The sequence below is a fragment of the Camelus dromedarius genome, chromosome Y, assembly GCF_036321535.1.
Source record: "Camelus dromedarius isolate mCamDro1 chromosome Y, mCamDro1.pat, whole genome shotgun sequence".
NCBI classification, from domain to species: Eukaryota; Metazoa; Chordata; class Mammalia; order Artiodactyla; family Camelidae; genus Camelus; species Camelus dromedarius.
Genome location: NC_087473.1, coordinates 19,068,099 through 19,187,521, shown reverse-complemented (window position 1 = coordinate 19,187,521; position 119,423 = coordinate 19,068,099). Strand labels below are relative to the sequence as shown.

The 119,423-nt window shown below is 46.1% G+C and overlaps 4 protein-coding genes across 11 annotated transcripts; 2 read left to right on the top strand and 2 right to left on the bottom strand.

Moving 5' to 3' along the window:
• The first annotated feature begins 7,704 nt into the window (after window positions 1–7,704).
• Window positions 7,705–55,573, top strand: GYG2 (glycogenin 2). 7 transcript variants are annotated; one of them, XR_010379576.1, is made up of 12 exons: window positions 7,705–7,778; window positions 8,538–8,671; window positions 13,268–13,409; window positions 18,255–18,429; window positions 19,440–19,602; window positions 21,003–21,129; window positions 22,451–22,673; window positions 24,464–24,670; window positions 30,966–31,070; window positions 31,852–31,959; window positions 34,558–47,329; window positions 49,339–51,572. XR_010379576.1 is itself a non-coding variant. In XM_064483530.1 (12 exons), exons 1-11 carry the CDS (start codon window positions 8,328–8,330, stop codon window positions 34,717–34,719), a joined length of 1,596 nt encoding a protein of 531 aa, XP_064339600.1. In that variant the 5' UTR covers window positions 8,311–8,327; the 3' UTR covers window positions 34,720–34,723; window positions 54,977–55,573. The 7 variants fall into 7 exon arrangements, 3 of the variants coding, with proteins under 3 accessions (XP_064339601.1, XP_064339600.1, XP_064339599.1); XR_010379577.1 differs by lacking the exon at window positions 7,705–7,778 and adding an exon at window positions 7,962–8,006; XM_064483530.1 differs by lacking the exons at window positions 7,705–7,778; window positions 49,339–51,572 and adding exons at window positions 8,311–8,377; window positions 54,977–55,573 and having other exon boundaries at window positions 34,558–34,723.
• LOC135320414 (arylsulfatase D-like) lies at window positions 43,034–62,307 on the bottom strand. 2 transcript variants are annotated; one of them, XM_064483528.1, is made up of 10 exons: window positions 62,000–62,307; window positions 60,450–60,599; window positions 57,394–57,515; window positions 55,046–55,168; window positions 52,856–53,279; window positions 52,480–52,616; window positions 51,374–51,508; window positions 49,419–49,581; window positions 47,908–48,029; window positions 43,034–43,717 (listed from the first exon to the last, which is right to left on the bottom strand). In XM_064483528.1, the coding sequence occupies exons 1-10, from the start codon at window positions 62,041–62,043 to the stop codon at window positions 43,689–43,691; spliced, it is 1,449 nt and encodes a 482-aa protein (XP_064339598.1). In that variant the 5' UTR covers window positions 62,044–62,307; the 3' UTR covers window positions 43,034–43,688. The 2 variants fall into 2 exon arrangements, with proteins under 2 accessions (XP_064339598.1, XP_064339597.1); XM_064483527.1 differs by lacking the exon at window positions 43,034–43,717 and adding an exon at window positions 45,835–46,374 and having other exon boundaries at window positions 62,000–62,298.
• Window positions 62,308–64,097: 1,790 nt separating this feature from the next.
• Window positions 64,098–85,873, bottom strand: LOC135320413 (arylsulfatase L-like). Its single transcript, XM_064483526.1, has 13 exons — window positions 85,646–85,873; window positions 81,805–81,891; window positions 81,584–81,709; window positions 80,978–81,020; window positions 80,265–80,414; window positions 79,546–79,667; window positions 77,550–77,672; window positions 75,254–75,686; window positions 73,691–73,827; window positions 70,743–70,877; window positions 69,053–69,215; window positions 66,824–66,945; window positions 64,098–64,529 (listed from the first exon to the last, which is right to left on the bottom strand). The coding sequence occupies exons 4-13, from the start codon at window positions 80,998–81,000 to the stop codon at window positions 64,171–64,173; spliced, it is 1,767 nt and encodes a 588-aa protein (XP_064339596.1). The 5' UTR covers window positions 81,001–81,020; window positions 81,584–81,709; window positions 81,805–81,891; window positions 85,646–85,873; the 3' UTR covers window positions 64,098–64,170.
• A 7,180-nt stretch (window positions 85,874–93,053) lies between these two features.
• LOC135320422 (arylsulfatase F-like) lies at window positions 93,054–111,299 on the top strand. The gene is made up of 10 exons (XM_064483542.1): window positions 93,054–93,067; window positions 94,979–95,128; window positions 96,773–96,894; window positions 97,175–97,297; window positions 100,314–100,737; window positions 104,266–104,402; window positions 106,676–106,810; window positions 107,865–108,027; window positions 109,968–110,089; window positions 110,508–111,299. The coding sequence occupies exons 1-10, from the start codon at window positions 93,054–93,056 to the stop codon at window positions 110,858–110,860; spliced, it is 1,743 nt and encodes a 580-aa protein (XP_064339612.1). The 3' UTR covers window positions 110,861–111,299.
• The last annotated feature ends 8,124 nt before the right edge of the window (window positions 111,300–119,423 follow it).

Sequence of the window (119,423 nt, the reverse complement as noted above, 5' to 3'; positions counted from 1 at the left end):
TATTATATGGTATTTTTCTTTCTCTTTCTGGCTTTCTTCACTTAGGATAATGATCTCCAGGTCCATCCATGTTGCTGCAAATGGCATTGTTTTATTATTAATATTTTTTTTTTATGAGAACCCCTTTCTATAGTAAACGATGTATTTCTTGAATCTCCATGTTTTGGAAACACAGCCCTGATGGCAATCACGCCTCCAACCCTGGCAGCGTGCACCTCGCCCCAAACGCACGTGGTGCTTTGAAAATTTCGTGAATCTCGTCAAATGGCTTTTTTAAAAAAATATTTATCGATTCGTCTATTTTTTTAACGGAGATGCTGGGGATGGAGCCCAGGACCTCGTGCATGCTAAACGCAGGCTCTGCCGCGGAGCTGTACCCGCCCTCCTCTTCGAATGGCTCTCTGAGCACTTTGCAGGTTTTATTCCCAGCTGGTGGCATTTGCGGCTACTTTGGGTCCTCCAGACACCTGTGGTGAGGAATTCTGTGCAGGGACGGTCCTGAGTCCCGGTCTCGCTGTTCCCTGGGCACGGCCATGAAAGATCCATGTCCTCGGTGTCTTGTGTCTCAGCCCGCGACACGCCGATGACACATCTGCTCCGAGAGCTCGCGGCCTCGTTGGTTCCAAACACGGCGTGGACAGTGACCCTGCAGATGATACAGGGAGAGACTCTGCAGCTCTGGGAGGATTGGGGTCAAGGCGGTACTTGCTTTTGGTGTCCATCAAATGCTGTCGTCTTGGCTCAACTAAGAGCGTTGTGTTTGACGTTTTGCCCTCCCGAAAGCCTTCAGATCTTTGTTCTGTGCAGAAGGGATGTCGTGTGGTGCATGGATTTGTGTCTCATGCAATAACTTTTTAGTGCAAAGAAGACCTTGGGAGCATGGAGGAAAACATTACTGGATACAGAATTCCATGTGTTGTGTTTCTAACGACTTTTGTGAACATGGGAAAAAACATATGTATCTAGATTCTAAATTCTTTTTCTATTTTTTTTCCTTTTTTTTTTCCGGGGGAGGTAACTAATTAGGCTTACTTATTAATTTTTCTAATGGAGGTACTGGGAAATGAGGACCTCATGCATGCTAAGCACGCGCTCTGCCACTGACCTATCCGCTCCCCCAGACTCTGTAGAAACAGAAATGTCTTTTCCTTAAGGGGAGTTAAGCTTCAGAACTTTCATTTTTTGGGGGTACATTATTCTTAGGTCTGTAGCCTTAGAAATCGTTCAAAACAAACTGCACAACAATTTCACTACTTCAGTGAACAATAGAGGGCATGTTGGAAATTAGTTTTCTCCAAGTTGACACGGAAGTTCTGAAAATTGTGCAAAGCCGACACAGAGCTCCGATTCACGCGTTCCCCCAGGATCTTTTGGAATTAGATTTTCTGACACCACCTAGGCCCGTAATCACATTGTATTAATTAAGTTAGTTAAATCACGTTCCATTTCATTTTTAGAAATAAACACTTTCAGCTTGACACACGGAGAATGACTGATTACATCATCGGCCATTGATAACTCCATCAAGGAGCCGTGATGTCGAAAGTTCACAAAATAAATGATGTTCTGATTAGAAACACCGAGTGTGCGTGGGAGCAACAGTAATGACAGACACAGAAGTACACATACACATTCTATTTTGATAGGAAGACATGGAAAAAAATCTTAAAAAATTTATTTTTATTTATTTATTTTGGAGGGGGAGGTAATTAGGTTTATTTATTTATTTTCATGGAGGGACTGGGGATGGAACCCGGGACCTCATGCGTGCTAAGCACACGCTCTACCCCTGAGCTCTAGCCTCCTCCAAGTCAAACTTTAAAGATAAATTCAATATTGTACACATGTACTCACACAAATGGGTGTCCCTGATAAGAAATTGTTGGTAAAGGTAGAACTTAGGTCCAAGGATGACTTGAAAAGTGTAATGTACTGTAGCTCCTGGGAACTCTCCAAAGTCAAAACAATAACTACAAAATCCAGGAGATTTACAAAAGGAATGTCCCTCACAACAGTAACTACAGAATTCACTAGATTTACAAAAGAAATCTCCCTCAGAGTGTGCAATTATTTTTTGAGCTGTTGCCAATTTGTGAAATGGCTTTAAAATTAGCTTTGTATTTTTTTTTTAATCATAGCAAAAAATCTGTAACCATCAGCATCTTGCAAATTGCTACAGCCCCGTGCACATCCCGTTCCGATGGGATTATGCGTCCAGAAAAGGTCACCATCTTTTAAGTGGTTTGTCACATAAAGGTTAGTCTTGGTGGGGTTATCCGTGCCTTTTCTGCTTTTTTTTTTTTTTTTTAGCAACAGAGGGTCCTCTGACACAACTTCTGTCTGAGCCACGGAGGAGCCCAGGTTTGTTGGCGAAAGGCCGACGAGATTTCCTGGGAAACACAGAGAAGATGCTGGGAGGGGAAAAGTGAGGAAGAGGATCAAGGCACCCAGGGTCCAGTCCCGTCTGGCCAACACCTACTTGCAGGTCAGACTCCTAAGGAATGGAATCGGCCTGTCTGATTTCACCCCTAGCACGGTTCTAGCTCGTGCTGTTGAAGCCCTTGGGTGATGTGGGTTGGCCCCCGCCCCGACTCCCATCTTCCTAACCGAGGCACGTGCCCTGAGGTTCCAAATATAAATGCAACGCACTCCCCGGGAGGCAGCCAGCTCCCATCACATCTGTGCTTCGCAGCTGTCTCCCTCTGCATCCGGGCCCCCCCACGCCTTCTCAGACACGTGCGTGCCCCAAACAGCTGCTCGTCTATGAATAGCTGGGGATCTGGTGTACCATCCGGGGAAGGACAGGCCGTGTCCCACGTGCCCCTCAACTGAAAATAAAACCAGCCCTTGGACCTGACAAACATGGGACATTTTGCCCCTGGGGTTGGGGGCCCAGCTAAACCGGGGCTGGCGGAAGGAGGGCTGGGAGTAAAACCCAACACTGTCACCTTTGGCTGTAGACCGAAGAGGAGCTGGGGAAGTGGGACCAGTCCAGTCCTAGCCCCGTCTCCCACCGCGGGCACTCCCTCCTTCGCCCACCTCCTCTGCTGCGTGGCTGTGTCCGGAGCTCCTGGAACAGTGGCCAGCATGCAGCAGTTGCTTAATAACTGTGTGTGCCATCAACACGTGCAGGACTGAAAAAGTGACTCCCTGTGAGGCAGCTCAAGCTGCCATCCTGGAACACCGCCAACTAGGGGAGAATGTAGCAACAGAAACAGTCGTTTCTCACGGTGCTGGAGGCTGGGAGTCCGAGAACCCGGCGTGGGCAGGTTAGTTCCCGGTGGGGCTCCCTTCCTGGTTTGTAGGCAGCTGCATATTCGCTGTGTCCTCACCTGGTGCAGAGAGAGAGAGTCAGCTCTGGTGTCTCCTCCTCTTCTTCTAAGGGCACTAATGCCACCCCGGGGGGGCCCCCCCTCCTGACCTCATCTCACCCGGAGCACCTCCCAAAGCTTCCACTGGGGCGGAAGTAATACTGCTTTTCTCCTCTCTCCAAATTTTTGTTTGGGAAAATATACATGTTTTTCTGTAAAAATATGTCATGTACATCAAATGGAATGGGTTTATATGATTACCGTTATTTTAAAACTTTTTAAATGAATAAATATAGCTGAAATTTACAGTGTTGATTTCTAGCATAGAAAATACGGATATTTATAAGTAAATATCTAAAGTTTTCAGTTTTAGTTGCTAACAGAGAACGTATGGATTATTTATAAACAAATACCTAAAACTTTCAGTTTTAACTGCTGATACAGAAAATATGGGTATTTATAACCTACATAAACCAAAGCTCATTCTTCATTAATTTTTCTGAGTGCCAAGGATTCTTAGGACCAAACTGAGAATTTCTGATGGACAAGATAAATTTGGATGCTTTTATGCTGACGTAACAAAGCCCACATGAACATGGCTAAAACTATAAAGATAGTGTCTCATAAGAGGACTTACTGAGGCTGGCGGCATCTGGATTGGGGGTCATTTGAGGGTTTAATGGTGTTATCTCGTGGCCAGTTTCCCTGTGTCTTGTGACCCTGCCCTTGACAGGACATTAATCAATGTCACTCGTGGCAGAAGATGGCTGCTGTAGCTCCAGCCATTGCAGCCTCACCTTCTAATATCTGGAGGCCCAATTAAGACCAATTCCTCCCTGCTTTCCTCTTTTAAGACTGAATACCTCCTTCCAGAAGCCACCAGCTGACCCCTCATTCCTCACTTACACTCAACCCCTCACTAAAATTGGGATGCATAAATCCTGGAGGAATAGCTCAGCTCTGTTAACAATAAGTGAGAGAAAAACAGTGGTTGAGTGATAACCAGTCATATGGGCTGTCAATGCTTTGCTTATTTCTGCATCCAGTTGTTTGCACTTGTAGTTCTTTATATCTTACTAGGTTAAATCTGTAAATATAAAATATGGATAGATAATTGCAATTGTGATGAACACATATATGTATGTATGTATTTATACTGCCGATGTTTTTTTTTCCTATTCTTTTATTTATCTTTCCAGGTAATTCATAGGGCCTTTGTCACAAAAACTTGTCAAGCAACTCCAACTGGTTGGCATCTTTTTTGTAGCTTCTGGGCTTGAGATATTTCCCCCTAAGGGTTTCTGTACGTTTCCAGCAGTATCTTGTCTGGTGTATAAATGAAAGACTGCTTTTCTCCGAGTGGCTCCCTGGGAGAATGCAGGCTCACTTTTGCAATTGGCAAAAAACGCCTTTTCTCAGGCCCCAGGAGGAGAGCTGGCCTTCTGCGGGATGCCCCCACGGGCTTCCTGGAGACTGACACACACAGGAACCCAGCAATGCCCATGGCAGGATGCCGGCTCTGGGTTTCAAGACGGACCTACGCTTTGCCCAGGGATCGGGGAGGATTGCCTGGGACTTAACTGCCTTGTGACCTGCTTTCCGAGCTCAAATGCAGAGCAGGAAGGGGTGGGCGGGAGGGGCAGGGGATGGGGTAGCACCTACGGAAGTTGGTGCCCGGAGACAGAGGCGCCCTGCCTGGGCGTCCTCAACCTCCTCTTTCAACATCTCTGCAGTTTCCCCCAGCTCCTCTCTCTGGCTGCCACCTGCTCCCCGCCCTCTGTAGCCTGAGTCCAGCTGGCACTTCCCGTCCACGCCCAAATGTCAGCAATCAGAGGCATGCCTGTGAAGCTTGAGGGTGTATCGTGGGGGTTGGTGGGGAGCTGGGGTATGGCCCCCAGATTCGGTTTTCTGATTCCGGGGGTCTAAAGAGACCTGAGGATGTGCATTTCTCAGAACTTCCCAGGAGATGCTGATGCCACGGGTCCAGAGCTGACCCAGGGCTCGCTAGGGAAGCAAAATGCGGGGAGTGGGGTGGTGATGGGGGCTCGGAGCCTAACACAGCTCAGGGGGATGGGCTTGGGTTGGTGGGAGGGAGGAGATACGTGCTTCTTCCAACCCTATCAAACACCTGGTCTTATTTACCAGTCTCCTGAGAGAAGATTGAAGGAATCTGCCTTCTCAATTTCTGGGTTTCAACGTGATGTCAAAGGTGCTCATTTTCTGCCCAATCCAGCAAGGATGTTCCGTTAACACCAAACCCCCAACCAAACCTGGAACGGAGCTGCTGAACGGTCCCATCCCCTCGGGGCCGAAGAAAGCCCCTCCATCCTCAGCTGGTGTCTTAAATGGCTCTGGGCCCGTCTGTGTCAGGACGCTAAAAAGGTCTCTGGTATCTGTTCCCTGCTGAGGCTGATGGCTTCGGACAAGGCTATCTCTTTGTTTTGTTTTATTTAAAAAAATTTTTTAAACTGAAATATAGTCAGTTTATAATGTATCAGTTTCTGGTGTGTATCATAACATTTCAGTCATACATGTACATACGTATATTCCTTTTCGTATTTGTTCTCATTAAAGGTTATCACAAGGTATTGAATATACTTTCCTGTGCTCTACAGTAGGACCTTATTATTTATCTGTTTAGTATATAGTCGTGCGTATCTGTTCATCCCCAACTCCCCATTTATCCTTTCCCCTACCCATTACTTTCCCCTTTGGTAACCACAAGTTTGTTTTCTATGTGTGTGAATCTCTGTTTTGTAAATAAGTTCATTTGTCTTTTTTTTTTTTTCAGATTCCACATATAAGTGATATCTCATGGTATTTTTCTTTCTCTTTCTGGCTTACTTCACTTAAAATGACAGTCTCCAGGTCCATCCATGTTGCTACAAATGGCATTATTTCACCCTTTTTATGGCTGAGTAGTATTCCATTGTATATATATACACCACATTTTCATCCAGTCATCTGTCAATGGACACTTAGGGTGCTAATGGGGTTTAGTGTTGGCGATGTCCTCTTAGCCATTTAAAAATTTCTTCTGTCACTTCTCAAGCCTGAATCGGGTCAGTTCTCAAAGGGTGAGATGTGGAATCCTGGGCAGGGGTTCCCCAAGATCGAGAGGTCTGAGTGGGGCCAAAATGGTTTTCATAATGATGTGAAGAACTCGTTGGTGTTTTTTTTAAACTGTGTTGAGGTTGGCACAGGTGCACACCTGAGCTCTCTGGGACTCCTCCCCGCCGACTCCCCAGGTAGCATTTCCAGAGCAGGAAGCCCAGTTCCTGCAGAAGAGCAATGTCCTCACCTCCTGTCAGTCTATGTCCCCCAGACCCTTGATCACCCAGGAGAAGGTCCACCAGATGGGAGAGTCCCTGGTATAACTGCCTCTTTTCCCCGCCCTCTTATTCTTACATTTCCCTTTGGTCCCAGCCAGTGGTTGCCTCCTCCCTGAGGACTTCATCTGGCCGACTTCTCTCTCCCTCTACAACTCTCCATGGCTCACGTGGCTTCCACGGCAACTCGCCTACTCATGCATACATGCATCCGCACGGTCATCAATTGAATGAACCAGTCATGCAGGCGTGCGCACCTGAGCTCACTCATGCAGGCATGCCTTCTCTTGCTCAGGTATTCATTCATGCATCTCACTCGTTCCCATTCATTGCTTCCTAGGTTCCCTTCTCCCCTCCCTCAAGCCCGTATTCGCATAGTCATCTCCCTGGTCACTCGTCCATCCGTGCATTTATGCCTCATTCACTCACTCACGCATGCCTTCATTCATTCATTCGCGCGGTCACGCATGCACGCGTCAATTCGCAGGCACCCATGCGCGTTTCATGCCCTCCTCCTTGCACGCGCGGACCCCTCCCTTGGCTCTTCTGTGGACCCGCTCACCCAGGCACCCACACACTCACGCGCGCACCCCTCCGCGCGCTCCCTTGTTGGCTGGCGCCTCTCGTCACAGCCGAGGGGCCGCACCCGAGGTTTAGCTCCAGTTCCCCCCTCCGGCCCCCGCGCCGGCCTCGCCCCCGCCTCGGCTCGCCTGCCTCCGGGGAGACCACGCTCGGCGCCGTCCCGCCCCGGCGTCTCCAGCGCGGCCTCTGTCCGGGCGGCGCGCTGCCCCGGGGCCCGGCCCGAGAGGCCGCCGCAAACATTCACTCTGGGGCCGGCGGTTAAAGGTGAACTGGCCACGCGGAGAGGCTCGGACGCCTGGATGCGGCGGGGCGGGGGCCGCGGCGCCCGGGGCGTTGCGGGGGGGTGGGGGTGGCGGTCAGGCGGCCGCGGGGACCCGCGCCCGGGGAGGCGGGGCGGCGGGGCGGGGGCGGGGCCGGGCTTCTGGACGGCGGCCAATCGCGCGCCGCGGGCCGCCGGCCTCCCGGCGCAGGCCCGGGCCAGAGGCTGCCGGCGCGCGGAGGTGCGGGGGCCGCGGAGGGGGCGCCGGCTTCCGCCGGAGGTGCCGGGGGCGCCGAGGTGCGGGGGGCCGCGGAGGGGGCACTTTCCACCGGGCCCCGGAGAGGGGGTCGGGAAGGGGCCGCGGCTGCCGAAGCGCGGGAGCTGCGGGGGCGCAGGGCGCGGGGGGCGTGGGGGAGGCCCAGGCGGGGCCGGAGGCCGGGGGCCTGGCCGCCCGAGCCCAGACGGAGGGCGGGGCGCGGGGGTGCGGAAGGCGGGGGGCCGGGAAGCTGCCGGGGCGCAGAGAAGGTGCGGGGGGCGCAGGGCTGCGGGGGGGCGTGGAGGCCGCTTGGGGAGAGTCTGGAGCCCGGCGGCGGGCGCCAGGCGCACAGGCTGCTGGAGCGCGGAAGAAGGGCGACATGCGGGGCGCAGTGGTGGCCAAGGCGTGAAAGGAGTCACCGGGGGTGGGGGGGCCCCTGGGCCAGAGGGGGCGGAGGCTGCCCAGGGCGCAGAGGAGGGGCCGGACGCAGCGAGGCCACAAAAGACTCCGGAGCGAGTCGGGAGTTGGGGCGGGGGGCGCTGCGGCCTCGGGGGACACTCGGGCGGCCAGGGCTGCCCCGGGGCGCGGGAATGTGTGGTGAGGGGCAACTGGGGCGCAGCGGGGTCTCAGGTGATTCCAGGTAGGGGAGCAGGTCGCGCGGGGAGCCGGGTCGGAGGACAGAGGCTGCCCGCGCGCGGGGGGAAGGAGGAGGGCCGGGGTTGAGCACGGTGGGGGTGTAGGGCGGTGCGGGGCGCGGGCTGCAGCCGCGGGGCTCTGGAATGCCGCGCTGTCTCCCGCAGGCCTGGAACTACGCGGGTCCCCCGGACACAGCGCCTCTGCTGGGCCTGGCTCCAGGCCGGAGAGTCCTCCCGCCGCGCCCCGGCGCGCTCGGCCCCTCGGTGCCTACTGAGCCTTGGGCCTCAGACCATGCCGGGTGAGTCCGTGAATACTCCTGTGTTCTGCCTCCCTGTTCCTGCTGGCACCAGGGAGGCTGGTGTGCGCTGGCGGAACCCTTGTCCGCACAAGATGGCCCCAGACCCTTCCTCTCCCAGTGTGTGTCTCCCCAGTATCCCCGCCTGGGGCAGCAGAGGCTGGTGTCCACACGTGTGGTTGGAAATGTGGGAAATGTGGACAGCTGGGGAGGGAGCGGTATTTAGTGAGGCCAAGGGCGCTGAGGTTTGGTGATTTTCCTTCTGTGAAAAGTAGCCCTTGGCAGTCGTTGAGCTGTGTGCGTCTCACTGACACAGGGACCCACAGGAAGTTCCTGCCCCTAAAACTCTGGGAAGTCAGATCCTTTCGTCCTCCAGAGGTCAGACCCCAGGTGTAATTTGTTATTCCAGTGAAGCCCCAGGGTTAATCCCCCAGCAGGGCAGTTGGCCAGGTGGCTGGGACTTCCGCAAGTCCTTGGCCCCCAAGGGCTGAAATTCAGTCCTGTCTCCCTTGCCCTTGGGTTTTGAGGATGTCAGATTTGGACAGTTGACTTCTGAGGCTAAGGGATGTGATGGTGAAATGGAGCCACCACCCATGGGAAAGGTGCTGGTCCTGTTTTTACCATTAAAAGAAAAAAGGGTTACTTTTTATTAAGAGGAACCATTGGTACATCACCGAGCAGCTTCCATGCTGTTTTTCCCTGCTCTCTGCCATAGAGAGGAACATTGTTGGGCAGAGGGGGTCGATTACCTGTCGTATGCTTAAGATTCTGTTCCGAGGGGGAGCTGAAAGGTCCCTCTGTCCCAGGGAGGGGTTCGGAGCTCTCCAGAGTGGAAAACCACGTTCCCCGCAAACCCACCAGGGCTGGTATAACGGTGGCATTCAGCGAGGGACATCAGGACATGTTGCCATCAGCCCTGTGGTGCACTGGAACAGCCCATCTGGGCTTTCAACACTCTGCAGGAAACAAACAGCACCTTTGAGTAAAAGAGGAGGGGGAGCGGAGGAAGCCACCAATGTTATTTCATTTTCTTTTATTTATTTTTGGGGTGTGGAGGTTGGAAGACGGGTGGCACAGAGAGGACAGGAGAGGAACAGAAAGGAACATTTCTTCCAGATCCGTCATAAAAATGTCTGCCACCTCAGACTTCAGGATGAACTTGGTTTTGCGAAAAAAAAAATTTTTTTTCAACTGGGGGTTGGAGTTTCGCCGCTCCACACCAGTGCCAAATGTCCCCTCCCCGGCGCCGGTGTTGAGTGCAAACTCAGCTTTTAAAGGTGGGAGACTTGGATCATGGTGGCTGTTCTTTGATGCCAACTGGATTGTTGAGTGTTTCTCAGCGGTAAGGTTATGTGGGATTTGAAGACCTATCCGTGAAGTTTTGGCATTAAAAATCCACTGGCCGGTCTTTGCACTGGCGAGGGAGAGGTTATGCATTGTGATGTTGCAACGTCCCGCATGGGCCCCTGGGGACCAGCCTTCGGCGGCATGAGGTTGAGTCTTGGGGTTACTGGAGACGGAGGAGACCTTGTGAGGTTAATATGACTTGTAATCCATCTGAAGCAAAAGGGAAGTCCAGTGGTTGCACAAAACCCACTGCGTAGACTCAGCCCAGTCTCTCCTCCGCAGCAATCAGAAGCTCTGGACAATTGCCTGTCCCATTGTGGTCCACCCTCCCTCCCTCCCTCCCCACGCCTCAGCCATCGGAGTCCCCAAGGACCTCCCGGAGGCTGGGCCTCAGTCCACAGGCCGTGGTGCTTCCCTCTGCCCGCCCTCAGGACCTCTGCGCTTCCCTCTGCCTTAGACGTTGCCGTTTCTCGTGCCGAAACAGCCGATGTGGCCACGGGAAATGGGCCAGAAGCACGAGATGGTTGGACATGTCATTGTTCTGGTGTCTGGTTGTGTAACTCCCCAGTGAGTGAACTCTTCCCCTAGCTCTGTTGGGAGTTCTCTTCGAGGAGATCCAGTCCAAGTGGCTTCGGTTTGACCTGTATAGACAGTTCAGTGGTGTGACTGCCAGGCATGGGGAAAGGTGGTTTCTCGGCGTGACCAGGGCTGCTCCACACGGAGCCAAGCCTCCAGGGATCTCTGGGTGATCGCCACGCCTCCTTGCCCTGAGTGAGCACGGCGGGACTGCTTCTGTCTCCGGCGTCTGCGCTCCCAGTCACTGCGTTAGCTACCAGGCTGCCCGGACAAACCTCGCAGCTGGGCGGCTTGCGCAGCACACATTCATGTCTCCGGTCCTGGAGGCTGGGATCTGAGGTCAGGGTGTGAGCAGGGCGGGGGTCTCCTGCGCCCTCTCCCCTTGGTGTGTGGACGGCCGTCTCCTCCCTGGGTCCTCCCGTGGGCGTCCCTCTGCGTGTGTCTGGGTCCTGATCCTCTCCTGTAAGGACACGCATCCTGTTCAGTTAGGGTCTACCTAGTGACCTCATTTTAACTTACCTCTTTAAAGACCCCATCTCCAGACGCAGTCACATTGAGGTCCTGGGGGTTAGGCTTCAACAGATGCATTTTGGCATCTGATTAGAGCAGTTACGTTTATTTCCTTATGGAGAGCTACAAAGCCAGTGTATGCAGTTACTGGGTTTTGATGACTTTACCATTTCGACTAGATAGTACCCCGTCCCTTGCTTCGGGCCGACTCAGTGCACCCTCCTCTTCTCGGGATGGCGAGCGGTCAGTGGGTAGTCCGTCTTGGTCCCGGGTGTCTCTTGTCACTGGGAGCTCTCCAGAGGACCCCGGTCTTAGCTCCCATCCAGACCTCTTTCTTGGATATCTCCACCTGGATGTCCCCCCGCACCTCAAACTCCTTGTGACAGAACTAATTAAGTCCTTGCATTTTCTGTCAGATTATTGTGTTCTCCCAATTTGCAGCAATAATTTCCATGTCCCTGGAGACTGAACATTATGTCATTATAAGCCTGTTATTTAAAAAACATAAAAACTGGGTAGATGAGAGATGATAGTTGATTGATAGAGAGATAGGCAGATGATAGGTGGGTAAGTAGATAGATTGATAGATAGATTGATTAGATGGATGGATGGATGGATAGATTAGATGGATGGATGGATAGATAGATTAGATGGGTAGATAAATTGATAGATTGATAGACTGGTTAGATGGATGGATGAATAGATAAATGGGATAGATTAGATGGATGGATAGATAGATAAGATGGATGAATAGATAGATAAACAGATGGATAGATAGATGCATAGATAGGTAGGTATATAGACAGACAGATAGGCATCTTTTGGGCTGCAGACTTGAGTTCTGAAGGTGGCTTTGTAATACTGAACTCAAGGTTGAAATGCCAACAACTCTTCGTCCCTTCTTCACCCGAGAAGAAACCCAGCAACGTGTGGACAGGAGCCCGTTGTGGCAGGCGCACTCGGCAGCTCAGCCCAGTGGGCTGTGAAGGGTAAGACGTCAGCGCCAGGAAAGCAGGTCCCGGGAAGCTTCTGCTCCTCCTGTTCCGTTTGGCGACCGTGTCTCTTGGCCTCAGTCTGAGCACGTCTCCCGGGCAGGGCACAGTGGCCCAGAGGGGAGGACACTCTGGCCTTTGAGAACTGAGGTCTGTGTGTCCTGGCCCTGGGTGACACCCTGCGAATTTTAATTTCTTGAGACAGCACGGGAGCCAGGACCAGGCGGGATTTCTTGATCGTGTTGACTTTTACCGTGGCGACCAGCTCTTGGAGGCGCCAGAATCAAACTGTTTAAAAGTCCCTGTGAAAGTCAGTGGATGCTGGGAATTGTCACTCAACTATACTTCAAATAAAATAAAAAAAATAAATAAAGAGCATCCACTCACCACGGATAACATAGAAGCAGTTAGGTTACAAGACAAACTGTCATGACAGATAAATCCGGTGTGATCGTTTAAAAAAAATCAAAGTAGTAAAGAAAAAACTCCCGCTCTTTGGAACCAGACGTTTCTGTACACTACAGACATCTTAAAGAATGAAAAGATTGGACACATTTCAAGGCTTTCCCCCCCCCTCTTTTTATTTATTTATGTTTTATCATCCCATTTATTTTTATTTCTTCGAGGGAGTTAATTATGTTTATTTGTTTGTTGTTAATGGCGGTGCCGGGGATGGAACCCAGGACCTCATGCATGCTAAGCAGGAATTTTTTTTTTTTTAATTGACGTTGAGTTGATTTACAGTGTCGTGTTAGTTTCAGGTGTACAGCGAAGTGGTTCCGTTACACATACACATGTCTGTATCTATATTTTTAAAATTCTTTTCTGTTATGCGTTATTCCGAGATACTGAACGTAGCTCCCGGCGTTTATCTGTTTTATACGTGGTACTGCGCACCTGCTAATCCGCACCGGGAAATTTTAACGTGCTCTGCTTTTCTTGGCTCCGGTTTCCTCTCACTTGCCCTGTGTGTGGTGTGGCTTCCTGTTTTGTTTTGAAATGAAAGGGTGTCCATGATGCATGTCTGTAGAACACCGGACAGGTCCTCGGTGTGAGTTACGCAGCTTGACAGAGGAGATGGTCTGCCCCGCCATCCCAGAAGCCCCATCGGGAACATAGCGCCATATTCATTTATTTGTTTGTTTGTTTTTGTGTGTTTAATCCACGCCCGCAGTGTCTGACCAAGCGTTTGTCACGCTGGCCACCAATGACATGTACTGCCAGGGGGCCCTGGTGCTGGGGCAGTCCCTGCGGAACCACAGGACGACCCGGAAGCTGGTGGTGCTGATCACGCCTCAGGTATCCAGGCTGCTCAGGTGAGACGCGGGCACGGCCCCCTGATCCTTCTCCTGGAGAAGCAGGTCCCTTGCACTGCAGGAGCTTCCAGGAATTGTCCTTGGGGTGGACCCCGGGCCGGCCAGCATGCAAAGTACCCCCTGATCATTGTGCTTACAGGAGCGGGGTGGGTCTGCCACGGTGCGTGGTCGACTTCCAGAATCCTTGCAGACAGTCAGTACGGGATGTGGTGACTGTTCCTTCCCTCAGCTACGAAAATTCAAACGTCAGTTGTTTTTTGGGGGGTGGGGAACTTTGAGAAGCAGCTGTCCTGGAAGTGAAAGATGGAAGCCTGCAGGTCATAGAACTTCACATGGGTCTCTGTGACCTCTTCCCATGGGTAGACTGGGTTTCTGTTTCCTCTGCAGTGTGTGTCGTCTGTCCCATGTGTTCCCATAAAGGTGTGAGGAGGTTATTGTGGGCGGCGGTGCATGGCTGTCCTGCTGCTCTGTGGAATGCACATCTGGGTGCACACAGACGGCTTTGTTTCTCTTGATGGCATAAAAAACAAAGGCTGGGAGGGGAGGGTATAGCTCAGTGGTAGAGAGCGTGCTTAGCATGCATGAGGTCCTGGGTTCAATCCCCAGTCCCTCCATTAAAAACAACAAAAACAAAAAATAAGAATAATTAATAAATAAACCTCATTACCCCTCCCTCCCAAAAAAGATAGGCTGGATGTAGGGAATCAGCCAGGGAGAGGAGTTCCATCACCCAGGTGAGACGAGGGGCTGACCAGGTGACAGGAGACAGATGAGCATCAAGAACAGAGGTGTCCTTGTTGGTGGGACTGTAGTATGGTGCAGCCACTATAGAGGACAGTATGGAGATTTCTTAAAAAACTAAAAAGAGACTTACTGTATGATCCAGCAATCCCTCTCCTGGGTGTATACCTGGAGGAAACTAATTTGAAAAGACATGTGCACCCCAGTGTTCATAGCAGCACTACACACAATAGCCAAGACAGGGAAGCACCCTAAGTGTCCATCAGCAGATGACTGGATAAAGAAGATGTGGTGTATTTATACAATGGAATACTACTCAGGCATGAAAAAGAATAAAATAATGCCATTTGCAGCAACATAGGTGGACCTGGAGATGATCATTCTAAGTGAAGTAAGCCAGGAAGAGAAAGACAAATATACGATGTCACTTATATGTGGAATCTAAGAAAACTAATACAAATGAATTTACTTACAAAAGAGAGACAGACTCATTGACATAGAAAAGAATCTTACCATGACCAAAGGGGAAAGTGGAGGAGAGGGGTAAATTAGGAGTTTGGGATTGGCAGATACAAACTACTGTATATAAGATAGATACACAACAAGGTCCTACTGTCGAGCACAGGGAGCCAGTCAATATCTTGTAATAACCTATAATGGAAAATTATATATATAAACTCTATATATATAAACTCTCAGTTTATCCCTCCCCCCCCTTTCCCTTTTGGTCACCATAAGTTTGTTTTCTTTGTCTCTTGAGTCTGTCTCTGTAACAGTCTATAATGAAAAAGAATGCATATTTATGTGTATGGCGGAATCACTGTGCTCTACACCAGAAATGAACACAACATTGTAAATCAAATCTACTTCAATTAAAACAAAAAAGAACAGAGGTATCCTGCTGACCACATTGTCTGGGTCCTGAGACCTCAGTCTCTGGGACAGGCTGATGGCAGGTACTGTGGTGGGACCCTGAGCTTCTCACACATACTCAGTGAAAGCTTGCGACCCCTCATGGATTGGGGGGGTCCTGCTGACTCCTTCCTCCCTTTCCCGAGATCCCTGGGGCAGGAGTGGCCTGGCCAGGACCCCGGCTTGCTAGAGTCCCTGTCCCTCAGCATTGCACCTACTACCCGTGGTGAGAGACTGTGAGTCCTCCTTAGGTCCGTGGGTGTGAGGGTCTGAGGAGCGAGAGGGGAGACCCTGGCGTGGAGGGACTGAAGCGCAGGCTGAGTGGGACACCCCACTGGCACTGGGTCGCTCCACACTGCAGCAAGCAAAAGCCTCATATTAGTGGCAAATAATGGTTGCAAATGTGTCTATGAAACTATGCACATTTAAAAGAATCTGTATTACCCAGTAGTATTTATTTCATAAAGGATGGACAGCGAGGTATTGGGTAACTCCCAAAGGAAAGCAAAAAGCAGAGGCCGTGTTTTCCGAGTATCAGAATTCAGGCAAAGGGTGCTAGGTCACTGTATAGTTCACATTTCGGATATACTGGTCATGACTGTGGACCAAATGATCATTAGATAAAGCATATAAACTAGACCTGTTGGATACACCTGAAGATGGAAAGAATGCTGTTGGGAAATTCTTTTTATACAGTCCTCCTACTCTGTAATTCACAGATAAAGCAAATATGCAAGTGAATTCATCTGATGAATAATGCATAAAGTAACTCTTAAATGCTACGCATTACGCAAACAATATGCTTTTCTCTCATCCACCACAGACCGCTTAAAAAATTGATTTTGCATTAATGGTACAAGGAGGGTTTTAATATGTTACCTCGAGCAAGTATTGAGTGTTAAATTCTTTGAATGTAGTATAAGTAAACCTAGATGTTAATAGTGAAATTTAACCAAAAAAAAACAAAAAAGAAAGAGTGTTCCATGGGACACTTTAAACCAGAAATTCTCTCCTAAATAACTTGATAAGTGAGCCAGTGAAAGCTGGAATTATATGCTATTTTAAAAACAATTTTGCTGTGAATACTACCTGTACAAACCAAAGGGGACAGCTGGAGTGATCCGAGAGAGAATAATGAAAATCAGTGAAGAAATTATCCAGTTCAAACATTTAGAACAAAAAACAGTATATGCAAGACAAGCAGGAGGAAGAAATTCATAAAGGAAAAAACAAAAAATAATAATTAGGAACAAGAAAAAAATCCAGTTGTTGGATTACTTAAAAATAAACCTTCAATCAGAGAGAACACAAATATACAAAATTAAACTTAAAAAGTACTCATTTGGATGCAACTTAAATTTTTTAAAATATATTTTTATTGATTTATTTTTTAATTGAAGTAGAGTTGATTTACAATATTGTGTTGGTTTCAGGTGTACAGCAAATGATTTGGTTATATATAGTTTTTTTTTAAGATTCTTTTGCATTATAGGAAAAGGTTATTTCCATTAGGTTATGACAGAATTTTGAATAGAGTTCCCTGTGCTGTACTGTAGGTCCTTGTTGTTTATCTGTTTTATGTACAGTAGTGTGTATCTGCAAATCCTAAACTCCTAATTTATCCCTCCCCCTTTTCCCCTCTGGTAACCATAAATATGTTTTCTGTGTCTGAGTCTGTTTGTGTTTTGTAAATAAGTTCATTTGTGTTACTTTTTACATTCCACATTTAGGTGATATCATGTGATATTTGTCTTTCTCTGTCTGACTTACTTCACTTGGTATGATCATCTCTAGGTCCAACCATGCTGCAAATGGCATTATTTCATTCTTTTTTCATGGCTGAGTAGTATTCCATTGTATATATACACCACATCTTCTTTCTCCAGTCATTTGTTGATGAATATTTAGGTTGTTTCCATGTCTTGGCTATTCTAAATAATGCTGGTATGAACAGTGGGGTGCATGTATCTTTTCAAATTAGAGTTTTCTCCAGATATAATCCCAGGAGTGGGATTGCTGGGTCATACTCTAAGTCTCCTTTTAGTTCTTTTTTAATGGCTGAGTAATATGACTTTGACATTTCTGAAGAGTAGTTGTCAACGGTTTCATAGAGTGCCTTTTGGCTTGCGTTTTTCCAGTGTTTTCTCATGGTCAGATTAAGGTTATACATTTTTGGCTAAAAAAAAAAAAATCCTCAGAAGTAAAGTACTTTTTTCAGTGCATCATATTTCAGAGTGTGTGATGTCGCTGTGTCTAGCTATTGGTCATAAAACCTTAGTCGTATCTCCCCTGTAAAATTGTTATTTTTCTCTTTGTGATTGATAAGTATCTTGGGGGAGGTACTTTTAGACCATGAAAACATGGTCTTTCTCCTCAAAACCTTTACCCATTGATTTTAGGGCCCATTAGCGAGTCTAGTGATGTTTGTCTAATGGTGATTTTTCTGTTTTGCGCATTCCTTCTATATTTATCACTTGGAATTGTTCTGTGAGGAAGAGCTGCCCCTTTCCCCCATTTACTGATTTACTCAATTGTGATATCAGTATGGATTCACAAATATTCATTTTATACTTTGAGTTTCTTATTTGTTTTCTTGCCCAAAGTGCTTCAGTGTTGGCTGCTGGGAGCTCCTCCTGATTGGCTTCCTGTATCTTTTTGACATGGCCCTATCCTTTTTTCTAGCACTTTCTTAATTTTCTATCATCACAAGATATTCCAGGCTATAATGAAGTACAATTTGAGCAAAAAAAAAAATTAAGTGGAACAGAGGCAAAGTTCATTTTGATGAAAGGTACGGTGTCTGAAAATTTGAGTCTCAAACTCATATGCAACGAACAATGTAGGTTTTGAATCTGTAAAGCAAAAATCAATGGAGATTGTAGTGGACGTCTGTTGGTTTCTGCCTGCTCAGCATTCACTCCTCCCTGCCCATGCAGTTTGGAAAGAGGAAGTACTTTCCTAGGAGATGACCCGAATCAGTCTATCTCAGGACTGTTTCATATGTCTTGTTTTCACGTTTGCCTAAGTTTTAAGCACGATTGGAATGTGGGCACAGCTCTGAGACACCCATGGGGAAAAACCCCTGAATATGAGTGGTTTGGAACCACGTTTCATGCGAGTGCCCAGCACAGGACAGCGTGTCTTGTGTTCAGTGGTCTCCTGTTCTCCTAGGATTTGGCGTCTCTTTTCCAGGGTCATCCTCTCCAGGCTGTTTGATGAGGTCATTGAGGTGGACCTCACAGACAGTGCAGACTACATCCACCTGGCCTTCCTGAAGAGACCTGAGCTCGGAGTCACCCTCACCAAGCTTCACTGCTGGACGCTCACCCATTACAGCAAGTGTGTCTTCCTGGACGCAGACACCCTGGTGAGTCTAGGGGAGGGTAAGGACCCTCTCCGTCCTTAAGTGGGCTGCTGGTGGAGCCCATAAGGTCACGTCCCTCCCTCGCACCAACATCCATGTTCAGTCCGTCAACACCAGGTAGAACCCACCTCCTTAGCCCTGCACTCGACCCTGCCGAGGACATTTGAGACACTTGAAGGTACGTTCCTTCCCTACGATGGGTTTTATAACTACATCATTTCATCCTCACAAAATCAAATAACTGGGAAAATAATATTCTGCCTTGATTGTGAATTCTATACTCCTGATGGGGCTGGTGCACCTGGCTTCTTAAGCTCTTGTCATTTGGGGTAGCGGTGCCTACTGGTGTGCGAGCCCAGGATGGATACTTCCAGAAACAGCTGTTGGAAAGTTGAAAAGTGCAGTGAGGTTGGAGTGTGGGTTGTCTTGGTTGCACAGAAGCAGCTCTGTAAGAAATAAGAATGAGAGAACCATCAGAGTCAGTTTTTTTTTCCCCCAGACAGAGCACAATTTAGCAAGCCAATAGGTGTTGCAGGCAGGCTCTGCAAGGCAATTGATTACATTATATTTCCTTGCAAACCTCCACATTGGTGGCTTTCCCAAGCCTTGTGGGTCACGTGTGCTAGACGAAAGAGAATATATGATTAAGAGAGGTCCACGGAGGGTCTTAAGAACCTTGAGATATGAAAAAGACTATGAAAACGAATGTAAGTATATATATGCAGGGCTGGGACATTGTGCCAAGCACCGGGAGCTGACACATTCTAACTGATGGCACTTCAGTTAACAAACAGACGGTGTTCCTTCTGTCCCTTGAAATCAGCCAGAGAGCGTTCTTACATGGCAAGCTCTTCTCTTTTGGGCATAACCCTAAAAATAAGAGAGCCACTTAAAAAAAAAAAAGGCGCAAGTTTCCCATCACTGAACACGCCGTCCCGGCCTGAAGTCGCTGTCGCATTTCTCACCCGTGTCCCGGCGGCTAAGGGAAGGGCCCCCACGCCCCGCTTCCCCAGGTGCTGTCCAACGTGGACGAGCTGTTCGCCAGGACGGAGCTCTCTGCGGCCCCCGACCCCGGCTGGCCGGACTGCTTCAACAGCGGGGTGTTTGTCTTCCGACCTTCTCTGGAGACGCACGGCCTGTTGCTGCAGCACGCCGCCGACCACGGCAGCTTCGACGGTAGGTGAGGGCGGAGGGGGATGGGGCCCGTCCCCCTGCCCCGCCGACACTCGGCGCCACCACCCCATTATCGGCGAATGGCAGCTGGGAGTCAGTGGAAGATGAGGATCAAAGAGTAAGTTCGGGCAGGGAGATAGGAAGAAACAAAGAAGTTAGTGAGTACAAGGTAGGGACGCCGCAGGCCGGGTCACATGGAATGGGGTAGACAGCCTTTCTCGAAAGAGCCAGAGACTTAATGTTTTCAGCATCGTGGGCCATACGATCTCGGTGGCCATCGTTCATCCCTGTGTTTGTAGAGGAGAGTCAGGATGGGACTTGACAGGACTTCAGTGAATGTGGCGGTGTTTGCATAAAACTTTATGTACAAAAAATGGTGCAAGCCAGCGTTGGCCAACCCGATATAGAGTGAAGGGGAGAATTAACTGGGAGCCAGTGGGAAACCAGATAGTTGCTTTACTGGGCGTTAGTAGATGGGAAACACGTTAGCATTTTTGTAATGTGGAAGGAGATGCTAGACTGTCGAAAAAGTGGAATGTAAATTGGTGCAGCCACCGTGGAAAACAGTATGGAGGTTTCTCCAAAAACTAAAAATGGGACTACCGTGTGACCCAGCAGTCCCACTCCTGGGGATAGCTCTGAAAAAACCCAAACCATTAATTCATAAAGATACATGCACCGCAGTGTTCATAGCAGCAGTATTTACAATAGCCAAGACATGGAGGCGACCTAAGTGTCTATCGAGAGATGACTGGATGGAGAAGATGTGGTGTATGTACACAATGGAATATTACTCAGCCATAGAAAAGAATGAAATTTTCCCATTGGTAACAACAGGGATGCACCCGGAGGGCAGTAAGCTAAGTGACGTAAGTCAGAGAAAGACAAATACTATACGATGTCACTTATATGTGAAACCTAAAAAAATACAACAAACGAGTGAATATAACAAAGCAGAAGCAGACTCACAGACACAGAGAACAAACTAGTGGTGACCAGGGGGGAGAAAGAAGGGGGAGAGGCAGGATGGGGGAGGGGAGTCAGAGGCACAGACTTTTAGGTATAAAGTAAGCTGCAAGGATACATTGTACAACGTGGGGAATATAACCAACGTTTTATAATAACTATAAATGGAGTGTAACCTTGACAGACTCTGAATCACTATGTGATCCACCTGTGACTTATGAAATATTGTACAGCAACTAGACTTCAATTAAACAATAAAAATAATCAATTGATAGGAAAAAAAGAAAAATGGCTTTTAGGTAAGGATGGGGAGGTAACAAAGTTGGCAAAAATGGTGGGAAAAGCTGGGATACCAGTGTGTCCGTTACACCCTTGTGTTCTCTTGGTGCTCTGCACCATTCTTTATTAACTTCTTTGGCTGTGTGTTAATTCTTTAGGGGCAGACCAAGGCTTGTTGAACAGCTTCTTCAGTAGCTGGTCCACGGCTGATATCCACAAGCACCTGCCGTTCATCTATAACTTGAGTAGCAACACGGCGTACACCTACAGCCCTGCGTTCAAACAGTAAGTTTTATGCCTTCTACGCCTGCCTCCTCCGGACAGCAGTTCTCTTTCAGAATCTGTATCACCTTTTGGCTTTTTGAAGGAAAAAAATAATCAGGTCATCTCTCTGCTTGCTTTTTTTTTTTTTTTAAATCATTTTACATGATAGGTAGTCAAGGCAGCTGGGCTTAAGGAGAGTGGTTCCCAAAGTGTTGCCCAGGGAACACCTTTGGGGGGTTCCTTGCCACCCTTTCAAGTCTGTGGAGTCAAAATGACTTAAAAAAATTAATTCTAAGACATTTTCCTTATTTCACTCTTGTTGTCTCATAAGTGGACAGTGGGACTTTATAGAAACACCGTTAAGTGTGGAGCATGCATTTTTTTTTTTTTTTTTTTACTTTTTTTATTGAACTGCAATCATTTTCAATGTGTCCATCTCTGGTGCACAGCACCATGTCTCAGTCATGCATAAGCATACATATATTCGTTTTCATATTCTTTTTTAATTAAAGATTATTGCAAGATACCGAATATAGTTCCCTGTGCCATATGGAAGAAATTTGGGGTTTTTTTAAATCTATTTTTATATAAAGTGGTTAACCTTTGCAAATCTCAAACTCCCAAATTGATCCCTTCCCACCCCGTTTCCCCTGGTAACCATGAGATTGTTTACTGCATCTGGCAGTCTGTTTCTGCTTTTAACAGGGGCCATATTGCCCTCCCCCAAGGAGACAAGAGGCTGGTTCTTGGGGACTGAAAATCCTTTTTAATATTAAAAAGCACAGGTTTACATATAAAATGTAGACAGACAGTGAGAAAGTGCTGTTAAAGTTGCACAAGAAAGCAATTAAGGCGGTTAAGGGGAAAAAATGCTTGGAACGTTTCAAGGTTGGTAGGAGTGGTGATAATGAACAAAAAAAAAGGTTGAGAGGGGATAATTTACAGTCCTTTGCAAGAAACCTATTTTCTGGTTTGCAGCTTGCATTGTCCACAATAAAAAAAAATTTTTTTTTTTTTTTTGGTTCCTGTCATTTTCAGGATGTGACAATTTGGGCTGTGGTTCTCCCCGTCTTCATAAGACTCCCGATTTATTCTGCCTGTTTCGGGGAACCGCCCCATGGGTTTCTATTACGTTTCTTGGTGTAGAGAAAATAAAACACCACAAACATGGATTGAATGATGGATTAGTTCTACGGCAAGTCGAAGTGACAAGATTGTCCATCAACCATCGAGATGAACCTTTCCGTCCCGCTGTCTGTGCTGAGGCCGATGGTTGTCCAAGGATTTCTGGGTGAGGTCGCTTCCGAGAGAAAAAGCAGAATGTTCTATGTTTCCTTCTCAGGTTTGGCTCTAGCGCGAAGGTGGTCCACTTCTTGGGGTCCGCGAAGCCTTGGAACTACAAGTACAACCCGCAGACCGGCTCGGTTCTAGACCAGGGCTCCGGGTCGGTCAGCCAGCACCAGACATCCTTCCTGAACCTCTGGTGGAGGGTCTACCACCGCAGCATCCTGCCGCTTTACGAGAGAATCGGGCACGAGGAAGTCCACGCGTCTCCGGGACACACAGTAAGGAGACTGTTCCCTTGAAACCCCAAGAACTGAGATGAGGGGAAACTCTCCAGGCTCCACAATTGTGTATTTCCCTCGACTCCGCCCCTTCTGATATATATTCTGTGTCTCACCTAGAAGGATGCTCAAAGAGGCAGGTCACAGTTTTTGTGTGTGTCTGTGTGCGACAAAATCGTGAATGTGTCGTGAGCAGAACGGCTGCTTCGATTTACAGGACTGATGTGTAAATAATTACTTAAATTCGCCGACTTCCTCAGGGCAAGAGGCACTCACAGCTTAAGTGGCTGAAGCTGACTGATTACAAATTGTCTTTCAAGGGGTCGTTTCCCACGTTGAGTCCCCGAGTGAAGTAGCAATTGGAGGCAGTTTCTGAAAAGGGTCTTTAAACTTTGATTGAAAGACAAAAAATTATTGATTGGCACCCATTGGATTTTTCTGTTTTTTTTATTTTTTAATTTTTTAAATTTTTAATTTTTTTTCCCATCGGATATTTTTAAACTATAACCCTAAATGCTCTTCGTGGTGGAGTTTCTCGAGTTGATTTAATAAGGATGAAACAGCCTGGCAAATGACCTTTTATTATTTTTTTTTAATGGAAGGGTAGTTGATTTACAGTGTTGTGTTAGTTTCTGGTGTACAGCATAGTGATTCAGTTATAAATAAATAAATATACTTTCTTTTTCAGATTCTTTCCTATTATGTTATTACAATGTGTTCAATATAGTTCCCTGTGCAGTACAGTAGGATCTTGTGTATCTATTCTGTATACAAATCCCAAACTCCTAATTTATCCCTCCCCTTCTTTCCCCTTTGGTAACCATAAGTTATTTTCTGTGTCTGTGAGTCTGTTTCTGTTTTGTAAATAAGTTCATTTGTCTCATTTTTTTTAAGACTCCACATATAAGTGATATTTCTCTTTCTCTGTCTGACTAACCTCACTTAGTATGACTATCTCCAGGTCCATCCCTTTTGTTGCAAATGTCATTATTTCATTCTTTTTCATGGCTGAGTAGTATTCCTTTGTATAAATACACCACATCTTCTTTATCTAGTCATGTGTCGATGGATATTTAGTTTGCTTCCACAGCAAAGGACCTTCTAAAATTAGATACCAGGAAACTATTTCATGGTCGGTTTTTTTCTAGGTATAATTTATTGCTACAGTGGAGTCCAGTGTCAGCAAATGCATGCCTTGGGCCCTTGAAAAGAATTCCTATTTGAGTGTTGGCTATGGGTTTTCTTTGGTGGAGCTGGGTGCTACTTTTCAATGAGCAGGACTAAAACTTTTTCTGATCGTTGCCCACGAGTGAACAGGAGTTTATAAGGATTCATGTCGTGGATGTCAAGTTGCCCCTCTCTTCTGCCAAGCCGCTTGCTAGGTATTGGTTGTAGAGGAAGGAAGTAAGGCTTTGAGTCAGATGGTTCCGAGAAACCGGACTTCGAGAGCAGTCTGGAGGGCCTGCGCCGTGTGGTCCTTCTCGCCAGGAGCAGCACCACCTTTATCCACTTGTGTTTTATCAAAGCTATCTTTGTCTCATCGCCAGGAGTCCCAGGGCCCCTGGGGCTCTCTCTGTCGGCCCCCAGGTGTGGGATCCCTTGTCTCTGGCCCTGAATATTTATAGATTATGTAGCATCCATTAGTTAAGCTTCTGTGTAATGCATGTGGATGTCGGGGCTGAAGACCACCGGCCCCGCAGAGGGTGGGGTGGGTCCTGCGGCCCCGAGAGTGGCCGGAGTCTTGAAGAGATGCAAGGAGGACTTGCTAAGTTCATCTCCCTTTTGTGCAGACTTGCCTCACGGGCGGTGGGGTCCCGTGTGCAAATTCGGCACCCACTGCTGACGGGATGTGTGCAGATTCCACTCCTGGCGCCCGGGAGCCATGTGCAAATTCGCCGGAGGGGTCCAGGCAGCCTTGGCCTGCTGAAGACCCTTTGGAGAGGACCATGGTGGTGGAGGAGAGCTGTGCTTCACCTGGAGCACGCCATTCAGAAGATGTAAGTACCTGCACTTTGAGACGCAGAGTCAGACACTGGTTGCTTAGTGAGATGGAGCAGAGAGGATGCTCCCTGGGCCTCTGGGGAGGAGGATGGAGGGGCGGTACCTGTCCTCAGTTCGCTGTGGCATTAGGACCTCCTGCCTTTATTTAGAGAATTGCTAAGTTAGCAGGGAGGATGTAGCTCAAATGGTAGAGCACGTGCTCAGCATGCACATGGTCCTGGGTTCAGTCCCCAGGACCTCCTCCAAAAATAAATAATAAACCCTAATTACCTACCCCCCTGCCAAAAAGAAAGACAATAATAGAGAATTGGTACATTACACATCACAGCAAACCCAATAAAAGATGTACCATGTTACCTAAAGTTTATTGCCTTAAAACTTTGTTTTGGTTAGTAGAATTACTGGTGTATTTATGTTTAAATCTTATCATCTGTTTTAAGAATCTTTTTCGAGGTGGGGTTGGGGACAGCTCAGTGGTAGAGTGCATGCCTTGCTTGCGTGCACAAGGTCCTGGGCTCAATCCCCAGTCCCTCCATTAAAAAATAAACAAGCAAACCTAATAACTTTCCCCTCAAAAAAGAAATTAAAAAATTTAAAAACCTTAAAAAAAAAGCATCATTTTCTCTCTCCTTTTTTGTCTTCCGTTGGATTAACTTTTAGTTACTCTCTGTCTTACACATCCATTTTGCATTGCTTGGATTATTTTTTCAATGGTTACCTGGAGATTCCAGTTTTCACTCCTCACTTGTTATAATGTGATAAATGGAGGATTTTTTGATACTTTCTGGCAACAGAAGAACCCCAGAGAACTTTCCCTCCCTTCATCTCCTTCCCATGTTTTGTGTTGTTACCATGCATTTTAATACTGTAGCCATTCTTCCCAGGCAGAGGTATCATTTCATCTTATGTTCACCCCTTGTTTCATTTTTCTATCAGTAATAATTTTTTTCTTCTCATAGAACTCTCTTTATTATATATTTCAGTTCAGGGTTATTAAATTCCCTCAGTGCAGGTATCTGAAAATGCCTTCATTTTGCCTTCATTTTGGACCATATTTCACTGGGTATGGAATCCTGTTTTTTATTGAAGTGTAGTTGATTTACAATACTGTGTTACTTTTGGGTGTATGACACAATGATGAAGAGATAGATACATATATATATATTATATATATATGTATATATTCATTTTCAGATTCTTATCCATTATAGGTTATTACAGGATATTGAATATAGTTCCCTGTGCTGCACAGTAGGACCTTGTTGGTTATCTATTTTATATATAGTTCTGCATACATGTTAATGCCAAACTCCCAATTTATCCCTCCCCCACTTTCCCCCTTGGTAACCACAAGTTTGTTTTCTATGTCTGTGAGTCTATTTCTGTTTTATAAATAAGCTCATTTGTATCATTTTCTTTTAGATTCCACATATAAATGATGTCATATGACATTTGTCTTTCTCTGTCTGGCATACTTTACTTAGAATGACGATCTCCAGGTACATCCATGTTGTTGCAGATGGCATTATTTCATTCTTTTTTATGGCTGAGTACTATTCCATTGTGTATATATACCACATTTTCCTAAACCAGTCATCTACTGATGGGCACTTGGGTTGCTTCCATGTCTTGGCTATTGTAAATAGTGCTGCTATGAACATTGGGGTGCATGTATCTTTCAAACTAGAGTTTTAGGCAGATACATACCCACGAGTGGGATCATTTAATCATATAGTAACTCAATTTTTACTTTTTTAAGGAGCCTCCATATTATTTTCCATAGTGGCTGCACCAATTTACATTCCCACCAAGGGTATAGAATGCTCACTAGGCAATTATCTTACAATGATAAGCAGGAAGATATTTCAAAATCTTCTGACTTCCTTTATTTCTCCAGGAATTCATCTTCCAGCCTCACGTGTATACGTCAGAAAGTAATGTGTCTTCTGGTCTGGCTGCTTTTAAGATTTTTTTTTCTCTTGGGCTATGGTTTTTATCGGTTTTCTCATAATGACTCTGGGTTTTTATTGTTTGTATGTAACCTACTTGGGGTTTGTAGCTCTTCTTGAAATTGTCCCTTCTGCCCTTTCTCTGTCTCCCCCCTCCTCCTCCTCCCCTAAACGTTTGTGATTCCAGTTACATCAACAGTAGGAATTTCATCTTGTGCCTTTATCTGGGACATACTTCTCCCATCTGTCTTCCCGTGCTTCAGTCTACGGGCCTGTTTTCCACTTAACCAATCTTCTCTTCGGCTGCGTCTAATCAGTTGTTAGATTAGACCTACATCCTGCCTGCTTTATTTCAGTTACTGTATTTTTAGTTCAAATAAACATCAAATGTTTAAGAGGGGGTTTTCAGTACTCCCTTGAATATGTTCAACTTGTCCCTTTATTTAAAGTATTTCTCATATTCAGCTGTAGTCTACAGAAATCATACGTCTGCATTTCACGTGGATCTGTTTTTGTGCTTTGACTTTGTTTCCTCTTGGTTTTCAGTCATATGGTCTTGTCTTGCCACATGCTGGTTAATTTTTGATGGACTGCAAGACATTGTATATGGAAGCACTGTGGGGATAATTTGAGGCTCTGAATCCTATTATCATATCCAGAGAGCATTTCTTGTGGGGTTTTTTTTGGGGGGGGGGCAGGTGGCTTGCCCACACCCTATTAGAGGTCAATTTGGAGTGAAATTGAGCTTCAGTATTCGTGAGAGCTGGTCTTTTTCTGATTCTCATTTCAGTAGAATCCCCGGTGAAAGGAGTCTCTTGCGGTGTTTAGCGGGTCCCTCCTGGATACCTCATCAATTACGGACTCCTCAGCCTCATAGGACTGCCAAAACGTCTGCTCTCCCCTCAGCTATAACCTCTTAGTTGCCTGGAGGTGAAATACGATGCTAGATGTATGCATTATACACATATTATACATATATGCATTTTGGGGGCGTCCAGTCTTTTGAGTTCTTTTCGGCATGAAATTTACTGGCAAGTAAGTAGTTTTACCCATTGCTGAAAGTGGAAAAAATCCCTCTTTGGTTCTCGAGCAGATTTCTGTATTTATGTTTTTAGCTTTCAACACCTCCAGGAGCAGTTAACTTTCACGAGGTTGTAGCGCATGATGCTAAGGAGTGCGTCTTCTTTTTGTTCTAACTGTCTCTGCTCAGGTTGTGTCTGTGAGCATCCTGTATCTGTCTGGGGGGTACCCATTCCCTGCGTCATCTGCCTTTACGATGTCCTCTGTTTTCATCAGTCTAGACTGAAAGTACTTTGATTCCTAAGCTACTCTGCACCCTTCAGCGCCCCCCCCCCCGTCCTTTGAGCCAAGAACCCTATGAATTGTTTCCAGTCCCAGAGTCTCTCTCTTCAAGGTGACCCAAGCTTCCGGCAGCTCGTTAAGGGTATGAATCGGTGAAACACTGATCATCTAAGGACAAAAATAAATGCTGTTTGTGAAAGTCGCGTTGTACACAGGTGTGTTTGCAAGCCTGCCAACAACTTTCTGAAAGGCTGGCTTTGCACCGTGGTATTATTAAATCCTTGTCTCAGAATTCCCTCCTGGCTTTCTGCACACGTAAAGAAGGAAGTCCCTATTTGTTGCTACGAAGAGTATGGGGAATATTTATTATATCCTTTTCAGTTTGTATTTCAGTCATTTATGGTCATTATTTTTAAATAAACCTGTGGTCTTGTTCAGATAGATTAGCATGAGTCGACGTAACTTCTTTTCCTGCTTAAGTTAAATTTGTAAGTGTCTAACTTATCTGCATAAGACCAACGGAAACGTCGTCTTATTTTATCATTTCTTATCAAATCGATAACCCGGAGTTAAATCACTTCCAGGGAAGGATAACATGTCACGACAGCCCACACAGAATTTATTTATCTGTTCTTTGCGGAGAGAAATTAAGGTGACAGAATTGGTGTGTTCCCTAATCCGATTTGAAACGAATCTTTCCGAGATGACTCAAACCTTCTGGCACTGTCTGTTCGCCAGGCTAATCGCTCCACTTGTCAATTACAGCAGATGGCTATGCTATGTATTATTAAAGAGTTTAGGGCTCCGAGACAGTGAGTAATGTATCCAGCGCTTTCAAAAAAAAAAAAAAAAAGGCTGTCAGGTTTCAAATCTAGAACACTGATTGCCACTCTCCAACACTGACTTAATAAGGAAATTATTTGTATGGTATTTGTATTTGTATAATAGTGCAATTATCTCATCCATCATTTCCCCCCTAAAGGAACATCATTCCTTTAGGAACATTTCCCTAAAGGGGGAAATGATATGTTCTGTGGACCATAGTGTAGGATGTAGTAATGACGTGGGCTGTATCAGGCTTGGAGCTGGCTTGGTGGTCCGATAGGTGTGTGTTCAAACCCCTGTCTCTCTTACTCACTGCCTCTGGTGTGTTTAATGAGTATCTCTGTCTGCAAATTAAACTTTTCACCAGTAAGAGAAGGACTCAAACCATTCGCCTCATAGGGCTGTTGTGAAAATTAAAAGGAATAAATACCTAAGAAGCTAATGAGTACAATTTAAGAATCAGTCTTGAACACCTCGTGAAAAAGGCTTGCTATTATCCTGGTCTTTAATGTCGTGGATAACGTTACCCTTTTGCTTCCAAGAGTAATTGTTAGCACTTAACTTTAATATTTGGATTTGACATACCATCACGATTGAGAATAAAGAGCCCATATTTTAATTTCCACTTTCAAGTTTAAGAGATAGAAAAATCAGAATTAACAGAAAGCAACTTCATGAATACAGGGTTATCTTCTACATTAAATTTTTTTTTTTTTTTTTTTTTTTTTTTACTGAATTTCACCAAAAATGACTTTTGGGGAGAGGTTACTTTTGTCCAGTTTTTACAGCAAACTTATTTCACTTTCTTACCTCTCCTTTACCTCTGCCTCAGGACATTAGCACATGCTGTTCTGTTTTTCTCAGCATGTTCTCTTTCTCAGCCCGTCTCCTGCTCGGCTCTAAGACTTCGTTTGAGATGTTACTCCTTCAGGAGTCCTTTCCCTTCCAACAAGGTCAGTGTGACCTTGATAAACCTGCTTTTGATTCTCTGTCATTTTCCTTTACAGGATTTCTTGCAGATTGTCATTTTAGTTGTTATTTGCAGAAAGTCCATCTCTGTCCTCTGACAGTAAGCTGCACACGGCAGGGCTCATGCTGGCAGCCCACTCTTCTTCTTCGTACCCAGCTCTCTGTGAATATCCTTTGAACGCGTAAATAGGTGCCTCCATTAACACAGGGATGACCTGGACTTCCTGCAGAATGGGAAAGCTGGGATCAGAGACTCGGGAGCTGGGTCTGTGCTTTGCCAGCCTCCATCTCAGGTCAGCTCGCTCAAAACCTCTGGGACTGTGGTTGGAGAATCTACATTCCCAGGGTGGAGACTCACTTAGGATGCTGGTCAGGCAGAGAAGCCCACATTAGGGGTCACCCCAGCCCACCACGCAATTTCTGCTGTGTGTTTGCAGCGAGGACACACAAGTGTGTCCACATTCTCTATTCTCTGTGGCTGACACTTGTACGTTATGTTGCTGGAACCTTTAGGTTTTACTGGACTCCAGGCTGGGGGCACAGGCTTGGCCCCTGACCCTGAATTCATCAGAGTGGGCCAGCTGCTGTAACAAATAGCCCCTAAATATGCAAGAGTCTGTATCTTGTTTGTGTCCCGCTCAGCCAAGGTGGCAAAGGTGTGCTCTGCTCCACACGGTCATCCCGGGATCCAGGAGCCTTCCATCGCTCTGCTCCGTCAGCTCCTAGGGAAGTCCTTGTCCTGGGTGGCTCCTTGAGAGAGAGTTAGGCTCCCAAGGAAGCCCTGAGATGGTCTGAGCTACGTACCGTCCTTGGGAGAGCCAAGAAGACAGTCGCTCAGATAGTTTTCTGCGGCGTTTCATCGTCTTGTGGAATTCCCGCTGAAACTGGAAGAGGTTGTGGGCAAGAGCTTGCTCTCTACCTGACCTGTGGGGACAGAGGGTAGGAAGAGGGTGCATCACCTCACCACCCAGTCGGAGGGTGACTCTCGTCACATGTCCTCAGCATCCGGGGTGAGAATTCATCCCGTGGTCCCGCTTAGATACAAGGAGCCTGGACACGAGTTGAATGTGAGCCCACGTCTGGGAAGTGGAAACTAGTGACAGTGGGCACAGTGCCGGGCCACTAGTCCTCGGCAAGCCGTATTTGCATCATGGAGGCAAAACACCACAAAACAACCCAGATAGGTTGTTTTCAGTTATTTGCTTGTCCTAACTGGCTTTCGCTTTTTTTTTTTTCTTTATAACAGATGATAGGTTGGCCTGAAACTGAGACTTCCGCTGGAGTGATGTGTGACCCCTTGTCACCAGCCTCCCCTCAGTTCGCAGACCTCACAGAGACCCAGACCAGCTCGGTACACCCCGTCCTGTTTCTAAAGCATGCCCCTCTCTCTCCGTGTTGCGGGTTTCTCCGCGTGTCTGTGTCCACTCTCGCGACCGAAGGAGATGGCCCCTGCGTTCCTTCTCCATCCCATTGCTTCCCTGAATGCTTTTTCCAGTTGGGTTGTGATGAGTCAGTTATTAGAGAAGAGACCTGGTTGTCACTTCAGATTCCTTCCCTCCTCCGTCACTGGAGTCTTGTGTTGGTCACTGGGTCATTCTCTTATATCTTGCTTTAGGAAGAATCAGAAAAGAAAAAAATGAAGCATCATCTAGTATGTATCTGTCCCTTGACTTTCTTTTAATTCATGGCACAACTTTGGACCCATGTTTCCAATCAGTATTCAAGGATTATGATTTTCCCTTTTTTTCCTCTAAATTGACCCTCATGAATCCAGGCTTTTGTTAACATATGTCCACAAAAGAGTGAACCCAGGTGGACTCTTTAACTCAATGAGAGACCGTCTGAGTTCAATGCTTCCGTAGACATCGGGGATAAACTAATCGAACCCCTCTCTGACAAGGTGACTTTGGTACCTTGCATAAGAACTGTTGGCCTCTCATCTCAGGCAGGAAAGGCTGGGCGGCCGGGGAGAAGGGAGGAGTGCTGGAACATACTCAGTGGGCTGCTGAGTTAGCACCAGCCATTCCTTCCACCTTGTTTTCTGCAGGGAAAAGAGTTCTCTGTCATTTTGGGTAAGACTGCCGTTCTCTGAAGCCCACTGCAGACTAACGATGGAATGGTTATCTTTCTAGCCGCCCGCGGATAAAGCAGAAGGTGGCCCACGTGAGGAACCCTTGGAAGCAAGCCCAGAACGCCCTGTGGATGCCACCAGGGACCCCAGTCCTCCGGACGCTTTGGAGGTGGTGTCCGAACCGTTTGCCTCATCCAGCTCTCTTGCATGCTCTCTGATATCCCTGGGGCTGGCTGTACCGCGCACCGGCCGTTACCTCCAATTGCAGCCTCACTTGATGAGACGAGAGGCCGTCTGCCTCTCCTGCTGCCTTAGATCCACCCGTCTTCTCTCTGCTGTTTGCCTTGGGTGGTTGGTCCACTTTTTTCCCCTGCTGTCCTCAGCTCTGATAATCATGGCCCCTTCTCTCTTGCAAAGCTGATCTGCAAACAGTAATTGAAGCTGAGAGGCTGTGCGATGTTTTCTCGCAGTGTGAGCTTGGACGCTAGTGCACGGCGGGTCTAAAAAGAAGGCCCTAATAGCTGGGAAATTTGGTGGGCCGGGGAACGCTTTGATCCAAATCGAGCATGCAGTGATTTCTTCTTGAAGGAAAGGAGAGATGCATTCTTCTGACACTTCCTCGTAACAGATACTCTGCTCTTAAACTTTAGACTCTCCGATGATGCAGTTAATGAAGGCGATGGCTAATGTTTTTTCTCTCACAATGATCTAATGACACCTTTTGATCTTTCCTAGCAAAAATACCTCTAGAGCTGAGTGTGGGGCTTATGATGAAAATTACTGTTGATTTTTTGTATTGTGTCTGTTTTTAAGTCTAATTTTTTTTTTCATTGACGTGTTGTCAGTTTACAATGTTAGTTTCTGGTGTACAGCAGAGAGATTCAGTTATCTATATCCAGACAGACATAGATATTTTTTCGATTTCTTTCCCATTACGGCTCATGACAAGAAATTGAATGCTGACTTGTGTCTTAGTCAGCGTGGGTTGCTGTAACAAAAATACCATAGTCTGGATGAACAGGAGACACGTTACTTCTCATAGTTCTGGAGACTGGATGTCCGAGATCCCTTTCTCACCCATCCAGCATCTGGGTGGCACCTGTTTCAGCTTCAGTGCCCTCCTCTGTCTCTCTCTCTATATATATAATTATAAATATAATATATTACTAATTATAATTGATTGATAATAATACATATATTATAAATTATAACTATATTATATATTAATTCTAAATATATATTATAAATTATAACTATTATATATTATTATAAATATATATTATAAATTATAATTATATTATATATTACATTATAAATATATATATTATAAATAACACATATTAATTATAAATAATATATTGTATTAGTTATAAATGTATTATGTATTGATAATTATAACTACTATATAGTGTATATTATTATAAATATAATATATACTATTATAAATAATACATCTTATATTATAAATAATATATATTACTAATTACAAATATACTATATATTATGTTAATTACAAATATATATTATTAATTATAAATATATATAATTATTATCACCACGTGCATATTTTTTAAAGTCTTTTTCTAATTTTTGTTAAAGAATGTTTAAAGCAAATGTCTCTCTTATTTTTGTTGATCTGTTTCAGTGCCAACCAAAAGTCAGGGGGGTGTGTGTGTGTGTTTACACGTTTCTATATTTATATATTCTCTTACACGTATTCCCTAAGAGGATGGAAATCCTGCCATGGCAAGGGGAAAAAAAATATATTGAAATTGTGATTTCAAGTGGTCTTGGCAGGCAGTCCAAAACATCCTAGGCTTTATTTATGTGAGGAGAACGTTTCCTTTGTTCCACATGGTTGGCTCACCTACGGCGAGACAGCTTTTCTGGGGGGGTGGGACTGTTAAGTCAATCGTGTAAGTATGTGTGTGACGTTAAAAAAGTATGTGGCCAGACGTTAAAACACATCTCAGGGACTAGTGGCCACAGATACAACTATAATTTATAAAATTTCAAAAATCTCAGGCCAGAGAAGCATCTTCTCGTCGGAAGGTTCTACTCGATTCAGCATGTGTTTGGTTCAAAAGCAAAGTTCTAACAGTTGGCATTGTCCCCCTGAGCAGTGAGGTTCATCTGTAGAACAGATTGCTGAGCCGGGTGGGTGCCCGGGCTGGCTTTCAACCTTTGATGATAATGTCTTCTTCTTCTTTTTTTTTTTTTTTAATTGAGGTAGAGTCAGTTTACAGTGTAATGTCAATTTCCGGTGCACAGCATCATGTTCCAGTCACACACATACATACATAAATTCCTTTTCATATTCTTTTTCATTGTAAGTTCCTACAAGATATTGATTATAGTTCCCTGTACTATACAGAAGGACCTTGTTGTTTATCTATTTTATATATGGTAGTTAGTATCTGCAAATCTTGAATTCCCAATTTATCCCTTCCCACCTCTTTTCCCCTCTAGTAACCATAAGTCTGTATTCGGTGTCTGTGAGTCTGTTTCTGTTTTGTAAATACATTCATTTGTGTTTTTTTTAAGATTCCACATAAGAGAAATTATATGATATTTGTCTTTCTCTGTTATGATTTACTTCACTTAGTATGATAACCTCCAGGTCTGTCCATGTTGCTGCAGTTGGCAATAGTCCATTCTTTTTTATGACTGAGTAGTATTCCATTGTATAAATATACCACAACTTCTTTATCCAGTCCTCTGTGACGACAGTTTCTAAAACCATCTCCTGTGGACTTGTCTCCCCTAGGTGGACCTGGCCATCTCTGTGTCTGAGATTTCCATCGAAGAAAAAGTCAAGGTGCTTAGTCCCGAGGAGCAGCGGAGGAAGTGGGAGGAGGGACGCATCGATTACATGGGGAAGGACGCCTTTGCCCGCATTCAGGAGAAGCTGGATCGCTTTTTGCAGTGAGGTGGTATGTGGTCACACCATGTTCTGTTGTGTGGTCCTGTTCCATAAACACCTCGAGCCCTTCCAAAGGGAAAGGCTCTCCAACAGTGTGCCTCTATTGACGATTGACCAAGTTGAGTGCCTCACCTATATAACATGGTCCATCAGAAACCCAGCTTGAAGTCCCATGGGATCCCAGCCACCTGTGTCTCCTGGCTTCCCTGGGAAGTCTCTTCTCTTTACATCTTGTCCGCAGAAGGGAGCAGAAATAAACTTCTGGTCGACTCCAGGTAAGAGTCTCTGGTCTTGCTCGAAGGAGCTCAGGGATGCTTCCTGCGACAGAGTCTACAATATGTATCCTATGGAGGGTTAGATGTCTCTGCAGAACGTATGTCCCAAAGCTCATAACACTCGTCTGTGCATTTAGCCCCCTGGGAACCGTCCAGAATGAAATGTTCTTTCCTTTAAGACTAAGTAGATGTTCAGACATCTTGAGCGTGACTCTGGTTTAGACTTTGCAACTCATGGCGGAGAAACACCACGGCTGTGGTTTCTCTTCCACATAACCCAGCAGTGATGGACTCCCCCTTTTGGACCTGCCAGAGGTGTTTGGAAGGAAGATTCTAACTGACCTGGGAGAGGTAACCTCTTCAGAACTGGTTTACCTACTGGTTTAGAAGAACCAAGGGTTGACAGTGAGTGATGTCTGGTGACCACGTGCTTGCGGTCACAGGATCTGGAGAGGCTCCTTGTCTAGAGGCAGCTGCATTCGAGGTCCAGGACTCGGGACTGCCCTTTACTGGGTCTCGCTACCTCACTTCAAGATAACAGATGGAGTGACTGCGTTCCCCCAAGCCATTTCAACTCAGTTATTTTGGGACAGTTCTCAATTTGTGACTCTGGATGCTTTATTCCAGGAGAAAGCGTCAGCTTCAGACGTATCCCAGGTCTGTGAGTTAACGCGGTATGGTGGAACCTCTCACGGGGTCTCCCCGTGCATGGCCGCCACAAGGATGATTAAAGCCAGATGTCCGTTGCTGTACTGAAGACAAGAAATGCGGCTTGGAAACGTTTGGACGGTTTATTGATCGTACATGTCCTGTTGAAACTCATGAGTGGACACAGGTTTGGAAGAAGGGGAGAGGGCTGTGTTTAAGCTTCATTCGACGTGTCTGCTCCCACTGTTCACCCCCGAGCGGTTTAGCCCTCTGGGTCAGGGGATCTGGGTGAGCTTACGACGTCACTTGTGGCCTTAGCTTGTGCGAAGTGTGAGCGACCGGGGAGGCTTTGTCTCTGGGTGTGTGGGTGGTTAACGATCTACAGTCATGCTTGGTTTCGCACACAGGATGCTTCAGGGTCTAACTGGAAATAGCCATAGGGACATAGCCATTGGCAGGTTGCTGAGATGGTCACCAGCCATCAGGGTAATCCCGTACACTTGTTCTGGGGAAACAACATTGGTGCTGTGTGCCGTGGGGTTGACTGTGAGCAACAAGCTGAGACTGACATCCACAACTGCTGGTGAGCAGCTGAGCCTGCTCCGGCTCCTCTGGAGAAGAGGGTTCATACGCATGGGTGGTGGCTCATTGGCCGAAGGTGTACACTCAACACGGACTTCTGTCTTGCATCTACGGTTCATCCCCAGATTGGGACGAGGGCTCGCACGTTGCAAGTAAATTTTAGAACAGCAGTGGGGTCTCCTTCTGGTGTGTGTTTGCGTGTGGTGTTCTGAGCCATCAGAATAATATTTATGTAAATGTGGCTGCCTTTGTCCTGCAGTATATTTAAATGGCCCACTGGGTTTTTCAGAATTGATAGTAGCAGTAAAGTGAGGAGAACTATTTACTTCTTACCCTTGGAAATCTCATAAGGACTTTCTAGGGAAGCTGCCCATTTTCCTAGCATTGGCTTCTCAGCCCCCATCCATCCATCCATTCACCCACCCATCCATCCACTCATCCGTCCATCCATCCATCCATCCACCTATTCATCCACCCATCCATCCACTCATTCATCCACCCATCCATCTGTCCACCCATCCACCCACCCACCTATCCACCCACTCATCCATCATCCCTCCATCCATTCACCCATCCATCCATTCACCCGTCCATCCACTCATCCATCCATCCAACCATTCATCCGTCCATCCATCCACCTATTCATCCACCCATCCATCCACTCACCCATCCACTCATTCATCCACCCATCCATCTGTCCACCCATCCACCCACCCACCTATCCACCCACTCATCCATCATCCCTCCATCCATTCACCCATCCATCCACTCATCCATCCATCCAACCATCCATTCACCCATCCATCCACTCATCCATCCATCCATCCATCCATTCACCCATCCATCCACTCATCCATCCATCCAACCATCCATTCACCCATCCATCCACTCATCCATCCATCCAACCATCCATTCACCCATCCATCCACTCATCCATCCATCCAACCATTCATCCGTCCATCCATCCATCCATCCACCTATTCATCCACCCATACTTCCATCCATCCATCTATCCATCCACCCATCCATCCACTCACCCATCCACTCATTCATCCACCCATCCATCTGTCCACCCCTCCACCCACCCACCTATCCACCCACTCATCCATCATCCCTCCATCCATTCACCCATCCATCCATTCACCCGTCCATCCACCCATCCACCCATCCTTCCATCCATCTCCCCATCCACATGGTTGTTGAGTTCTCTCTAAATGGCAGTCAGTGTGACATGTCCTCAGTCAATACATGGAAACATAGGAGAACCTTCAAGAACATTTTAAGGACTTCTAAATAGCACCCCTCAAAAAGGTACAATCCTGTGTTAGTTCCTGCAGAATCCCAGTCCCAGAGCCCATGCTGTGTAATGAGTACAGAATTATCTAAGTCGAATCCCTGAGAGAGATGATTCGACCTATACTATCACTAATGTTTTGGTACACAGAAAGCATTTTTTTTAATTTAATTGTTCTAGAAATAGTACCAGTTATTCTTGGCCAGGATGAGATGGCATGGGGAGAAAACACGTTTCCGTATGTGCTGACGCGGTCAGGTGGATTAAGATGTGTAGATTTAGATGAGCGCAATACGACATTTTTGTTCCTCCAAGTGGCTTGGTCTGAACCCGCTGACACCGCCGCCGTCTGGGGCTGGAACGCGCATGGGTTGTCCCAGTGCTAACGAGTTTTGGTTTGGAATTGCCAACTCGTTGGAGGAAAATGGAGTTTCCTGTAGCTATGACACCTGACTTGGGAAAGGTAGATGAGTTCTCCTTTCTGAGTTCCTAGCTCTCTACTCTCTAGCACACAGTGCAATTTGTTCTTAGTGCCTTATGCTTGGAAACTGGATGTTTCATACACCAAGTCTTCCCATCATTCTGAGAAACAAAACTGGAATATTTTCTTGGCACAGACCACATCTGTTGAAAGACTTTGCTGCAGCGCCAAATTAGACCTAGGACGTGAAATATATTTTGCAGATAAAACACATCCTCTTTTTCTTTCTTTAAATTGAAGTACAGTCAGTTACAGTGTGTCAATTTTTGGTGCACAGTGTCCCAGTCATGCATATACATACATATATTTGTTTTCATCTTCTTTTTCATTAAAAGTTATTATAACATACTGAATATAGTTCCCTGTGCTGTGCAGAAGAACTTTGTTTTTAATCTATTTTTATATAGAGTGGCTAACATTTGCAAATCTCTACTCCCAAATTTATCCCTTCCCACCCCTTTCCACCAGTAAACATGGTTGTTCACTACGTCTGCGCGTCTGTTTCTGTTTTGTAGATGAGTTTATAATGCCCCATTTTTTAAGATTCCACATATAAGTGATATTATGTGATATTTGTCTTTCTGTGTCTGACTGACTTCACTTAGTATGACGATCTCTGGGTCCATCCATGTTGCTGCCAGTGGCATAATTTCACTCTTTTTTACGGCTGAGTAGTATTCCATTGTATAAATATAACAGAATGTCTTTATCCAGTCATCTGTGGATGGACATTTAGGTTGTTTCACCGTCTTGGCTATTGTAAATAGTGCTGCTGTGAATATTGGGGTGTTTGTAGCAGAAACACATCTTCTTTTAAGTTCAGGAGCCAAAAAATATACCAGTGGTATCTTGAAGACAGCACGGATTGTTAACCAAGATGATGAACAGAAAGAATCAGTATGTTTAATATAATCAGATCATCTGGGAATACACTATAGACCCCTCTGAAATATTTGAGGCTCCCCTGGCATTTCTGGGTTACACAAAATTTACTTCCCCACAGAAGTTCAGTACCATCTCATCAGCAAGAGACTCTTTGCCCGGCGGGATGTACACCATCATCTCTTTCTTGGATTCCTCTCTTCCTTACTGGCTCCTGGCCTGACGCAGCCCTCATGACTGGGTTTCCCTGGCCTCCATCCAAGGAGAACACAGACGTTGAATTTGTTTTTGCATTCGAGTGGGTTTCTTCTGCGGTTGCGGTTGGAGTGAAGGAACAAAGGCTTCCCAGAATTTAGAGCAGAGAGTCTGCAGAGCGTCTGGAAAGAGCCAGGCTTGTTTGTGGGTGTTCTTTTCGCGTGGGGGGCAGGGAGCTGGTTATGGGTGGCTGGTAAAGAAGCCCGCTGGGGCATCGCGTCCTTGACTAGACCTCACAGGGTATCACAGACACCAGGTCTCCTGCTTAGGGAGTCTCTGGTGGCTTTGTGAGTCTGGCAGGGGGGCGGTCCTGCAAGCGGTCTCGGAGGGCTGGCTGCTACCTGTGGTCCCCTGTCAGCACCGCAACTGCGTCTCCATCCTTGCTTTCCTTTCCCGTGGCTGACACCTTCACCCCCAAGCTGACGTCTGCTTGGTGTCTCTCCTTGGCCCCCTACAGGGAGGCGGCCCCTGCTTCCCTACCTAGCATCTGACCGTTTATGTCAGGCAGGCTGACCTCTGACACGGGCTGATTGGAACACTGGATATTCTCAGTGCGGTGAGGAAGCGTTTGGGGTTTCCTTGCCGATGGCACGGGGTCCTGTCTCCCAGTCGGGCGTCTGTGTTCCGGCCACCAGAACTCGCCCAGATGGCGTCAGCAGGATGAAGAATGTGTGGTGAGCCCACGTCGGCGGCCATCCAGAGATAAAGGGGCAGCTGAGGAGCTGATGTGGGGAAGAGGCAAGACCTGGAGCCGCGTGTGGGAGCCACAGGGTGGTTTTCTCTGCCCCACCCAATCTGGACCAGGTCCCCTTTGGTGCCCTTCGGCTCCAGAAGGCAGAATATCTTTTTTTTTCTCTATTAAAGTATAGTCAGTTACAGTGTGTCAATTTCTGGTGCACAACATCATATCCCAGTCATGCATATACATGCATATATTCCTTTTCGTATTCTTTTTCATTGTAGGTTACTGCAAGATACTGAATAGAGTTGCCAGTGCTGCACAGTATGAATTTTTTCTTTATCTGTTTTCCACGTCGTAGTTAGTGGCTGCAAATCTCGAACTCCCAATTTATCCCTTCCCACCCCGTTTCACCCTGGTTACCATAAATTTGTTTTCTGTCTGTGAGTCTGTTTCTGTTTTGTAAATAAGTTCATCTGAGTATTTTTTTTAATAATTAGTTTAATTTTTTATTGAAGTACAGTCAGTTTACAGCGTTGTATCCATTTCTGGTGCACAGCATCATGGTTCAGTCATACATGTACATGTGTATATTTGTTTTCCTATTCTTTTTCATTACAGGTTATTACAAGGTATTGAATATAGTTCCCTGTGCTCTACAGTAGGACCTTGTTGTTTATTTTTTTATATACAAACTTCTCTTTTTAATCACCCTCAGAACAAAAAAAAAGGACGAGTGTTCTGATTTCTCCACATTCTCACCAGCACTTGTCCTAGTGTATTTTGATTTTTGTTCTCGCCATCGGGTGGGTGTGCAGCAACCTCCCACTGTGGTTTCCGGTTGCATTTCTCTGATCGCTAGTGATGCTGAGCATCTTTGCATGTACGGAATACCCATTCCTGTCACCTTTAGTAAAGTGGCCATTTACCTCTTCAGCCCATTTATTAGATCATTTGCCTTATTACGGAGTTGCATGCATTTGCAAATATTCTCTCCCAGTCGGCAACTGCTCTTTTCATTTTCTTAACGGTCTCTTTGAAATGTGATAAATGCTCATGTATCTTTTTTTTTTTTTTTTTAAATAGGCATTCCGTGTCTTATCTAGAAAATCTCTTCCTAGCTCCAGAGGGCAAAGATTTTCTCCTAAGTTTCCTTCAGAAAGTTTTGTGCAGGTCTCTGGTGGATTTTGAGTTCATTTTCGTGTTGTGGTGTGAGCTGAGGGTCTAAATTTGTCTTTTTGCACGTGGCTATCCAATCGTGTCAGCACCGTCTACTGAGCCCTCCACTGGATTTTTTTAACAGCATGATAAATTTTATTTTATTTTATTTTATTTTATTTTATTTTATTTTATTTTATTTTATTTTATTTTATTTTAATGGAAGTAGAGTTGATTTACAGTGTTGTGTTACTTTCTGGGGTAACAGCATAGTGACTCAGGTATACATATAAAAATACTCTTTTTCAGATTCTTTCCCATGATAGGTTAGTACAGGATGTTGAATAGAGTTCCCTCTGCTGCACAGTAGGACCTTGTTATTTATCTATTTTATACATAGGAGTGTGTATCTGCAAATCTCAAACTCGGAATTTGTCCCTCCCCCACCCTTTCTACTTTGGTAACCATCAGTTTGTTTTGTGTGTCTTTGAGTCTGTTTCTGTTTTGTAAATAAGTTCATTGCATCATTTTTTTTTTTAGATTCCACATGTGAGATTATATGATATTTGGTCCTTCTCTGTCTGACTTACTTCACTTAGAATAACGATCTCTAGGTCCATCTGTGTTGCTGCAAATGGCATGATTTTATTGTTTTTCATGGCTGAGTAGTATTCCACTGTATAAATATACCACAGATTCTTCATCCAGTCATCAGTCGATGGACATTTAGGTTGTTTCCATGTCTTGGCTGTTGTAAATAGTGCTGCTATGAACATGGGATGCATGTGTCTTTTTGAGTTAAGTTTCCCTCCAGATACATGCCCAGGAGTGGGATTGCTGGATCATAGGATAAGTCTATTTTCAGTCTTTTGAGGAACCTCCATACTGTTTTCCACAGTGGCCACACCAAACTGCATTCCCACCAGCAGTGTAGGAGGGCTCCCTTTTCTCCACAGCCTCTGCAGCATTTGTCATTTGAGGACTTTTCAATGATGGCCATTCTGACTGCTGTGAGGTGATACGCCATGGCAGCTTTGATTTGCTTTTCTCTGATATTTAGCAATGTTGAGCATCTTTCCATGTGCCTGTTGTCCACCTGTTTGCCTCCTTTGCAAAAAATGTCTGGTTCGGTCTTCTGCCCATTGGGTTTGTTTCCTTTCTTGTTATTGCGTGGGACGGGCTGTTTGTATGTTGTGGAAGTTAAGCCCTGCCCTTGGATGTTTAATAGGCTGGTATGTGGGGCCAGGCCAAGAGGACTGTGTTTTCCTCTCTGCGAAGTTTGCCTTGTTCGGGTAGCTGAGTGGATTCCCTGGACCCACAGAGCATACTTACCCTTTCACAGAGCTTTTATTCAGAGGCAGAGGAGCCGAGGCAGGAAGACAAAGGAGCAGGCAGGCCAGCACCGTGGGGGAGGCGGACAGAAACAGCCCAAGCAAAGTCCTCCACTGCTCCACTGCTCTGTCCCCGGGGCTGTCGGGGAGGGGAACTGGGTTTCCAGGTGACTCAGGCATACATGAGAGGGCAGGGGTCAGTCATGCCTCTGTGGCCACCTAGTTAGGGCAGCGGGCCTAACTGGTTAGGCCAGTCGTAAACAGGCAAATTCTAAGAAACAGAGCCTGCGGTAGAGAGGGAGACTCGTGAACCTTCACCAGAACATCGTAAACCTCCCTGCGCTTATCTTGGCCAAGAGTCCAAGACCAGACTTGCAGGCTTCCCGGAGACACAGAGTTTGCTTCCAACAAGGCGTACAGCAACTCTGTCCCCCGACTCCTGGGGGCCCCCAGCTGACCGGCTGGCCACAGTCCTGGCTCTCTGGCAGTCTGCAGGGAGCACCCTGTCTCCTGGGTTTTTAATTTTTTTTTTCCCTACTTCCCCTCCAACTCAGCCACCTGCTGAGAAAAATGCCTATTTTCCTCAGATTCAGTTTTGCAACATGTTACCAGGGAACTGCCCCCAAATAAAAGCCGTATGATTTGAACACTGAGCCCGTTCCGTGAGAAGAAAGAGGTTTGACTTATGATGAGCAGAACTCACAAGGGGGCATCTAGGAGCTTTGTAAAGGATGCAAAAAAAAAAAGTGCCCAAGATTTCCTGCAGAGATTTAAAAAGATCAGGGGAGCCAGCTCGAACTCTAAATTGGAAGCAAAGCTGTTTGCATTGTTGGTTTTTTATAGGTGGGACGAAACTTGGGGTTTTTAAACAAGAAAACAGAAGAAGGGTGTTCAAGTCTGTTTATTTATACTATAGGGTTTTTTTTTTTTTTCTTTTGTGCATGTTCTCTGGGTGGGGAATGTGCGGATCTCTGAAAACAGAGAGAAACATATTTCATTCTTGTCTGCGGTGGCCCCTGGTTCCCGGGGACGTATGATAGATTTAAAAGGCTAGCAAACACGGGACTGTCCCCTAATAGACGTGTGGGGTGCTGCGGGGTGTCAGGTCAGGGCTGAGGGACTCCGGCTGGGGACGGACCTTAACGTGAAGCCTGTCACGTGTCACCCTCCCTACTGTCACCTTCTCTGATGGGCTTCTGTCCGTCCCAAGACGTGTAAACCATCCACGCAGGGAGGGTGCGTTCCTCAGGGACCGGGCTTTCCCATACTCACGGCTGCAGAGCAGAGCGTCAAAGCAAGCGGAGAATCTTCACCCCAAGAGCAGGTACGGAGTCAGTCTCCCAGCCTCGCTGTCCCCACAGCGCGAACCGGGGACCCAGGGCAGATGCCTTCAGGATGTGTGTAAGGAGGGTCCTCCTACTGACGTAACAAATCCCCATGACTTAGTGGCCCCCGAACAGCACAGGATTATTATCTCAACGGTTCTAGATGTCAGACGTCTGACTTGGGTCTCACTGGGCTAAAATCAAGGTGTCACCACGCCTCCTTCATTGCCTGTGTCAGATGGACAAGCCACAGGGGTGGGGCTGTGCACGACACGGGCTGGAACTGATTTACAGAAGGTGCTGGTCAGGTTGCAGGTATTCAGAGAATGTAAGCTGCCAGCCCTCTAAGTGCTGGAAGGCTGCTACACCTGGCCCTGCGCCCGCGGTTAAAATGTTCCCTCCAGACACTGCCTGCTCATTGGACCATCGTTTGCTAAGTAAGTCTTTTACTTGAGCCATAAAAGGCGGCATCAGAAAGCTTGCTCAGGTCCATAAAGGTTCTCTCACCTTTGTGTTGAAGGGCCTAAGCCTGGTTTTGTTCAGGGCAGCCCACCTGAAAGGGTGCCTTTCTCGATTTCCAGTTGTTTCTATGGATGACTCTTGAGGGTAGGAGTTGTGGCTTCAGGCATCTGGATCATCCCCTTCAGAGGCTGACTCAACTGAGAGCAATGCCCTTTCTGCTCCCATTCCTTCCTCCTCTCTGCTGCCTGGATTGCCTGTGTGTTGCCTGGTGCAGCGGCAACCATGTTGCGACCACGAGGCAAAGGACGGTAGCCTTCCAGGGAGTTGGAAAGGGGCTGCCAGCCCTGGATTGATTCCCTCAGATTAGCTGGGAGATAACACACCCCTCTCTGGTTGACACCATTTTTATTCCTGGTGTCTGTTACTAGCGGCTCAAAGAAGTGAAGCCACTACGGGCAGTGGTCCTAATGTGTGGGGTTGAGACCACCGTTTGAGATCAGACGTACAGGAGCAGACACAGAACTCTTTTATCTTTTCTCTGTTACCTTCAAAGAGTAGGTGTAAATACTTCTATGTGCCATTTTGTAGGGCTGTTCACGGAGGCACTGAAATTCCAAGCAGGCTTTAAGATTGATGGGTAGAGAAATTGGACACTGGCACTAGGGTACCCCCTGAGCTTCGGAGGAGGACTAGAAACAGCATTGTTTGGGTGTCCACTGTGATCCTTTTGTTCCATAGATGAGAAATCTTAACAGCCGCTCCCTGGCCACATCATGCCTCTCAAGAAAGGGCAACTTAAGCGAGGACCAAGGTTGTAGACTTTTTTTTTTCAGTCCAGTTACTGTCTCCGGGGTCCTCTCACAATCCTGGCTGTCACGGGAGCTGTCCCTGTCTTTTTTAAACATTGATTTCCCAGATTTGTTGAGGTAGACTTGATACATAAAATTGTATATATTTAAGGTACAAGGTGATGGTTTGATACATGTATACGCTGTGAAATGATCACATCAAGTTCACGCACACAGCCATCACGTCATACAGTTGCCGTTTTTGTGTGTCTGGTGAGAATGCTTCAGATCTCCTGTCTGAGCAAATTTCAACTACATAATACGTTTTTATTAACTGTGGTCACTGTGCTGTATCTTCAATGCCAAGAATGTGTTCATCTTATGGCTGGAAGTGTGTCCACTTGGACGGTGTCCCCAGCTCCCTCACCTCCCCATCTGTGGCAACCACCAATCAACACTCTGCATCTATGACTTCGTTTTTTGTTTTTGTTTTTTAAGATTCCACATATAAGTGAGATCATACAATATTTGTCTTTCTCTGGCTGACTTATTTCACTTAGCATAACACCCTCAAGGTCCACCTATGCTGTTACAAATGGTAAGACTTCCTTTTCATGGCTGAATAATATTCCATGGTGTGTATATACATCTACCTACCTATCTATCCATCTACCCATCCATCATATCATTTCTATTTATCCATCTATCCATCCATCCATCTAATCAATCTATATTCATCCATCTATCCATTGTATCATATCTATCTACCCATTTGTCTGTCTGTCTGTCTGTCTATCTATACATATTTATCAATTTTCTTTATCCGTTTATCCACTGATATGACTCTTAGGTTGTTTCCATGTCTTGGCTATTGTAAATAACGCTACAACAAACACAGGGGTGCAGATAAGTCTTCAATATCCTGTTTTCATCTCCTTCAGATAAATACCCAGATGTGGAATCGCTGGACCACACGAGAGTTCCATTTTTATTTTTGACCCCCTCCCCATGGTTTCCCACAGTGGCTGCACCAGTCTACATTCCCAACAAGAGTGCTCAAGTTCCATCTTCTCCACGTCCCGCTCCACGGCTCTCATCTCCTGTCCTTTTGCTGAGAGCCCTGCGGACGGGGCAGATCACATCGCCCTGGGGTCTCACTCCTGGCTGCAGGAGCACAAGGGGAAGGTTCCACAGCATGGCTGCAGCCATGGCTTCCACACGATGTTCCCCAGAGAGAACTGAGGGGGCACGGGGCTCAGGGTCTCCCTGTGCGCCTCCACCGCCTGGCCCACCCTGGCCACCACCGCATGGTACAGGGGCTCAGAGCCGGGGGACAGGGGCCGTGCCTCCGAGGGGTCTCTGGAGAGGTCGAAGAGCAGAGGGGGGTCATGGTGGGTCACCCCCTCCCCAGAGCAGGGGCACACACTTCGCCCGTAGCAGGCCCCCGCTCCCTGGGGGTGGAACCGTGGCGTGACGTAATGGACTTTCCAGAGTCTTCCACCTGAATGCAGACACGGGGTCGGTCAGGGCAGGAGAAACCTGCTAACTGAACACCCAACCAGGTGCCTGCACTGGGGAGTCCAACGTCCCATGTCCAGCAAAAAGAGGACAGAGAGGAGGACACGGCAGATTGTGTAAGTCTGACCTCACTGCTGTCAAATCAGTGTGTATGTATGTGTGTGTGTCTATGTGTGTCTGCGCATGTGTGTGTGTGTGTGTGTGTGTGTGTGTATGCTGTTCTCCAGGGACGGACAAGCAAAGGGACTCATTCCAAGGTGCTCAGGGGGCTCTGTGTGGGGGTTAGACCTACAGATGCCCTTAGAACGTCCTTACCCTGCCTCCCTATTTTTAAGTGCTTGGTGCCCCCGTATTACTTTTATAAACAGAAGCAGGAAGGCCATCTCAGCAGTCTGCCTGGCAAGGTCTTGCTGTGTGCTGAAGGGGCTCATGGGGATTCATGTCAGATAATAAACCCAGTGAGAGGGCGCCACAGACTGGAGCCCACAAGTCCCTTCCTTCACGATGGGGTCAGCACCAGCCAGCATCCTTCTTGACATACCAAGCAACTCTTTTCGTCTTGTAAGAAAGGGATTGGCTCTGTGAGGACGAATGTCACGTGTCAACAGGGCCAGTGTCAGGTGGCCAGATACATGGTCAGATACTAGTCTACATAGCACCTCGAAGGTGTTTTTTAAGATGAGAGTAACATGGAAATCTGTAGATGGGGAGTTAAGCAGATTGCCCACCAAGGTGGGGGTGGGCCTCAGCCAATCAGTTGAAGGACTTAAAAAAAAAATACAGAGGTTTCCCAAGGAAGAAGGAATTCTGCCTCCAGACTCCAGCACAGAAATTCTGCCTGAGTCTCCAGGCTTTGGAGTCAAAAAGCCAACATCAACTCCTGCCAGGCTGCCATGAAGATTACAGACTTGCCACACACACCCCCCCAGCCCAGCCATGTAAGTCAATATCTTAAAATCTACCTATCTGTCATCTATCTATCTATCACTTTTCTATCTAAACTATTATCTATTCATCTATTATCTATCTTCATCTGTATCTATTCACCTATCATGTCATCTTTTTCATCCGTCCATCCATCCATTCATCCATCCACCTACGAGTCCATCCATTCATCCATCCATCTATTCATCCATCCACCTACCAATCCATCCATCTACCCATCCATCCATCCATCCATCCATCATCTGTCCATCATCCATCCATCTATCCATATAACAATCTATCCATCCATCCATCCACCATCCACCCATCCATCTCTCCACCCATCTATCCATCCACCCATTTATCCATCCATCCAACCATCCATCCATCCATCCACCCATCTATCCATCCACCCATCTATCCATCCATCCATCCATCCATCCATCCATCATCCATTCAACCATCTATCCATCCATCCGTCATTCATCCATCATCCATCCACCCACCCATCCTCTCAGTTCCATTTCTCTGGAGAACCCTGACTAATACAAACCTCCCCCCTCCCCCAATCATAGGTTAGGTATCTACTCACTCTCCTTCTCATGCCAGCGTGCAGCGTGGAGATATTTCCCGCAGTAATGAAACAGGAACTCGTGTGCCGAGTGCTCAACGTCTCCTTGTAGCAAGGGCATCAGGCTGTGGCCATCCATCACCCTGATTCAGTGAAGAGACCACAGGAGGGAATCAGGCTGAGCCCACTCAGGCTGCATTTTCAGCCTGGGACCTTTAGAAGGCTAAGGCTGCCAGGACTCCAGATGACATTGAGTAGAGGCTTGCTGGCAGCCCTGGGCAGAACACACAGGCGCGCACGCCCAAACACACACAGACACACCGACACACAACATTCTGATCTCAGATACTAGCATAGAATCTTCTTAAATTCCAGCTGGACTGCCCATGCCCTTAGACTGAACTCTAGGGCTGCAGAAATCTTTTTAAAACATTACAGGTGCCAAGATACGTGGTCACCTGTGTGAAGTGTCTGGACAGGGGACCCAGTGATGCCCCCATGACCTGATGGTCCTTCCTCACAACTCATCCTTTTTCAAAGTCCATAATCTGGATTTAATGTAGAAATGTGGTAGCTTTCCCTGCAACCGAAACCCACTTTTCACCTTCTGCTTTATTTTAAACTGTACCTAAATGGGATGGTTTGACTTGAAGTCTGAGTGTCGCTGTGAAGGTGTTTTGTAGGTCTAGTTAACATTTACAATCAGTTGACTCTGAGTACGGCCGATCACCCAGGATAACAAGGGTGAGCCTCAACCGATCAGTTGAAGGCTGTCAAGAGCCCAGACCGAGGCTTCCGGGAGAAGACAGAATTCTGCCTCCAGACCGTAACATAAAAATCTTGCCTGAGTTTGCAGCCCATTGGCCTCCTAACATCGGGATTTCCCTTTGCCAGCCCCTACCACTGCATGAACCAATTCCTTAAACTAAATGTCTTATTTCACACAGATGCGCACACACACACACACACACAATCGGTCCTTTCTCTGGAGAACCCTGATGATACACTACTAAACTAATAAATAAATGAGATGCTTCTTTTGACCATAAAAAATGAGGATAGGATACATCATAATTATGCTTCACACAGGAATATTTACTGGTTATCTTAAAGTAAAATCAAATCTTTATAAAAATATTTACTTCTGTTTTTTCCTCTTGTATTAGAGGGACTTTGGGGCCCTGGTAAATCATTTTAAAATCATTGTGTCATAGCTTCATCAACAGGTAGCCGAGACTGTATTTCAGGAGATTATCGGAAGATGTGGCAGCGAGATGCCTGAATCTCCCCACTGTGACGCCGACATGGCATAACCTCGGCAACACTGCAAATCGTGTAGCTTGTCCCAGCTGTTCACTTAATCTTACATTTTTACCGAGTATGGTTATTTTATGTTACGCCGTCCCCTATATTTCAGGACATGAGAAGTTTTCAAATGTTCTCCTGTTGTAGGTTTTTCCCCCCTCCAACGTGGAAGAGGAAGGGGAGCCGTCTCAGGAATTAGGGAGGAGGTGGTCTCATCCCCCACGTACCTGTCCTGGGGCACCTGGCCGCCCCCCAGCTGGACCACGGTGGGGAAGACGTCCATCAGGCTGGTGGGCTCGTGGACCACTCGGCCGGCCGGCAGCACCCCGGGCCACCGGAAGATCCCCGGGACGCGGATCCCGCCTTCCCAGCCGCCCATGCCTTTGCCACCTGGAAGTCAACGACATCATGAGGGTTCCCCAGGAGATGGCCCCGTCTACAAACACACCTGGGTGCACCTGGGTGCACGCGTCTATACACAGACACCCACATCTACAGACGCACAGGGTGGCAGCCTGGAGGTCCCCAGAATGGCTGCAACCAGACTTGTCCCTTCCCCACCAGTAGGGGGTGCCCGTTTCTCCTTGTGAAATTTGGTGGGTCTTTGTAGCCACTTCAATAAGTGGGAGGTGGCAGGTGTGACTTCAGAGGCAGAAGTGGTGCTGGGACTTCATACCCATGGACTAGGAGGCTGCCCTTACCCCGAGACTTCCTCTTTGGGGGTGGAGGGACTGGGAGCTGGGTCTGGGAACCTTCCGTCTCTCCTAGCTCATCGCACCTCCCGCCTGTTTCTGAACCGACCCCTTCTTCATTTCTAAGGTGACCCTCCCAGGGACCCCTGGTAATGGGTTGGGACCCAGACTCGCTCTTGAAGAAATCCAAGTCATTAGGCATAAGGCAATGTGTTCATACCGCCTAGGACCTCTGGGTGAAGCAATCAGGAATTCCAGCGGGAGAGTTTTAAACAAGGAGAGACGTGTTCACAGTCTCACTCGGGCGCCGCTGCTTTCCTGGGGTGCACATGGTAACCCTGTTGCATTTTCACCTTCTGCGGCTGCATAGGAAGTCACTGCAAGGTCCACGGCTTACACCACCACCCAGTTGTGCGGTGTCAGCTGTGCAGGGGGGAAGTCTGCCGTGGCGTGGCTGTGTGGTCTCCTCTGGGGTCACGCAGTCTGGAGTCAAGGTGTCGTTGGCAGACTATAATGCTGTAGGGTACAACTGCCGGGAACGATCCAATTCAGCTACACGTGAGCCTCTTACATCTTGGGGATGTAACTGGCGGATGGGAGGAAGGATTCACATCCAAGTTCGTTCAGTTGTAGGAAAAATCCAGCTCCCTGTGGCTGTAGGACTGAGGTCCCCATTACATCCTCGGGCTGTATGTGGCGGATGGGAGGAAGGATTCACATCCAAGTTTGTTCAGTTGTTGGAAAAATCCAGCTCATTGTGGTTGTAGGACTCAGATCCCCGTTTCCATGCTGAAGAGGGCACCGTCAGCTTCCCCGGGCTGCCTGCATTTCTTCTCAGGGACGTGGTCCCTCCATCTTGAAAGCATCAACAGTTTGTTGAGCTCTTCTCATGATTCACCTCTGTCTGACTTTTCCTTTTCCATTAGCCAGAGAAAGCTCTCTGGCTTTAAGGGTTCATAGCGTTAGGCCAGACCCACCAGGACATTCCTCCTACCAGCCTAGAGGACAGCTGTGCTGTGTTACACAGTGCCATCATGGGAGTGCTATCTCGTCACAGTCACAGAGGCCAGGGGGCGGGGAGGAACATTTTTATCTTCATTATTCATTTGTACATCTCCCTCTTCTACTGAAATGCAAACCTTTTAAAGAAGGGCATGCCTTTTTACCCCTCTTGGCACCGAGAATGTGAATGCATAGCAGGTGCTCAAGAGTTCCCTTGGACTAAGGCTCAAGGATACATTGTACAACACAGCGAACGTCACCAATATTTCATAGTAACTTTAAATGGTGTATGAGCTATTGAAAGTATTGAACCACGATGGTGTACACCTGAGACTAATATAATGTTGTAAATCGACTATACTTAAAAAAAATTCCCTTCGATAGAGCATCTTCTTTTTCACTTCTACTTGGTCACCAACATTCCCTGCTGGAAGTCATTTCCTCCATCACACAATCTGTCCTTGAGCCCCAACGCCCATCGCTCTTACCTCTGTATATGCCATTCCATCCGCCCAGCTGGCTGTGTTCATCTCTTGCCTCCAAATGTCCTCCGTGATCAGAGGTAAAGTACGTGAGCGTCTTGTTTTTCAAACCGTGTTCTTCGACGGCATTGAGAATTTCCCCTTTGCAAAAAATGGAACATTCCAGAGCAACGTAAATAAAACCACATTGGTGAATTCCACATAACCCCCCGTTCCCTTTCTGAATAAGTCACTTCTTGCCAGTCAAGAAAAAGGAATCACGGTCATGCAAGTGCTCCGTGTGAAGGCGTATCTCATTTTTCTTCCGATACCATAGGATTTAGAATCCTGCTGGCAAAAACATCACTGATCCAGAAGCACATAGGTCACCAACAGAAGGCTGTCCTGGCACTCTGTGTGCGTGTGTACACACGTCCACGACAAGCATGTGTGGGTGGGAACGTGGTGAGAAACTGTGATGCGGGAGGAAGCCAGAGCTGGGAGTATCTACGCGTGTTGGCCTCTGGGGTCAAGACTCAGCACATGCAGACGACCATGTGTAAATCAAGCGATCGCGTTATCCGTGGGGATCCCACGGGCGTGAAAAACACAGAAGGACTTTTAACCCCAAGGGAAGGTGCAGTGCTGAAAACGCAGGGTTTTGGAAACATGATGTCATCTGCCCTCCTGTTTGGGGGCTGTCTGCCTCTTCACGTGGCCCTGTGTACATACCACCATGCTTGTGTGAGCGCACGCTGTGATAAACTCCAAGGGTTTCCACGCCCACCTTCTTTTAAGAGTGTACAGTGGGTCCTCTGCAGGCTTTCTTGAAGCCACAAAAGGAGGGTGATTTGGGACCAGTGTCCCGAAAGGCAGCAAGACTGCCCCACTTTTTGTAATGTCGCGTGACGGTTTGGCATCACCGACCTTCTCGAAGGGCGGTCTGGCGCCAAAGCAGAGCGAGAAATCGGAAAGGCAGAGGAACGCGTGCGTGATATGGGAGAGGCTTCCTCCCACTGTTTGCCTTTTCTGTTCTTTGCTGCACCCCAGTTCTTCGTGAGATGGCTCAACCTGTCACCACGCTCTCGTGGGGAGGCCAAGACTGAAGGAAGTTGAGCCGTGCGGGGACTTACCCACGAGCCAGTCCATCTCCTCTACGTTGTCGCCGTACAAGCCATGCTGACTCTTCCCAAGAAACTCCTTTGTCGTCACGAGGGGAACATGCACATGGAGCAGGGACACCACGAGCAGGAATGGCCCGTGCTTGTTTCTGAAAGAAGAAGAAGAAAAAAACACACTTCAGGTAGAAGACCATCTCTTTCCACGCTCGCTGACCCACGACTTCAGAGTACAGACTCGAAACTCAAGCTCTGGAAGCCAATCCCCATGCAAATGTTGAATTCCTCAAACCCACTGGCTCACAGGGCTGCTGGATGGGATCCCAGGGATGATCAAGAGACTCAGATGCTCGGAGAACTCACCGCCCTCAGGATGGGATGCTGTCCTTACCTTTCGATGTAGGAAACGGCTTCATTTAGCAGAAGCCTTCCGGCTCTTTCCAAAACCATGGGCTGCTCTGTGACCTCGTGGTTTCTCATCAGGATGCAATTCCAGCGGCGGGCAAACCCAAAGCTGGCGTACCAGGAGACAAAGAACAGGAAGAGCAGGCTGGCCGCCCCCAAGACTGCTTTCCAGGAAATGAAGAAGAGCCCACAGGCCTTGCCAGCCGCGAGGGTGAGGACCCCCAAGGCCATCATCTGGGTGTAATGCCGCAGCCTTGCCCTCGTGGCCGCGTCCAGTTCCGGGGATCTGCCCGGGAGACAGTCGTTGACGAGGGTGAAGGGCATGCCGAAGAAGTAGTCAAACCCGTGGTTTAGCGGGTGGTGGCAGTGGTCGGTGCGCGATTCGCAGTTTATGCCCTGGTGCCATTTGCCTGAAGATAAAAGCCAAAACTTAAAAAAAAAAAAAAAAATACACTTCAGGGACTCTGATACAAATCACCTTCTGAGAATAATTTGGATGTTCCGACAGAAAGAAGAAAAATGGTAACATTTGAAAGAAGAAAGGAACAGAATAGAAATTCGAAATAGAAAGGCACACTGTGGATTTACGGTATTGGTCTTTAAATGCACACATTACACTTCATAAATACGAATGAACGCATCCACGGAATATGGATATCAAGTGACTGAAGGTTTAAGCCCTTTCCTGCAGCATTTGAGATTAAGAGCTTGCAACCCTCGACCATTCTGCTACACTAAGTAACTTAGAAAATACAGTTTACAGATTTTTGTATTTTTACTTAAAAAAACTTGAAAAGGGGAATTGACACAAATAATCTTAGGACAGAGAAGTTAACAGGCTCCTTCCACTAGCTAGTAATCACAGGTAATTTTTTTCCCAATGGCAGTAATTTTTACAACAATTGAGGTAGGACGCCCGCATCTCAAATTCCAGGAGAATGTCCAAGAATTGTGTTGTCTATGGGCACTTTGTGTTTATTTCATGTACCACAGACTCCTAACCAGCTTACATTTAGCTACAAAACCGGCTAGAACAAGCTCCCACCTGCAATTTGCCCAAAATTCCAAGTGGAGAAGTTAAACCAGGTCCCTGCCCCTTCTCCTTCCTACCACTTATAAACTATCTTCAGAGTCTGTAGGAATCTGTCCTAGGACCTAACCCAGGGATCTACCTTTTTTATCCTTAAGGAAAGAAAAATACTGGGGCGCGGTGAGGATTGTGGACAGAAAGTGAAACAGAAGCACCTCCCAACAGCAAAGCTTTCCGCCATTTGGTTTTGTAACCCTAAGGGTTTTGAGGTGGGAGGTGGCCATTTAGGGAAAGAAAATCTGTAGAGATTTCTGACATATCCCAAGAGGAGAAGATGGATTTGTCCAAGGAAGGAAGGAGGCTAACTGAGCAAGATTTTGAATTAAAATGACTCTTCAAAATACATGCACCCCCAGTGTTCACAGCAGCAGTATTTACCATAGCCAAGACATGGAAGCAACGTAAGTGTCCACCGACAGATGCCTGGATAAAGAAGCTGTGGTCTATTTACACTATGGAATACTACTCAGCCATGAAAAAGAATGAAGTAGTGCCATTTGCAGCAACATGGATGGACCTAGAGATGATCATACTAAGTGAAGTAAGTCAGACAGAGAAAGACAAACATCATGTGATATCACTGATATGTGGAATCTAAAATATGATACAAGTGAACTTCTTTACAAAACAGAAACAGACTCACAGGCATAGAAAACAAATTTACGGTTACCAAAGGAGAAAGGCGAGGACGGAGGGACAAATTGGGAGTTTGGGATGAGCAGATGCACACTACTGTATATAAACTAGATAAACAACAAGGCCCTACTGTAGAGCACAGGGAACTATACTCAGTATCTTGTAATAACCTATAATGGAAAAGAATCTGAAAAAGAATATATGTATAACTGAAACACTTTGCTGTCCACCTGAAACATCGTAAATCAACTATACCTCAACTAAAAAAAAATTTTAATGACTCCACAATGAGAAAAATTCCAACACAGTGAACAATTCAAGAGTGATCAGATGGATCAGGCACTCGATTTGAGTTCTGATATAATTTTTTTTCCCTCGCAGGAACACAGGTTCCTCTGATTTCTGATGGTCCCACCCCCTGAAAAACCCGAGCAGCGCTCATCACCGCACCGATGAGGCCCGTGGCGTAACCTTGCTGCTGGAGGACTCTGGCAAACGTGGTCTCGTTCTCGGGAAGTCCGCCTGAGCCCGCGTTCCACTGAAGGGCCCGGTACCCGTTGCTGGCTTCCATGCCTGTGGGGTGGAGCAGAGCAGAGCGGATGTGTTCATTTCCCATGGGCTACGGTTGAGGTTCTCAATGGCAGATTGAGGTTCTCAAGGGGGGATAATTCTGCACCCCCACCAGTGGACACTCTGCAGGGCCTGGAGTGGTTTGGTTGTCACAATGAGGGGAGGGGGGATAACAGCATCCAGTGGGTAGAAACCCTACAGTGCACAGGACTCCCCACCCCAGAGAATCAATCAGTCCCAAATGGCAGCAGTGCCGAGGAAGAGAAACCCTGGACATTCACATGAGAGACAGTCTGCAGAGGGATCAATTAATCAGTTGATTGATTAGTGTATCTATCAATTGATTGATTTATCTATCATCTATCTATGTATCTATGTATCTATCTATCCATTTATCTATCCATCCATCCATCTAATCTATCCAATCTATCTATCCATCTATCCATCCATCCAATCATCCATCCAATCTTTCTATCTACCTATCTATCCATCCATATAATCTTATCTATCTATCCATCCATACATCTAATCTATCTACCTATTTATCCATCCATCCACCTAATCTATCCAACCGTCTAATCTATCTATCCATCTATCCATCCATTTAATCCATCCCTCCATCTAGCCATCCATCCATCTAGTCTTATCTATCTATCTATCATCTATGAATGAATGACGGTGCCTCTTAACCAAAGACGACTTTGCCCTCCAGGGGACACCTGATAATACCTGGAGGCATTTTTGGTTACCACAACTTGTAGTAGAGATAAGAACAGTGGCTAGTAGCGCATAGTTGGCGGAAACTTACTCCCCAGGACCTCAAAATGTGACTGCATTCACGGATGGGGGTCTTTAAGGAGGAAATTAAGGTAAAGTGAGGTCATAGGGTGGTTCCTGATCCCATAGGACTGGGGTCCTTGTAAGAAGAGATGAGGATCCAGACACACGCAGAGGGATGACCACGTGAGGACACAGAGAGGAGACAGCCATCTGCACAGCAAGGAGAGAGGGCTCAGGAGACACCAGCCCTGCTGACACCTGGGCACACTGAGAGATTGCTGGGTCGGGGGGTACACACACATTCACCTGGTGCAGACGCTGACAAACCAGTGTCCACAGTGGTCCTACCCGGGTACAGCTGCACCCACGGTGTTCAAGGATCTCCTCTCGCTCTGTGTCCTTGCCAACACTTGAGACTGTCTATTGTTTTTGTGCAGCCACTCTGCTGCATCTATGTTCATATAAAATTTTTTTAAATTATATTTTGAACGGTTTCTTCCTGTTCCCCGTCACTCCCTTTGTACGTACTTTGGACCCTCTGGAATGTACCCGTTGTCCTCACGTCAAACGTTTTGACATGGCTCTCTGTACTAATTTTCTGATGACTGCTGTAAGCAATCACCACAATTTTGGTGCCAGAAAATGAGGCAGATTTGTTTTCTTGGGTTTCTGGAGGACAGAGGTCTAAAATCAAGGTGTTGGCAGAGCTGTATTCACCTTAGAGGTTGCCTGCAGAGCTGTATTCCTGGGGGAGGGTCAGGCTTAGGGTGAGGGACATAAATTTGGTGCCAGAAAGCAACAAGGATTTATTTCCTTGTGTTTCTGGAGGCTGGAAGTCTAAAATCAAGCTGTCGGCGGGACTGAATTCCTCTAAGAGGATGCCTGCCTTCCTTTGCCTCCTTCTGCATCTTCCACACACGCTGCTTCTCCTACCAGGATTTTTGGGATGACACTGGACCCACGTGGATAATCCAGGGTCATCTCCACGTGTTAAGATGCGTCCCTTAATCACATCTTCAAAACTCCCTTTGCCATATTAAAAAAGAGCAATATTCATGGATTCTGGGCGTGAGGATGTTGTGGGCTGCTCTTCTGCACCCCAACAACCTCCCAGAACCCACCTGAAATCATGACTTCACGTCAAGATTGACTCAAGTATTTTAAGCAAATAACATCACATGTAATCAGCTCTGTCCGGAGAGTTTCAGCCCTTCAGCATTCCAAATAATCATACCGTTTTTAGAAAAAAAACATTTGTTTTCCTTTTGGCAGGACTACGTACCCCGTACTGGGTATGCCATCCCAGGACAACGGAACGGCAGCTTCTGTTTTCACCGTCCCCCCCCCGCCGAATCTCAACCATCACCACCCGATGACTGGGGACAGTGAACGGGGGTGGGGTGGGGACGCGCCCTGTCCCTGGCCGGCCCCCCCCCCCCGGCACCCACCTGATCTGAGCGCGTGTCGGCCCGTGAGGAAAGACGCTCTGCTTGGGGTGCAGAGCGGGGCGGCCGCCAGGTGCTGCGTGAGCCGCACGCCTTCCTGCGCGAGTCGGTCGACATTGGGCGTCCTGAGCAAACCACACAGAGGCCGCCGTCAGGACGCAGTCGTGCAAGGGGACAGGGGAGCTCATGCCCGCGGGGAAAGCACCCAGATGGTAGGGGCGCCCCTGGGCTTCAGAACGAGTTGTGTTAAGTGTCCTGCAGAGGCAGCTGGACCCCCACTTCCAGAAGTTTGGAGCAGAGACGGAAGCCGACACTGTCACATGCACACACCCCGAAAGGGTCTGAGGAGGCTTTCTGGAGGCGACCGCGGCGGGCTCCCACGCGGGCCTGAAAGGCCTGCTGGCTTGCGGCTGTCGCTGCGACGCGGGTGCGGGCCCAGGATGAGCTGGCGTGGTCCGCGTTTCCCGCCAGCCCGGAGGAGGGGGCGCTGGGCTTCCTCGTGGGCTAGTCCAGAGGCCGGGCACCGGCGCGAGAGGGCGCAGGAAGGTCGGAAAGCCGTCAGCAGGCAGGCAGCAGCGAAGACGGGGACTCCTCGTTACAACGGGGACCCCGGAGTCCCTGCGCTCAGCCCCTCCACCCCACAAGAAATCCCCCCATGGCATCCCCGACAACGGCCACCTGGTCTCTGGTCACTGGGAAACAGGGCAGCCCGTTCCGTTTTTGAACAGTGTGTTAGAAACTTGTTTTGTTCTATAGGGTGGATGGGAAGGTCTTAAAACCTTAGCGATTTTTCTTCACATCTTTGGGGCTGACAACTTTAGACCAGTGGCTCTCCAGGGGGACAACTTTGCTTTAGCGAAATCTAGGGGGCATTTTGGGCTGTCACAACTCAGCGAGACGGTGCTCGTGGCATCGGTGGGTACAGACCAGGGACACTGCTCAAAATCCTATGGTGTACATGGTGCCCCTGTCACGCAGAAGTCTCTAACCTCAAAGATCAATAGGGCTGACCTTGAGGAACTCTGCTTTAGCATAAGGGCCTATCTATCTATATATCTAATTTTCATCCATCTATCCATCCTTCCGTCCAACCAACCGTCCATCCAACCATCCATCCATCCAAATATCCATCCATCCATCCATCCATCTGTCCAACTATCCATCCATCCATACGTCCGCCCAACCATCTGTCTGTCCAACCATCTGTCCAACCATCCATCCATCCAACCATCCGTCCAACCATCCGTCCAACCATCCATCCATTCATCCATCCATCTGTCCACACATCTGTCCATCAATCATCTGTCTATCTATGCATCTACCAAACATTTGTCTCTTACAATGTCTTCGTGATCATCTACACTGGGGAATGGGACGAAAAACACCATAGGTCTGAACCTCAGTAGAGCACCTTCCTCCTGCAGAATCCTTTCCCTCCACTTGTTAAAAGATTATCTTAAAAAAGGGGGAAAAAAAAAACATGCTACTTCTTTAATACATTTAAATGTGATGTAAAACTTTTGTGCTTCTCAGTCAACTGAAGATCATTCCTTTTTTCCCTTATCAAGTTGCTTCCCAAACATGGTCCTAAAACATTACTCTAGAGTGCCTCTCATTCCTGTATGCATTCTTTTCCTTTTCAATAGCACTCTGGCCTGTGGAATCAGTTACTTTTATTTTTAAAAAAAGCATCTGAAAATCACATAAATATGCTGAGAGATCTCTTGCTGCCTCTAGGGAAAAAGATGGGGTAGCAGCGTATGAGTGAGATTTGCTGGGAGAGGAGACAGCTTCCCTCCCTGTTACAGCAATGCAATGAACAGGTATCATGGTTATTCACAGAACTACCCGCTCAGTCTGTAACCCGTCTCTGGGGTAGCGTTGCTTTCAGAGCATCAGGGGGTCACTTTAATATTTTGCATCACGGAACTGGAAGGGTCCATCCAATGACCTCCTAACCCCGGAGGAAACACGCAGGCTCAGAGGAGCTCAGGGTCTGGGACCCCTGGCAGAGCCATGCAGGAGCAGGGTCAGCACCACCGGGCTGCTCCTGGGACTCCCTCTTCTGTCCTGACCCCCGGTCCCCTGACCAGCCTCAGGCTACATGATCAAATTAACTCCCTAAGGAGGGAGAGCCGGTGTTACCAACACAAACCCCAGCCGAGTTCCAGTTCCGAGGCTCTTCAAGCCTGTCCCCGCCTGCAGACGAAAGCAGGAAAGGTTTAACCCAAGGGGATAACTCTGGATCCGTCTCTCCATGGAATCTTTCAGCTCTGCTCCCTCCGTGAGACCCTCCTGAACATTTAATGATTTAGGACAAAGATAGTCAATCTCTGGCCGAACGTCACCGTGGGTCTATTTCGGGAAGTCCCTCTGGAGCTCAGGGCGGTTCTGAAGTTTTTCAAGAGTTGGGAAAAATAAACAGAAGAAAAAAGAAGGGTAGGACCTTATGTGACCCATGCAGGCTCTCACAGTCCCATGTGGCCCCTTACAGAAGAGGATGGCTTATATTAACCCCTAATCTGGAATAAAAAATTCTTCCAGCGTGTCACCCTAGGTGATCTGGGTTGCATCTTAAATCCAATGAGTGTGTTTCCAAGAGACAGAAGACGAGAGACAGAGACACAGAGGAGAAGCCATGTGGAGACAGAGGCAGAGACGTGAAGGGGGGGGGGCACCAGCCCAGGAATGGACTCCTGGAGCCCCCAGAAGCTGGAAGAGGCAGGAGGACCCTCCCTTGGAGCCTCGGGAGGGAGCGCGGCCCTGGGACACCTTGACCTCGGATGTCTGGTCTCCAGAACTGGAGGAGGAGAAATTCCTCTTCTTTTAAGGGCCCCAGTTTGTGGTCATTTGGTACGGCTACCCCAGAAAATTAATGCACCCCTCCACCACTGTTCATGTTGTTTGAAACGTTTAGGACTGTCTGCCTGTCGAAAAATAATTGTTTTGGTGCTGAGATTCAAGGCATTAAAGAATCTCCTAACTTCTACAGGCAGATTTTAAATGCATCTCTCTCTCACACACACACACACCCCACCTGCACCCCCAGCCCGTGGTACCTCAGTGTGTCGTTCCCATAGCAACCAAGGTCCCCAATGCCAAGATCATCTGCCATTATCAGTAGGATATTTGGTTTAAACTCATTTGCTGCTTTTAATTCGCACGTCCTCAGAAGGCAGCTCACAGTGACTAAAACCGCCAGAAACTCCCTGCAGAAAAAAACACACCAAAAAGGGCAGAAATAAACGTCTGTCGGCTGGAACGAAATGTTGGCATTTCAAACCAGGTTGCTGGGACGGTATCCGCATTCCAGCCACGTTAGGATCTAACAAAGGACAGCCTCCAACTTTCGACTCCTTTTGTCCCAACTGCTTGCATAATAAACCGTCCTGAGCCGCAGAAACCTTGACCGCGCTAGGTTTTTGTATGCTGGTTTGTTTTGGAAAGTCGTGGTCGGCCAAAGTTCAGTTTCTTGCACTGAATTCACCCAGGCTCCTCGTCCCCACCACTTTGTAACTACGCCAGTGGCGTTAAAGTCACTAGAGGCCGGCCTCTGAGATGGGGCGCCCGCCTTGCCGGATGCGCAGGGCGGCCCGGCCGCGCGGCCCACCAAGGGTCCCCGGCACGCCCACGAGGGAGGCGGGCCCGGTCGGGGCAGAGGGGAACTCCCATTTTTAAAGGATGCATATGGGACTACAAGCAGCCCAGACATGCCAGGGAGAAAGCACAGCCGTCTCCACCAGTCAGCTCACGGACTGGAAAGGCACGTCTCCGGAGAGGTCAGGAGCGCACCGGCGCCCTGAGTAACCGCGGGCCGGAGCGTCCCGGGGGTGGATCCCCGCGCGCCCGGTTTCCGGGCTCCGGGCTGCACGTTCCAGAGGGTCCCGGGGTGCGCAGCACGGCCCCCGGTGCCGTCCGCGTCCCCCGAGGGCGCCCCGGCGCGCCCCGGGGATGGGGACCTGGCCTGGGGCGCCGACGGCTCTTGGCCGGAGAGTTGGGGGCCGCACGGCCGCGCTGCGGTGGGGATGGCAGCGAGGGGAGGGCCAGGGCGCGGACCGGGCATGTCCTAGAGGGTCGGGCTTCGGGGACGCGGTCACGGGACGGGGTGTCACAGCGCAGGCCCGGGCGGGCCCCCGCTTCCGGGCTGGGAGGCCGCGGCGGGGCGGGGCGGGGCGGGGCGGGGCGGAGGGCGGCGGCGGCGGCGGCGGCGGCCGCCCCGGGGGCCCGGACGGGGCGTGCCTCAGAGAGGGCGGGCGGGGCCCTGGGGGCCGGACAGCACGCGCCCTGGGGGGACGCCGCGTGCCCGGTCCCCTCCCTCTGCGCAGCCTTCCCTCCGCCTCCTCCCGCGTCCGGTTCCTTTCGTCTGGTCTGTGGATCTCCCCCACCCTCCGTCTCGTGGGAGAACCGCTGCCCCCTCCCCAGCCCTTTCGTCCCCCGTGTGTCCGGGGCACAGAGCTGGCCGCCAGCTGCATGCCGCGGACTCCGAGGCGCACGCACGGGGGCCCACGCTCGCCTGGACGCCCCTCCCCTCTCCTCCCGCGCCCCCCAGCCCGCGCCCCCCACCCCGCCCCGGGATGGAGTGGGGACCTCGTCCCAGGACCCCGCGCACCTGGCCGGGAGCTTGGCGCGTCCGCTCTGCGACGTGGGTCCCATGGCCGAGCGCGGCCCGGACGGAGCGCAGGACCTTGCCCCCAGAGCCGTGTCCCGGACCCGCCCACGGAGTTGCGCGGTCCGTTGCGCCCCCTCCCTCCCTAATCCTCTTAAAACTCCCGTGGCCTCCAGGGAATTGAGCTTGCAAACAGGTTTTCCTGGGAGGCTTCCTGGGGGCGGCGCTCCCAGAGACTGGGGCCAGGGAGCAGCTGATTGACGCCGGCTGGGCCGCGGTAGGAGGGCAGGGTGTTGCTAAGTGGTGGTGGGTCCCGTGCTTAGCAGGCAGGAGGTCCTGGGTTCAACCCCCAGTACCTACCTTTTAAAAGAAAAAAAAAGGGGGGGGGGGAGGAAAGGGGATGGGAGGGGAAGGGACTCTGTTACCCATCACAGGGAGCAATCGTTTTAGGAGTTCGTATGGGACAAGGCGTGCCAGTGTCCCCGGCTGTAAGGAAAACCCGTAAAGGCGTCTACTAGGCCTGCCGCAGACAGTCTCTGCGGGACACACACGAGAGGGGTGCCTGTGTGCGCCCCAGGGGTCGCTTCTGAGGGCTTTTATGGGGGTGGGGAGGAGTTGGTGAACAAAATGGGCTGGGGGCTGTGTGATCAGCTTGCACTCAAGTGTTCTGATTGGTTGTGGGTGAGGTAAGGAGTTCAGGGTCTGTGGAGCTGTGGACTGGAACAAACCAGCTGAGCTGCTGTGAGATTAGGCATTACCTGGGGCTGTTAGTTTGTTAGGGCAAACACGCCCAGGAAAGAATGTACTTGAGCGTTTGAGGGCTCTCAGGCAGACGTCTGACAACCCAGGAATGAAAATTAGGCTTTGAAGGACGTCAGGTGGCCCCGCAGACTTGGCTCCTGTAATCAGGCACCCAGGATGTGAATCTGAATTCAAGAGGGTGCCAGATTTATGCCGAATGGCCAAGGTAAGGGCTGCTCGTGGGGCACCAAGGCTTGGACAGGTGTTTCTTGCATCTGGAGACTGAAAGAACTGTTGGGAAGCCAGCCCCCACCTCCCAGCAGGGCATGAATTACGGGCCAAATTGGGTCTCCATGCAAATTCATATGTTGAAGCTCTAACTGTCCCCACCCCCACCATGTGCTTGTATTTGGGGGTCTTCAAAGAGGGGATGAAGGTAAAATGAGGTCACTAGGTGGGTCCTGATCCCAGAGGACTGGGGTCCTTCTAAGAAGAGGAGATGAGGACCCAGACACACACAGAGGGACGCCCACGGGAGGACACAGGGAGGAGACGGCCGTCCACACACCAAGGGGAGAAGGCTCAGGAGACACCAGCCCTGCTCACACCCTGACCTCAGATTCCAGCCTCCAGGACCGGGAGAAATAAATGTGTGATGTTTAAACCCCACCCCTTGTTTGCAGAACTCTGTTATGTTGACCAGAGCTGGGAGTATGTGTATGTGTGTGTGAATGTTGAGAGAGGTGATTGGGTAGGCGGTGTCTGGAATAAATGAATAAATTTCCCACCTCATTCTCCCTCCTGCTGCTGTCCCATCCTGGGCTGGTCCATTGCAAAGCCAGGGGGCCAGGGAGTCCCATCAGACAGTGACCTCGCACCATAGAGAGGGGAGGACACTGAAGACCCAGCACGGCTCCCAGATTCTGACTTTCCCCGGATCACCGGGGCACTGTTTCACCAAGCGTCATGGCTTGAAAATAGTTCTGGTTTGAAACACAGTCTGTCCTTGTCAATGTTGAAAATGATATATCCACCTTCTCGAAACTGGTCTCACCCGCACCTCATCAGAGTCAGTTCTGACCCTCGGCGCCCACCTGCTGTTTCTCTGCACATCTTTATGATGTAAAAACACCTTCGCTTGGGATCTGAGCTCTTTCTGGGGACAGAGCAGCCTCCCCCAGGTGGCAGGGAGAACTGCAGTGTTTCTGCAGGGTTTATTCTCCTGTTTGGTGGTCCAGGCAGCAGCCCCTCAAGGGTGCATTTTATTTCGTGGTGATTGTGTGTTACCACTTCTTCCCCGTCCCTTCCCCTTTACAACTGGGGGAACTACTCAGCCCCCCCACAAGCGGGTGACTTGACCTGACGGTGATGTTTTATTGTAACGCCAGTGAAGAGCTCCAGGGGCCGGGGACCCAGCTTTCCCCGGGCGGGCGTTACCCTGGGTCTGCCTCCCGATCGCACCAGCAGAAGGGGAACGGGCCACAGCAGGGCTGGAGCCACGGCTTCCAGGTGTTGTCCGGCGTGTCCAGCTGCAGCAGAACTGGGCTGAGTGTCCGGCGATGGTCCTCCACAGCCCGGGCGACTCGCTCCATCACCTGATGGAACAAAGGCTCCGTGTCCGGCGTGAGGGCGTGGGCCTCGGAAGGGTCTCTCGAGAGGTCAAAGAGCAAAGGTGGGTCATGATGGGCTACTTTCTCCCCGGAACACGGGCAGACCCCTCTCCCGTAGCAGGCGCCGGCTCCGTCCGGGTGGAATACGGGGGTCACGTAGTGGACTTTCCACACTGCTCCTCCTGGAGGAAGGACAAGCATTGAAGGGGGAGAGACAGGACACATTACTGGAGAGCACGGTGATTCACAACAAGCAGAAGCTGGAAGCAGCTCAAGTGTCCATCCAAGGATGGACGGAGAAACAGAACGGGGTCCGTGCGCACGGGGGAATACTACTCAGCCAGGAAAAAGGGTGAAGCTCCGACACAGGCTACAGCATGGATGGACCTTGAACACAGGATGCTCTGTGAGAGGATGCAGACTCAGAAGGACACACAGGGCGTGATTCCATTTATAGGAAACGCCCAGAACAGGCAAATCCACAGGCACAGAAAGAAATTCAGGGCTAGTCAGGGGCTGCAGGAAGCAGAATGTAGAATGATTTTTTTTTTAATGGGATCGAGGCTTCCTTTTTGGGTGATGAAAATGTTTTGAAACTAGAAAGGGTGATGGTTGCAAAACACTGTGAATGTGCTAAACGTTGCTCAATTTTACACTTGAAAAGTGTGCATTTTAGGATATGGGAATAGTACAGATGGAATGTGTGTGTCCCCCTCCCCCAGTTTTATATGTGGAAGCCCTGACCTCCAATGTGATGGGTTTAGGAAGTAGAGACTTTGGTAGATAATTAGAATTAATGAGATCACCAGAGTGAAAAAAACTTAAAGGGAGAAATCTATAATATGTAACTTTAAAAAAGCAAAGATGTAGCAATAAAAAATCATCCCTAAGCGTCAATGCTTCTAGATTGAGCTGTGCAATTGAAAGTCTTAAGAAAAAGTCTTTAAAGGGGGAGGGGGAGGATATAGGGCAGTGGTTAAGGTTCAATCCCCAGTACCTCCATTAAAATAAATAAATACTTAATTACTCTCCCACAAATTTTTTGAAAAGTCATAAAAGGAGAAACCTATAATATTTAATTTAAAAAATGTAGCAAGAAAAAAATCATCCCAGATTATAACACTATGGAAAAGGATGGACAGGAAAGAGATGGAGATTAAAAAAAAAAAATCTATGGTAACTTTCTGAAATAAAGGGGATTCCAAGACTAAGTCTTTCAGTCTTGATCCAGAAAACTGGAGACATCCAGAGACTGCTTTTGAGGAAGGAAGAAAAAAGAGTAACGATAAAAAAAATGAGGAAACAAAGGGATGGAAACCTTCCCAAACCCTGGAAGAAAGGTATGTGAGGCAAATTCAGAAAAGGGATAAACTGTCACGCCAAGGCAGAGTAACAGGGAGGGAAACAGAAATGAAGAGAAAAGACTCAAAAAGGGGAAACTTTAATCCGAAGACCAAGGAGAAGTAGAAATCAAGTATTTATAAAATTTAAAATTACAAGGAGAGGGTATAGCTCAGTGGCAGGAAGCATGTTTACCATGCATGAGGTCCTGGGTTCAATCCCCAGTACCTCCACTGAAAAAAGAATGTAATTACTCCCCCTCAAAGTTAAAAATACAGTTATTATGTAAATCCAAGAGCTGCATTTTAGAAAATGATTCATAGAAACAGAAAACCTCTGGTACCTCCACTTGGGCGGTGATGGGGAATCCAGGCATAAATGTGGAGGCAATTAAAATACAGAGAAATTACCCATAAGAGAATAAAACACTTCATGAAATGAATACTTTTTAACTAAGAAGTGGAGAGACATAACACATTGCAGTTGGGGAAAACTCAAGATTGTAAAGATATCACTTCCCCACCCCTACCACGCTCATTTATACACTGAAGGTGATGACAATTGGTGTTCCTCTGGAATTAAGAATGACTTTACAGTTCTTTGGAAAAAGACTCTTGGGGCAAAATATGCCTGGAAAAGTTTGAGATGTGAAAATTATGCAGCAAGCAGATTGTTGCTTATATTACAAAGTTGTGATTACAACAAATATGAGCTGGTGGCATTCAGTTAAGGTGGTGAAGACACGTGCAAACCAAATCTAGGTGAAGAGAACAGACTGCAAAGCTTAGAGCCAGGTGGGAAGCCCCGTGTTTGTGCAAGAGAGTCTGTGTGTGTATGTGTGTGTGTGCGCATGCACGTGGGATGATAAAAGTTGCACGTGATAAAAGTGGTCCTTCCCATCACAGGGGGGAGGCAGGAAAGTCATAGACAATCCCATAAATAATGCAAAAACCATAGGTAAGAATTCCCTTCCCGTAAGGATAGGATGAGTGACAGCCAGAAGGATGTTGCTGGCGTGAGAAGAAAAGTCTCACCAAGAAGGAAGTAAAGGAGCTCGTGCGGAAAGGAAAGGCGTCAAGAAGCAGGAGACGGAGAAGGGAAGCCACACTGTGACTCCCTCCCGCAGCCTACTCACTGTCCCGTTGGTGCCACCGGGCTGCGTGCAGAGACTGTTCGCAGTAATGCATCAGGAACTCCTGCTCCGAGTGCTGGACCGTCCCCAGGAGCAAGGGCAGCAGGTCCCGGCCGTCGATCACCCTGCGGGCGGGAGCGCAGGGGCTCAGGGAGGGGCAGATGCACGCCTTAGCAAGGAGCAGCCACCCTACCACGCGCCTGCAAACTTCACCCTTGGCTAAAAGGTCACTGAGGGTCCAGCTTGCTCGGCTGAAGGGATGGCCCACCCAGCCTACTTAGGATTGCACAGACAAGAGGGTGGGGGGCAGAGCTCGGTGCTGGAGCACATGCTTGGTGTGCACGAGCCCGGGGACGCAGTCCCCAGTGCCTCCGTTAAGGAAAAAAAGAAAAAAAGAGCTAGGAATGCAGAAATGGGCTAACATCCAGGGAAACGTGTTGGCTTTATATCGACTTGAGCTTTGAGTCATTATAGAATGTGTTGTAGTCTTCAACAAGACTTGGAATCATTTCATAAACATATATGATAAAAGAAAATTTATCTGCATATATAGTATGTACATTCAATATATGTACACACAATGTATGTCGTTACTTACAAATATATATATACAATATATACACAATATATGTGCTCTGCATATTCAATATATGCACTATATATACACAATGTATACACTTTATATTCAATATATGTACACGCTCTGCATATTCTATATACCATATATGCACAATGTATACACTGTATATACAATATATATACAACATATGCTCTTTGTATATTCAATACGTATATTATATATACACATATAAACACACTATATACATATACCTTAGATATACCATATAAATGCATACCAGATATACATACCATATACCATATATCGTATGTCTATATGCATCAGATGGTCTATATGCACACCATATAGATACATGATATATAGCATATATATACACCATGTGTAGACAGAATATATATATAATTTCACTTGCAAATATGTGTATTCTTATGCATATACAGACATATGTATATGATTACATATGTCCGTGTTTATGAGCATGTATATTTCTATATACACACATATATATAAATAAAACCAAGCTACAGTATAAGGCTGAATTTATCTTACCTTCCAGTAAAACACATTTGCAGTGTACATGACAGAGAGATTTTTACTTTTAAAACAAATGAGCTGTTATAAATTAATTTTAAGAAGTAGCAGGCAATTAGGACAAAGAAATCAACCAGAGGCATGGTATTCAACCTAAGCGAAGAGGACACAGGAAAATGTGAGCTAAAGAAAGGTGTGGAATAGTCAGCTTCTCTGGGGATATAGCGATGGAAACTACAACACGCACATGTATGTGTATGTGTAGACGCACATCTGTGTCATGTATCTACATAATAAATAAATCACATGTGTAACTTAAATTGATTTTACTTCCATTATTTTTATGGTAATCTCACAGATGGCCAGGAGCAACTCCTAGGGAACCACTTGACAAAATGTACCAAGAGAGTTACCTGTCAAATGGCCACACATTTTGACGCAGGAATTTAATTTCTCTGGATTTTTACTAAGAAGATAATTATGACAAGCAGTCAACGGACAAAGCAGGAATTTTAAATAAAAAAGAACAAGGCTTAAGTCTACCTTACGAAGATGGTTGAAAGGGTACTGTGAAACCATTAAAAATTTTTGTCCACGTGCAAAGATTTCTAAACAGAAGTCGGTATGTACATCGATAGCTGTATACTTAGATATATTTATATAAATAAACATAAAATATTTCTAAATACATATAATAGATAGCTCTCATATAACTTAACTGTACCCTTGTGTATGATATCAAGATTATGAAATAACTTTGGTTTCTTTCAATTTCCCTGCATTTTCTATAATTTTTAGAGCAAGAGAAATTGGAATCATAAAAAAGTCCCTGCCATGCTCCATCCAAAGGAATTTCTTGTGGTGGATGAACGGGGAGTAAATTCATGGCTGGAATTTCAGTGACAATTGTCCCTATGCCCCAATGGCTCCACTTAACAATCAGGTTAAGGGAAGGACATTTTGTGCATAAAATGAAGCCGACGATTCATTCCAGGTGGTATCGATGGGGCGCTTTTTCCAGAGACCGATCTCATGGATGCCTTATGCCAAGCGAGAGGGACAGAGACACTCCACATACGTGCTGTTGCCTCTATGCAAAACTGAGCTGCCTTCTTCTGTACCTGTCCTGGGGCACCTGGCCGCCCCCCAGCTGGACCACGGTGGGGAAGACGTCCATCAGGCTGGTGGGCTCGTGGACCACTCGGCCGGCCGGCAGCACCCCGGGCCACCGGAAGATCCCCGGGACGCGGATCCCGCCTTCCCAGCCACCCATGCCTTTGCCACCTGGGTTGGGACACGAACAGAAAACAAGGTGACTGAAGATCACAAGTGTTGCTTTCCTGGGTCATTTAAACTTTCTGCTTGTTTTCAATCTGTCTTTCTCTCCCTGTCTCTTCCTTTTAATTGCATGCTGACATTTAGTTCCTTCTTGGCACTGGTTAGACTTTATTTTCCTTATTAATCTGGGTGGTGGTGGTCTACCACATGGGCATCAGGATGTGGATGTCTTTGGGGACATTCTTCTTCTTCTTTTTTAAAGTCATTTAATGCATTTATTTTTAGATTTTTCAGGGTGAATTTTTTCCTGAAATTTTTGCTTGAGAATTGTTTAAATGGACCCACATTCCAAAAAGCATAGTAAAAGAAAACAAATTGATATTTTAAATAAAGAAATTTGCTTTTCTATTCATGCAGCTACTTAGACTATGGAAGAATAACGTGACGAAGCAAATATTTAATTTGCATAGTTATATATTCGCTTTTATGTATGTAACAGGCTGCTGGATGTTAAATATGTATATGAGCATCAGTGTAAATAAATTTTTCACACTGAATAAAAAATTATTGGGAGTTTGAGATTTGCAAATGTTAATCACTATATATAAAAACAGAAAAAAATACAAAATTTGTTTTGTATAGCACAGGGAACTATGTTCAGTATCTTGTAATAACCTTAATGAAAAAAATATGAAATGAATATATGTATATATATGCATGAGTGGGACACTGTGCTGTACACCAGAAATTGATACACTGTAATAGACTATACTTCAATAAAAAAAAAATTAAGTTCTGTAGGTGAAAAGAAGAAGTATGCCAGGTTTGGCTTTTTTTTTTTTGGCAGCATGTTTTAGAATATTTGTGGTATATCAAATAATGATGTTCTTATAATCAGTAGAATCGTAGTTTGGAGATAATGTGGCCACCCTGGGTGTCCATCCTCCTTGAATGCATTGCCTGAATGTAAAAATTCAAACCTGAGTCCATCACTTGATGAATGGGTAAACAGAAAACGGTCCAGCCACATGGGGGAATATTTCTCAGTCAGGAAAAGGAGTAAAGCTCTGACACATGCTACACATGGATGGACCTTGAACACAGGATGCTCCATGACAGAAGCAGACACAGAAGGACACACAGGGTTATGTGTTATATTTACAGGAAATGTTTAGAATAAGGAAGTAGAGAGAGATAAAAGTAAGTTAGCAGCTGGGCACAGGAGGAAATAAGAAATGATTGCAGATAGGTTCTGGATTTCTTTTAGAGGTGATGAAAATGTGTGGTTAGATTGTGGTGCTGGTTGCACAATTCTGAGAAGGCCAAAAATCACTGAACTATGCAAAAGAAAAAAAAAATCATATCTGATCATGACAAATTATAATTTCTGTCCTGAATAGAAAAGCAAAGTTCCTGGGTAGCAGTATTTTCTGTTTATCTTCAGGTGGACGGCCCCATTCCAGAGGAAGGGTTGGGAATTATCAGGATGAGATAAAGACCACAGATAAGGATCTGGGCATGGCTCATCCTTACCTTTATATATCCCATTCCAGCCGCCATATTGGTGGTTTTCAAACTGAGCCTCTAAGGACCCCCCATGATCCGATGTAAAGTAAACAAGGGTGCTGTTGGCCAGTCCTTCTGCGTCCAAAGTATCAAGTATCTGCCCTGCAAAGAATAGATGCATTTGAGCCAGACAAAATAGAAAACGCTCTTAAACTACATCATTCAGCATGTGCTTTAGCATTCTGGGGTGCTTCAAGAGAACGACTCTTTAGTATTACAGCATCATGGCAGCGAGCACTTATATAATTGTGGAATTCTAAGCATCCTCGATTTAAGATTGAAATACATCTTTATACATGTCCTGCCCTGTTTCCAAAAAGCTTTAGAAAAGCTGGAAAGCTATGTGCTCCATAGGACAAAATAATAACAATGTAAAAGTTTGGCAAAAGAAGCTTACAGAGAAAAAAGGATAGGCGGGTCTAGGAAGGAGGCTGATAATGGCATTGGAAATGTATGTACAGCAGTGAAGCATGGTCTTCAATGGTGATTCCGTTTCTTAGAGTTAAAAACACATGCACCCCCGTGTTCACAGCAGCACTGTTTATAATTGTCAAGACATGGAAGCAACCTAAATGTCCATCAACAGATGACTGGATAAAGAAGATGTGGTGTATTTACACAATGGAATACTACTCACCCATAAAAAAGAATGAAATATTGCCATTTGCAGCAACATGGATGGACCTGGAGGTTGTCATACTAAACGAAGTAAGTCAGAGAGAGACAAATATCGTCAACCACTCCCCCAGCTTCTTTTTGATAACTATTTTCATGGAATATCAACCCAAGTGTCTATTGATGGATGACTGGATAAATATATTCAACAAAATATGACTCAGCCTAGAGGAAGAAGGACATCCTGTCATTGGCAGCGACATGGATAGCCCTTGAGGGCATTATGCTTAGTGCAACAAGTCAGATGGAGAAAAATAAACACTGCGTGATCTCACTTACAGGTGGAATCTAAAAAAAAATAAATTGACACAAGTGAACTTATTTACAAAACAGAAACAGACTCACACAGAAAGCAAACTTAGTTACCAAAGGGGAGAGTGGGAAGGGATACATTAGGAGTTTAGGATGAGCAGACACACACTACTGTATATAAACTAGATAAAGAACAAGGACCTCCTGTACAGCACAGGGAACTGTATTCAATATCCTGTAATAAACCCTAATGGAAAAGAATATTAAATCATATATATATATATATATGAGTTAGTTTGCTGTACACCTGAAACGAATACAAAATTGTAAAACAACTATACTTCAATTTTTGAAAAGTTACAAACTTAAAAGAAACAAATTATTTCCTTGGGGTTAGGCCTTGCTTTTTTTTTTTTTTTAATACAGTCTGACCATGTCTGAATTTTAGTTGGTGTGTTAGAGCACTTATGTTCAACAAAGTTATCCATATGGTTAGCTTTAAATCAACTGTATTGCCCTTGGTTTTTGCTTGTGTGTGTGTGTGTGTGTGTGTGTGTTTCAATGTGTTCCATCTGTTCTTTGGCCATTTCTTCCTCTTAAGTTGCTTTCTTTCAGACAAGGATTTCTAAATTTGTACCGCTATTGATTTTTCTATCCCTTCATGAGTAGATTTTATTTTTTTGAACAGTGTTGGGTTTACAGATAACCATTGGAGAGCCAATACGGATGCACTGTTATCAACTAAAGTCTTCAGTTTGCATTAGGATTCAGTCTTTGGGTTGTACATTCTGTGGCTTTTTATAAAGACACACAAAATGTCTCATATCTGCCATTGTTGTCACATGGAAGAGTTTCACTGCCTTAATGAATTCCTGAACTCCACCCACCTACATTATTAAGTGATTTTAATTTAAAAAGTATCATATGAGGGGAGGGTATAGCTTAGTGGTAGAGTGTGTGCTTAGCGTGCCCGAGGTCCTGGGTTCAATCCCCAGTACCGCCACTGAAATAAATAAAATAAATAAACCTAATTACTTGCCTAATAATAATAATAATAATAATAATAATAATAATAATAATAATAATAATGTATCACACAAAAACTAAAAAAAAAGTATTATACAGTTGCTTGAGTTTTAAGTTGGGACGTAGAATAAAGGAAGACATTGGAAAGAGTCGTTAAATGTCTCTCATAAAAAGCTCCTTATCCGGATGAACTTCCAGGTTCTTTTTGTACCGTAAAATTTCATTCTTTATCATTCAGCAAGTATTTGATCACATACATTTGCACATTTATTCCTTTAAGATTTTTTTTTCTCAAATTATGGCACTGTGAATCTCACTTTAAGCCCTCAGACTGTGACATCACATAAAACAGCCTACATTTCCCACGGATTCTTCATCTTCTCCACCCAAGGACCCTTAGAAGCAAAGGTGAGTGGATTTGTCTTAGAGGGAGAGTGGCCATGCCCTCTGGGGATGTGAGGTGACTTGAATCATTGCACAAGCATGTTCCAAGTTCTCACATCCCGTGTTTTAGTCCATGAGGACGCCGTGAAAATATTTTTAAGGTATGTTTCCCCCTCTGTGATGACAATCTCTGCAGCCCATCACCACACAAACCACGGGTGCCAAGCCCTCATCCGAGAAGCAGGGAAGTGCCATCTTGTGTGACCACTGACTCACTCAAGAAACGTTCACTTTTTGTTACACCCGGCACCGTTCTAAACCCAGGGAACGCAGCTGGAGAAGACAGCGAGGCGGTCCCAACCCACAGGGGTTTTACCCTCTCCTGGGGGGAAACAGAAAATCAACCCACCTGAAAAAGAGAAATAGAACAACACGGAGCAAAGAGGACCTTTGACGTTCAAGGAGATGCCTCGCCTATCGGTCATCTTATTAGTCCCCTCTGCTCAGTCTTTATCTCCCTTCCTCCTGCTGTTTCTGGAGCAGGAACCATCGTGGTCGCACCTGGAACAGGTACGTACCCACCATCCAGTCCATCTCTTCCACGTTGTCTCCGTACAGCCCGTGGCGGCTCCTCCCTCGGAAGTTCTCGGTGGTGATCAGAGGCGTGTGAACGTGCAGGAAGGACACGAAGAGGAGGAAAGGTCCTTGCTTGTTTCTGAAAACAGATGCAACGTATTGGAGTTGTCTTGGAGGGGAAGCCAGAGACTGCGGTCCTGGACACGGTTAATACAAAGCTCCATCTCCACACCCTTCGTTACATACGTGTCTTTGCTGCTGTTCCCACCAGAAACAGATGCGTAAAACCCCTGTTCAGCAGGAGAATGTTCCTGTGTTTGAGAAGCTTCAGACTCATGACTTCTGTCTTCTAAAGTCTATTAAAGATTCCAGACTGATTTGATACATTTTTTTTCCCTCCCTGGATTATCATTTTCAAACTACGTACTTCGGACAACTGAAAGTAAGACAGCATACTGGGATGCTGTCTGGTCTGGCTTTTTTTTTCATTCTGTTGTTTCAGTATACTTCTCCACCGCCATCTTAGCGTCAATAACACAGATTTGAACATTCAGTTTTCTTTACCACTGCTCTTAAACAGTGGAGTTTAGGGCATGAAATAGTTATGAAAAAACCACATTTTTTTTTCATAAATGATTATGAATTTCATTTGGACCCTCCCTCGTCTTGGCGATGCCCCATCTCCCTCGCTCTCTGCCAGATCTTCATGGTCTAAACCTTATCCTCAACGTACAGAAGCACAGCTGAATTTTCTTACGCTGAGTTAAGAGGCATCAGACTCACCTGTCTTAGTCTGAAAGGTGATTATCCGCTTCATAGTTGAGCCATATTAGGCAATTCCGTCCAGAACGCTCTCAGAACGTTCCAGGACATGATCACAGCCTCATCCCCACCAGGTAAGTTGGGGTTTGACGGTGTCACCCCCTCCAGTGGGACACCCCTGGGGAGCGTGGGACTGGCTCTGCTCGCTGTTAGCTTTTCATCGTGTCTCTCTTGGCCTGACCTGCTAAGTCCCCTCATCACTGCCACTCAGATTTACACCTAGGCTGGCATGAGCAAGACGACAGCTTAGTCCTGATGGCAGAGCTTCAGAAATGCTCAGAACTGCGGGGAGGGTGTAGCTCAGTGGTAGAGTTCATTCCTAGTGGGCACAGGGTCCTGGGTTCAACCCCCACTACATCCACTAAAAAATTTAAACCAATAAATAAAACGAATTACCTCCCCTGATCAAAAGAACTTTTTTAAAAGAGACAAAAAACATTTAGAATTTACTGCAACGCGTCTTCCGGTGACTCAGCTGTCTACGTAAAGCTTGTGGTGATCAGGGGGTGCTCATAGAACCAGACTGGCTCTGAAATAGGAGGGGACAGCAATACATTTCAAACGGCCCATCACTGGTCTCAGTGGATCGAGCTGGGTGAACGTCAACCCTGCCCCCTTTTACCAAAACACGTCTCTCCGAGCCAGGAGCGTTTCACGCCTCCAATACCCATCACAGCGGAGTCTTCCAGCACATCGTCCCCACGCAGCGAAGCGCTGGGACGCAGCCGGCCTCGGACACTCACCTGCGGACGAAGGCCGAGACCTCCCGCAGCATCAGCGCCGCCGTCCGCTGGAAGCGCATCGGCTGCTGCGCGACGCTGCGGTTGCGCATGAGGAGGCAGTCCGCGTGCACAATCAGGGCGCCCAGGCAGCGCGACGCGGCGCCGAGCCCGGCGGCCGCGGCGGCGGCGGCCCAGGCGGCCGGGGCCCAGGAGCGCGCGGTCAGGCCGCCCAGCCTCCCGGCCGCGAGCGCGAGCGCGGCGGCGGCGGCGGCGAAGGCGCGGGCGCCCAGGCGCAGCGGGCGCTCCAGGGCCGCGCGCTTCTCCGACAGCTCCCAGCGCGCGCAGTCGCCCATCAGGGACAACGGCGTTCCGTAGAAATGGTCAAAGCCGTGCTTGAGCGGGTGGTGGCAGTGGTCGCTGGGGGACTCGCAGTTGAGCCCCAGATGCCACTTTCCTGAAAGGCAGAAAGGAGGCAGGCGTGACCGCCGGCGGCCGGACGGCACTGGGTGAGCGGGTGTGGCGTGCTGGCGATGCCCCGGAATGTTCCAGGCACCCTGCTGGGTGCTGGGCTGGGGTGGGGGCCGTGTTGGCTGTTATTTGCACCGCACCCTGGCCTCATTGTTTCAGGGGAATGAGGCCCTGTGTGGTAGCTCTATTTCCTGTGCTGTTGTAGCCGATTTCCATAACTGGGTTGCTCCGAGCTACAGAAATGCATCCTCTCCCCGTCCTGGAGACCCGATGTCTCCGATCAAGGTGTGAGCAACCCAGTGCTCCCTCCCGAGGCTCCAGGGGAGGGTCCTCCCTGCCTCTTCCAGCTTCTGGGGGCTCCAGGCGTCCCTGGGTTTTCAGCCACATCAGTGCATCCTCTGCCTGCATGATCACCTACCTCTTCTTTGCAGTCAAATCGCTCACTGTCTCCCTCTTGAAAGGACCCTTGTCCTGGCACATCAGGAAACCTGGGTAACCCATCCCTCCCTCTCAAGATCTTCCACTTAACCACATCTGCCAAAATCCCCCCCTTTTTTTCCCCCATAGAAGCTCATGTTTGCAGTTTTCCAGTGTTTAGAACGATTCAGTCCACGACAGCTGTTTTTGCAAAGGGCTATGGGAGAACCAGAATCAAGGCGGAGAGGGAGTGGCCAGATCACCCTAGAGAAGTCCATCTGACGTAACCAGCATGACCAGGGGGCTTCCTGACTTTAGAATTGTGCCTCCCTTTGCTAATTCAGTCTCGTCCTAGTCAGGGTCGGGGTGGGTGATGGGGTTTACAGAGCCCGGTTTTCAAGGTCAGTCAGGGGGACATGCTTAGACTGCCTGCTGTGGATAAAGAAACTCTCCATGTGTCTTCTCAGCTGCCCGATGGTGACCGTCAACCAGAAAACCTCCTGTGGTTTCCCGAGGAATATCTGGGAATCTACTGGTTTCTCTATTCGAAGAGCTGCAGAGCTAGCCATGGTCTCTGTCATCAATTCACGATATGGTTAACAGAATTATCGCCACACCACGATGATGATAGTGACAACTTGGTCCCCTGTCAAGAAAGCGTCACCCTGAAATTGATTCCATTCTCTATGCAACATGGTTTGTTGAGGTTCAGAAGCATAAGCGTGCTATTTGTAGAAGCAGAGAGGGAGGCTCTGATCTATGCAGTCACATTTCTACACAGGCAATATGGGGGAAAAAACAGCATTATGGAACTTTTTTTTGGTAATTTGGTAAAATTAGACATTTTCTTTTTTAAAAAAAATCGTGATGCCTCACCAAATTATATGAAATGTCAAATATTTCATTAAACTGAAATTTCCTGGGTTGTTTTTTTTTGGTGGGGGGGAGGTAATTCAGATTATTTATTTATTATTTATTTGATGGAGGGAGTAGGGATGGAACCCGGGACCTCGTGCATGCGAAGCATGCACTCCACCATTGAGCTAGACCCTCCCCTCCTTGAACTGATACTTCCTGAGCATCTATTTTGCAACCTGGGTAGCAATGTCATTCCGGCGTGCATAGGGCTTTCTGTCTGGTGGGAAATCCCACTGTGTCCCAACTATTCATTTCCAAGCTTTTTGGTTGGACATAACCTTTAGTTGAATATAAAAGTAACGTGCTTAATACTTACTAAACAGCAAGTGTATACTGTATAGCACAGGGAAGTCTATTCAATGTCTTGTAGGAACTTACGGTGAAAAAGAATATGAAAACAAATATATGTATGTTCATGTGTGACTGGAGCACTGTGCTGTGCACCAGAAATTGACACAGCATTGTAAACTGACTCTACTTCAATAAAAAATATATATATAACAAATGTACGTACCTATGAGTCCAGTGGCATAGCCTTTATCTTTCAATATTTTTGCAAAAGTCGTCTCATTTGCAGGAAGGCCCCCAGAGACTCCCGTCCACTGAAGAACACGGTAACCGTTGCTGGAAACCATACCTTTGATCAATTAATTTCAAAGAAATGTTACAATCAAGCATCAATTGGTATCATCATCTTTATCTTTTTGTTTTTGATGTTTTGCTTTTTTTACGCTGACTTCTATTCCAGTCTCCACATAGCTAGACATCACATAAACAGCCAATATCCCATATGGTTTTTTTCCTGTGACATTTTGTATTAAGCATTTTTCATAATGTTAATCTTCAAAACCATCATTTCAATAAGTGAATTTTTCTCATGTATCAATTAATCCGATGCTTGACATTCAAACTTGTCTGCACATTGGAATCATGAGGGAAGCTTCAAAATATATTGACATCTGGTTATCACCCCAGAGATTGTGATTTTGGTTGGTCTGGGGTGGAATTTGGGATTTGGGACAGTTGAAAGACTCCCCCCAGATGACTGTAGTGTGCTGAAAAACTTTACCCTGAGCTTGATCTATCCAGGACCTCGTCCCCAAGCATTTCAAAATGTGGATTCAGTATTTTTATAGAGCTCTGCCGTGTACCATTGAGAACCAAGAACTTAGAAGACGCTCTTTGCCTCCTGGACCTTTCTGATGAATGCAACTCAGTCTGATTTGAGAGGCCCCATCTGGCTCAGAGAGTGACTACACGGTGTGGGAACTTGGAGAGCTCAGAGACAGTCCCAAAACTTCGAGAATGCATCTGGTGCCAGAAAGCCAGGTGAACACTAAATAGGTCTTCCCTGAGAGGGTGTCAGAGAACCATGTATACAAGGGTCAGTGAAGGTCAGTAGGTTGTCCAGCTTGACCAGGCTACAGTCTCCAGTTATTCCAACACGAGTCCACCAGTCTAGGTGGTGCTGTGAAAGCCTTCTGTAGGTGTAGTTAGCACCTACAATCAACCGGCTGGAACTAAAGAAGGTGACCCCTGTTAAGGTGGGTGGGCCTTGTCTAATCAGGTGGCGACCTTAAGCCTTTTGTAGGTGTAGTTAGCACCTACAATCAACCGGCTGGAACTAAAGAAGGTGACCCCTGTTAAGGTGGGTGGGCCTCGTCTAATCAGGTGGCGACCTTAGGCACAAACACTGATGTTTCCAGACACCGAAGAAATTCTGCAACATCACATCCTGCCTGAGCCTCCAGCCTGCTTCCTGCCCTAAGGATTCTGGACCAGCCAAGACCCCACCATCACAGGAGCCGATTCCTTAAAATAAATCTCTTTGCAGGGAAAGAGAGAGACGGTAGATCACCAATAAATAAACTCATTCAGAGGGTTCAGAAGGTTTGTGGTGGTTGTTGTCAGTGGAAGTACTGAAGATTGAACCTGGGACCTCTGCCAAACTAGGTCACTCTTTGAACTCATTCAGAGGGCTCAGTTCTGTCACTTGGGGCCACAGAGAGCAAAGGAAATTCCTTTTCCACGGGGTGGGCAGAGATTTGCATACAACCTTTGGAGATCCCCCCGTTTCCTCTCCATCAGATTAGACATATTTGGTTACTTAAACTTTTGCACAACCAGGCTCCAAATACTGCTCATTATGTCTTAACATCCCTTATACATCCCTAGGCGTTGACAAGCTTGCCCCCGTGGGGCACATCCTGCTGGCCACCTGTTTTCACACCCTCTCTGAGTGAAGAATGGTTTTGTACTTTTTTTTTTAACAGTGGCAAAAAAAATTAAAAGTCGTATATTTCATAGCATATGGAATTATATGCCATTTACATTATTAGTGCCCATCATGACTTCAAGCTGACGGTAAACGTACGGGGGACTTGGACCTGTCTCCTCCTTGGACCTAAGCACACTTTCTTAGTTAAAGAGAACTTCGCACACTAACTTAGCTAACGTTCAAAAGAGCGTGCTCGTGCCCGGCGTGTGGCTGGACAGAAGAGAGGACCGACCTGAGCGCAGAGGGTACCTCCCCGTCAGGAACGCAGCCCTGCTCGGGGTGCACACGGAAGCGGCAGCGAGGTGCTGCCTGAGCACCACTCCGTCCTCGGCCAGGCGGTCAATGTTTGGAGTCCTGCGAAGGGAAGGGGTGAACAGTAACCATTTCATTCCTCGGCAAATGCACGCGCGGGTTTACCCCACAAGCAAGATGACAGCACGCTGTAGGCGGTGCCTGAGGGTGGGGGTCAGACCCAGCCTCGTGTCTGGGTCTTAAGGACCACAATCACCTGTGATGGGGTGAGTTTATCCTACGATAGATGAACTAGGAACGGCAGACGGGCACGTCCTGGCTTGGGCTGGGCAGGCCACGGACCGGTCTGTAGCACAGGGAGCCCTGAAATCGTGCGTGAGTGGGCGGACGCGTCTTGATGGATGGAGGTTGGAGAGCGAGGTAAACTTGATGTTATTCGTCTTTGGCTTACAGGCAATAGTGATGATTTAAAAAAAAAAAACATCGTCTACTGTAGACTGTGCTGATGGAGGTCATATTTAAAAGTGCGGTGATGAGTTGTATGTAGGATTCATTTGGGCTGGGGTTGGTGCAGGTGTGGGGGAGAAAGGTGCTCAAAGACGTGACGTGTGTGCAGGATTCTACAAAGTCTGCATTGCATAAACCAAGGGCTGGACGCATTATCAGTGGCCTCTGCACCGGGGGCCCTCTGTCCCTTGCCTTATGGTGGTGTTCCCGTAGCAGCCGACGTCTCCAATGCCGAGATCGTCCGCCATCAGAAGAAGGATGCTCGGACGGGAGCCAAACAAATCTCTGCCAGCCGAGGGCTTCGCAGCGAGAAGCACTCCGATGGCCACGGCCAGCCAGCTCCTGAAACACAAGGTGCCACAGAGGGCTTCACGCTGCCGTCCGTTTCGTTGACGCTACTTCTGTAAGCCGGGGGTCACTATCTGAGGGGGACTCGGATATTATCAGCCCATTTCAGAAGAGTCTGAATACATCTCTTCGACATTTTTTTGTCTTTAATTAAAACAACTCATACTTTTATGGACGCCATCGCGAGCACGCACACGGACAACAGCACAGTGGTGTTCCGATCCCCGGGGTCATGAAATAAAGATGGAATCTGAGTCCGCAAAGCAATTCTGCATTGTGGGCTTCCAGGAAAACCAGACGCCCGGCCCATGGGAGGGCTTGATGCACGGCTGGACTGGGAAGCGTGGAATGGAATTCCTCCTGAAGCTGCCTGGGGTGCCTCCCAGGTCGGGGCGCACGGAACACATACATTAAGCGTGAGCCCCACGCCTGATCAGCAAGAGACATGATCAACCACTCACTGAGAAACAGCCGTTTGTTATCAATGCATCTGAGAAAGGGACGGGAAGAAACAGGCAAGCATAGAGGATTCGGCATCGCACATAATCCGATCTTACCAGGACTGTTCTGGTTGCAGCATGTCCTCTCTCCTTCAGTTCCCTGTAAGAAAGAAAGAGGCTGATGCCAACGTAGGTAGCAGAAATTCAAGTAATTCGGTAAGTCAGTGTGTAAGTCTGCAATGAAAAAGGGCCCCCAAATCGTCACAAAACCGGTAGGCAAGGCTCATAAAGGAGCGTGCGTCCCGACTGGAAAGGCTTTAAAAACGCTCAACCCTGCCTTAAGAATGTAGAACACGGACTTTGTTAGCTGGAACGTGGGTTGGAGGATGATCGGTTTTCTGCCAACGGGGGGAAGATACCTCCCTCCTGAAGGGAATGTTCCTCAAGGCTTGAAAGGCCCTGACGCATTCCAGATCCAGGCGTGGCTGCTGGAAGCCATGTGTGACCCTGACGGATCCTGAATCTCGTAACAGCCAGCCAGTAAGCAGAGCCACATTCCAGCTGAAGGTTCTGGAATTCGTGGACCTCCCGGAGGTCACGGTGCGTGCAGCTCTTACTTGCACAAGCTCTGGATGAATTCGAGATGTGTTCCACCTGGAGGAAGCTGTGAACGCCCTCAAGACGGCCCTTGGATGGAAGGAAGCCAGTCTGCAAACAACGTACCTGGGACCAGGATGTAGAAGGTAGCCTGTGGCCAGAGCTGGAGTGAGTCTCTCCTGGTTGGACGTCTGCTCCAGCTCGATGAGGAAAAACTGGCTGGTCTTAGGTCTCTGCTTTAACTGCTCAGTCCTAATGAAAAAAAAAAAAAAAGAATATAGAACATGTCTTTATCCAGAGCCAGATGATAAGCATTTGGGGTTTTCTGCTATGACTGTGGCTCTTACCGCTATGACCTCACTCTGGCCTGTGGTGTGGACGTGACCCTGGAGCGCACACCGGTGACGTCGACCCTGGCTGTCCTCCAGTAAAACCTGATTTCCAAAAACAGGCGAGAGTTTATTGAACGGACCAGAGATTCCAGATCCCTGATACAGAAGGTAAATGTCTAAAAGAAGATGTAAAATTAAGTAATAAAATATTGATATGAAATATCTCCAAAACATATTTTAAAAAAATTTTTTTAATGATGGTCAATACACCTAATGAAATTGACCATCTTAACCTTTTTTCGATGTACAGATCATTGTTATCACGTCCACTCACACTGTCACGCGCCCATCCCCACCGTCCATCCCCATTTCTTTTTTTTTTTTTTAATTTTGTTTTGAGGGAGGTAATTAGGTTGGTTTATTTATTTACTTGATGGAGGGACTGGGGATTGAACCCAGGACCTCGTGCATGCTAAGCATGTGCTCTAGCAATTGAGCTACACCCTCCCCCAAACCCACACTTCTGCTTTCTGTCTCTATGAATTTCTGATGACACCAGGGACCTCATACAAGTAGAATCATGCAGTCTTTGTCCTTCTGTGTCTGTCTTATTTCACTTAGTGAAGTGTCCTCAAGTCTCATCCATGTTGTAGCCTGTGTCAGAACTCCCTTCCTTTTTCATGGCTAAATAATATTCCACGATATGGATGGACCTAATTCTGTGTATATCCAATACATATATTTTTTATCCTCATGTATTTTATTTATTTATTATTTTTTAAAATATATTTTTTAATTCATGTCTAGTCAGTTAACACAATGTTGTGACAATTTCTGGCATACAGCCCAATGCTTCAGTCACACAGGAACATACATATATTTGTTTTAATATGCTTTTTCACCATCAGTTACTACAAGATATTGAATATGGCTCCCTGTGCTCTACAGTATAAACTTCTTGTTTGTTTATTTTATGGCTAGTAGTTAGTATCTGCAAATCTCAAGCTCCCAATTTACCCCTTCCCACCATGGTAACTATAAGTTTATCCCATATATTTTAAATGGAAAAAAAAAAAGAGGCAGGAGACAGTGTGTGCTGCGCTCCTATGTGTGCAAAACAGTAAGAGGAGGTGGAGAAAGGACACGTCTGTTTGCTTGTCTACAGAATGGCCTGGTGACAACAGCTGCTTCCTGCACAACAGGGACAGCCTTTTCCCCTGTGGTAAGAGGCTCAGACCTCTGGTTCACGTTCTAGCTCTGTGTCCCCTGGAGACTCAGCAAAGGTAGTGTGTCCCTGGGCACCTGGACAATTAGCCCTCCTGAGTCTCACCGTGTCCCGTCAGAGCTGCTCCCTGGGAAAGCACAGGCTGGCTCCCCGCTGCCTGGCTGCACGCCCAAGGGCACGGACCGCTGTGTGGAGGCCCTGTCCTCGTCCCCCTGAGCCAGCCTGGTGTTTGCGGGTCCTTCTCTGCACGTCAGCCCTTGGCCACAAGGCAGAGGACAGGTTCTTTCCAGGCTCCCTGGCCAGCTCAGGGTATGTGCCATGCCACCGCCAGCTGTATGCTCCTCAGCGCAAGGGCAGGGCGATGCACCTGTGGTGGCCAGGTAGCCATGTGTGCGGTTGGGATGGGGCTTGGGCAGCAAAAAAACCCCATGGGACAGGTTCATTCGATCCCCTATATGCGGTCAATGCCTCCGTAGGAGGGACATTTTCACTTGGGACCAAGGCCGAGGGTCTCCCTCACTCGTGGTGAGACCTGCCGTGACAGAGCAAGGTCTGGAACCAAGGTCCAGGCTGTTCCGTTACTTTATACACTTTGAGGAGGCATCTTAGCAAGGTGTGAGCTGCCCAGGTCGGTGCCTGCTCTTTGCTTCTGGTGGGCTGTGGACGGGGGGTGACGGTGATTGTGGCCGTTCACTCTTTGTATCACCCGAAGCCCCGAGTTTGCATGAAGGCTCATTCTGGATGTTGAACATCCCACAAATGGACAAGGTGTAATGACATGACATGTACCTCTCGTGAGAGTGTCATCCAGGGCCCCCCAAATCTTCCATGCATCACCTGTTCATTCCTCCCCAGCCCGAGCCCCCGACAGCCACTGGTCCTTTCACTGTCTCCATAGCTTTTTTTTCCAGATTGTCAGGGTTGGAATCCCACAGGACGCATACTGTCGGTGAAACCACTCACTGATGGCGGGACGGAACACTGGGCAGGGGGAGAGGGGGGCAGGCTTTGCACACCTGACCTGCTGTAACAGCGAGCCACGGAGGCAGGCTGCAAATGCTTGCTTTTCATGCAGTTTGGTCCATGGTGCGATTTTTGGCTACAAGTTACCACCTCCTGGGAGGTCTATAGGAGCATTTTTTTGAAAGATATATTTAGATATGAAATGATACACATTTATAATACTATAATATACATTTATAATATAATAATATACATTTGTAATATAATATTCATTTATAATATAATAATATACATTAATATAATTACATTTATAATATATTTATAGTATACTTATAAATATACATTGATAATATTAATAATGTACATTTATAATATGTATACATAAAATATATAACCCACAGTATACATGTATTATATAAAAATGTATAATTTGGTGTAAAATAGATACAATTTTTTGCTTTGTATCTATTTTAATCTTTTTTTTTTTTTCTTCCAGAAAAAGCAGATTACGGGCTTCTTCTGACTCTTCTGGGGAATGTGACTCCTTGTATTTGTCCCACCTGAGTGAGCAGATTCTTTATATAAGCCATGCAGTCAAGGTCGCATGATCAGATGAGGTTTAGTTTTATCCCGTCTCTGCCTTCCCTCTTAAGTGATGTGCTCTGTAAATTTAGCTACACCCAAGGCGCGTCTTTTTCTGTTGCAATGAAAGGCAGCATCTTATCCCTTCAAACACTGCCTGATTTTCTTCCTATTGGCTCCTTGCTGCCAGAGAAAACTTGTGGTAAGAAAGATACCAAGCAAGCGTAGCGGGTTGGGGGGTGGTTCCCAGGGGGGTGGAAGGGTGGGGCAATGGGAAGATGTGTAAGGGTGCAAACTTGCCACCCGGAGATGAAGACGTTCTGCAGAGCTAACGCACAACACGGGCGATTACTGCTGTGACATGAGTGTCAAAGCTGCTAAGAGACGAGATCTTAGCTGTTCGCAACACACACACACACACACACACACACACAAAACACAATGGCAATTATGTGACGTGCGACTGGTGTTAGGTCACCCTAGTGTAGCAATCACGCTGCAACATAGAAATGCATCAAACCGACACTCTGTACACCTCAAACTTTCACAAGGTTACCTGCTAATTATTATCCCAAGTTTTAAAAAGATACAGAAAAAGAGGAAGAAAGAGTTTCGAGGGAGAATGGCACCTAAGTGAGCCTTTGATTCTCTTCCAGGGGAGAGAGATCTGCTCCCCCCCCCGCGGACCCCGTCTCCGGCTCCTGGCTGCCCTCCAGAGCGCGGGCAGTAGGCCCGATTCGTCCACGACTCTCGGGCTCTGTTCCCAGACCCAGTTCAGTGTTTGATCTCTGCATCTCTTGAACTTCCTGTCCGCACACTGCAAAATCTCTTAGCATCTAGAGTAACTCTATTTCCCCCTCTTTCTCTAGTTCGTTTAAATTCTGCATTTCTTTTAGAAATCACCTGAGGCAAAATCTGTCAAGGATATCTTTGCTTTCCTTTTTTTTTTTTTTTTTAAAGAAAATTGCCTCTAAACCGTGTCCAGATGCCACAGCATGCCAGGCAGCGTGCGTGCCCAGGACGGCCGCCCAGGGTCACCGGCCAGCCTGCAGCTGACGCCCCAGCAGCTCAAGAGAAGCGGGTTACCTGAGTGGTGCGCTCGGGCCAGGCCGGCGGCGGGTCGGCGAGTGGCTGCTCGCACAGGGGCCGGCCCTCTCGGTCCTCGGCCCGGGAGCCACGGCCCTTGCTCTGAGCAGCAGCCCTCAGTCCGGTCCACGCATGTGCAGGCTGATTCACTCCTCAGAGCGACCGGAGTTGTGCAGAACCCAAGTTAGGCTGCTCGGAGCAGGGGAGGGAAGTGCCCGGCGTCTGCTGTCCGCCCTTTTCGGGTTTCTACAGAGGACCTTCTGTTCTCACTTACAAAACGTATCACTTGCTGGGGGCGGGGGAGGAGGGGGACCCGACAGCTCTTACTACAAACAGTGACTCCTTCATTCTCAAGTGGGCTGACACCCGCCTTGTCTTTGATCCCTCGCTGGGAGCATTTGCTTGTTCTCTCCCAAAGCAGGGAAGCCGCTGCCTTGAAAATCCCTCTTGCACTGTCCTTAAATGTCGTGCTTCCTCCTACTGCCTGCTGCCCCCAACTCTGGCATCCGTCTCCGAAATAAAAAGACAAAATAGCTCCGATAGCCTGCAATTTCTTCTCTGTGCAACTAACACTTAACTACCCGAGGACTGTTCTATGTTGTGCAAACTCCTTTTCGGTTTTATGCCAATTTTTTTTTTCCTTTTGTATTTGCTGGGGAACCCATTTTCCCAGATGGTAGCAGCAATCTGTATTTCAACTGACATCCTATGTAAGAACGATTATTCTCTTTTTCTTTTAAATGCATTTTTTTTTATTGAGTTATAGTCCGTTGACAATGTTGTGTCAATTTCTGGCGCACAGCACGGTGCTTCAGTCATACAGGAACACGCACATAATCGTTTACGTGTTTTTTTTTTTTTACCATAAGTTACGGCAAGATATTGAATACAGTTCCCCGTGCTGTACAGTAGAAACTTGCTGTTAAGAATGATTCTTTCGAGACGCGTCTAGGTGTCGAATAATATAAAAATGTTCATCCAACATCACTTGTATGTGGGATGTATTTTTTAAAAAAAGATGCAAATGAACTTTTTTACAAAACAGAAGCAGACTCAGACATAGAGAATAAACTTTTGGTTACCAGGGGCAAAGACAGTGGGAAAAGATAAGCTGGGAATTCAAGATTTACAGATACACACTAATATATATGTATATATATATATATAAAGTAATACATATAATATATATGTATATAAAATAAACAACAAGGTCTTACTGTAGAGCACAGGGAACTACATTCAACAACTCGTAATAACCGATCATAGAAAAAAATGAGTGTATCAAACCCTTGAATTGTCTGCTTCACAACGGTTACAATGATAAATTTTGTGTTGTGTGGATTGTACTACAATGAAAGAAATGCAAAACAGAAACTGGGGATTAAAAAAAAAATGTGTGTTTTAGAACAGAAAAAATCAGCCTGTCACCTGCCTTCAATTCCACTTCGGGTAAATTCTCTGATCCGTCGCGGTGGTTGACGCGAGCTCGTCCACTTGACCGCTCTCAGCCACCCAGAGGGGACGGGGGTTGGATGTGACCCTTTCCCTGCATGAGCCCGTCAGGGCACCTTTCCCCCCGAGGGTCTTGGAATGCCGTGGGTCTCCTTCGCCCCTGGGCACCGTGATCCCTCCCCAGACCGCAGACCCAGCTGTCCATCTGGACACAGCCTGCAAATTGGCGATCAGAGCTTCACTGAGCTGCAAGGGAAGATGCCATCAAATGATAAAAACAGACGGATCTTTCCACAGAAGCCGTCTATTTTGAATCTGTGAATGATGTCAATCTGGCAGCGGGGTCACTGCTAGGGTGCTCCTGGTGGTAATCATTTTGTTTTGCTTCACTCTTGCAAGCACGGCGGTCCTGGAGGTGGGCCACGAACAGCAGGACTTGGAAACAGTGCCGAGCCATGGTGCTTTCCAGCTTTGTGACTTTAAGGCGGTTGCATAACCTCTCTGGTTCCCGGCTTCCTCACTGGCAGGATGGGACATGTGTGGCCACTGGGGGATCATGTGGGGATTACAGACAAAACAGAACAGGGTGGGGTTGACATGCAGGAACACCGAAGGGCCGCTGGATATTCTTTGTAGTTGAGAAATCACAGGGAAAAAAAAAAATCTCTTCTTTCTTTCATGGTGAAATGTCCGGATTTAGCGCCTCCCCGGTGACAAATTTTTCGGCTGCACTGAACATGGATCTCTGCGTGTTTTGGTCTGGAGTCATTTGGGGGCTCTAAGATGATAGGTAGGTGTGTGCATTTATAACTCGCATCATTATTCCCCCCCAGGGTAAGCACTGACTTATCTGTGGGTGTGACGAGGAAGATGCCATCCTGTCCACGGCGTGCTGAGCAGAGAGGGACCGCTGGGTGGCGGCCGATCACACACGGTGACCACAGAGGTCTCGGCTGACTCACTCATTCATTGGGGATGGAACTTCCTGCCCTCCACCACTTTTCTTGGAAACCCTTAGACTTTGGGTCTTCTATCAAGTCATGCCCAGGAGCTCAGTGAAACAAAAGTGGATCCATACACCCGTACACCTGGAGTGGAGCGCTCTGTTTTACCACGGTTGTTATATAATTGTGTCCTTGTTCGATGAAAAAGACAGACCGAGGAGAAGATGGGGAGACGTAGCATGTCCAATGTCAGTGGTTTTACAAGTTGACTTTACAAACTTCCACTTGTGTTGGGGAGGGTGCAGCTCAGGGGTAGAGTGTGTGCTTGGCGTGTACGAGGTCCTGGGTTCCATCCCCAGTCCCTCCATTAAATAAGTAAGTGAATGAATCAATGAATGAATAAACAAACCTAATTATCTCCCCCTCCAAACAAAAAAGAAAGAAAGAAAGAAAGAAAGAAAGAAAGTTCCACTTGTATGTGCTAAACCCACTTTTTAAAACAAAATTATAATTAGACGAATTTGGCCAGTTTCTTATTTCTCACAATGGAGAAGATGAACATTTTTTAAATCAAAGGAGACGATAAACAAAAATAAAGCTACAATTCCACATATGTGGAATCTAAAAAACAAAAACAAACAAACAAAAAGAAAGCGTAAATACAGGACAGAAATAGACTCACAGACAGAAAATACAGACTTGTGGTTGCCAGGGGGGTGGAGGGTGGGAAGGGATAGACTGGGATTTCAAAATTGTAGAATAGATAAACAAGATTACACTGTATCGCACAGAGAAACATACACAAAATGTTATGATAACTCACAGAGAAAAAAATGTGACAATGAGTGTGTATATGTCCATGAATGACTGAAAAATTGTGCTGAACACTGGAATTTGACACAACATTGTAAAATGATTATAAGTCAATAAAAAATGTTTAAAAAAATAAAGCTACAAGAGAGTGGGTATGTGTTTTCTTAAACATGCCACAAAAATGTATATATGACAGTACTCACCTCCACTGCCACAGGAGGAAAATGATTTCTGTCATATTTAAGCAACTGCCTGAGATCGTGCAGATGTTCCTCGGAGAGCGAGGCCTGAAGTTCCATCTCTTTTCAAGGCAGCTTAACCGCACTGGGCGTGTGATGGTGTCAGATTGCCAAGCATTGTCTGTTTCTCTTTGCTTTACTTCATCCCCTCCTGGGAGAATGGCAGAAGCTCTTGGCCTTCCTGGCACATTGTGAATACTGAAGTTTACAGATAAAACTGTCACGCCGGCGTTTTAAATACCGTCAGTTGCATGTAATTGCTAGCATTTTGAAACCTAATCTCATCAACGTAGAAAAGAAATCTGAAAAAATATCTCTTCTTTAACAGTCAGAAATTTTAAACAGCTTTTTTTCCCCCCTCTGTGAATTTTGTTTCTCTTTGGCAGATTATCACCTCTGCAGAATTTTCTCCAAATATTTTTAGCTTGAAATTCGTCCAGAAGTCCCTTTAGCATACTTTGCCACAGCTGAAAAATATTTTAAAATTATTCTTTATTGCTTCTTATGGTTATAAATGTTAAAACAATGTTTCTGGCTAAGAGGGTTATCAATACAATTATTAAAGGTATACAATTTATCAAAATGCACATAAACTATTACCACTGGAGAAAGCAGTTGGAGGAGGGGTATGATGGGGTGGAGAATTAAGATGTACAAACTACTATGTATAAAATAAATAAGCTACAAGGATACATTGTCTGGCACAGGGAATACGGCCAATATTTTATAATAACTATAAATGGAGTATAATCTATAAAAGTATTGAATCACGATGGTTTACACCTAAAACTAACATAATATTGTAAATCAACTATAATTCAGTTAAATATATATATATATATATATATGTCTGTATCAGTTTTGCTAATTAGTATAAGCAAAACCTCTTTTACTGTCTTGAATGCTGCTTGTCTGAACAATGAGTCATCTGTTATCTCATGAGTGCTCCCTTCACCTCTAGGGAGGGTGCGCCAGTCTGGCGCTGTTGTCACTCTGGATGGTTGGCAGAGCCCTCCGCATCTGATCATTGTGAAAAATGAGGACACTACACCCTTTTAAGGGGAGGGAGCACCTGAATTTTTCATGGAATGTGGTCAGGGAGAGTCCCTGAGAGTATCATCTTTATAACACCCATAAAGTTTCTGAACATGGAGAGGTTAAGGTCAGGACAACACCAGCTCATGGAAAGTAACCCACTGGTTACAATCAAACACTGTGTCCTATTAGAAAGTAACACCTTATTTCAGAATCAGCAAGTTCAAGGAAATGCAAACTTTCGTAAGGCAGGCACCCGATCAGTTTCCTTGAGAAATCTTCATCTTCACTGGGTCCACCCTACTCAGCGCGACAGCACATGTTTGCATGTACTCTATGTTCTGTTGAAAAAAAATCAGAAAGCCACACTGCAGGTGTATATTTATCACACCTCTGTCTCCTTCAGGGGTAGTAGCCAAATGCCACATCTGACTCATCTAGGTAAAAGTCAGATGTCACAAAACATTGCGTGCCCACAACCGCTGGCTTGGAAGACAGGGCATTTCCAATCCTGATTGCCGACAGGCTTGTATCTGATTGATGCAACTCAAGAAACATCGCTCCAGCGATGGCCAAGGTCTTGGTCCTTTTCATTGCATCTTGTCTTCCGATAGGTTCTTCTCTGGGTTTTAAGATGGTGTTAATTGATGGTGTTAATTCCAGTATCATGAGGTTACAGTGTTCAGTCAACATGATTCATGAGATAGCATTAATCAAAACCTGAAAAAAGAGCCACAATTGCTTGCATTTGTAACGTAAAATGGCAGCCGGCAAGGGCAGGACATATTAAGATCGGCAAACCCTGTTGAAACAAACTACTTAGAGTTGGATGCTACAAGGCCTCGTCATGAGCACGGGAGTGAAAAAGCTTTCTGGGATGTACGTGAGGACCCTGAGTGAGACTCACCCCACCAAGGAACGTGGGAATTGCACAGAGTCCTGGCAGCTGGAAGGAGAGAAAGTCAGGGAACATGCTGACAAGGTTTCACACCTGTTTCTTACGGAGCTGCCATGGGGCTCTGTATTTAAGACACTTTTATCTTTTCTGTTGTATTGTTCAGCAAGAAAACTCATACACCCTTTGTAGTTCTCATTCTGGAGAACAGCTTCAAACCTTTTTTGACACATCCTTTTGGCGTTTCTATACAACTCAGGTGCAGTGTGTCCCTCCAAGGAGGTTGACCTGGGGACACCTGTGTCTTTGGCCTCATGGTCCAGGACTTGGCATCTAGAATTCACAGAACCACCCAGAGACACCTTTCATAGAACGTCCCATCTTAAGAAGCAATGTTATGGTGAAAAAGGTCTCCATAGTGAGAATATATACAGATCATCTACAGAGCCAACTAGTTGCCTTCTTAAGATGAGTGCTCATGAATTTCCCTTGTGTGTAGAATCATAAAGCCTTGGGGTCTTTTATGCCCACATCTTAATTCCTAATGCCAGGTTATGGCTTGTCTTGCGTCACTTCACTTGCTCTGTAACAGCAATCCACGTGGGGCGTGGCGTTGACAAAGTGGACACCCACCCCCTCCCAAATTATTCCCCATGATCTGTCTTGCTGGATGTAATTCAGAAACAATCCCGGGGTCGGGGAGGAGATACTGTATTTCATCTCCTCTATTTAGGGGCACAGATCACCCCAAGGCAATACCGAAGGCCACACAGTCAGCAAACTCCAATGTCAGATTCAAAGAAACGACCCATTCTTGGGAAAGCCAGCCTTCCTTTGAACCCGATGAATCATTTTGGTAGGACTTACAGCTAACACTCAGTCCTCACCAGGAAGGTGGAAGGTATTTTCCTGAATGCAATTATAATTTTTTTTCTTTCCTGGACTTGCAGAAAAGATCCTAATTAGGGATGCAAATTGCTCTATTTGCACGTCTTTAAACAGGAACTGTCTGTGGGAGCAGAGCACGACAGCACGTACCGCTTCTCAGTGTACAGAAAGGTGGTCCAGCGAGGCTAACCCGGGTGCCTGTGTGAAGACCCAAAATCCTACGCCTTGGGGAGACACCACCGCAGCGGGGTGAGTTAAGGATGGCTACGGATACACACATTCTGAGCTCTTTTTTTTTTTTTTTTTCTTTTCTCTGTTGCCATGGGCTGAATTCATGAGCGTGGAATTTTGAAGGCTTTTTGGTTGACTATTTTTTTTTTCTCTTCTAAGAATTCAGTGAATCAGGTTACACATGGAGAAACTGATTCCAAATCAACTATTGAGTCAGTTTCTCTCCTTTCTCCTCCCTTCCCTTCCCTTCATTCGTTCATTTCTTTCTTCCTTTCTCTTTTGTAGCCAATAACTATTTTGGGGGGGGGGGCTAGTTTCTGCTTTTATGCAAAACCGATTTATGGAGGAGGAGATTTATATGACATTCTTAGTATCATTTTGAAGTTCAAATATGGGTAACCCTTTGCAAAAGGAAGATGGGTCTTTCTTTCTTCCTTTCTTCCTTCCTTCCTTTCTTTCTTCCTTCTTTTTCTTTCCTTCCTTCATTCTCTTTCTTCCTTCCTTCCTTCCTTTCTCTCTTTCTCTCTCTCTCTTTCTTTCTTCCTTCCTTCCTTTCTTTTTCTTTTCTTCCTTCCTTCCTTCTTTCCTTCTTTTCTTTCTTTCCTTCATTCTCTTTCTTCCTTCGTTCGTTCATTCGTTCCTTCCTTCCTTCCTTCCTTTCATTCTTGTTCATTGCAATGAAGTTTGCTGTTGTATGATTCTGTCATCATACCTCCCCCACCCCCCCATTCCCAATTATATACAATGATCCACTACCCTGGTATCCCCATGCAGTGGTCTAGATTTGGGCTGATGCAAAATCAAAAAAGTGGACATCTTCAAGTCATTGTCTCTTTTCAGGAGATCCAAATTCATCCCATCTAGGATCTTAGATCTCTGGCCATAAAGACCAGGAAGCTACTCAGACAGACATGATGAAACTCAGGTAAGAAAATCAGACGTTTATATGGTGAACGCATTGACTATGATGGACAGTTCTGAGACACAAGATGCCTCAACTGGTGCTCTGCAGTCAACGGTCCTGTAATAAAGAAAGGTAGCAGACATTTTCGCCATGGATACGAATATGAATGGCACATTTCTTTTTTTTTTAAAGAAATTTATTTATTTATTGTTTGTGTTTGTTTTGTGGGGAGATAATTAGGTTTATTTATTTATTTTTTAATGCAGGGACCGGGTACTGAACCCAGGACCTCGTGCACGCCAAGCACGCGCTCTAGGGTGAGCTACACCCTCCACCCCATAAACGGCACATTTCAAACACAGCTTTTTTATGTTAAAATTGCATCAAAACACCGATTCCACTGACTCTGGGCAGATGGAAATCCTTTCTGTAATTATTGGTTTGGCAACAGGAGACGTCCTGGGGAAAAATGACTGGGTGGATCAAAGGGGTGCCATCTTGCCTGGGTAGCGTTGTTTTGGGGGAAGGAGAAAGGCTGGCGGGGGAAATATTTGAGGTACGCGTTTGAAATAGGAATAAAGGGGAGATGGAGGTTGAACCCCAGCAGACTGGTGTCTGCTGCCTCCGCGGTGTCCGGTATTGCCTCGGGGAGAAATGCATACTTAATTAGAGAGACAAGATGTGTTATCTCCCCTGCAACGGAACCCCCCGGGATTGTTTCTGAATTACGTCCAACAAGACAGATCGTGGGGAATAATTTGGGAGGGGGTGGGTGTCCAGTTTGTCAACGCCATGCCCCACGTGGATTGCTGTTACAGAGCAAGTGAAGTGACGCAAGACAAGCCATAACCTGGCATTAGGAATTAAGATGTGGGCATAAAAGACCCCAAGGCATTATGATTCTACACACAAGGGAAATTCATGAACACTCATCTGAAGAAGCCAACCAGTTGGCTCGGCAGATGATCTGCATACGTGCTCACAACAGACAAGTTTCACCAGAACATTGCTTTTTGAGGTGGGACGTCCTATGAAAAGTGTGTCTGTGTGGTCCCGTGAGTGCCAGATACTGAGTCCTGGACCATCAGACCTAAGATACAGGTGTCTCCAGGTCAGCCTCCTTGGAGGGAAACTCTGCACCTGGATTGTGTAGAAACACCAAAAGGAGGTGTCAAAAGATGTTTGAATCTGTTCTCCGGGATGAGAACCACAAAGGGTGTATGAGTTTCCATCCTGAATAAGACAATAGAAAAGGAGAAGTGTCTTAAATACAGGGTCCCGTGGCAGCTCCATTAGAAGCTGGTCTGAAATCTCATCAGTTCAAGTGCCTGGCATTTATTATCTGATCGTGGAGTAGGGATCCACTGATAAGAGAATGATCCATGATGTGATTGACAATGTGGGACTTGAGACAGAGCAAAATTATCAAGTACACTCAGCTGGTCTCTTAATTCTCTCCTTTCTTCTGTGGCATCTATCTCTTGGCTTTGCGTGTGTGGTTTTTCTTCTGTGCAAGCAAATGTTCCTTCAGCAATGCTGCTATACGCACGGGTCTAAATTCCAATGTGAAAGAAAATCCATCAGGAAAAGTTACCAGGAAAAGCAAGACCCTTCTTCGCTGCATTTCAACTCAAGGGTCTTGGTATCTCTTGCCCAAAGAAGGCTTTGTTTCTGGGTAAACGTTTTCCAACTTCACCTCTTGGAAGAACATTGTAGTCTGTGTGTGAGCTGAGCGTCCAGGAACGCCTCCGTTTGAGCGCGGCTGGCTGTTACTATACAACCGCGATGGCCAACACTTGGAAGAGGAATTTCTGAGCCCCGCCTGTGCCTGGGGAGAAGGTCTGCTAGGAGCCCTGTGCGTTCACAGGAAGCCTGGAATTGAACGTAGCTCATGAGACCATCCTTCTAAAAAAGTCCTCCTTTGCTTTGCAGAAGCCTCTTCACCTCCCTGCCTTGGCTGTGCGTACTCTTAAACACGTGCCCGTCACAAGGGGTAACCGGCAAGAAGCCTAATGTCGTCCTGATCATGGTGGATGACCTTGGGATTGGCGATCTCGGTTGCTATGGGAATGACACAATGAGGTAGGGTCATCTCCTGAATCCTATTTATCTATCGTTCGGGCTTGGAAGATTGATACACTTTACAACTGTGTCTACCTGCAAAACCCAATTGATTTTTTTTTTTAAACAAGCAAATTATATTAAATTCAGGGCTGTTTGGATTGGATTCTTGGCTCTGCATTTACTAGCCGTCAAATCTTAGACAAGTGTCTTGACCTCTGTGTGCCTTGTTTTTCTTGTTGGCTGAGTGCAGAAGTGAGCAGTATTACCTGTGATTTCATACATGCAAAGTGTTGAGAATTGCTACCTGGCACACACTGCGTCCTCTTTGATACAGACTATTAAGATGAGCAGTAATTTTAATGCCCTGGTTTTACTTGGCGGAATTAATCACTGTATGCTTCCTTATTTTGGAAGCCAAACAGAACTTGGAAGGTGACATCTTATTTTGACAATGAGCCGTCTGAAAGAAGAAAACCATGAAACAGAAACTCAGAGGTTTCTGCTGGATGATTAAAACCATCTGCATGAGCCCTGCCTATATAAAGATTTGCACTGTATCATTATAAGACATATGAACTGCACACATTAGGAATTCTTTCATTGTGTCACTGATAGGTGTCACAGCTTCTCATCTCTGCTTGGGATTAAAAAAAATTAGGAGTCATGAAAAAGTAAATGTCAAAATTAATCATTACTTCTACTGAAAGGAGCAAAAGCTCAAAAAAATGTGCATAAGGAAATGAATGGTAGACTTTTGTAGATATGGTGGAGTTGTGGGGTGTAAATATTTTGCTGAAAACACTAGCTCCTTGAGAAGTAAGATTATAACATAACATCTAAAAGTGTCATGTATGCCCCAGGAATGCAGGCTATATATGCTAGCATATATATACATATACTTATATATACAGACGTATCGATACACACCCCTACATATTTGCAAATTGAACCACGCTTAAAAGACGGTGGATGAATTTCACATTTAAATGCAGAGAAATGCTTTAGCAAAGCTGGAAATTCTGGAAGTAGCAAGTTGCCATTCACCGTCTGTCTCATGAGTAAATCTAGGACTGATTATATTTTATTTTTACCCGACTAGGAGATGGCTCCTCTTCTGTGGAAGTCTGCCTTGGAGTCTCTCGTTGGAATCACATATCCTTGTGTTTAATCACAGGGCAGTTTTTTGACCTACATGTAGAGTAGGGACATTCATCAATGGAGTTGTGGGTGGAAATAATCCTTAGGTCTTAAGTAGCTGGATGTAACTAAAGTCTGTAAGTAATTAGCCATAATTAACCAAAGACACTGAAATAGTTTGTGTGTATATATATATATACACAAAAATATGTACATGCATTTTTTAAAATAGATACCAAGCTGCAGAACCAATCCTGCAATTAACAATAGTTGCATAAAAGCAAGTATTTTCATCCTGAAGTGGACAAAGAAAAGAAAAGAAAAGAAAAGAAAAGAAAAGAAAACTGAGCAAGTGACCCTCTGCTCCCTCCTGAGTTCCCGGAATTGCAGTGAACAGGGATGTTGGCTACCTTCAGATCTCTCTTCTCAATCCCTCTCTCTCGCTGTGTCTCTCTGCTCTCTCTCTCTCCTTTCCACGCCCCGTTCTCCGTCTCTCTCCATTTATCCTCCTGCCTCTCTTCTCAGGACTCCTCACGTCGACCGCTTAGCCAGGGAAGGTGTGCGGCTGACGCAGCACATCTCGGCAGCCTCGATGTGTACTCCCAGCCGATCTGCTTTCCTGACGGGAAGATACCCCATCCGGTCAGGTGTGTCAGCCCCGAAGCCTGCTGTCCCGCTAGGATGGTGTGTCTGTGTGTGTCTGAGAGCGTCGTGCGTGCTCGTGCAAGAACGGAAAAGGGGCATTGCGTGTGGCGGGGTGTGAGCCCCGTTTGCAGAGCACCATCTCCTTCCTCACGGGATGTCTTCTCTTCCGTGCACAGACCACCTCTCCTCCTTCCAGAAAGCTCCCAAACTCTCTCACGCTTCAACCGATGATTGCCTGCCCACTGTAGGTGCATTTTATTTTATGTTTCATGTTCCATTTAGGAATGGTTTCTAACAAAATTTCCCGTGTCATCCGGTCCCTTGGAGCCTCTGCTGGACTCCCTCCAAATGAAACGACGTTCGCCGCCTTACTCAAGAAGCAAGGATACAGCACAGGACTCATCGGTGAGACGTGATTGTTAGTTTGACCCATTTCCCTTAAAGTAAGGATATACGTTTCTCTAGCCTCGACTTACTGTTTTCTTGAAATCCCTTTATTTAAAAATTTGTTTGGATGGGTGCCCAGGAGTGGGATTGCTGGATCAGCTGAACTCATCTACAAAACAGAAAGAGATCACAGACGTAGTAAACAGTCTTATGATTACCGGGGGAGAGTAGGAGGGAAGGGATAAATTTGGGGATATGAGATCTGCAGCTGATAACCACTGTGTGTTAAAATAGATTTAAAGAAAAACAAATTTCTGTACAGCACAGGAAACGATATTCAATATCTTATAATAACCTTTAATGAAAATGAATATATGTATGTATATGTATTATATATGGTTGGGGCAACAGCCAAGCCAGCATAGCTGTTTTAAGAAAACACACACACACACACACACACACACACCCCTCCCTAAATGGTACCTACTCATCCATTTCTAACATAATTCAGGCACCACTGAAAAACCCTTTCGCACCCGACCCCTCAGTCTTCACCAGATGTTCATCCTACGTGGTTTCGTACCACCCTGTGCACCTCATCTTTGCAAACACCCCCCTGTGCTATGATGATCTTTGTGCATGATTCTCTGCAGACTCTGAAATCCTTCATCTCAGCCACCATGTCTAATTTAACAAACGCAATTGATCCACCCAAGAACACACAAATATCTCTCTGCACTGCTAACTTTTTACATGGTGTCAACATTGGACTCTGGCTACACCCTTTATCCATTATCCAAACAGAAAAAAAAAAAAAAAAAGAGTTTACAGTGAATGTTTATTTTTCAAAGTTCACACCCTCTATCTGTCACCCAAACAGAAAAAAAGGGACTTTCAAATAAATGTCTCTTGGGAAATGTCCATGTTCTCAATCTTTCACCTAAACAAACAAACAAAAAAGACATTCAAATAAATGTCTCTTGAACACTGTCCACACCCTATATCTGTTAACCCAAACCAAGATAAGGAGCATTTACATCCCATTAGAAATTCCTTTCTGCCCCATCCCAGTCCATCCCTCTAATCTGACTCCTTTTTGCCTCCACTCCTGTTCTGTTTGTTTGTTTGTTTGTGTGGGGAGTTAAGGAGGAAGAGAAATCATGAGACTTACTTATTTGTTTTAGTGGAGGTACTGAGGACTGAACCCAGGACCTCGTGCACGCTAAGCCTGTGCTCTACCCCTGAGCTACACCCTCCTCCCTCCAGTCCTCTTCTTGACGATCAGTTCAGAAGAGAAAAGCGTGGTGCTCCTTTTGGCAACAGTCATGGTCTCTGGTTAACTGTATTGCAATGAGACGGCCTTGCCCATGGACGAAATCATTAACAATTACAGATGGGAGGGGATTTCTGAGAAAAAAACCCGTCTCCTTAATTTCAGAGACAAGGAAATGGATTCTTCTCAAGGCGGAAGAACGTAGGAGGTGTTTTAAAGGGACAGTTGCACAACAAGGAAGATCGATTTCTCAGGCTCCCTGCCCCTTTCACACTGTCCCACTGTTTGGTCTTCTGCCCAGCTCATTATTTCATTCAGCCTGGACCATATGGATGTCCCTCTCCTCACTATCTGAAATACTTGCGATTTTGGTAATAAATTTGACATGGACCCGCGAAGACCATCTCGCTGAAATGGCAGAACACAAAACTGACAGCCGTAGCATGACCTCTCATCCACCTGCCCCCTCAGGCGCTCGGAGATGTGTACGTGCATCCTCTATGTGGCCACAGCTGCATGCAAGAAAATATTAATGTTTTAGAAGGCACACATGATCACAGTCCCCTGGGGTCCACACATTAGCAGGGCTCATGCGGATCTTCCATTTACTGTTGGGGGTGTGGCAAGTTTTACTGCCTAAATCCCTTACTTCAGCGAACTTCAGTGGGAGACCCTAGGATTTCCATCCAGCCAAACAGCCCAGCACCCATTCATCCATACTCAGTCCATCCTCCATCATTTATCTGTATCTATCATCTGTCTGTCTGTCTGTCTATTTATCTATTATCTATCTATCTATCTACCATCTATTTATTTATCCATCTAATCTATCTATCTATCTATCTATCTATCTATCTATCTATCTATCTATCTATCTAACATCTATCTATCTAACCTACCTACCTATCCATCCATCCATCCATACATCCACCTTATCTATCTATCTATCCATCCTATCTAGCTATCTATTATCTATCTACTATCTATCTATCTATCTACCTGTCTATCTATCTACCTATCTATCTTTCCATCCACCCAACCATCCATCTATCCATTCTATCTACCTACCTACCATCCCACTAATATCTAATCACACATCTATCTATTCATCTATCCATCCATCTACCCATAAATACAGATAAGCATGCCCCATCCATCTTCCATCATTTATTTGTGTATGTCATACCTACCTATCCATTCATCCAACCATCAATAATCTCTCTGTTCATCATGTATCCTCTATCTTGTCTCTATCATTTAACTATATTTGTGGCTATAATTTATCTATGTATCTGTCTATCTAGCCATCCACCTATTCATCCATCTATCTTCTAGTCTATCTCACTGCCTAATATCTATCTACCTACCTACTTGTCCATCATCTACAATCTGCCTTGTCTCTGTCGTGGATCTATCTTTGTGCCTATGACTTTGTCCTCTCTGTGAATGAGAAACTGCCTACTTCAGATCTTTGCTACAAATCCACAATGATGTTTCTCTCGGTTTTCTTTTCGTCCTGTCTGGTCACTCACAACCGGATCTCAACACAAACTTCTACAAGATAGAGAAACAAACAAACAAACAAACAAACAAGCAAACAAACAAACGTGAGTCTATGCTCAACTCAGATGTTTTAGCCGAGGGGAAGTATCTGCTCATCCATTTTTGTGCATTGGGCGATTGTTTCAAATGAAGAAAGTCTCGTGGTCTTTGGCATGTGCTGACGTATAGTGCTTTGCTCACGTGTGTGTTTAATTTCAGGCAAGTGGCATCAGGGTTTAAACTGCCAATCCCGAAGTGACCATTGCCACCACCCATATAATTATGGGTTTGATTACTTCTACGGGATGCCATCCACACTGGTGGACTCCTGCTGGCCAGATCCTTCCCGCAACATGGAATTAGCCATCTCAAGCAGACTCTGGCTCTGTGTGCAGCTGGTCGCCTTGGCGGCTCTCACTGTCACGTTGGGGAAACTGAGTCGCTGGATCGCTGTCTCCTGGTCCCTCATCCTCTCCATGATTCTTTTTGTTTTTCTCCTGGGCTACTTCTGGTTCTCCAGCTATACATCCCAACTGTACTGGGATTGCCTCCTCCTTCGAGAGCACGAGATCACCGAACAGCCCATGAAGGCAGAACGAGCTGGGTCCATCATGGTGAGGGAGGCGGTTTCATTTTTAGAAAGGTAAAGCTAATTTTTAAAAGAATCCATGTGCTAATGATGAAAGAATGAGTTTTTTTTTTTTTTAAAAAAAGGAGATGACAACTTGAACCATATTGAGTCAAGACAAGGAATTTACTAAGCATTGCCATACTTACGGCTTCAGAATCATACGACGTGTTTTAGAGGCCAGCTGGACTTTTCCAGCGGTACCTCATACTGGGTCAGGCCAAGGTCAGATCACCCTAGATTCAAGCCCATTGATTGGGCTTATTAATTCACAGCGTGTATTGTCAGTGTGTTAATTTACAATCGGAAACATATTTGCCAGGGAACTGGACGGTAGAATAGGTTGACCATTTTATTATTTCACTGCTAGGGAAAAAAAAAATCTACTTGGGAAATTTAAATCAGAAGGGCTGCCTTGGAGCACGTGACGTCTAAGGGATATTATTTGGAAGAGGTCAACGTTAATCATTATAAAGCCGTGATGCCTCCACAGCACAGCAGCTTTTTTTCACCACTGTTCTCTACTTGTTGGATTAAACCTTTCTCTTAGGAAAAGGCTGTGGACAGGTTTTCTGCGGACCCTTCCAATGTTGACTGAGGTTTTATCTTTCCTGATCGCCATCCTGGGGTCTGGGCTTCCAGGAATAGTTCATATTTAGTGATGGCAACAGGCACCCAGTAAGAAATAGGCTCGTGGGCATATGTGTAGGGTGTGCTATTGGTCCTTACAGTAGAGACCTGGCAAGAGTACCCTTGAGACGATGATATCTTACGTGAATCTTCAAAGGTGAGTCATAGGGAGTGGAAAGGAAGGAGTGGGCTGCAATGACTGGCAGCAGTACAAGTCGAAGGAAGATGGCGTGTTGGCAAGAATCCGTGAGCAGTTTGGTCTCAGCATGGAGTATTCCAAGGCAGGAAGGGTCAGGAGAAAAGTTGGGATGTTTGGCTGTCAACTCAACGGAGAGTTGACTGAGGGTGTAAAGGTTCTTCTGTAACCTGGTGACTAATTTTGCCCCAACCCCATAGCCCAGGTAAAGATAAAGAAGACTAAGTGTGCTGGGGGGAGGTTGAGCCATCTTTGCATTGTAGATACAACGGAATGGCTGGTTTCCTTTAGGGCCAATGAACGTACAGAGTTCTGGGAAGTTAGACAAAGGGCACACTGGCAAGTGGCAAGGTGGCATCTGGCCCTTCCAGACCTCAAGAGGAGCAAACCCGTTCCATTGGGTCAGCCAGTTCGAGTCTCCAAACAGCCCCACAATTGTCACTTACTGTTCCCCACGAGTACTTCAAGAATACATGCTGGTGTGGACCTGGTTTCTTCACCAAAACCTCGGTGGAGTTTCAAAAGTTCTAGACGCTCTCCAACGACACACTCTTGAGAGGGAAGAGCCACAAATGGTGAGCAGAGACTCTGAAGCTCTGCGAGCCGCTCTGTTCGTTAGCCATCATGTGATCACAAGCTGGTGGCTGAAGTTCTCACATCCACAAACTGCTTTTCATCCAGGTTCTCACTGTGTGAGTTGTCTCCCAGGGCTGCAGCCATATCCATGTAGTTATTATAGTACAATTCTTGAGGTCAGAAATCCGAAATTAGTCTTATGGGAACTAAAATCAAGGAGCTGGCACGACCAGTTCCTTCTGGAGGTTCTAGGTGGGGAATCTCTTTCTCATCTCTTCCAGCATCTAGAGGTCACCTGCGTCCCTTGCCTTGTAGCTCTCTTGTTCCCACCTCTGCTTCTGTTGACACCCATCCTCTTGTATTTTTTCTGAGTTTGACCCTATTGCCTTCCTCTTATAAGGACTCTTGGGATTGCATTGGGTCCACCCAAATAATCTAGGATGCAGGTGCTGGGATTCGGATCCGTGGGCATCTTTGGAGTGAGGCATTATTCAGCCCACCGCATTGAGCATCACTCTTTATTCTGACAGCTTAATTGGGCATGCTAAGTGGTTTTAAGACTTAACACGTGCTCTGAGTGTGAGATCCTCAACCCCCACCCCACCCTTATTGTACAGATTTCGCTGTGAAGAACGATATCGTCTGAAAGAGACTCGATGTAGCACAGCCAACTCTGAGGTGGAAAGTCATCTTCCCTGGTCCACCTTCATGAAGACACAGAGTGAAATCATACTGCAGAACAAAAGCTCTTCTGCTCTGATTCTAGCAATTGCCCTCATCCTTCATCATTTCCTGTGCCTTTTCCTTTAAAATATTAGATTCCTGGGGCTGCTATAAAATAGCCCCACACACTGGATGGCTTAAAACAAGAGACATTTATTCTCTCATGGCTCTGGAGACCAGACGTCCAAAATCCAGGTGTTTTCTGAGCCATACTGTAGATTACAGGATCCTTCCTTGCCTCTTCCAGACACTGGTGGTTGCTGACAAGCACTGGCGTTCCTTGGCTTGTAGCTGTAGGTTCCAGGTGGATGTTAATTTTGGAGGATGCTATTCAATCTAGCCCGCCATGGCACAACCCCCCCCCCTTTTTTTTTAAGTTCATTTCCCCACCCCACCCCATTCTCTGCGCTCTGATATCTCATCAGAGCAGACATTTCTCCAAAACGGTCATTTGTGTTGTGTGCTGCCCTGGTTCTCTGAGGACCTTTCTTTCCAGCAGGCAGATTGTCAAGACTTGACGTGGGTCAGGTTCGTTCCCTGTGCCCTCACATGAGAACCAAAGGTGTGCGGACAGTTTTCCAAGAAGTTGCTGTCCTTGCTTGCTCTTGGGTTGTGCAAATGTCGAAGTTCCTAAAAAGTCCTGTGTCTCTTGGGCTGTGACTCTAGTCTGGGACTTTATGAGCCATTCGAAAGTGTGCCAAGGAGAGCTAGATTAAATTTTTTAACTCCCTGGTGACAGGGAGAGCTAGTTTTTTTTTTTCTTTTCCATTATAGTTTATTATAAGATATTGAATATAGTTCCCTGTGCTGTACAGTAAACCTTTGTTGGTTATCTATTTTATATTCAGTAGTGTGTATCTGTTAATCACAAATTCCTAATTATATAGTAGTATGTATCTGTTAATCTCAAACTCTTAATTTATCCCTGCCACTGTCCCTCTTTGGCAACCATCGTCTGTGAATCTGTTTCTGTTTCATAAATAAGTTCATTCATATTCTTTTTGTTAGATTCCACATATGAGTGATATCATGTAATATTTGTCTTTCTCTGTCTGACTTACTTTACTTAGTATGACAATCTCCAGGTCCATCCACGTTGCTGCAAATGGCATTATTTCATTCTTTTTTATGGCTGAGTAGTATTCCATTGTATAAATATACCACTTCTTCTTTATCCAATCATCTGCTGATGGACATTTAGATTGTTTCCATGCCTTGGCTATTGTAAATAATCAGGCAGGGCTACTTCTCAGTGCAGTAGTCCTAGGTATGTCCTGGGGAGCTTTCCAGATTCTGGAGGCTCCTGGAATCCACCCCAGGCTAGGATGATCTCTTAAATGGGCTTCCTCAGGTGGAGAAGGATTGGAATATTGCTCACTTTTGAAAACTCAAAAGCAGTGTGATTGATGTCTTCTCAGGCACCGTCAAGGACCCTTCCTCCTCCTTTTCTGCTTTCTTCATGTGCACATCCCTCTCCCCACGGCGGATGCCTTCATGGGCGTCAGCAAGCACGGTCTGTACGGGGATAACCTGCAGGAGATGGACACCATGCTGGGTAAGTGTCAGAACATAAGGAGATGAATGAAACCTCTGTGTTTGATGTTTTAGGACACCCAGAAACTGCCCCCAGCCAACCTGCAAAGGACACCCTTTCTCCATAGCTGAGTGGTTGCTTGTGTAGGGCAAAGAGGTTAGGAACACAGACGAGGAAAGAGAGCTGGGTTCTTCGGGGGCATCTCATAACCCACCCACCCCCAACTCTTCCATGCAGGCATTTCACAGGTACCAGACAAGTCCCAGAAACTTCCCCAAAGCTGGATTCCTTGCAGGGCCAAGCCCAGTTAGAGGCTTTGATGCAAATCCCCTACCCCTCCCAGGGAGAAACCTCTGGTGCCTAGTGAGTCATGCATCCTAAATGGGAGAGAACTCAGTACCTCGTATCTCAAAGCAGGTTTCTCAAGAACGGTGAAAGCAGGATGTGTGTCCAGCATGAGGAGGAAGCGTGAGAGATGAGATCAGGAGGGGAGTTGCGGCTGGACCTGCTGGGAGGATTGGAATCGGGAAAATTGGGGTGGGATGCATCAAGGCAAGGGACTGCTGATACAGCTCCACTAGGCAAGGCAGGTGAGAGACTGCAAAAGTGCCTTAGAAAGTTTTCTATACACATTATTACATTACATTACACTGTGTCATTATATCATATTGTATTACATAGATTACCAAATGACATTGTCTTATATTATACTACGTAGATTACAAAATTATATCATATTATATTACATAGATTACAAAGATATACAATATGCAAGTTATATAGAATCTATACATGTAAATAAATATTGAAATATACATATAGATATTTTATATAATATGTGTATCTCTAGCATCCATTGAAGATTCTAAGGATTTCAACCCAGACAATTATATCCTTTACGGATACCGGCAGACTTGGAGATGCTTCTATCCCCTGTGTTTAGAGAGATTAAAGAAATTAATTAGATAGTGGCCATGGGGAGGCTACATACACTTTTTTAGCACATTTATACATATAGATATAAAATATATAATACATATGTTGTAACTTTAGATAGAAAATGCCTATAATATAAAATGTAAATTTAATCTTTATATAAATACATCATCTAATATAAATTCACATACATTATATGCATTTCAGTTGATGCTAGGAATATATATATATATATTGCATTTATATTATAGATTTATATTTATAGAAAGGGATGAACCATTTCTATGACCACAACCATATTCTTTTTTTAATCTAACTACTAAGAATAGTAACATCTCAAAGTAACTTCATAACTGGACGCAGCTACCAGCCAAGGGATGCGAGAGCGTCTCAGCCACCATCAGGAGGTAGGAAGGGGCATGGAAGAATCATGCCCAAGAGATTTGAGAGAGAGACGAGGAGGGCGAGAGCCAGCCCACACCTTCATCCAGGACTTCTGGCCTCCAGCAATGTGAGAGAAGAAATTTCTGTTCTTCTAAGTCCTCCAGCTTGTAGCAATTTGATAGAACAGCCCTAGGAAACTCACATAACTGGTTTATGAGAAACCATCACCAATTCAATCAGCATACCTCCCCATGCAAACTAAGGGCATTGGCTGAAATGGGGGGAAAAAAAATGGAACTTCGATATTGTTTCTCTCTGGATGATAGACAGAGCCAGTTAAAAAAAAAAAAAAGGATAGCCAAGATCTATACATTTCACAAAATATCAAAAGCGCACATCTTAACTAGCATACAAGAGGCCCCTTGCAAGCAGGAATGATTGGCAACCATACGACATTGTTTTGACTTCCTTAATAAATAATTTTATAAGATAATGATAGAAACACCGAAGTCCCAAAAGGAGAATCAGCAGGAAGAACATCACTTACAGATTCAAAGGGCAATTGTCAGTATAGGATTAGGAAGAAATCCATTTTCACTCATAGTTTAACTTAATCACCTCTCAAGCACCAGCTCCTGATGAGGAATTGAGAAAATGGACACTCATTATACACTAATTTGGGGAGTATAAAATGTTTCATCTTTCCCCTTGTCCATTTAACCATGGATCTCTCTGTAAAAATTAAAATAAGATAAAATAAGATAAAATGAAATAAAATAAAATAAGATAAAATAAGATAAAATGAAATAAAATAAAATAAAATAAAATAAAATAAAATAAAATAAAATAAAATGAATGGTACATTTTAGATGAGAAACATTTTTTGCAATGAATCCCAATTGGGACTTATATTAATGTCCAAGTCTCATAGTGTCAGTTTTATGTGTCCCTTTTTAAAAAAAAAATCATTTCAGGCAAGATTCTTGATGCCATTGATAATCTGGGTCTGAAGAACCACACCCTCGTCTACTTTACATCAGACCACGGAGGGCATCTGGAGGCCAGGAGAGGCCACATCCAGCTCGGAGGATCGAACGGAATATACAAAGGTGAGGATGCGAAATCTGAGAAACTGGTGGTGACAAAGCGCTCCTAGGGTCATTCTAATGAAAGTCTATGGGGTGAAGAGATAAATGTATAAAAGACTGTGTGCTTAGGGGACAAAACAAATCCACCATGGAAGCTGTTAACTACTGAAATTCTATTTTTTGCTCATGTATGTATACCTATGACCGAACTATTATGCTGTACACCAGAAATTGACACAACATTGCAAACTGACTATATTTCAATTTAAAAGAAATATCTCCATTTCTCAACAGACTATGATTAAAACTCCACCTTGAGTAACTTAATGAAATAATGAAGATCTGTTAACACTGTAGAATGGCTTTTCCTCCTTGTTTAGTCCAGGGAATCTTGGTTTAATGCCAGTTATCTTGGTGCCGTGAATATTATCTTCTGCGTTCATTCTCAATAATGCCCTGGTTTGGACAATAAATTAGCATATACCCATACCATTGCATTCAATGAGTTTTCAGGGTACCAAATGCAGCAGTGAACCAAAAAAAAAAAAAAAAAAAGACCCGTGCAATTATGGAATTAAAATTCTCATGGAGGGAGACACACCAGGGAAAGAATAAATTCATAAATTATATGGTAGGCTAGACGTGATCATTACTATAGGAAAATAGAGCAGAAGCAAAGGTGAGGGGAAAATAGAGAGGAAAAAAATTGGTGATGGGGGCGGTGGTGGTGTCTTGCTATTTTAAATAGTGTTCCAGCAGGTTGTGCTGAGAAGGTAACTTCGAGGAAAACTAGGAGGGTGGGAAAGAAGCAGATGTGCATCTGACATAACAGCATTTGAGGCGGAAGGGACAGCCTGTGCAAAGGCCCCGTGTTGAATATGGTCAAAATCCTACCAGCAGCCCCAGAAAAATAATCCCGTGGGCATGCACTGCTGACCCTATCAGGACTCTGCCCATGGTAGGCACTGAGCAAATATTGTTGATCGAGATTGTTCTATGATTTAATTATGTGACGACTGTCACCAGAGTAGGACCATTCTAACTGGAATTTTGTAATCTTGACCCCGTAACACAGGTGGAAAAGGGATGGGCGGCTGGGAAGGTGGAATCCGTGTTCCGGGACTTATCCGATGGCCTGGAAAATTGCCAGCCGGGAAAGTGATTGATGAGCCAACAAGTTTAATGGATGTTTTCCCAACTCTGGCTGCGGCGTCCGGGGGAACTCTGCCTCAGGACAGGTGATGTAACATATATGTGTATAATCTGCTAACAAGGCTTGTTTTTATTCTTTCTCCCGAATACCTGGGTAATTTTACTCTTCTTTATGTTTATGACTGTTGAGTGTTATTCTTGTGTCAGAGACCGGTCTTATATGACAACGGTCCATCTGAGACTCCTTGAAGTTTTTGACTGGGACAAAGATCGAGACGGGAAGTTTTGGAGGTGACAGCACGGCAGGTAAAACCCAGTCATCCATACAAAATGAAAAGTAACTCTCCAGTCTCTGGTGCGTGAGATCCAGAAGGCTGAGATGATGGCAAACCATTCAGTGGATACTTTGAAGTTGATCATGAGCGTCTCGAATTCCATCAAGAAGTCTTCCTTCATACGGCAATGGTACACTGTGACGGAACTCAGTTCTCAAAGCCAATACTTGAGAGGCAAGTGTTGGTAGAAAAGAAAGTTTGTTTTATTCCAGAGGCTGGCAACCAGGGAGAAGGTGGACTCTTGTCCAAAGGCCACCTCCCCTCTGTCGATCAGGGAGCAATAGCTTTTAAAAGGGTGAAGTTTTAGGGGTGTCTGGGCACAGGGAAGGGGTTACTTCCAGAACAGCACAGTGAGCTCCAGCAATCATCTTGAAATTGGCCATGTGGTGGCCCGATCAGCATTATCATGATTGTTTTAAGTACTGTTCAAATTCAGTTCCAGGGTCGATCTGTTCCCATTTCTTTGAGGCCAGTTCTCAAAATTGTGGCCGCTCCTGTCCTGGCTGCAGCCTGGTCATTCTGCCTTTTCAGTTATCTACAGAACAGCTCAAAGGATATGGCTCAGGGTATTTCCTGTAGCCCTTGAAGAGATCCTTGGCTTTGTCAAATGACTAAACTCCTCCTACTTTGTTTCGCTTGACTCTCCGTTTGTTTCTGTATTTTCTCATTTCTCCTGTGAAACTTGTTCTTTGGCTAAATTCTTTCTGCAGACAAGAGGCAGGTGGAGGACGTGGGTAGGCGGCAATCTGTCCTGGGAAGGCCCCCACTGGGTCCTGTTTAATTTCATTCCTCCCTGCCAACAAATGATCCATTAAAAAAAAAATATATATATATATATATATAAAAATAGAGTTAATGTCGATGTAATTTTTTAAAGTTTCTAAGCCAATCACAGTCATAAAAATGCTTTTTCAAGGTATCAGTGGGGTGCACTCAGTTTGGGGCATGACTCTACGGTATATTTTGGACTCACAAAGGTCCAGGGAGAAGCTTAATCTCAAGCAATATTGTCCTTTGAGCTCTGATTGGGAAATAAGTTCCCTGCCTTGGTTTTAACCAGCAAAGGGAGTTGTTCTCGATTCATATGTAGATAAACTTTTTTTACTTAACGACTGTAGCTATTCACATGTATACGATAAGACTAGAACATATTTAATGGTCTTCAAGGATTTTTTTTTTTGAAGGGATTACCCATGCAGTCAATCATTTACATGAGAATGAAGACAGGTTCCTTTCTTAAGTGATCACTTTTAGGATTAGGTGAGCTTCATTATTCTACTTTCCGTTACCAGATATGTTTGATTATTGTTGTTTCTTAAATATAAGGTATGAGACATTTCCTGATATACAATTAAAAGTTTAGGACTTTTTTTTCAGAGGTCCTGTAAAATTGCTTTCTCGGGGTAGCGATACCAGAATTGAGAATGGAGTTCTGATTTGTGAGATTATCTCGTCATCGCTGGGTAGATCATGTATTGACCTATTCCTTGGTCTTTTCATGTCACTGTAAAATCTTAGATTTTTTTTTTCCCCATGAGAGTACGCTGTCTTTGAGGGCACGCATAGATCTTCTTAAGTATTCAGCACGCTTCTCTCTTGGGTGAAGGAATGTCAAGGAGTCCACTGACCATCCTTCCAACAGCCTGGGGTTCAACTCCCCCGCGTCTGATCCCCTCCACATGTATCCGCAGGGTGATTGACGGCCGGAATCTCTTGCCCTTGCTTCGGGGTGACGTCCAGCACTCAGGACACGAGTTCTTGTTCCACTACTGTGGTCCTTACCTGCACGCCGCCCGCTGGCATCCAAAGGACAGTGAGTACACGAGCCCTTGCTTCCTACGGATGCCCAGAGTAGGGTCACTCAAGTCTATTTCCAACACTTTTTTCTACCCCCCTCCCCACCTCACCACACCTCACACCAGTCCTTTCTTCCAAGGGTTGCCACGAAAAAGATCTTGGAAGAGTTTCTGAGCCACTTTCCTTAGAAAAGCAGGGGGATGCCTTTAGGAAATAAAAATTCTGAGCGACACCATGAAGGACTGTTTGAAAAGATGTGTCCAGTTATATATGAGGGGATTCTGATGTTCTTGTCCTGCTGTAAGGGTCCAGTGACATTTTAGCATTAACCTGTGGGCAAAGAGAAAGACCAGAACGATGCTTGAGAAGGTAAAGAAGAACACAGGGCAGTTGGCACATGGGTTGATGTTGCTGCAATGTCTTTTCTCCTCCAGGCAAGGCGGTGTGGAAGGTTCATTATGTGACCCCAGTATTCCAGCCACCAGGGTCTCAGGCCTGCTATGTGACCACCTACTGCAGATGCTCAGGAGAACTGGTCACCTACCATGACCCTCCTCTCCTCTTCGACCTCTCCAGGGACCCCTCCGAGTCCAGCCCTCTGACACAGGACACGGAGCCCCTCTATGATTTCGTGATCAAGACAGTGGCGGACGCCCTGGAGGAACACAAGAAAACCATCGTCCCGGTCCGACAGCAGCTGTCGGAACTGAATTATGACAGCGTGTGGCTGAGGCCTTGCTGTGGGGTGTTCCCGTTCTGTTTGTGTGACAAGGAGGAGAACTCTTAAGCTGTGCAGGGGTGACAAGGGTTAGGGGAGCAGTTGAGAGCTGGCGATGTGGGTTTCCAGCTTATGGGTGTTCAAGGTGGGAAGCAATGAATTTGAGGGCAAAAGGGGAACAGGACACATCATCCCAGAATGCACTGCTCTGTGATGGGTTGTTTTGCACTAAAGGCAATTAAGATCCAGTAGACTCAGAAGATGCTCCTTCCCTCTCCCTTAACCACCTAAAAGAATTTAGACGGGGAAGCTACACCAGAAAGAGGCCTATTGCCAGAGATGACTTTTATATCAGAACGACGTATCTGCACATGACGGCAAATATTTGTTGACCAAACCCCTGTTCTTCTCCCCTTTCTATGAATTGCCTCCCTCCCCTTTGAAGCCCCAGACCCCTACCCCTTTCTGCTTACCCCAATTCCCTAACTGCGTTGCACTCTGAAGTCTTTGTGGGGAATCTCATAGGCATGTCATTAAATTTGTTTTTCCCCTGCTAATGTGTCTTATCTCAATTTAATTATCAGACAAACCAGTGAGCCTGGAAGGGAAAAAAGGACAAGTTGTTGTCCAACCCAATGAAAACCAGTGCATTGTACTCCCTTTCCAGATGATTACACGTCCGTCTGTTGTAATGGTTTTTGCTAATTTTTGTTTGCATTCTTGGTGCAGAATGTTGGTTTAATTTCCAAGTTTTAAAACATATTCAGTGCTTAAAAAAAAAAAGAAAAAGAAAGAAAATCCATAGCTATTTGTCCCAATGGCTCTGTAGCTCTTCAGAACATAAGACTCTTTGACCAAGGAGAAAAAACATCTACCATGTAAAGAATGCATTGAAAGGGTCTATCAGAAGTAGCCATTAAGCCAGTCAAAAGGGTTTATTTTTGCCTGCCCCAGACAGAAAATAAATCAAGGGCAGCACAATTTTTTGGTACAATGTAGAAGTCTACATGACAATTGGTTTGTTCTCCAACCATTGATAGAACATCGTCCAGAGCAAGAAGGTTCCTGAGAAAAACCAAAGCAGGGACTCAAAAACCTGGTAGGGGCACCTGCGTTGATTGCGCCCCGCACCTCTGCCGCCAAGGACGTGCTGGAACATCGATGGAGCATCTTATTTCCTTCTTACTTCACCCTCGTGATTTGGGGACCACCCCATGCGCGCGTTTCCCAAGGCTGCCTTAAAAAAAATGGCCACAAACATGGCGGTTTACGAAACAACAGAGCTGTATTCTTTCAGTGTTCTGGAGGCCAGAAGTCCAAAAATAAGGAACTGGCAGAGCCTTGCTCTCTCTGAAACTCTGGATAGAAGCGTTCATTTTGTTCCCCCCAGCTTCCAGTGGTGGTTTACCCGCAATCCTTGGCGTTCCTTGCCTTCTAGAGGTACCCCTCGAGTCTCTGTCTCCATCTTCCCTTTCTGTGCCCACATTTCTTTCTCTTAATAAAAACATCCTTCATTGGATTAGAGCGCACTGTAATGCCATAGGACCTCATTTTGACTTGGTCACATCTGCACAGACCCTATTTCCAACTAACGTCCCATTCATAGGTACCAGGATTTAGGACATCCATGTATCTTTTGTGGGGAGACATTTCCACCCACAATACCCTATACAACAAATATCTAGGGTTTGAAACTGCTCTGTTGTGTTGCTCAGAAAGACATGGCTCACATGTTACGAGACTCATAGTGAACCACCGGCCACGCCAACCACAAATCCCCATGCACACCTCCACCATGATGCCTCTCCAAGCATAACTCCAGGAGTAACATGATTATGTGTGTTCAATATTTTTTCAACACGTCTCTATTCTTTCACTGCCTTTACTAAGGAAGAGTATGCCAATCTAAAGTCAAGCACAAACAGCCATATTCATATTGGGTATTAAGCAAAGATTTTTTTTTTCCCCCAAGACCTCTTGGCCAACCCTCTTAGAAACTGTTAGTTGACAAAAGGCTGACTCATAACTCGGCCACTTCTTGTCCTAAGGTTTCCAATACATCACTATTTCATCACCTATCTTATGAGAAGCTTCCTCTTGAATTTAGGATGTGGTAGGACAGCGTCTTAGGATTTTAGCGTAAGAAAGATCTGCCAAGGCTGTCTCATCACATCCCCTTGTTTGATGGATGAAGAAAACGGAATGTAGAGATATTTAAGGGTTTTAGCCCTGGCCACATCATAGCATGAATGGAACCCAAATTGTTTGTCTCTCCCTTTTATTTCCTCCAGTTGCATGTTGAGTAGAGGGTAGACAGCCAAGGAAGCATCCTCTTTTCTGCATCCTGGCATCTATAGAGACGAACAAAAATGTTCTACGGCATTTGATGGGCTGGATTCAATAGCAGCCATGCTTCTTGGCAGCTTAGTGTCTTGGGGCAATTTTTCGCTTCAACTGCACTCATATATCTCAGTTTAAAAAAAAAATAGTACCAACATCATGGAATGGCTGCAAAGATTCAGAGAGATGGTGCTAGAAAAGACTTCGCACACAGCCCCATACAGAACACTAGATAAATATTTGCTTTTCTATGAGCTGTTTTCAGGATCCCTTAAAAGTTAACTGCAAGGTATATCACGTATCAAAATGATGCAAACCTTTGCCATTTGTCCAAATGACCCAAATGATAATTAATTAACCATTGTCCCAAAGGCAGTAACAAGTTATATAGTTCTGCCTGGATGTAGAGTTACTTAAACCCTTTTTGTATGTTAAACTGGGGGATGCAGCATATACGTGGGAACAAGGGTGTAGGGGAAATCTGCGTCGTTTCCTCTTCAAGTTGATGTGAACCTAAAACTATCCTTTTAAAAGTATTTATATTTCTGTACATATAACATATATTTATATACATATAAAAATTATTTTCTCCCATCCCCAATATCCAACAATCTCAGACTTCTTGAGGAATAGAGATTTTTAACCATCTGATTAATTGAACCACTAGGGGGCACACTCATATAGTTGAGAACTTCCCTGACTCAAAACCCCTAAGAAGACACAGCGGGGGAAAAAAAATGTGACAATGAATACACGTATGTTCATGTATAACTGAAAAATTGTGCTCTACACTGGAATTTGGCACAACATTGTAAAAGGACTATAACTCAATAAAAAATGTTAAAAAAAAAAAAAACCTAAGAAGAAACAAACTTTTTAAAGGCATATGCAGAATAGATAAACAAGATTATACTGTGTAGCACAGGGAAATATATACAAGATCTTGTGGTAGCTCACAGCAAAAAAAAAAAAAATGTGAAAATGAATACATGTATGTTCATGCATAACTGAAAAATTGCGCTGTACATTGGAATTTGCCACATTGTAAAAGGACTATAACTCAATAAAAAATGTTAAAAAAAATTTATACATTTCCTTCATGTTTATAAAGGTAACCTAAGCTTCAAATTCGTTCTTAAAAAAGGAATTTGCAAGGGACAGACAACTTTTCAACGTCTCACCTTCAATTGGATCAAGACATTCACCCCCACCTTCCTCGTGCAACTTAAAAGAATCATTTACAGAGGTTCCTCCAACTGGTAATAAGTTTGTGTTGTAAATCTTCTGATAGGAATTTCAGAAAGTGGAAGTTAAGGCAAGACAGAGTCAGGGGGAATAATCAAAGGGCATAATTTATCATCTGGGCTTTTTCTGAGCAATAGGACGTTGGTGACAGGTAGTATTTGTGGTCTATTTTTAACTCATTCCTCCTGGGTCTGGAGAGCATTCAGAAGAATCCAGGCGTGGAGCTGGGTGTGGAGCAAAGACGCCTCCTTTCCTCTGTCTTGAGACACTCTTGTTTCAGGGATGGAAAATGAATGAGAACTGGAGGTGAGGTTTGCACACAGGTCATTCCAATGTTGTCATCAGTACTTGGGTATAACTCTTGGGTGTAACTTCTCCATGGAAACAGTACATCTGTTTGGAACTGCATTTGGGAATTCAGAATTTTTTTTTAAATGAAACTTGACTTTGGATGCTACTGGGTTTCGGGAGAAAACCCTAACTCCAGGATGGACTTCCAGATGGTAAAGACTCGTGGTGCTAGGGTTATGTCATCTCCGTTCCTCAGGTCAGCAAATGGCTTTGGAAGTCCAGCCTCTGGCCAGAGGGACTTTCCGTGACACTTGTTCCAGAAAACAGGGGGAGACATAGACAGCCCTTGTCTCCAAGAAGCACTTGTGTGGGTTGCCTGGATCCCCTGAGGTGAAGATTACTGGCTGAGGGCGGTGGTCCAGACATGTCTGGATTTGCCAGCTGCATTTTGCGGGATGGCCGGCAGCATGGAAGATAAGGCCTTGTGATTCAGAAGGTTTCTTGCTGCCTCCCCAGGCATGCTCTACTGAATTTTCCATTGCATTCAGTTGAGAGCCAAGCAAACATCCACTCGGCAAATGCAGTGATAAACAGTTATTCCTCACATCGCACTGGGTATCTCAGCAAAATAAAAGTTCCCTAGCTTTGCCCAGGGCATTCTGGGGAAACGTTCAAAGTTGTCAAAAATCTCCCTACATCCTGCCAGCTCACCGGACACCATTTATGCTTCAGAAGCAGCAGAAGGAATATAATTTCCGACAAAAAGAGAGAGAGAGAGAGAGAGAGAGAGAAGAATTCCTTGTAGACATCTATGACGATGGAAAAACTTAGCTGGGTGGAAACAGCTCGGCAAGTGAACTTTTCAAGCTTTCCTTTCATTAGAAACAAAGCTTGTTGGTTCACAGATAAAGGCAAGTGAAGTCCCTCCCCTTCCCTTTTGTTTATTTTTTTTTTTTTAGTAAAGGAAAGAATCCTAAGGTTTGCAGCGAACAGCTTGACATTGGCAGGAGAAGCGTGGCCGGAAATATAAAAGTGTTGTTTCGGTCGAAGCCGACTCTGGAATGGTTCTTTGAAACTCCTCATCTCCGAAGCTACATCATTCTGACTGAGCTGTGCAATATCGCAGCACAGGACACCCTCAGGAGCCCACGGGGTGTGCGTCCTCGAGGGATTCTGTGCGCCAAGAGACATGCTTATAGATACTGGTTACTGGTGAAATTAAATGAACCTTCTTGGTGATCATGCCTTTCCGGGTTCACTGATGTTTGGTGTACACCCAACTTCAACTCTGGAGGAAGTATATTATCTTTCACATCACGGACCAGAGCAGCTTTCTTAAAATCATGCGGAAATTCCATGCCCGTGGGGGAAAAAAATGTTTCACTTCAAAGACGATGAGCCCAATGGATGCTTTGGAAACAGGGTCTAAACTCTTCAGTTCCCTGATCATCTGCTGTGGAGTTGAAATATTAATGGAAATTGTTAAAAGGTTGGGAGAAAAAAAAAAACAAACCTCTGAACAGATGGATGTACCATAAACCATAAGGTGTCAGTGACCGTTACCAAAAGCAGGGAAGAGTCATTTCAAAAATTGGTGATGAAACTAGAGTGAGATTTAAAAAAAAAAAAAATCTATGGCAAATTTTATTTATACCAGACAAATGTTAAGTTAATCATGGCTTCTAGTTAATGCATATCCCAGATCCCGTGACACTGTGGATGGAACCTAGACTCACTTGCCATTTTTTGGTAGAGTTACGTGGAATTGTTTACTGAAACCAAGTGGAATTGCAGCTTAGCTGAGGTCCATGCCAGAGGGCTCCGATCACTTCCTGGAGGGGAAGGAACGTGGACGGTTTGCAAATGCACCCGACAAGGCACATTCTGCTGAAAAATGCAGCGGCCACTTGGTTTGATCTGGAGTCACTTGTAAAAGTGGTGAGACCTTATGGAAAAATACATAGATGAGAGATAGAGAGAGAGATGGATGGATGGCTAAGTGGGATGGAGGGGATGGACAGAGAGACAGAGAGATAGATGAGAGACAGATGGAGACAGGATAGAGATTACATAGATAGATGATAGATAGATAGATAGATAGATAGATAGATAGATAGATAGATAGATAGATAGATTGATTAGATGGATGGATGGATAGATAGACAGACAGATAGAGAGATAGAGAGAGAGATAGATAGATAGGATGGATGGATAGATAGATAGACAGACAGATAAATGATAGACATAGAAGACAGACAGATGATAGTTGATTGATGGATAGATAGATACAGTAGATACGCATGATGGATGACAGAGAGATGATAGATGTATATGAAGTTACTTTATTTCTTAATAATTCAATTTTGTTACTTAATTGAGTCAAGATTTGCACAAACAAGGCCTGGAAGCAACTTCTTTTCAAGAGGCGTCCTGTTTGGGGTTGCTGTTTCCTTTTGCAGGGAAGGGCGCTCACAAGTTGGAGCAGCTTCCAGGACACAAGATCAAGGCGCAGCACACGTGTTGACAGCGAGCAGGGGTTATTCGAGGAGGTTCCTGGGGATCAGCGCTGCTTGTCTTTTCCGTCCCTTCCTGTCCCATCTGGAGGATCACTCTTCCCCGACAGCTCACCTCCGCAGTCCGCTTCTGACCTCTGGGAGAGGCACCAGGGTATGACGCAGTATTTCCGTCACTACGGTAACAACAACAGACAACTCTGCCTGCAGAGACGCCTGGCTTTGTATTCTTCTCAGTCCAAGTTGGAGACTGCTGTCATCCGCAGAAGGATGTGGCAGAGACTTCGTTTACACCTCCCACCAGGGTCAAGGGGCGGGAGGCACTGGCGAAACCACACCCAGACACAGACACACTCGTACACACACACACAGCACACATCACACACCACACATCACACACCACATATACACCGTACACACCACACACACCAAACACACCACACACACACCAAACACACACCACACATCACAGACCACATATACACCATGCACACAGTCAGACACACTACACACACACACACACACACACACGCAGACACACCACATACACCCACACACAGACATTCAATATTCTGGAAGGCATTTTTTTCTCTCCTGTGTCCCCTCTATTTCACTTCTATTCCCCCAGTAGAAATAGTGGCCTCAGAGCTGTAAAGTGAAGTCTGTTTTTCTGAGAACCCGAGGGCATGGTTCAGATTTCTGATTTATTTTTCTTAAATCTTCCAAAGTGGATGGGGCAGGACCTAAGACAGAGCTTCAAGAACACGGAGTGTTGGTCCAGCTCGGTGATTTCCACCGTAGCTTTTTATTTTATTCCCCACCCCCGACTTTTTTTTTGTTTCTCAGTGACAGGTTAAATAGAATGGATATTGTGTAGGGGAAGCGTTGAAGTTTGTTTTGTTGAAGTTTGTTTTGCAGGCGTAGAGATTTGAGATGCAAGGAAGGGAGGGGATAATGGGTGTGATCAACCCCGCACGGTTCAACTGAACCAGGTTTCAAGGCTCTTTGAAGCCGCTGGGCATGCAAATGCTTGACCGGTGTGCCTGCGGCTGGAAACACGAGGCAGGGTCTCTGGACGCCAGGGGAAGGGACAGAGTCAGATGAGAAGAGGCAAGTGGCGGTATTGTTCGCATCCCGCGGGCTCCACTTTGATTTGAATTTATTTAAATGTTATCCTTCACCCAGTGGTGTCTTGCTGAGAACAGTCTACACCCTGCAGAACGAGAAAAACAAGTTTTAGCAACGTTTTCAAATTCCATCGGTATGACTTAGAAGTCAGACCTACTAATTCTTAGAGAAGAATTAAACATAAGCTATATAATCGCCAACAGTTATTAAACATTGTCGTCACCGATCATTTGGAGCGGGAAGAGGGTGGAGCGGGAGGATGATGTGAAACCAGTTTGTCCTGTTTCAGAGCGGGGACTCCAGCCACCCTGCTGGAAGCCGATTGGGAAACGGACGGACGTCTACACCTCTTGTGGAGAATTACAGAAATAATCATCTGGAACTAACATGTGAGTTCCATGCGTTTACCTTCGACCTCTGGCTACGTCTCATGTACCCACCAAGCGCCCCTGAAACTTTAAACCGACCAGCATATAAGGTCTTGCGTCTACTCTTGGTTGGCTTATTTTGTTTCATTGTATTAGGGACACTATTCTAGATTTTTTTTTGTTTTCCGGGACAGGGTGGGGGAGAGGGTGAGAAAATTGGTTTGCTTTGGTTTGGTTTCTGGGAGCCCGTCACCCTCCTGATGGGGAGGTCCCAGTGGGAATAACCCCAGGTGGGCACCTGGAAGAGTCTCCCGGGGTGTATGGGAGAGGCGGGGTTTAAAAGAATAAAAACTGATTCTGGCACAGTTCTTGGGGCAGAATTCTGAAATCGAGAGGGAGGGGCTGCTCCATGTCTCTCTCCCATCCTCTGGTGGTTTCCGGTCATCTTTGCTGCTCTCCATGAACGGGAACAGAGCATGCCAGCCTATAAAATGTGCCTTTTTGGTATATCGGTTATTTGGAAATAAAGGTGACTGAGAACCTGCAGAGGGAGGGAAAAACTCTTTACCACTCCCTAACTGCCTAAATGCGGAGTACATAGTTTCCCTATTGGAAAGGAAATTCACATTTATAAAGAAAATTTCCGTCTATAAAAACGTCTCTGTATCGGAAAGACAACTACTCCCAGAGACAATTCTTATCATCTCAGAGACTCTTATCTGTAGAATAAGAAACCTTGATTTAACA

Bases quoted from the DNA above. Each gene is read 5' to 3' on its own strand.
- LOC135320413 (XM_064483526.1), bottom strand. From the start codon at position 81,000: ATGCTGCAACCAGAACAGTCCTG. The intron at 69,216-70,742 runs GTAAGGATGAGC...GTCCCAACCCAG, and splicing joins CTGGAATGGGATATATAAAG to GTGGCAAAGGCATGGGTGGC. The intron at 64,530-66,823 runs GTGAGTAGGCTG...TCCTTCCTCCAG, and splicing joins CCGGTGGCACCAACGGGACA to GAGGAGCAGTGTGGAAAGTC.
- LOC135320414 (XM_064483527.1), bottom strand. From the start codon at position 62,043: ATGGGACCCACGTCGCAGAGCGGACGCGCCAAGCTCCCGGCCAG. The intron at 60,600-61,999 runs GTGCGCGGGGTC...TTTTTTCTGCAG, and splicing joins CGCGCCAAGCTCCCGGCCAG to GGAGTTTCTGGCGGTTTTAG. The intron at 49,582-51,373 runs GTAAGAGCGATG...GTTGACTTCCAG, and splicing joins ATGGAATGGCATATACAGAG to GTGGCAAAGGCATGGGCGGC.
- GYG2 (XM_064483530.1), top strand. From the start codon at position 8,328: ATGTGTGGTGAGGGGCAACTGGGGCGCAGCGGGGTCTCAGGTGATTCC. The intron at 24,671-30,965 runs GTAAGTACCTGC...TCTTTATAACAG, and splicing joins GAGCACGCCATTCAGAAGAT to ATGATAGGTTGGCCTGAAAC. The intron at 31,071-31,851 runs GTACACCCCGTC...TTATCTTTCTAG, and splicing joins CAGAGACCCAGACCAGCTCG to CCGCCCGCGGATAAAGCAGA.
- LOC135320422 (XM_064483542.1), top strand. The intron at 100,738-104,265 runs GTAAAGCTAATT...ATGTCTTCTCAG, and splicing joins GCGGTTTCATTTTTAGAAAG to GCACCGTCAAGGACCCTTCC. The intron at 108,028-109,967 runs GTGATGTAACAT...ATGTATCCGCAG, and splicing joins GGAACTCTGCCTCAGGACAG to GGTGATTGACGGCCGGAATC.